At 41.5% G+C, this 119,295-nt stretch overlaps 1 protein-coding gene across 3 annotated transcripts; it reads left to right on the top strand.

The window, feature by feature from the left end:
• Positions 1-8,815: 8,815 nt before the first annotated feature.
• tab2 (TGF-beta activated kinase 1 (MAP3K7) binding protein 2) lies at positions 8,816-109,564 on the top strand. Of its 3 annotated transcripts, none has more exons than XM_061894094.1 (6): positions 8,816-9,160; positions 46,579-46,759; positions 63,360-65,010; positions 89,105-89,265; positions 91,432-91,525; positions 108,646-109,564. In XM_061894094.1, exons 2-6 carry the CDS (start codon positions 46,658-46,660, stop codon positions 108,783-108,785), a joined length of 2,148 nt encoding a protein of 715 aa, XP_061750078.1. In that variant the 5' UTR covers positions 8,816-9,160; positions 46,579-46,657; the 3' UTR covers positions 108,786-109,564. The 3 variants fall into 3 exon arrangements, with proteins under 3 accessions (XP_061750078.1, XP_061750079.1, XP_061750080.1); XM_061894095.1 differs by lacking the exon at positions 8,816-9,160 and adding an exon at positions 15,126-16,576; XM_061894096.1 differs by lacking the exon at positions 8,816-9,160 and having other exon boundaries at positions 46,628-46,763.
• The last annotated feature ends 9,731 nt before the right edge of the window (positions 109,565-119,295 follow it).

Genomic DNA, 119,295 nt, shown 5'->3' with positions numbered 1-119,295 from the left:
CCTGACCGACTGGTTGACGAAGACTTAAGTTTCACTGACTGACTGCTTGACAAAGACTCAAGTTTCACTGACTGACTAGTTGATGAAGACTCAAGTTTCACTGACTGACTGCTTGACAAAGACTCAAGTTTCACTGACTGACTAGTTGATGAAGACTCAAGTTTCACTGACTATTTGGTTGATGAAGACTCAATTTTCACTGACTAACTGAATGATGAAGACTCAAGTTTCACTGACTGACTGGTTGACGAAAACTCAAGTTTCACTGACTAACTGGAAATGTTAGAGAGGGACTCATAAAGTCAGTGAAAGGAATCCAGTTGTCCAACAGTCCCCATGAAGAATTAGAGTTTTGTGGTCATTTCCAGTCCCACAGGATCAGACTTGTGATCATTTCCAGTCCCACAGGATCAGACCTATGCCAGCACTAGAAGAAGTACACAGTGTACTCAGTGAAGTGCACTGATGCAAGTATTCCAATTGTGACCAAGCCTTGATGTGAGTACACTAAGTGACTTGCTGCCACTATGCACTAACTTCTTCTTCTTCTTTTTCTTCTTGTCTACTGAATCCAACACTTGGATCCTAAAGTGTTCTGTTTGCAAAACACCGGACATTTTTCAACTGCACTTTTGAAAGAAATAGGATTTGTAACCAAGCTGCAGACATTGATGCTCTTTTTCTTTATTTGCCTCTGGAGTGTTGAAAGTAGCAGAGTGTGAGAAGCAGCTGCTGGACAAACATCTTCTGTCTGTGTGGACTCTCGTCTCTGCAGCTCCTCCTCGGTCTTTACTGGGACTCGCAGGGGACAGGTGTGCTCTGCTGATGTAATATTATGTCAAGAAATGTAATATTATGTCAAGAAATGTAATATTATGTCAAGAAATGTAATATTATGTCAAGAAATGCACATGTGTGGATCCTATGCAATCATACTTATTGTGTCATCCATCAATCAATAGTAAGCATTTACTTATTGATATTTAGTCAACTTTCCTCTGATGGAGGTTGCCAGATGCTCTCCCTGTTTGAGGTTTCCAGATAGAGCCTGACTGATGTTGCCAGACAATCTCCCTGACTGATGTTGCCAGATTCTCTCCCTGACTGATGTTGCCAGATTCTCTCCCTGACTGAGGTTGCCAGATGCTCTCCCTGATTGAGGTTGCCAGATAGAGCCTGACTGAGGTTGCCAGATACTCTGCCTGACTGAGGTTGCCAGATACTCTGCCTGACTGATGTTGCCAGATACTCTGCCTGACTGATGTTGCCGGATACTCTACCTGACTGAAGTTGCCAGATACTCGCCCTGACCAAGGTTGCCAGATACTGTCCCTGACTGATGTTGCCAGATACTCTACCTGACTGAGGTTGCCAGATAGAGCCTGACTGATGTCGCCAGATCCTCTCCCTGACTGAGGTTGCCAGATACGCTCCGTGACTGAAGTTGCCAGATACTCTACCTGACTGAGGTTGCCAGATACTCTACCTGACTGAGGTTGCCAGATACTCACCCTGATTTAGGTTGCCAGATAGAGCCTGACTGATGTTGCAAGACAATCTCCCTGACTGAGATTGCCAGATACTCTCTCTGGCTGAGGTTGCCAGATACTGTCCCTGACTGATGTTGCAAGATACTCTCTCTGACTGAGGTTGCCAGATACTCTCCCTGACTGAGGTTGCCAGATGCTCTCCCTTGGCTCAGGTTGCCAGATTCACTCCCTGACTGACGTTGCCAGATTCTCTCCCTGACTGACGTTGACAGATTCTCTCCCTGACTGGCATTGCTAGATTCTCTCCCTGACTGAGGTTGCCAGATACTCTCCCTGACTGAGGTTGCCAGATACTCACACTGGTTGAGGTTGCCAGATAGAGCCTGACTGATGTTGCCGGACAATCTCCTTGACCGAGGTTGCCAGATACTCTGCCTGACTGATGTTGCCAGATACTCTCCCTGACTGAGATTGCCAGATACTCTCTCTGGCTGAGGTTGCCAGATACTGTCCCTGACTGATGTTGCAAGATACTCTCTCTGGCTGAGGTTGCCAGATACTGTCCCTGATTGATGTTGCCAGATACTCGCCCTGACTAAGGTTGCCAGATACTCTCTCTGGCTGAGGTTGCCAGATACTGTCCCTGATTGATGTTGCCAGATACTCGCCCTGACTAAGGTTGCCAGATACTCTCTCTGACTGAGGTTGCCAGATACTCGCCCTGACTAAGGTTGCCAGATACTCTCTCTGGTTGAGGTTGCCAGATACTGTCCCTGACTGATGTTGCAAGATACTCTCTCTGGCTGAGGTTGCCAGATACTGTCCCTGACTGATGTTGCCAGATACTCGCCCTGACTGAGGTTGCCAGATACTCTCTCTGACTGAGGTTGCCAGATACTCACCCTGACTAAGGTTGCCAGATACTCTCTCTGACTGAGGTTGCCAGATACTCGCCCTGACTAAGGTTGCCAGATACTCTACCTGACTGAGGTTGCCAGAAACGCTCCGTGACTGAGGTTGCCAGATTTGCTCCCTGACTGATGTTGCCAGATACTCTCCCTGACTCAGTTTGCCAGATACTCTCCCTGACTGAGGTTGCCAGATTTGCTCCGTGACTGACGTTGCCAGATACTCTCCCTGACTGAGTTTGCCAGATACTCTATCTGACTGAGGTTGCCAGATACTCACCCTGGTTGAGGTTGCCAGATACTCTGCCTGACTGATGTTGCCAGATGCTCTCTCTGACTGAGGTTGCCGGACAATTTCCCTGACTGAGGTTGCCAGAAACTCGCCCTGACTAAGGTTGCCAGATACTCTCTCTGACTGAGGTTGCCAGATACTCGCCCTGACTAAGGTTGCCAGATACTCTACCTGACTGATGTTGCCAGATACTCTACCTAACTGAGGTTGCCAGATACTCTCTCTGAGGTTGCCAGAAACTCACCCTGACTAAGGTTGCCAGATGTTCTCTCTGACTGAGGTTGCCAGATACTCGCCCTGACTAAGGTTGCCAGATACTGTCCCTGACTGAGGTTGCCAGATACTCTCCATGACTGACGTTGCCAGATACTCTCCCTGACTGAGGTTGCCAGATACTCTACCTGACGGAGGTTGCCAGATACCCTGACTGAGGTTGCCAGATACTCTCCCTGAATGAGTTTGCCAGAAACGCTCCGTCACTGAAGTTGCCAGATACTCTCCCTGACTGAGGTTGCCAGATACTCTACCTGACTGAGGTTGCCAGATACTCTACCTGACTGAGGTTGCCAGATACTCACCCTGATTGAGGTTGCCAGATACTCGCCCTGACTGAAGTTGCCAGATACTCGCCCTGACTGATGTTGCCAGATACTCTACCTGACTGAGGTTGCCAGATACTCTCTCTGACTGAGGTTGCCAGATACTCGCCCTGACTAATGTTGCCAGATACTCTCTCTGACTGAGGTTGCCAGATACTTGCCCTGACTGATGTTGCCAGATACTCGCCCTGACTAAGGTTGCCAGATACTCTCTCTGACTGAGGTTGCCAGATACTTGCCCTGACTGATGTTGCAAGATACTCTCTCTGACTGAGGTTGCCAGATACTCTGCCTGATTGAGATTGCCAGATAGAGCCTGACTGATGTTGCCAGATACTCTACCTGGTTGAGGTTGCCAGATTCTCTCTCTGACTGAGGTTGCCAGATACTCTCTCTGACTGAGGTTGCCAGATACTCGCCCTGACTAAGGTTGCCAGATACTCTCCCTGACTGAGGTTGCCAGATACGCTCCGTGACTGAGGTTGCCAGATACTCTACCTGATTGAGGTTGCCAGATAGAGCCTGACTGATGTTGCCAGATGCTCTCCTAACTGAGGTTGCCAGATAGAGCCTGAGTGAGGTTGCCAGATACTCTACCTGACAGAGGTTGCCAGATACTCACCCTAACTGAGCTTGCCAGATACGCATCCCAATCCAGCTAGATGGACTGGAATACTCCAAGGAACTTCAAACTTCCACTGCCTCTTACCAGGGGTTGAGGTCTGGGACCATAATAGCTGAAAAGACAACGTCAATAACACATCTCTCAGCAACACATTTGGCAGAGAAATGGGGATATCTCCTGGCAGAAGAAGGCCATGACAATATCACAACAATCGCGTGGTTATCACAGTCACTACTATCGCACAACAAAGACTCAAACCGAGACATTTGGTGAACTTTGTCCTCAAAAATTGAGAGTACGAAAACCGAGGCACCGTTCACCATACCTGTTTCTTTTACCGGCTTCCACATTGGCACACACGCCATTTCTCTGCTGGATTCGCACAGGAGTAGGAATGCATTTAATTCTGAAGTGCTAACTGAAACATAAATGGTGTGTCCAGCAGAGGGTGCTGTCTCACAAGTCAATGCACTCAAAGACTTCATGTTTTGTCGAGTAAGAAGGGGGTTCACACGGCCCCATTACCTGACACGTGAAAGGTGACAAATTCGGTGGGGATGCACTATCCACTTTAGCCGCCAGATGGCAGTAGAGAGTTGAATACCTTAAAGGCCTACTGAAATGAGATCTATTTTCTTATTTAGACGGGGATAGCAGGTCCATTCTATGCAAATTTGCCATATTTTTGCTGAAAGGATTTAGTAGAGAACATCGACGACAAAGTTCACAACTTTTGGTCACTAATAAAAAAGCCTTGCCTGTACCGGAAATAGCAGACGATATGCGCGTGACGTCACGGGTTGTGGAGCTCCTCACATCCTCACATTGTTTACAATCAGGGCCACCAGCAGCGAGAGCGATTCGGACCGACAAAGCGAAAATGAAAGATTTGTGGATGAGGAAAGTTAGAGTGAAGCACAAAAAAAAAAGACATTGCAGTGGGAGCGATTCAGATGTTATTAGACACATTTACTAGCATAATTTTGGAAAATCCCTTATCAGCTTATTGTGTTACTACTGTTTTAGCGAGATTATATAGTCATACCTGAAAGTCAGAGGTGTGCGGTGACCGCCAGTGTCTCTGAGGTAAGCCACGGAGGAGCCAAGAAAGTCGCAGCTGCCTCTTTGATAGCTGCAGGAGGAACGACACAAGCTCTGCTCATGTTTAGGGTAAGAGCCGACTTATTACCACAATTTTTCTCACCGAAACCATGTGGTCGGGAACCATGTTCGCTTGACCGCTCTGTTCCATAGTAAAGCTTCACAATAAACAAACAAAAACCGGCTGTGTTTGTGTTGCTACAGCCGGCTGCAATACACCGCTTCCCACCTACTTCTTTATTCGGGGGCTGCCGGCATGTCCAAAAGCTACCCAGCAGAGGCCCACCAAGAGGGGGAGAGAAATTTAAGGAAAAGTCGGAAAAAGTCCAAAAAAGGTTGAAAGTCCCCAAAACTTCCCAAGAAAAACAGCAGGGGGTCCATCGTCTGGCGGTGGTTTGGCTTCAAGCGGGAAGATGTTGAACAATCATGGGGCAAAAGTGTTGCTACAAATAGTCGCACCACTGAAAAGTCACCCGTTAGAGCAGGGGTCAGCAACCTTTTTGAAAGCAAGAGCTACTTCTTGGGTACTGATTAATGCCAAGGGCTACCAGTTTGATACACACTTAAATACATTGGCAGAAATAGCCAATTTGCTCAATTTACCTTTAATAAATAAATCTATATGGATAAAAAAATGGGTATTTCTGTCTGTCATTCCGTCGTACTTTTTTTGTTCCTTTTACGGGAGTTTTTTTGTAGGGAATAAATGATGAAAAAATGACTTAATTGAACGGTTTAAAAGAGGAGAAAAACACGAAAAAAATGAAAATAACATTTTGAAACATTGTTTATATTCAATTTCGACCCTTTAAAATTCAAAATTCAACCCAAAAATATGAAGAGAAAAAACTAGCTAATTTGAATATTTTTGAAAAAATAAAAAAATTATAATTTATGGAACATCATTGGTAATTTTTCCTGATTAAGATTAATTTTTAGAATTTTGTTGACATGTTTTAAATAGGTTAAAATCCAATCTGCATTTTGTTAGAATATATAACAAATTGGACCAAGTTATATTTCTAACAAAGACAAATCATTATTTCTTCTAGATTTTCCAGAATATTTTTTTTAAAAGAAATTCAAAAGACTTTGAAATAAGATTTCAATTTGATTCTACAGATTTTCTAGATTTGCCAGAATCATTTTTTTGAATTTTAATCATAATAAGTTTGAAGAAATATTTCACAAATATTCTTCATTGAAAAAACAGAAGCTAAAATGAAGAATTAAATTAAAATGTATTTATTATTCTTTACAATAAAAAAAATTGCTTGAACATTGATTTAAATTATCAGGAAAGAAGAGGAAGGAATTTAAAAGGTAAATGTGTTTAAAAATCCTAAAATCATTTTAAGGTGGTATTTTTTCTCTAAAATTGTCTTTCTGAAAGTTATAAGAAGCAAAGTAAAACAAATAAATGAATTTATTTAAACAAGTAAAGACCAAGTCTTTCAAATATTTTCTTGGATTTTCAAATTCTATTTGAGTTTTGTCTCTCTTAGAATTAAAAATGTCGAGCAAAGCCAGACCAGCTTGCTAGTAAATAAATAAACAAAACTCCAATAGAATTTGAAAATCCAATAAAATATTTTAAAGACTTGGTCTTCACTTGTTTAAATAAATGCATTTATTTTTTTACTTTGCTTCTTATAACTTTTAGAAAGACATTTTTAGAGAAAAAATACAAACTTAAAAATGATTTTAGGATTTTTAAACACTTTTTACCTTTTAAATTCCTTCCTCTTCTTTCCTGACAATTTAAATCAATGTTCAGGTAAATTGATTTTTTTATTGTAAAGAATAATAAATACATTTTAATTTAATTTTTCATTTTAGCTTCTGTTTTTTTCGACGAAGAATATTTGTGAAATATTTCTTCAAACTTAATATGATTAAAATTCAATAAAATTATTCTGGCAAATCTAGAAAATCTGTAGAATCCAATTTAAATCTTATTTCAAAGTCTTTTTAATTTCTTTTAAAATTTTTGTCGTGGAAAATGTTGAAGAAATAATGATTTGTCTTTGTTGGAAATATAGCTTGGTCCAATTTGTTATATATTCTAACAAAGTGCAGATTGGATTTTAACCTATTTAAAACATGTCATCAATATTATATACTTATTGTGGGAAATCATTAAGATGATCAGTATTTCCACAAAGATAAATATCATTAATTATTAATAATTATATAGAGTTAAAGATAAATTGAGCAAATTGACTATTTCTGGCAATTTATTTAAGTGTGTATCAAACTGGTAGCCCTTCGCATTAATCAGTACCCAAGAAGTAGCTCTTGGTTTCAAAAAGGTTGGTGACCCCTGCTGCAAGCTAATCGATGCTAACATGCTATCAGTGAATAATCTGGCACTGAACACCACAAAAACCAAGGAACTCATATTTGACTTCAGGAAAAACACTACATCAAGTTCCTCGGCACCCCTCATATCTGCTGACCTGTCCTGGACCCAAAATACAACTGTGGTCATCTAGAAGGCCCAGTGGAGACTCCACTTCCTGAGGGTGCTGAGGAACAACAGACCGGAGAGGCAGCTGATGGTGACCTTCTATCGCTCGGCTGTCGAGAGCCTGCTGATATACTGCATAACAGTGCGGTACGCCAGCTGCACGGAAGCAGACAAACAGGCGATTCGGAGGGTCATAAAGTCTGCACAAAAAATCTTCGGCTGCGCCCTGTCCTCCCTGAAGGATTTACATAACTCCCGTTGCCTTAAGAAACCAAAAACCATCACCAAAGACAGCACACACCATGACTACCACCTTTTCCACCTGCCACTACAGGTGCATCAGAGCCAGAACAAGCAGCTTTTTTTCTAAATGGTAACACCCCAATAAGTTTTTCAACTTCTTTAAGTCGGGGTCCACGTTAATCAATTCTATATTTGAGCTCATTTAGTTTCCTTGAAGTCAGGGGTAGGGAACCTATGGCTCGCGAGCCAGATCTGGCTTTTTTGATGACTCGGATAAATCTGAGCTGACATTGCATGAATAATTCCACCTGTAATCACAGAGTTAAAAATAACGTTCAAAATATAAAATATCCATCCATTCATTTTCTACCGCACCTGTTGAAGAAATTGCATACTGGTAAGAAGTTATTTATTTATTATCGGTTAATGCGGGGCTTGCAATCCTAGGGGATCTCCAGACCACCAAACACCGACATGAGAGCCTGTTTCAGGGTTTAAATATTGTTTTCTTTTTAAATAAGACTCTTTTTCTCTTTCCTTCTCGCTCACGCTCTGGCTCCGGCCCCCAACCCCGTCTCTCTTCCGGGCCGCTGCGTACAACAGAGCGACAGGTGATTAGATAACAAGGCCCAGCTGGGCCATTTACACTGCTGCAGGCCCCGCATGCCACACCCCCTCCACAGTTAGCTTCAGAATAACAATGTTATTACAAAAACTCTACAAATGTTGGTCTTGCTTAAAAATGCACGTGTTTAGTTGTGTTCAGTGTTGAAAAATACATTTAAAAAATATTTGGATTTTTGGCTCTCTCAGCCAAAAAGGTTCCCGACCCCTGCTTTAAGTCGTCATAATTCAATTTATATCACATGACACAATATCTTTATGTAATATAGCTTTTAATTTTTAGCGCCTCCAGATAGATTTTTATTTTTATTTTTGTATTTTTGGTCCAACATTTTGTATTTTTGGTTTCAACATTTTGGGTCGCCGACCCCTGACGGTGCATGGTCTCAGAGTTGAAGCCCCGCCCACCCCGGGCACAACTTCTAGGAAAGTTGAAGTCTCGCGAGAGTAGAGGGCTGGCGCGGCCGCCATATTGTGAGGCAGTATTGTGATTGGTATGTAGTGAAGGCAGCAAAAAGAGAAAAGTGAAGGAGAAGAAGAAGAAGAAGAAGAAAAGAAGAAAAAAGGGAGAAGGGAGCTGTCAAAAAAAGTCTTCCCGAGTCCGTCTAAAAGCGGAGGGCCGGAGCTCGCTATCTCCCCCTCCGAGGACACATTAAGACCCCGGGCCTCGGCGCAAGTTAGCCTGGTCCTCGCTGGAGCCTTCTCGGCGTCTGCTGTGTGCGTCTCCGCGGCCCTGCGGAGCTCCTGCGGCGGTGTGGGCTGCGACGTCTGCCCGGGGAGCGGCAGCACAGGCGGGGGTGGGGGAGAAGTAAGTATGGACTCTCTCCTGGAACTTTGATGACTTGTTGCTGGGCCACACTCAACACTTTCTGAAGCATCTTGCCGCTGACTTTTGCAAGTTTGTGGAAGAAAAGAGAAAGTGAAGTTTAGAATCGTCGGCTAGCTCAGTCAGCTAAGTGGGAGGGAGGCTCTGCTATTGTCAGCCGGGAGAGAAAACTTCCATCAACTTCACTTTCCTCACTTATAGCTTATATATTTCATATATCAATACTATTATACACACCCCGTTTCCATATGAGTTGGGAAATTGTGTTCGATGTAAATATAAACAGAATACAATGATTTGCAAATCCTTTTCAACCCATATTCAGTTGAATATGCTACAAAGACAACATATTTGATGTTCAAACTCATAAACTTTATTTTATTTTTGCAAATGATAATTAACTTAGATTTTCATGGCTGCAACACGTGCCAAAGTAGTTGGGAAAGGGCATGTTCACCACTGTGTTACATCACCTTTTAATTTGAACAATGTAAGCACAATCATGACCATACCCATCCATCCATCCATCCATTTTCTACCGCTTATTCCCTTTCGGGGTCGCAGGGGGCGCTGGCGCCTATCTCAGCTACAATCGGGGGGAAGGTGGGGTACACCCTGGACAAGTCGCCACCTCATCGCAGGGCCAACACAGATAGACAGACAACACTCACACTCACATTCACACACTAGGGCCAATTTAGTGTTGCCAATCAACTTATCCCCAGGTGCATGTCTTTGGAGGTGGGAGGAAGCCGGAGTACCCGGAGGGAACCCACGCATTCACGGGGAGAACATGCAAACTCCACACAGAAAGATCCCGAGCCTGGATTTGAACCCAGGACTGCAGGACCTTCGTATTGTGAGGCAGACGCACTAACCCCTCTGCCACCGTGAAGCCTGTTAGACACATTTAGACACATTTACCAGTATAATTCTGGAAAATCCCTGTGTTACTAGTCTTTTAGTGAGATTATAAAATTCCTGAAATTCGGAGGGGTGTGTTGACCCAGAGTCTCTGAGGGAAGTCACGCAGCTGCAGCAAGACTGAAGCTCCGCTGATGTCTCCGGTAAAAGCTGACTTATTACCACAATTTTCTCACCAAAAAACTGCCGGTTGACATTTGGTCGGGATCCACGTTCGCTTGACCGCTCTGATCCATATTAAAGCTTAATCTTCGGGAATTTTGAACAAGGAAACACCGACTGTGTTTGTTATAAAATAACACAGATAATGTTTTGAATTCCAGAAGGAATTCAAAAATACTTCTCTCTACAGACCGGCAAATACAATCTAAGAGATTAATCTATGTTTATTTTACCAAAAGCAAGACTAGTTGTTAAACGTAGTGTTAATTTGTGGAATTCTGTTGGTAAAGAAATAAAAATGAGTAACTCTGTATTTAATTTCAAAAAGAACATGTCACTCAATCAATCAATCAATGTTTACTTATATAGCCCTAAATCACTAGTGTCTCAAAGGGCTGCACAAACCACCACGACATCCTCGGTAGGCCCACACAATGTATTTTAAAAAGTTATGTGAACTAGAAATGTATGTTTGTTAGGTTAAATGTATTTAGAATAGGGATTCACCGAAATGAACATTTGTGGCCGAAACCGAATAAAATTTAAACGCTTGGCCGAAGGTGATGAATGCAGTTTTTCACAATTTTATAAATATTGCATAAATAGCCTAGAATAAATATTTAGACATGTTTTTCAAATAAAGTAATTTTTTTATTGAATATTGACATTTTTTTTAATAATCCAGTAGCCTTTGCTTTTCAAAAAAAAGCACAAAGTTTTTAATTAATATTAGACCTTCAAACAAACCATGCATTCCAAAAAAAGAATAAAGTGCATTAAAGTGGATAAACCCACAACAAATGAATTATTGTCCTTTTGGCAAAAGTCTGCTTAGCCACAGTAGATATGCTAATAATGTAAACAGAAGGCTCAAGTAAATCTCAATTAAGTGTGTGCTTGTAACCTCATACACTTATACAGGTACACAACATATCCCAACGTCACCGCGTCACTGAATGTTGGTTGATTGCGTCACCGCGTCAAAAAATTGCGTCACACGCCACTATTCGGCCTTGTTTTGAACTCATTCCACCGAAGGCCGAATGTGGCTTTTTTTTTGCCATATTCGGCCGAATATATTCGGTTACCGATTAATCGGTGCATCCCTAATCAAAACTTATGGAATTTCAAGATATTGTTTATTATAAAATAACACAGATAATGTTCAAAGCAAAAATAAATACTCTTCCAGAAGGAATTCCAAAATATTTCTCTCTACAGACCGGCAAATACAATCTAAGAGATGAATCTAAGTTTATTTTACCAAAAGCAAGACTGGTTGTTAAACGTAGATGTTTATCTGTTCTCGGTGTTAATTTGTGGAATTCTGTTGGTAAAGAAACAAAATGGAGTGACTTGGTATTTAATTTCAAAAAGAACATGTCACAATGTATTTTAAAAAGTTATGTGAACTAGAAATGTATGTTTGTTTGGTTAAATGTTGTATTTAGAATAGGGATGCACCGGAATGAAAATTTGTGGCCGAAGCCGAATAAAATTTAAACTCTTGGCCGAATACCGAATAATACATCACCTTTTCTTTTAACAACACTCAATAAACGTTTGGGAAGTGATGAAACTAATTGTTGAAGCTTTGAAAGTGGAATTCTTTCCCATTCTTGTTTTATGTAGAGCTTCAGTCCTTCAACAGTCCGGGGTCTCCGCTGTCGTATTTTACGCTTCATAATGCGCCACACATTTTCCATGGGAGACATGTCTGGACTGCAGGCGGGGCGGGAAAGTACCTGCACTCTTTTACTACGGAGCAACGCTTTTGTAACACGTGGCTTAGCATTGTCTTGCTGAAATAAGCAGGGGCGTCAATGATAAGATTGCTTTGATGACAACATATGTTGCTCCAAAAACTGTATGGACCATTCAGCATTAATGGTGCCTTCACAAATGTGTAAGTTACCCATGCCTTGGGCCCTAATACACCCCCATACCATCACAGATGCTGGCTTTTGAAATTTGCGCCGATAACAATCCGAATGGTTAGTTTTCTCTCTGTTCCGGAGGACACCACGTCCACAGTTTCCAAGTATAATTTGAAATGTGGACTCGTTTGACCACAGAACACCTTTCCACTTTGCATCAGTCCATCTTAGATGAGGTCGGGCCCAGCAAAGCCGGGGGCGTTTCTGGGTGTTGTTGATAAATGGGTTTTGCTTTGCATAGTAGAGTTTTAACGTGCACTTACAGATGTAGCAACTGACAGTGGTTTCATGAAGTGTTCCTGAGCCCATGTGTAAGATTTTTCACACACTGATGTAGGTTTTTGATGCAGTACCACCTGAGGGACCATAAGTCCATAAAATCGCAGCTTATGTGCAGTGATTTCTCCAGATTCTCTGAACCTTTTGATGATTTTACGAACCCTAGATGGTAAAATCCCTAAATTCCTTGCAATAGCTCATTGAGAAATGTTGTTCTAAAACTGTTCAACAATTTGCTTACAAAGTGGTGACCCTCACCCCATCCTTGTTTGTGAATTACTTAGCATTTCATGGAAGCTGCTTTTATACCCAATCATGGCACCCACCTGTTCCCAATTAGCCTGCACACCTGTGGGTTGTTCCATATAAGTGTTTGATGAGCAATCCTCAACTTTATAAGTATTTATTGCCACCTTTCCCAACTCCTTTGTCACGTGTTGCTGGCATCAAATTCTAAAGTTAATGATTATTTGCAAAACTAAAAAATGTTTATCAGTTTGACGTCAAATATGTTGTCTTTGTAGCATATTCAACTGAATATGGGTTGAAAAGGATTTGCAAATCATTGTATTCTGTTTATATTTACATCTAACACAATTTTCCAAGTCATATGGAAACGGGGTTTGTACAATCATTTTAACGATTCAGTTGGGAATTTGTGATTCAAGGACCCTACTATTTTTTCCTGTGGCTTTTGCAATTGTGCTCTAGCTGTAAGTTATTGTGTTGTCTTGTAGTCATTTGCATTTGTTCCTCTATGATGCCACAGGTTTAACATCCTCCTCATTGAAACTACTAATCTTGGTATACTGTAAAGTCTGCTCTTCTTAAATATTTTCCTTTTTCTAGCAGTGATAAAATCGATCAATACCCTTTTTAAAATGATCTCGAATCGATGCCTATCTTCCCAAAGTCAAACCTGACGAGCACAGCTGGATGCAGTTGAATCTAAGGAATACAAATCCATTAACGTTGCACCACTAATGTATATTACAGGTCGTGTGAGGCAGTGTTTTTCAACCAGTGTGCCGCGGCACACTAGTGTGGGAGATTATGTAATTTCACCCAATTGGGTTGCACACCAGTAATTATAATTTTACAATTCATGTGCCGTTGTTGAGTGTCTGTACAGCGCAGGTAGCTAATCGCTTTGTAGATGTCGGGAACAGGTCGTGTGAGACGACGGCGGTTTGTCGTGATAAAAACACGCAGACGACAGCGGAGGCAGGGTGCAGGTAAAAAAGTATCTAATGCTTAAAACAGAAATAAACAAAAGGCGAGTGCCGCTAAGAAAGGGCATTGAAGCCTAGGCATGGCTATGCAGAACAAAATTAAAACTGAACTGGCTACAAAGTAAACAAAAAAACAGAATGCTGGACTCAGCAAGACTTACTGTGTGTGTGGGGCAGCAGACGGCGTCCACAAAGTACATCCGTACATGACATGACAATCAACAATGTCCCCACAAAGACGGATAGATAAAGAAGTGTCCGCACCACTTAGATCAGGGGGTGTCCAAACTTTTTCCACTGAGGGCCGCACACGGAAAAATTAAAGCATGCGGGGGTACATGAAACATATGTTTATTATTGTCATTTAGTCCTTAAATAAAATGTTGAACATACCAGACAACTTGTCTTTTAGTAGTAAGTAAACAAACAAAGACTCCTAATTAGTCTGCAGTAACATATTGTGTCATTTATACACCTATTATTTTGTACTCATTATAAAGGACAAACTGTAAAAATGGATTGTAAGTCCACTTGTTCATTTACTGTTAATATCTGCTTATTTTCTCTTTCAACATGTTCTATCTACACTTCTGTGAAAATGTAGTAACCACTTATTCTATGTAGGTCTCACTTAGACCTAAATTTCATACACTGACATCCTTCAGCAAAAATCAACAGGAAGTTTGCAATTCCCCCTTCAAACCAAAAGTTTTGTAAAAACACTCACCTTTGCCTCTTTGAGCTGTAATGTGACCCGCTTAACATGCGTCAAAACTCACCAAACTTGACACACACAAAAGGACTGGTGAAAATTGCGATCTAATCAATAAATCGAATCCCAAAACTCAAAATTGCGCTCTAGTGCCTCCTAGGAATAAAACACGGACAAAACTGCTCCTCAGAAGAAAACACAGACAAACTTGCCTGTAACTTCCAGTAGGAATGTTGTAGTGACATGAAACAAAAACCTCTATGTAGGTCTCATTTAGACCTACATTTCATTAATTGACAACCCCCAGCAAAAATCAACAGGAAGTTTGCAATTCCCCCTTCAAAACAAAAGTTTTGTAAAAAACGGTCACCTTTTTTCAAACATTATCTCCTCGGAGCGCGTTTGTCGTGTCGGCTTAAAACTACTGTGGTAGTTTTAAACTTTTAAACTTTCATGCAGAGAGGGAAATCACAACTAAGTCAATTGACCAAAACTGTATTTATTAAACAGTTATTAACAGGTGACTTTTAAAATGATGCTACTTATTAGCAGTAATGCTACTTTTGGTAGCAACGCTTTTGCCCAACTCTTGACAAATTAAACTTGTCTTTTCGACATCTTCCTGCTTGAAGCCAAACCACCGCCAGACGACGGACCCCCTGCTGTTTTTGTTGGGAATTAATTTTGTCAAAGTCATGAGTTTTTATTTCATGCTTGAAATAAGAAAGTTTTACTTTAAAGGCCTACTGAAATTAGATTTTCTTATTTAAACAGGGATAGCAGGTCCATTCTATGTGTCATACTTGATCATTTCGCCATATTGCCATATTTTTGCTGAAAGGATTTAGTAGAGAACATCGACGATAAAGTTTGCAACTTTTGGTCGCTAATAAAAAAGCCCTGCCTGTACCGGAAGTAGCAGACGATGTGCGCGTGGCGTCACGGGTTGTAGAGCTCCTCACATTGTTTACAATCATAGCCAGCAGCAGCTAGAGCTATTCGGACCGAGAAAGCGACAATTTTCCCATTAATTTGAGCGAGGATGAAAGATTTATGGATGAGGAAATTTAGAGTGAAGGACTAGAAAAAAAAAAAAAAGGCGATTGCAGTGGGAGCGATTCAGATGTTCCATCCATCCATCCATTTTCTACCGCTTATTCCCTTTTGGGGTGGCGCTGGCGCCTGTGTCAGCTACAATCGGGCGGAAGGCGGGGTACACCCTGGACAAGTCGCCACCTCATCGCAGGGCCAACACAGATAGACAGACATCATTCACACACTAGGGCCAATTTAGTGTTGCCAATCAACCTATCCCCAGGTGCATGTCTTTGGAAGTGGGAGGAAGCCGGAGTACCCGGAGGGAACCCACGCATTCACGGGGAGAACATGCAAACTCCACACAGAAAGATCCTCAGCCTGGAATTGAACCCAGGACTGCAGGATCTTCGTATTGTGAGGCAGACGCACTAACCCCTCTTCCACCGTGAATCAATCAATCAATGTTTATTTATATAGCCCCAAATCACAAATGTCTCAAAGGACTGCACAAATCATTACGACTACAACATCCTCGGAAGAACCCACAAAAGGGCAAGGAAAACTCACACCTAGTGTGCAGGGAGAATTCACATCCAGTGGGACGCCAGTGACAATGCTGACTATGAGAAACCTTGGAGAGGACCTCAGATGTGGGCAACCCCCTCCCCCTCTAGGCCCTCGATTCAGATGTTATTAGACACATTTACTAGGATAATTCTGGAAAATCTCTTATCCGCCTATTGTGTTGCTAGTGTTTTAGCGTGGCGCAGTGGGAGAGTGGCTGTGCGCAACCCGAGGGTCCCTGGTTCAAATCCCACCTAGTACCAACCTCGTCACGTCCGTTGTGTCCTGAGCAAGACACTTCACCCTTGCTCCTGGTTGGCGCCTTGCATGGCAGCTCCCTCCATCAGTGTGTGAATGGGTAAATGTGGAAGTAGTGTCAAAGCGCTTTGCGTACCTTGAAGGTAGAAAAGCGCTATACAAGTACAACCCATTTATTTATTTATATAGTACCGGAAAGTCGGAGGGGTGTGGCCACGGGTGTGTTGACGCCAGAGACTCTGAGGGAAGCCAAGGCGCCTGCAGCAGGACGGACGCTCCGCTGATGTCTCCGGTAAGAGGCGACTTATTACCACAATTTTCTCACCGAAAACTGCCGGTTGACATCTTCATCTTTGCGAATTTTAAACAAGGAAACACTGGCTGTCTTTTTGTGGCTAAAGGCTAAAAGCTTCCCACCTCCATCTTTCTACTTTGACTTCTCCATTATTAATTGAACACAGATGTCCAGAATACTGTGTAATTATGCGATTAAAGCAGACTACTTATAGCTTGGATCGGGCCGGAAAATAATGTCCGCTACGACCCGAGACGTCAAACGCACGCGTCGTCATACACGAGACTTCGCGGGAAATTAAAAATTGTAATTTAGTAAACTAAAAAGGCCGTATCGGCATGTGTTGCGATGTTAATATTTCATCATTGATATATAAACTATCAGACTGCGTGGTCGCTAGTAGTGGCTTTCAGTAGGCCTTTAAAAAAAGTAGTTTTATACTTTGCAACATTTGATATTCTAGTTCCGAGCTTGTTTTACTCAAAATAGCTCATCACACATCAGCAACGAGTTTTAATATCTTACTGACATCATTTAGGAGCAAAACACGTCAAACAAGTAAAAGACTCTAACATCAAATCTGCTTAGGGGCGGCATAGCTCGGCTGGTAGAGCGGCCGTGCTAGCAACTTGAGGGTTGCAGGTTCGATTCCCGCTTCCGCCATCCTAGTCACTGCCGTTGTGTCCTTGGGCAAGACACTTTAGCCACCTGCTCCCAGTGCCACCCACACTGGTTTGAATGTAACTTAGATATTGGGTTTCACTATGTAAAGCGCTTTGAGTCACTAGAGAAAAGCGCTATATAAATATAATTCACTTCACTTCACTTAGTGAGACGAATGATCGTATCAGACAGAAAATAAGCAAATAGCCTTATTTGAGATTTTTATTTTTATTTTAAATCTTTAAATAGACTCCCTTTTTAGACCAGTTGATCTGCCGTTTCTTTTCTTTTTCTTCTATGTCCCACTCTCCCTTGTGGAGGGGGTCCGGTCCGGTCCGATCCGATCCGGTGGCCATGTACTGCTTGCCTGTGTATCGGCTCGGGGACATCTCTGCGCTGCTGATCCGCCTCCGCTTGGGATGGTTTCCCGCTGGCTCCGCTGTGAACGGGACTCTCGCTGCTGTGTTGGATCCGCTTTGGACTGGACTCTCGCGACTGTGTTGGATCCATTATAGATTGAACTTTCACAGTATCATGTTAGACCCGCTCGACATCCATTGCTTTCCTCCTCTCCAAGGTTCTCATAGTCATCATTGTCACCGACGTCCCACTGGGTGTGAGTTTTCCTCGCCCTTATGTGGGCCTACCGAGGATGTCGTAGTGGTTTGTGCAGCCCTTTGAGACACTAGTGGGTTATATAGGGCTATATAAGTAAACATTGATTGATTGATTGATTTAGAATTTACTTTTTGCCGTGTGACCAATCAGCTTCCACGGCCAAGTGTTTATAGGTGCAGTTGGAAGTCGAAACATGCGTGGCCGGAGTTCCACAAGTATGTTTGCCAGCAGGCCTGACCTGCAACAATCGCTCACAGCCTGTTCAATCAGGGCTAAATGGTGTTTTTGTTGAGGATTAAGCAGTTAAAACACACTGCTAATTAGTTTGTTGTTATCAGGCTCTTGCTTATTTAGTATGTGTATCACTTTTTCTGATCGCTCGTATGGGATTGTTGTGTTAGCTCCACTGCAGTCTGTTGCACATCTGTCGAGGCAAACTTTCTCAAAGTACCCATTTTCTCATTCACGGTTGAACAGTTTGTGCAGAGCTTATCACCAGCCAGGCCTCAGGGAGCTTTTGTGCCGCCACACACATTAGTACTGATGACTCGAGGCTTTTAGTTTAGAACATGGGTGTCAAAGGCATTGAAGCTTAGGCATGGTTATGCAGAACAAAATTCAATCAATCAATCCATCAATGTTTATTTATATAGCCCCAAATCACAAATTTCTCAAAGGACTGCACAAATCATTACGACTACAACATCCTCGGAAGAACCCACAAAAGGGCAAGGAAAACTCACACCCAGTGGGCAGAGAGAATTCACATCCAGTGGGACGCCAGTGACAATGCTGACTATGAGAAACCTTGGAGAGGACCTCAGATGTGGGCAACCCCCCCCCCCTCTAGGCCCTCAATTCAGATGTTATTGGACACATTTACTAGGATAATTCTGGAAAATCTCTTATCCGCCTATTGTGTTGCTAGTGTTTTAGCGTGGTCGCGGGGGGCGCTGGCGCCTATCTCAGCTACAATCGGGCGGAAGGCGGTGTACACCCTGGACAAGTCGCCACCTCATCGCAGGGCCAACACAGATAGACAGACATCATTCACACACTAGGGCCAATTTAGTGTTGCCAATCAACTTATCCCCAGGTGCATGTCTTTGGAAGTGGGAGGAAGCCGGAGTACCCGGAGGGAACCCACGCATTCACGGGGAGGACATGCAAACTCCACACAGAAAGATCCTCAGCCTGGAATTGAACCCAGGACTGCAGGACCTTCGTATTGTGAGGCAGACGCACTAACCCCTCTTCCACCGTGAATCAATCAATTAATGTTTATTTATATAGCCCCAAATCACAAATGTCTCAAAGGACTGCACAAATCATTACGACTACAACATCCTCGGAAGAACCCACAAAAGGGCAAGGAAAACTCACACCCAGTGGGCAGGGCGAATTCACATCCAGTGGGACGCCAGTGACAATGCTGACTATGAGAAACCTTGGAGAGGACCTCGGATGTGGGCAACCCCCCCTCTCTAGGGGACCGAAAGCAATGGATGTGGAGCGGGTCTAACATGATACTGTGAAAGTTCAATCCATAGTGGATCCAACACAGCCGCGAGAGTTCAGTTCAAGCGGATCCAAGACAGCAGCGAGAGTCCCGTCCACAGGAAACCATCTCAAGCGGATCAGCAGCGTAGAGACGTCCCCAACCGATACAGGCGAGCGGTCCATCCTGGGTCCCGACGAGCGGTCCATCCTGGGTCTCGACTCTGGACAGCCAGTACTTCATCCATGGTCATCGGACCGGACCCCCTCCACAAGGGAGGGGGGGACATAGGAGAAAGAAAAGAAGCGGCAGATCAACTGGTCTAAAAAGGAGGTCTATTTAAAGGCTAGAGTATACAGATGAGTTTTAAGGTGAGACTTAAATGCTTCTACTGAGGTAGCATCTCGAACTGTTACCGGGAGGGCATTCCAGAGTACTGAATTAAAACTGAATTGGCTACAAAGTAAACAAAAAAAACAGAATGCTGGACTACAGCAAAGACTTACTGTGTGTGTGTGGCAGAACACAGTAAATGTGGCCCGCCGTGTAATTTAATTTGGCCCTTGAGGCAATATCAATTTAGCATTAGAGCTGGCCCGCTAATACTCATACTTGCCAACCCTCCTAATTTTCCCGGTAGACTCCCGAAGTTCAGTGCCCCTCCCGAAAATCTCCATGGGGGCAACCATTCTCCCGAATTTCTACCGATTTCCACCCGGACAACTATGCATTTAAGGCACTGCCTTTAGCGTTCTCTACAACCTGTCGTCACGTCCGCTTTTCCTCCATACTAACAGCGTGTCACATAATATTTGTGGCTTTTACACACACCACAAGTGAATGCAACGCATACTTGGTCAACAGCCCTACAGGTCACACTGAGGGTGGCCGTATAAACAACTTTAGCACTGTTACATATATGCGCCGCACTGTGAACCCACACCAAACAAGAATGACAAACACATTTCGTAACACAATAGAATAAATACCCAGAACCCCTAGCAGCACTAACTCTTCCGGGAAACTTCCAGCAAACTGACCAATAATTAACGTTTTATTCATGCATTTTCTCTCGCCACTTCAAAGCTTGAATGTTTGGTTCATTCATTATTGTTATTTTATTTTCAAATGTATTATTAGCCTGTGGAAAAAAATTGACATTTACCTCAGAAGATTGCAAATAGAAAAAAAAGGCATAACATTTTTATTTAAATTTGATTTGATATGCCATTGATATTTTTTTAATTATTATTATTATTATTTGAAAGTGGATTTTGCATGTCACTAAAGTTATATAAGCCTTGCTTGTTCAATATTTAATGCAAAACTTGTTTGGGTCCTTATTAAAAGGTTAATTTGTTCAACCTTGGCCCACGGCTTTGTTCCGTTTAAAATTTGGCCCACTCTGTATTTGAGTTTGACACCCCTGGATTAGAACGTGTATTTAGGAAATCATCTATAACAGTGGTCCCCAACCACCGGGCCGCGGCGCGGTACGGGGGCCGTGGCTCGATTGGTATTTTTTTATTCATTTAAAAAACAAACAAAAAAAAAATATTTTTTTTTTTATTAAATCAACATAACAAACACAAAATACACTTACAATTAGTGCACCAACCCAAAAAAACTCCCTTTTTCATGACAAAAATAAAATAAAATATATATACATGTATCACATGTTGATGAAAATACATTTACATAATAAAAGTCAACTACAGGCTTCCCAAATGCTGTAATAAATTAAGCATGATGAGTTGACTTGAAACTGTTCAATGTTGCACTTTTTATATGTAGAAGAAAAGTTTTTTCATTATATTTAATCAAAGCAACAAGTTGAGGCAGTTTAATGTGGATTAACGTGGGCAGAATTATTGTAGTGTTCCCAATGTTAAAAGGACAAAACCATTCTTTACAAATTTGGTAAATAAATAACCCAAAAATTAATATTTTGTTGTTTTCTTACTGTACCGAAAATGAACCGAACCGTGACCTCTAAACCAAGGTACGTACCGAACCGAAATTTTTGTGAACCCCTACAATTTTCCCATCCAAAAACATGCTGGTTGACGTAGAGAAACATGTTTGCTTGACCGCTCTGTGTTAAAGCTTCACAACAAACAAAGAAACACCGGCTGTGTTTCGGTGCTAAAGGCAGCTGCAATCCACCGCTTTCCACCAGCAGCATTCTTCTTTGACGTCTCCATTATTAATTGAACAAATTGCCAAAGATTCAGCAAAACAGATGTCCAAATTACTGTGTAATTATGCGATGAAAAGAGACGACTTTTAGCCGTAAGTGGTCCTGAGATAATACGTCCGCTACAACAAGAAACTCCGCGGGAAATTTAAAATTGTAATTTAGTGAACTAAAAAGGCCGTATTGGCATGTGTTGCAATGTTAATATTTCATCATTGATATATAAACTATCAGACTGTGTGGTCGGTAGTAGTGGCTTTCAGTAGGCCTTTAAGTTGTTGTTTTACCTTAGAGGGGCTCTTTGGAACATTTACACTTGAGGGAGACAACTTTCCAATGTATTTTACACATAATGTCATAAGTACGAACATATGTAACACATACATGTTAGCTAATAATAGAAATTTGGATATCTAACGTTAGCAGTCAGTGAATGTATGTTCTATAATAACATGACTGCAAATTGTTCATTGCTTCTTTTGGACTGCTTTTCTACGTGTGCACGCACTCTCTGCGTATATGTGTTGACCAAACTGTAATTGTGAAATATATAGACAATTGTCAAAGAAGTGTGTTATAAACCCTCTAATGGTGGTGTTCCATTTGCTTTGACAAATGTGAGGAAGCTGCAAACTTATTATGATGACTTACATTGATCAAAACAAGACAGGATTGAAAGTTCTACAACTTCCAATTGACATTGTGCTCCTCTTTTTTCCATTACCACATCATGAAAGTGCTTGTTTTTTTTTGCTTCTTATTTGTTCAGATTCCATACTCCTTTTTATACAATTTACAAGACATTCCGTAGTTTGCTAGTTTCCTGAGACCCTCATCTTGGTAGCGCAGGCGGGATGGAGCGGCACTTTTATTGTGAAGACAGGAAGTGTACGGTCGGTCTTTAGACTTTTGACAGCAGGTTTTTGGCGATAGAGATTATTAAATTTAGGGCTGGGTTATATGGACTTTTTTTAAAGGCCTACTGAAATGAGATTTTCTTATTTAAACGGGGATAGCAGGTCCATTCTATGTGTCAAACTTGATCATTTTGCGATATTGCCATATTTTTGCCGAAAGGATTTAGTAGAGAACATCGACGATAAAGTTCGCAACTTTTGGTCGCTAATAAAAAAGCCTTGCCTTTACCGGAAGTAGCAGACGATGTGCGCGTGACGTCACGGGTTGTAGGGCTCCTCACATCCTCACATTGTTTACAATCATAGCCAGCAGCAGCTAGAGCTATTCGGACCGATAAAGCGACAATTTCCCCATGAATTTGTGTGAGGATGAGAGATTTGTGGATGAGGAAATTTAGAGTGAAGGACTAGGGGGAGGGCTTCACGGTGGCAGAGGGGTTAGTGCGTCTGCCTCACAATACGAAGGTCCTGCAGTCCTGGGTTCAAATCCAGGCTCGGGATCTTTCTGTGTGGAGTTTGCATGTTCTCCCCGTGAATGCGTGGGTTCCCTCCGGGTACTCCGGCTTCCTCCCACTTCCAAAGACATGCACCTGGGGATAGGTTGATTGGCAACACTAAATTGGCCCTAGTGTTTGAATGTGAGTGTGAATGTTGTCTGTCTATCTGTGTTGGCCCTGCGATGAGGTGGCGACTTGTCCAGGGTGTACCCAGCCTTCCGCCCGATTGTAGCTGAGATAGGCGCCAGCGCCCCCCCGCGACCCCAAAAAGGGAATAAGCGGTAGAAAATGGATGGATGGATGGACTAGGGGGAAAAAAAAGCGATTGCAATGGGAGCGTTTCCCATGTTTTTAGACACATGTACTAGGATAATTCTGGGAAATACCTTATCTGCCTATTGTGTTGCTAGTGTTATAGTGAGTTAAATAGTACCTGAAAGTCGGAGGGGTGTGGCCACGGGTGTGTTGACGCCAGAGTCTCTGAGGGAAGTCACGAAGCTGCAGCAGGACAGAAGCTCCGCTGATCTCCGGTAAGAGCCGACTTATTACCACAATATTCCCACCGAAAACTGACGGTTGACATGTAGTCGGGATCCATGTTCGTTTGACCGCTCTGATCCATAGTAAAGCTTCAACTCCGGGAATTTTAAACAAGGAAACACCGGCTGTGTTTGTGTGGCTAAAGACTAAAAGCTTCCCACCTCCATCTTTCTTCTTTGACTTCTCCATTATTAATTGAACACATTGCAAAAGCTTCAGCAACACAGATGTCCAGAATACTGTGTAATCATGCGATTAAAGCAGACGACTTATAGCTTGGATCGGTCTGGAAAATAATGTCCTTTAATGTGCCTTATAATCCGGTGCACTTTATATATGAAAGAGATTGAAAATAGAACATTCATCGGCAGTGTGTCTTAACATCCGGTGCGCCCTATAGCCTGGAAAATACGGTACATACTTTTAAAATCAAATTTGTGCTCTAATGAATTGGTATTAACATGTAGTTTTGATATTATATTGTGCAAGTACAGTGGGGATGACTGTAGACTATGGCAGTTTCCAGGATTCTTCCGCAGAACGGGGAAGAGTCGGCAAGTCCAAGCTTGAGTGTTTCCCAGCATGCCTGTTAAAAATGATGACTTGTGACTGTATTGTCATGTCGCTTTGTACACACATGCTTCCTGCGCTGGTGTTTTTACTTCAATTATTGGTCATCCGACACCCTTAGTAAGAAAGGTTAGTGCAATGCCTCCTATTAATAGTACTGTGGCCTGATTGTGATATGTCATGCTGCTGAACTCACGTATGCTTCTTATATGCTGGAATTTCACATGGTGTCCCAATGCACTTTTATTTCACAGTGTGGCCGCGAGTGAAAGTGTCTAATTTGCAAATTGTGTGGACGCAGTAGGTGAGACCAAAAGTGACGTAAACATGAAAAACTAGGGCCGGGCAACGATTAAAATTTTTAATCGAAGTTAATCGCACTATTTCTCAGATTAATGGCGATTAACTGCATTGTATACGCAAAGCCCAATAATGAATTCAAAAGTAGTGTGTCGTGCACCTTTATTGGAATATTCTCCCACATGAACAAAAGCGCCAAAACATTTGTTGTGCAAACACAATTTAAATCAGTCCTTGTTAAACAGTAGCAGTTAAATAGCATATTTGATGAAAATCAACTCAAAAAATGTAAATAAACATTTAAGCTTATTGCCACTGCCCATCCATCCATTCTCTACCGCTTATTCCCTTTTGGGATCGCTGGGGGCGCTGGTGCCTATCTCAGCTACAATCGGGCGGAAGGCGGGGTACACCCTGGACAAGTCGCCACCTCATCACAGGGCCAACACAGATAGACAGACAACATTCACACTCACATTCACACACTAGGGCCAATTTAGTGTTGCCAATCAACCTATCCCCAGGTGCATGTCTTTGGAGGTGGGAGGAAGCCGGAGTACCCGGAGGGAACCCACGCATTCACGGGGAGAACATGCAAACTCCACACAGAAAGATCCCGAACCTGGATTTGAACCCACTGCCAGGGTATTTAATTTATCCTGTTTGTTATGGAAATTAAATATAATCTACATACAAATCTCTGAGCCACAATCATAACATCTGAACAGGCAATTTCTGAGGTAACAGCAGAAACATTTTTTTTTATCAGGGTCTTATGTTTAAAAAACCTATATTATAGGTAGTGGGCTTTTTTAGGGAATTTTTGATCAAATTATCCTTACTAGCAATATTAATAATGTGTTTATTCTGCGTAGTGCACTTAAGATAATTATGACCATATCTAGGAATTGATATGATTGTTTGCTTGGTGCTTTGATAAACTGAAGGCATCATATACATGGTACTATATTGTGATGTTATGAGCCAGTGAAAAGAAGAACTACCCTACCCAGCATGCAACAGGATTGACGATCATGCGCGGTAGCCCGGTATAGGTTGTGTGTCGCCATGACGGCATCTTGTATGTTGTGATATGCACGCTCTGAAAGCAAACGTTAAGAACTCCGCCAACACTCCTGGTCTGCATTATTCATAAATAGACAGACAACACATATACTCCGCTGCTTCACAGGCTGCTGGATGTAGCTGGCAAAGTATTCCCATGCTAGCAAGCACGCCTCATTCAGTCCAAAACGGCCCGATCTATCCACATCCGGAATTGTCTGGCGGTCGTAAGTGATCCCGGAGTGACCACGCTTATGTAAGCCAGCCATGAAATTTGCAGAATTGTCCGGTATTTTTGACCAAATGTTCCATCTTTACCAGGAGCCCCTCGACGCCGGAGCCAATCCGGGCGACGCCACCTTGTTAAGAAAAGGCGTTAACAAAATAAAAGCATGTAAACAACCTACGCAAATGTGCGATAAAATATTTGTCGCCGTTAATAAATTGATGAGTTAACTCGTAATTAACGCATTAATTTGCCCACCCCTATGAAAAACACAACGGGTTGCGAATCTTTGGGTGTCCCACGAATCCGATTCGATTTAGTATCGATTCTTGGGGTCACGATTTGATTCAAAATCAAATTTTTTTTTTTCAATTAACACGATTCTTGATTCAAGAACGATTTTTCCTGATTTTAAAGGATTCTCTATTCATTCAATACATAGGATTTCAGCAGGATCTACCCCAATGTGCTGACATGCAGACAGAACAGCAGATTTTTGTAAAAAGCTTTTATAATTGTTAAGGACAATGTTTTATCAACTGATTTGCAATAATGTAAATTTGTTTTAACTTTTAAACGAACCAAAAATATGACTTATCTTTGTGAAAACATCGGACAGAGTGTGTTGTCCAGCTTATGAGATGCCATGCAAGTGTAAGCCACTGTGACACTATTGTTCTTTTTTATTATTTTTATAAATGTCTAATGATAATGTCAATGAGGGATTTTGAATCACTGCTATCCTGAAATTATAACTAATATTGATACTGTTGTTGATAATATTCATTTTTGCTTCACTACTTTTGGTTTGTTCTGTGTGGTGTTTGTGTCTCCTCTCTATTGCTCTGTTTATTGCTGGGTCAGGATTGGTTTTGGAATTGGATTGCATTGTTATGGTATTGTTGTGTATTGATAAATAAAAAAAAAAAATCTTAAAAAAAAAAAAAAATCGATTTTTTAAAAATGACAATCGATTCTGAATCGCACAGCATGAGAATCGCGATTCAAATTCGAATCTATTTTTGCCCCACACCCCTAGTGTAAAAGTATATCATCTGGCTTATTGTTGACGTTTGGCATGACAAAAAATATTTAAGATGACTTTAGATGGGAGAAGCATACTGCTGCTCAATAAGAGTGATTTATGTCTGCCCCAGTGTCCAATGAGACTAAAAAGTCTCTATATTTGAAAAATATATCTCTAAAAGCGTCTGATTACTTTGAAATTGTCCAAATTAGTCATTAATACTGTGGGTTTAGGGTTGTACTAGGGATGTAACGGTACGTGTATTTGTAGTGAACCGTTTCGGTACGGAGGTTTCGGTTCGGCACGCGGGCGTACCGAACGAGTTTGTAGGCAAAAGTCTTAACAAGCTGCTCTGCTTTCTGCCTCTGTCTCAGCAGCAAGCATTGTACCACCCACACAACCATCTGATTGGTTACATACAAAGCCAATCAGCAGTGCGTATTCAGAGCGCATGTACTCAATGATTCAGCGTCGTGCGGATATTCGTTTAGCAGGGGAGCAGCGGACAGCGTACTCTCCCCAAATGATACAAAACATCCCTCCTAGTCAAAACTATTACAAACATCAATATGAGCCCGTTGACCTTCTAGAAACTTAAACTGCAGCTCAGCTCGCTCGCAGTTCTGGCTTGAGGTGAAGGCTAATTAGCTTTTAGCGTAACGTTAGCTCATTTTGCTGTGTGTGTGTGTTAGGGGCAGCAAAGCCCTGTCTGTCTATTATTTCATTGAACTCCATGGTGTTCAGGGATGAATAGACTCTCCTATTGCTATTGTACTATTTTTTCAGCTATAGTTACATTAATCATTAGTAATGTAGCAGCCTAGTTTTGAATGGCAGGGTCCCTGCTATCACATGTTGATAAAAATATAACATTTACATAATAAAAGTCAACTACAGGCTTCCCAAATGCTGTAATAAATTAAGCATGATGAGTTGACTTGAAACTGTTTAATGTTGCACTTTTTATATGTAAAAGAAAGGTTTTGTCATTTTATTTTATTCAAAGCAACAAGTTGAGGCAGTTTAATGTTGATTAACGTGGGCAGAATTATTATACTGTTCCCAATGTCAAAAGGATAAAGCCTTTATTTACAAATTTGGTAAATAAGTAACCTAAAAATATATTTTGTTGTTTTCTTACTCTACCGAAAATGAATCGAACCGTGACCTCTAAACCCAGGTACGTACCGAACCGAAATTTTTGTGTATCGTTACACTCCTAGGTTGTACGGTATACCATGAATCGATTAACCTGGACCCCGACTTAAACAAGCTGAAAACCTTATTGGGGTGTTACCATTTAGTGGTCAATTGTACAGAATATGTACTGTACTGTGCAATCTACTAATACAAGTTTCAATCAATCAATCAATCAATTTCTGTACATCTATCCATAGTTTTGTTTTTAGTACTTACTAATAATTGTATTTTTCTTAAAGCACAGACCAGGAGTGGCGACCATAAATCATGAATCATTTAATATAATGTAAATAAAGCTTTTTGTTATATTCTAACCTAATAGACTCAGACTTAGACAAACTTTATTGATCCACAAGTAAATTGTTCCTAAATAGGATATATATATATATATATATATATATACACAGTATGTATGTATAAATTACAATTTTCATTTAAAATGTTCCATATTACATATAGTATATATGTATGTATATATATATATGTATATAATATATATATATATATATATATATATGTAAATATATATATATATATATATATATAATATCCTTGATTATGGCAGACTTTGAGTGCAACAAGAAAAGCCCAATGTGTTTAATGCCCTTTCATTTAAGTTTTAACCTTCTATTGTTGTTCTTTGAGTGTAATAGGAAACATATGTTTATTGTATTGTAAGATTTTCTGTTAAAATAAAGCCAATATTGACATTTTTTGTAGTTCCCTTTATGTTGATATACATTTAGGCAGAGGTGGGTAGTAACGCGCTACATTTACTCCGTTACATTTACTTGAGTAACTTATGGGATAAATTGTACTTCTAAGAGTAGTTTTTATGCAACATACTTTTACTTTTACTTGAGTATATTTATAGAGAAGAAACGCTACTTTTACTCCGTTCCATTCATGTACATTCAGCTCGCTACTCGCTACTTTTTTTTATCGATCTATTAATGTTTGTTTTGGTTAATGACAGAGCTTCAAAGTAGAATCTACGCATGTCTGCGTTTAACCAATCAAATGCAGTCACTGGTGACGTTGGACCAATCAAACAGAGCCAGGCGGTCACATGACCCGACTTAAACAAGTTGAAAAACTTATTGGGGTGTTACCATTTAGTGGTCAATTGTATGGAATATGTACTGTACTGTGCAATCTACTAATAAAAATATCAATCAATCAATCAAAAGTGTAAAGGAAAAAAGACACTTTTTATTTCAACCGTACTTCCCGTCAAAAGCCTAAAGACTGATCGCACAGTTCCTGTCTTCACAATAAAAGCGCTGCTCCATCACGCCTGCGCTAACAAAATAAGAGTCTCCGAAAGCCAGCGCAAACAAGCTAGCAGACTAGGGAGTTTGCCGCCAATGTATTTCTTGTAAAGTGTATAAAAACGAATATAGAAGCTGGACAAATAAGATGCCAAAAACCAACGACTTTCAAGTGGTATTAGACAGGAAGGAGGAACTTTTTTTCTCCCCCATTTGAAAACGTGGACGTCTGATTCCAATCAATGCAAGTCATCAGAATCAGGTAATACACCAACTTATATTCTTGTCTTCATGAAAGATAGGAATCTATATGTTAAACATGCATGTATATTCATTAAAACACCTTCAACATGTGAACAAAAACGGCAAAATAAATACATATAAAATATATACTGTATATATAAATGTATGTATGAATATATATATATATACATATAATATGATATGTGTGTGTATAAATATGTGTGTGTATGTATGATATGTGTGTGTATAAATGGTATGTGTGTGTATGTATATATGAGGTAGATCACCTCGATTTGGTCATTTATTAAGTAATTGATAAACGTTGAAAAACTTATTGGGGTTTTACCATTTAGTGGTCAATTGTATGGAATATGTACTGTACTGTGCAATCTACTAATTACAAGTTTCAATCAATCAATCAAATCGATAAATGCTTACTGAGCCTATGGTGCTGTTAAGTTATTATGACTCAATGTGCCATTTATTTATTTTATTTTAATGTACTATTATTTAATATATATTATTGTTTTAGTTGCTTAAGAGATATTCCTGGCTCTGAATTTGCTCATTAATATTTTTATGTTTTTGTGCATTACTAGTTGCCGTAATCAGGTTACTCATCAGTACTTGAGTAGTTTTTTCACAACATACTTTTCACTTTTACTCAAGTAAATATTTGGGTGACTACTCCTTACTTTTACTTGAGTAATACATTTCTAAAGTAACTGTACTCTTACTTGAGTACAATTTCTGGCTACTCTACCCACCTCTGCATTTAGGTACTGGTACCAAATGATTGGTATGGGGACAACCCTAGTATGTATGGAGGGCGGGCATCGTTTATGGATACTGCAGCAAGAGGAGAAAAAACATTGATCGTTTAGTTTTTTAAATCATCTGCAAGAAAAAAGTGGACTATATGGATGGAATGTATATGTGGCCCAGGTTTTATTCTCAGCCGTTGTCATCAAGAGGCAGCTCTGTCCTTCATCATTTCTCCCACAGTCTGCTCATTATCTCTCATCTGCCAGCTTGTTGTGCTGCTAACCCTGGGACTGGGCTTTCATCTAGTCCTCTATCAGTAAGAGTCTAGGCCTCAGGCTCATATTGTCCTGGTCCACCCACCTTGGAAAACCTTCTTTGTTGTGGCTCAGCTTTACCATGGGCGACAACAACCCTGTGTGGATCCCACTTGGGTCTGTTCCACAGCCAGTGGTTTTTGTACAACAAACCTCACTCCTGTCACTATTTCTTTCGACTGCAGATTATGTAAGAGCGTTAATCTTAACAGATGCACTGTGGATAAACCATTTTCCTTGCAAAATCAAGATAGAGGGGCGGCGAGCAGACATGTGCAGCATAGCTCCAGTCATAAAATGTCTGTAATGCGATCGCTTCTCCTCTGCTCTTATATGTGCTAACATAGGCCCTTTTGATAAATAATTCAACACCAACACTGCAAAATAACCCGCAAAAAAATAATTGCACCGTCAAAAATGTAGCTACATAGAGACAAATGGAATGCCGTCAAAATAGGGTATTTATTTTGTTTGTTTGATATAATAATAATGCTTATATTACTTCTCTTACACTCTCGCCTTAAATACAAAAATAATCTTTTTTTGGTACTCGTAAGTCCACCTATTTTCTCTGCTTGGTGTGCTCGTGATATCATCGTGCTCCTTTTTGTGCTAAATAGGGTTGTAATAGTATACAAACCCCGTTTTCATATGAGTTGGGGAATTGCGTTCGATGTAAATATAAACGGAATACAATGCAAATCCTTTTCAACCCATATTTAATTGAATGCACTACAAAGACAACATATTTGATGTTCAAACTCGTAAACTTTATTTTTTTTTTGCAAATAATATTTAACTTAGAATTTCATGGCTGCAACACGTGCCAAAGTAGTTGGGAAAGGGCGTGTTCACCACTGTGTTACATCACCTTTTCTTTTAACAACACTTAATAAACGTTTGGGAATTGAGGAAACTAATTGTTGAAGCTTTGAAAGTGGAATTCTTTCCCATTCTTGTTTTATGTAGAGCTTCAGTCCTTCAACAGTCCGGGGTCGTATTTTACGCTTCATAATGCACCACACATTTTCCATGGGAGACAGGTCTGGACTGCAGGCGGGCCAGGAAAGTACCTGCACGCTTTTACTACGAAGCCACGCTGTTGTAACACGTGGCTTGGCATTGTCTTGCTGAAATAAGCAGGGGCGTCCATGATAACGTTGCTTGGATGACAACATATGTTGCTCCAAAACCTGTATGGACCTTTCAGCATTAATGGTGCCTTCACAGATGTGTAAGTTACCCATGCCTTGGGCACTAATACACCCCCATACCATCACACATGCTGGCTTTTCAACTTTGCGCCTATAACAATCCGAATGGTTGTTTTCCTCTTTGTTCTGGAGGACACCACGTCCTCTCTTTCCAAATATAATTTGAAATGTGGACTCGTCATACCACAGAACACCTTTCCACTTTGCATCAGTCCATCTTAGGGTTTGAGGGTGTTGTTGATAAATGGGTTTGGCTTTGCATAGTAGAGTTTTAACTTGCACTTACAGATGTAGCGACCAACTGTAGTTACTGACAGTGGTTTTATGAGGTGTTCCTGAGCCCATGTGGTGATATCCTTTACACACTGACGTCGGTTTTTGATGCAGTACCACTTGAAGGATCAAAGGTCTGTAAAATCATCGCTTTCGTGCAGTGATTTTTCCAGATTCTCTGAACCTTTTGATGATTTTACGGACCGTAGATGGTAAAATCCCTAAATTCCTTTCAATAGCTCGTTGAGAAATGTTGTTCTAAAACTGTTTGACAATTTGCTTACAAAGTGGTGACCCTCGCCCCGTCCTTGTTTGTGAATGACTTAGCATTTCATGGAAGCTGCTTTTATACCCAATCATGGCACCCACCTGTTCCCAATTAGCCTGCACACTTGTGGAATGTTCCATATAAGTGTTTGATGAGCATTCCTCATCTTCATTAGTATTTATCGCCACCTTTCCCAACTTCTTTGTCCTGTGTTGCTGGCATCAAATTCTAAAGTTAACGATTATTTGCAAAAAAAAAAAAATGTTTATCAGTTTGAACATCAAATATGTTGTTTTTGTAGCATATTCAACTGAATATGGGTTGAAAATAATTTGCAAATCATTCTATTACGTTAATATTTACATCTAACGCAATTTCCCAACTAATATGGAAACGGGGTTTGTAGTATCACGGTACGAATTAATCAAGAACGGTACTATACTCTGTTTGAAAAGTACCTGTTCCCGGGCATGACGTCATGTCGTTTCATTGCTGGTTTTAGGAGCAGAGGAGCATGTTCGGCAGCGCACACACACAAAGTACTTACAAGCAGACACAGTGTGTGGACAGAATAGGGTGTAAAAAGTCCAGATAAAGGTGAAGTTATAATACTGAAACACCCTCAGGAAGAGCTGTTTTAAGACATGCGGCTAACATCCATCATTTTCGCTACTTCTAAATCACTAATTTTGGCCCCATGGCCACAAATAAAGTGAGTTTCTTACAAGTAGCATTATCAATGGAGGACGAGGAATAGCTAAATGTAGGAGGATACATTAGCTCACCACCGTCACAATGTAAACAAATAAAATGGGTGGACCGCTACCTGACATCCACTGTCATGATACCAAGTACAAGAGCGTATCTAGTACTACTATGATTACATCGATATTTTTTATTATCACAAAATCTTTTTTTTTTTTAATAAAAATTCAAATCATGTTTATAAAGTCAGTAAATACGTCCCTGGACACATGAGGACTTCTAATATGACCAATGTATAATCCTGTATTTAGGTATCGGATCCATACCTAAATGTGTGGTATCATCCAAAACTAATATCAAGTATCAAAGAAGAGAAGAATAAGTGATAATTACATTTGAACAGAAGTGTAAATAGAACATGTTGAAAGAGAAAATAAGCAGATATTAACAGTAAATGAACAAGTTAAGTTAAAGTAGGTAGGTAGAGGTAGGTAGATAGGTAGATCTTTATTGTCATTGCAACTAGGGATGTCCCGATACAACTTTTTCACTTCCGATACGATACCGATTTGTAGCCTTGCGTATTTGCCGATACCGATATCAATACGATACGATATAGGCACGAATCATACATATATTTATTCCTTATTTTGTTTTGTAGAATGTTAGAAAAGGCTTGATAAAGTGATGTTACTGTTACTGATGTTGTAGTGTTAAAACAGAAAACAATAGTCAGCAAGAGTAGGTATAGGAAAAACTGACACATTTATTATTAACCAACAGGTTACATAAATTTTAACCTTCAACATAAGAGTATTACCTCAACAAATCCAATAAAAACAAAATGTTATATTTAAAGTGCAAAATAACCACTAATATCAACATAATTATACAATTGAAAAGAATAAATTAAAAATAAATTAGAAGACCCTGAAAAATAACCTAAATAAATCCAATAAAAAAGACAGAAAACGTTTTAAAGTGCAAACAATTCAAGTTCACTTCAGTTATTTTTTTACTGTCAGCATATGTTGGAAACAACTGTGGGCAGGGAAAAAAACCACAAAAACAACACAAATATTGTCCACTGTCCAACTGCTCTAAATTAAGAGTTCACAGCTCCAGTTTCATTGACTGACTATGCCCAAAACAATGTAGTAATTACTCTTAGTCTTCACTGAAGAATAGTGTAAACACAATAAACATATCACTCTAATAACAAGAGCATAAAACAAATAATAATCAGTCAGTGCTGACTACCCTTACTACTCCTCCTCCTCCTTCTCCACTTTCTGCAGTCCGAGCATAATGTGGAGATTTTTTTTTTAAGAAGATAAGCATTTCGGCATGCTGTGAGTTAAAATACTTCCACACAGCCGACATCAGTACACTTTGCTGAGCACACGCGTTGTCGTTGTTGCGATCACGTGGGCTGTGCATGCTGGATCAGAGACGCTCTTCTTCCGCGGCCGCCACCAACGTTAATTAAGGGGCATTGCCGCCACCTACTGTGTTGGAGTGTGATCAAACCAGTCACCTATTATAGAAGTGCTGCAGCGGCAAATGGACAGCTTATATCGGAGCGTTTATATCGGTGTTTTTAGATTCAGTCCGATAAAATCCGATATTCACTTTTTGGCTAATATCGGACCGATTTCCGATATCAATATCGGCTCGGGACATCCCTAATTGCAACAGGTACAACGAAACTTTGTTTTCAGCACAAACCTGTTCAAGATTAGACAAACAGTGTACAGGGTTACAGAACAAGAACGCTGATGGGTCGCCATAAGGCGCCCCGTAAAAGATGGGAAAAAGGTAAACGCTGGGGAAGGATGAGTAAAAAAAATACAATCCAGACTGGGCTCCTAAGGGGGCCCAGTTCGAAGTGAGAAAAAAACCTCCATAGCAAAGCACATATACATATTACAACATACATCTCAATATATCTAGCAACAGAGGGAAGGTAGTTCAAGGTCATGGTGGTAGGCCGCAGCTCTCAGGCGCTGACCATCCATTCATCACCCCTACAGGATTAGCGTCAAGGGCGTCGGAGTGGGGGACAGGAGGGTGTATGTGTGGCGTATATTTTTTTGTGGATGTCTGTGTGTGTGTTTATAAGCCCATAGTGTGTCTCTGTTCCGCGGCCTTGATGTATTTGTCGTCGCTAGTCCAAAGTCCACAACAACAGGTGTGTGTCCATGAGAGACAAGAAAGGAGTTTGTTGTGTCTTCCTGCAGTGTTCTTCGGGAGAATCTCGAAGCCAGGGGGAAAAAAATCCAAGTTAAAATGATTTGTACTCGAGTGAAAATAAAATCTGCTTTTCACTCTAAATTGTCTATGACTGGTCCTCAAAAACTGCGGGGTATATAGTCCGATGTAATCCACAGTTCTTCCTGCATCCTCCAATTACCCTCAAGTTGCTGGCACGGCTGCTCTACCAACCGAGCTAAACCGCCCGTACTAGGATAATTCTGGGAAATCCCTTATCTTTCTATTGTGTTGCTAGTGTTTTAGTGAGATTAAATAGTACCTGATAGTCGGAGGGGTGTGTCCACGGGTGTCTTGAGGCCAGTCACGGCAGATACAAGGACGGCGCAAACTCCGCAGATCTCCGGTGAGAGGCGACTTTTTAACACAATTTTCTCACCAAAACCTGCCGGTTGACAAGTGGTCGGGAACCATGTTCGCTTGACCGCTCCGATCCATAGTAAAGCTTCACCTCCGGGGATTTTAAACAAGGAATCACTGTGTGTTTGTGTGGCTAAAGACTAAAAGGTTCCCACTTCCATCTTTCTACTTTGACTTCTCCATTATTAATTGAACAAATTGCAAAAGATTCAGCAACACAGATGTCCAGAATACTGTGTAATTGCGCGATAAAAAAAGACGAGTTTTAGCCGCAAATAGTGCTGCGCTAATATTTCCTGACAGTCCGCGACGTTTTCAACAAGAAACTCCGCGGGAAATTTAAAATTGCAATTTAGTAAACTAAACCGACCGTATTGGCATGTGTTGCAATGTTATTATTTCATCATTGATATATAAACTATCAGACTGCGTGGTCGCTAGTCGTGACTTTCAGTAGGCCAGGGGTCCATCCATCCATCCATCATCTTCCGCTTATCCGAGGTCGGGTCGCGGGGGCAGCAGCCTAAGCAGGGAAGGCCAGACTTCCCTCTCTCCAGCCACTTCGTCTAGCTCTTCCCGGGGGATCCCGAGGCGTTCCCAGGCCAGCCGGGAGACATAGTCTTCCCAACGTGTCCTGGGTCTTCCCAACGTGTCCTGGGTCTTCCCCGTGGCCTCCTACCAGCTGGACATGCCCTAAACACCTCCCTAGGGAGGTGTTCGGGTGGCATCCTGACCAGATGCCCGAACCACCTCATCTGGCTCCTCTCGATGTCAGGGGTGTCAGGATGTAGGCCAGGGGTGTCAAACTCAAATACAGAATGGGCCAAAATGTAAAACTGAACAAAGCCGCGGGCCGAGGTTGAACAAATGAACCCTTTATTAAGGACCCAAACAAGTTTTGCATTGAATATTGACCAAGCAAGGCTTACATAACTTTATAATGACATGCAAAATCCAGTTTCAAATAATAATTAAAAAATATCAATGGCATGTCAAATAAAATAAAAACACAAATTTAATGCCTTTTTTCGGCGGCGGGTTTAAGTTGGGGCGGGGCTTGGTGGTATATTGTAGCGTCCCGTGATGCAAGGGGTTCTGGGTATTTGTCCGGTTGTGTTTATGTTGTGTTACGGTGCGGATGTTCTCCCAAAATGTGTTTGTCATTCTTGTTTGCGGTGGGTTGACGGTGTGGCGCATATTTGTAACAGTGTTAACCTTGTTTATACGGCCACCCTCAGTGTGACCTGTATGGCTGTTGACCAAGTATGCCTGGCATACACTTGTGTGTGTGTGTGTGTGTGTGTATGAGCCGCATATGTTATGTGAGTGGGCCGGCACGCTGTTTTTATGGAAGAAAATTGGACGTGGCGACATGTAGAGAACGCCAAAAGCAGTGCTTTTACAGCCCGCCCCCAATATTATTGTCCAGGTGGAAATTCGGGAGGGGCACTGAACTTCGGGAGTCTCCCGGGAAAATTAGGAGGGTTGACGAGTTTGAGTATTAGTGGTGAATGTGGTGTGATGGTATGGGGGTGTATTAGTGCCCAAGGCGTGGGTAACTTACACATCTGTGAAGGCACCATTAATGCTGAAAGGTACATACAGCTTTTGGAACAACATATGATATCAACTAAGCGCCGTCTTTTTCATGGACGCCCCTGCTTATTTCAGCAGGACAACGCCAAGCCACATTCAGCATGTGTTACAACAGCGTGGCTTTGTAAAAAAAGAGTGCGGGTACTTTCCTGGCCCGCCTGCAGTCCAGACCTGTCTCACATTGAAAATGTGTGGCGCATTATGAAGCGTAAAATACGACAGCGGACTGTTGAAGGACTGAAGCTCTACATAAAACAAGAATGGGAAAGAATTCCACTTTCAAGGCTTCAACAATTTGTTTCCTCAGTTCCCAAACGTTTATTGAATGTTGTTAAAAGAAAAGGTGATGTAACACAGTGGTGAACATGCCCTTTCCCAACTACTTTGGCACGTGTTGCAGCCATGAAATTCTAAGTTAATTATTATTTGCAATAAAAAATAAAGTTTATGAGTTTGAACATCAAATATGTTGTAGCATATTCAACTGAATATGGGTTGAAAAGGATTTGCAAATCATTGTATTCCGTTTATATTTACATCAAACACAATTTCCCAACTCATATTTGTACTACAAAAATATGCTTTTTTGAGGTTTGCAAACACCTTGGTGTCCTCGTGTTTGGTTTTTGCTTTCAGTCAAGAAGTCTCATTTTGGTTCATCTCTTCAGGGGTGGGGGGTGATCTTTTGACCTGGGGGAACATGCTAATTTTGCAGACGTATGTAGCGCTTGGCTTCACTGGAACCACACTGTGTTGTTTTCTTCAACGTTAATAAGCTTATATTTATAACTATTTTATAGACAATTCATGCAATATTGATAGTCACAGTGCAAAATGTTTTCTTCTTCCTATGGGGGGCTGCAACAGAACGTAATTGAGAAGCATTACAATACAGCAATGATTCTTAACCATAGGGCCGGAGCTCATTGTTGGTCCGTGAGCGCCCCCTATAGACCCACTTAAAATGTGTTTCAAATATATCAAATCAGGTGCCAATATATAAGAAAAATCCCATTTAAAACAGAACAGAGAGACAAATTGTGGCCTGGATCGGCTTGTCCTTAGCTCAAACCGGCCAGCAGACGTGAGGTGGACCAACCTTGCCTGCTTCCCATCCACCAGCAGCTGCAGGCTGCGGTTCTGAAGAATGTTTGATTTCCTGCATGCTCACACACACACACACACACACACACACTGTATACACATGTGCATTGTAACAGGCAGATCAAAGCTGGCTTCATGTGTGTATCAAGGAGGTGACTTTGGGTTCTGCACATATGTGCTGTGTGTCTGTTTTGCTCTGAAGCGTATTGTGGCCAAACAGCTCCGTTTTTGTTTCATCTGACCACAGAACTTTTTCTTCCAGAATGTCTTATCTTTGCCCATGTGATGTCAGATAAAACAAAAATGTAGCTGTTTGGCCACAATACCCAGCAATATGTTTGGAGGAGAAAACCAGGAACACCATGCTTACCGTCAAGAATGGTGGTGGTAGTATTATGCTCTGGGCCTGTTTTGCTGCCAATGGAACTGCTGCTTTAAATGAGACAATGAAAAAAGGAGGATTAGCTCCAAATTCTTCAGGACAAGCTAAAATCTTCAGCCCAGGAGGTTGGGTCTTGTTCCAACAGGACAATGACCCCAAACACACCTCAAAAGTGGTAAAGGAATGGCTAAATCAGGCTAGAATGAAGGTTTTAGAATAGGGATGCACCGAAATGAAAATTTGTGGCCGAAGCCGAAGCCGAATGAAATTTAAACGCTTGGCCGAAGGCCGAATACCGAATAATGAATGCAGTTTTTCACAATTTTTTTTATATTGCATAAATAGCCTAGAATAAATATTTAGACATGTTTTTCAAATAAAGTATTTTTTTTATTGAATATTGACATTTATTTTAATAATCCAGTAGCTTTTGCTTTTCAAAAAAAGCACAAAGTTTTTCATTTATATTAGGCCTTCAAACAAAACATGCATTCCAAAAAAAAATAAAGTGCATTAAAGTGGATAAACCCACAACAAATGAATTATTGTCCTTTTGGCAAAAGTCTGCTTAGCCACAGTAGATATGCTAATAATGTAAACAGAAGGCTCAAGTAAATCAATCAATCAATAAATCAATGTTTATTTATATAGCCCCAAATCACAAATGTCTCAAAGGACTGCACAAATCATTACGACTACAACATCCTCGGAAGAACCCACAAAAGGGCAAGGAAAACTCACACCCAGTGGGCAGAGAGAATTCACATCCAGTGGGACGCCAGTGACAATGCTGACTATGAGAAACCTTGGAGAGGACCTCAGATGTGGACAAGCCCCCCTCTCTAGGGGACCGAAAGCAATGGATGTCGAGCGGGTCTAACATGATACTGTGAAAGTTCAATCCATAGTGGCTCCGACACAGCCGCGAGAGTTCAGTTCAAGCGGATCCAAGACAGCAGCGAGAGTCCCGTCCACAGGAAACCATCTCAAGCGGATCAGCAGCGTAGAGACGTCTCCAACCGATACAGGCGAGCGGTCCATCCTGGGTCCCGACGAGCGGTCCATCCTGGGTCTCGACTCTGGACAGCCAGTACTTCATCCATGGTCATCGGACCGGACCCCCTCCACAAGGGAGGGGGGGATATAGGAGAAAGAAAAGAAGCGGCAGATCAACTGGTCTAAAAAGGAGGTCTATTTAAAGGCTAGAGTATAAATCTCAATAAGTGTGTGCTTGTAACCTCATACACTTATACAGGTACACAACATATCCCAACGTCACCGCGTCACTGCACGTTGGTTGATTGCGTCACCGCGTCAAAAAATTGCGTCACACGCCACTATTCGGCCTTTTTTTTAACTCATTCCACCGAAGGCCGAATGTGGCTTTTTTTTGCCATATTCGGCCGAATATATTCGGTTACCGATTAATCGGTGCATCCCTATTTTAGAATGGCCTTCCCAAAGTCCTGACTTAAAGGTGTGGACCATGCTGAAGAAACAAGTCCATGTCAGAAGAGCAAGAAATTTAGCTGAACTGCAGCAGTTTTGTGGTGAAAAATGTAAGCAGAAGCTTGTGGATGGCTACCAAAAGCGCCTTATTGCAGGTAAACTTGCCAAATGACATGTAAGCAAATATTAACATTGCTGTACGTATACTTTTGATTGCTCACATTTTCATTTAGTAAATTCATAAAAGAAGCAAACTTCATGAAGGTTTTTTTTTTTGTGAGCAACAAGTATGTGCTCCAATCACTACATCACCAAAAAATAAGAAATGATTGGAAAGTCAAGACAGCTATGACATCATCTTCTTTACAGGTGTACGTACACTTTTGACCAGGACTGTACACTATCATCTTTCCATTGTTATCGTGCATTTAAAATACAATTTTGTTTAAAAAGCACAGCTGTTTCAGGTTTGTTTTTGAATATATAGCTCGGTTGGTAGAGCGGCCGAGCCAGCAACTTGAGGGTTGCTGGTTCGATCCCCGCTTCCGCCATCCTAGTCACTGCCGTTGTGTCCTTGGGCAAGACACTTTACCCACCTGCTCCCAGTGCCACCCACACTGGTTTAAATTTAACTTAGATATTGGGTTTCACTATGTAAAGCGCTTTTGAGTCACTAGAGAAAAAGCGCTATATAAATATACTTCACTTCACTTCACTTCACATGTGTCTTACTTAAGCTTAAAGGCCTACTGAAATGAGATTATCTTATTTAAACGGGGATAGCAGGTCCATTCTATGCGTCATACTTGATCATTTCGCCATATTGCCATATTTTTGCTGAAAGGATTTAGTAGAGAACATCGACGATAAAGTTCGCAACTTTTGGTGGCTAATAAAAAAAGCCTTGCCTGTACCGGAAATAGCAGACGATGTGTGCGTGATGTCACGGGTTGTGGAGCTCCTCACATCCTCACATTGTTTACAATCATGGCCACCAGCAGAGAGAGCGATTCGGACCGAGAAAGCGACAATTTCCCCATTAAAGGGGAACATTATCACAATTTCAAAAGGGTTAAAAACAATAAAAATCAGTTCCCAGTGGCTTGATTTATTTTTCGACGTTTTTTTCAAAATTTTACACCTCTTGGAATAGCCCTAAAACAAAGCTTTAAAGTTCTTGATTTTCGCTATCTTCGAAACCACTATCCATTTCCCTGTGACGTCATACGGTGCTGCCAATACAAAAAACATGGCGGTTACCACAGCAAGATATAGCGACATTAGCTCGGATTCAGACTCTGATTTCAGCGGCTTAAGCGATTCAACAGATTACGTGTGTATTGAAACAGATGGTCGGAGTATGGAGGCGGATAGCGAAAACGAAATTGAAGAAGAAACTGAAGCTATTGGGCTTCACGGTGGCAGAGGGGTTAGTGCGTCTGCCTCACAATACGAAGGTCCTGCAGTCCTGGGTTCAAATCCAGGCTCGGGATCTTTCTGTGTGGAGTTTGCATGTTCTCCCCGTGAATGCGTGGGTTCCCTCCGGGTACTCCGGCTTCCTCCCACTTCCAAAGACATGCACCTGGGGATAGGTTGATTGGCAACACTAAATTGGCCCTAGTGTGTGAATGTTGTCCGTCTATCTGTGTTGGCCCTGCGATGAGGTGGCGACTTGTCCAGGGTGTACCCCGCCTTCCGCCCGATTGTAGCTGAGATAGGCGCCAGCGCCCCCCGCGACCCCTGAAAGGGAATAAGCGGTAGAAAATGGATGGATGGACTGAAGCTATTAAGCGAATAGCTATTGACGCTATTCGGCCATAGCATGGGTGTACCTAATGAAGTGGCCCATAGCATGGCTGCCTTATTAGCATCGTCGGTAAAATGTGCGGACCGAAATATCGGGACTTTCGCATCTTGTGACACTGGAGCAACTTAAATCCGTCGATTGGTAAGTGTTTGTTTCGCATTAAATGTGGGTATCTAGTTTCAAATGTACATACAGCTAGCGTAAATAGCATGTTAGCATCGATTAGCGTAGCATGTTAGCATCGATTAGCTGGCAGCCATGCCGCGACCAAATATGTCTGATTAGCACATAAGTCAACAACATCAACAAAACTCACCTTTGTGATTTCGTTGACTTTATTGTTGCAAATGCATCTGCAGGTTATCCATACATCTCTGTGCCATGTCTGTCTTAGCATCGCCGGTCAAATGTGAAGACACTCTGGTACATTCAATGGGGGTCTGGCGGAAGATTTCCTGCCAGTGGTGCAACTTGAATCCCTCCCTGTTAGTGTTGTTACACCCTCCGACAACACACCGACGAGGCATGATGTCTCCAAGGTTCCAAAAAGTAGTCGAAAAAACGGAAAATAACAGAGCTGAGACCCGGTGTTTGTAATGAAAAAATGAAAATGGCGGGTGTGTTACCTCGGTGACGTCATCGCTACAAGACCGATAAACAGAAAGGCGTTTAATTCGCCAAAATTCACCCATTTAGAGTTCGGAAATCGGTTAAAAAAATACATGGTCTTTTTTCTGCACCATCAAGGTATATATTGACGCTTACATAGGTTTGGTGATAATGTTCCCCTTTAAGATAAGTTGACATGTTGTTATGTCTTTAGCACTACCAATTACTACAACGGTCCATGTTAGTTTTCGTCCTGTTTGTGGTCATAGGTTGCGGGTTTTTTTTGGATCCTTACTCCAGCCATAGAAAATAGTTAATTACCCATCAACATGTTTCTTTAATTACTGTATCGACGTTGGAGGAATGCTAGTTCTTATTCTGTACGACACAAAGAGGTGTGCATTTTGTGGCGAACTATCTAGCCACAGCCTCGACTTGTAAAGTGGGTCAGCCACCAAGTCAATGTTATTTCCTTCAACAGTCGATTCCTGGAAGATAAATGCAAACCTTTTTTTGACTTGTCTCGAGCTCCAAAAGTGGTCTGCAAAAGGAGACGGAAAATGTTTCTTTGGAGGCAGTGAAGTAAAAATATGTTGTCTGAGATATGGAAAGTTGCATTCATGCTGTTTTCTCAATATTGTTTGGCTGCATAAAACTTCCACTTTTGTGTTTTTTGGGTATCTTAATCATTGTATGTTGATGTAAATATGTACTGTACATCGGTGCTGTCATCCTGAGACCTTGTACGGTTTTACTTTAGACTTAGACAGATATTACTGAGCCACAAGGGAAATTGTTCCACACAGTAGCTCACTTACAGACTTTGCAGATAATAAAACACTAGCATTAAAGTACCAGTAGAACGGGGGAAAACAAGTTGCCACTATATCATGTATATACCTGATTTATAACATTTAGGGACTTATAAAGTTTGTAAGTAAATAGATATGTCGTTGAGAGACAACAACAATTACTTTAGGAACAATTATAATTCAGAACCTTATATTTTTGAGCCTGAACCTGAGGATGATGAGCAATACCTTTTAAAATCTGTGTGATAAACTGATCCAGCTTTAGCAAAACAACAAGAAATGATACATTCTACAGACATAATGAAGCTACCACTTTCTGTTCAATGTCTGCTCTCACTAAGATGCGAACTGGTAGAATGTTCTTATTTCCTGTTTAGATGAAGAATTAATCATAATCCACATGACGAGTTTAAACGTCAAGTTGCTGTAGGGTGATGTCATGTCTTTCTCTACATCCCCCCGGATATAAATTGAATGTCACAGATGAACAACTTCTGGATTAATGAATAAATTGTTCCACACAGTAGCTCACTTACAGACTTTGCAGGTAATAAAACACTAGCATTAAAGTACCAGTAGAACGGGGGGAAAACAAGTTGCCATTATATCATGTATATATCTGATTTATAACATTTAGAGACTTATAAAGTTTGTAAGTAAATAGATATGTCGTTGAGACAACAACAATTACTTTAGGAACAATTATGATTCAGAATCTTGTATTTTTGAGCCTGAACCTAAGGAGGATGAGCAATAGCTTTTAAAATCTGCGTGATAAACTTATCCAGCTTTAGCAAAACAACAAGAAATGATACATTCTACAGACATAATGAAGCAAACACTTTCTGTTCAATGTCTGCTCTCACTAAGATGCGAACTGGTAGAATGTTCTTATTTCCTGTTTAGATGAAGAATTAATCATAATCCACATGACGAGTTTAAACGTCAAGTTGCTGTAGGGTGATGTCATGTCTTTCTCTACATCCCCCGGATATAAATTGAATGTCACAGATGAACAACTTCTGGATTTATGAATAAATTATCCTGATGGGAGTTATGATTCATAATCTAGAACAGGGGTCACCAACGCGGTGCCCGCGGGCACCAGGTGGCCCGTAAGGACCAGATGAGTCGCCCGCTGGCCTGTTCTAAAAATAGCTCAAATAGCAGCACTTACCAGTGAGCTGCCTCTAATTTTTACATTTTATTTATTTACTAGTAAAATGGTATCGCTTTGCTCGACATTTTCAATTCTAAGAGGGACAAAACTCAAATAGAATTTGAAAATCCAAGAAAATATTTTAAAGACTTGGTCTTCACTTGTTTAAATAAATTCTTTTTTTTTTTACTTTGCTTCTTATAACTTTCAGAAAGACAATTTTAGAGAAAAAATACAACCTTAAAAATGATTCTAGGATTTTTAAACACATTTTTACATTTTAATTTCCTTCCTCTTCTTTCCTGACAATTTTTTTTTTTTATTATTGTAAAGAATAATAAATACATTTTAATTTAATTCTTCATTTTAGCTTCTGTTTTTTCGACGAATAAAATTTGTGAAATATTTCTTCAAACTTATTATAATTAAAATTCAAAAAAAGTATTCTGGCAAATCTAGAAAATCTGTAGAATCAAATTTAAATCTTATTTCAAAGTCTTTTGAATTTCTTTTGTTTTTGTTCTGGAAAATCTAGAAGAAATAATGATTTGTCTTTGTTAGAAATATAGCGTGGTCCAATTTGTTATAAATTCTAACAAAGTGCAGATTTGATTTCAACCTATTTAAAACATGTCATCAAAATTCTAAAATTAATCTTAATCAGGAAAAATTACTAATGATGTTCCATAAATTATTTTTTTAATTTTTTCAAAAAGATTCGAATTAGCTAGTCTTTCTCTTCATTTTTTCTGTTGAATTTTGAATTTTAAAGAGTCGAAATTTAAGATAAACTGTTTCAAAATTTAATTTTCATTTTTTTCGTGTTTTCTCCTCTTTTAAACTGTTTTTTTTCATCATTTATTCTCTACAAAAAACCTTCCCTAAAGGAAAAAAATGTACGACGGAATGACAGACCGAAATACCCATTTTTTATATCTACATAGATTTATTTATTAAAGGTAAATTCAGCAAATTGGCTATTTCTGGCAATTTATTTAAGTGTGTATCAAACTGGTAGCCCTTTTGCATTAATCAGTACCCAAGAAGTAGCTCTTAGTTTCAAAAAGTTTGGTGACCCCTGGTCTAGAATAACACTGACTAGCCGAGATGCTGGCTCAATATAGGCAACATCAGCTAGATAGTACCTTCTGGTACCAGCTCATGTGTATTTGGGATCTGCATAAGTCCTGAAAATGTGTAAACGTCCGCCTCTGTAGTCCATGCCGATCCGTAGTAGATAAGCTTCTTTATCTGTATCTTCTTGTTATGTGACTTTCATCCTCCACTGTTGCCATTTCTATAATACAGTAGTGTTAAGTTCTTACTTATATCTGTCAGTAAACTTACCATGAAAGCACTAAAACATACCGGTATGGTGAGTTGACGTTATTCACCCAAGGAACTATAGTTATTAGAGAGTTCCGGTCACGGGACACATTTCGGGTGTTGTTGTTGCACTAGTGAGCAACGGATGAGGAGATGCTGCTCCGTTATTGATTGAAGTAAAGTGCGAATGTCATTAAAACAGTTAGCGCCATCTTTTGACACTTCTTCCACTCTCGTCCTTGCACGCTACACCGCTACAACAAAGATGGGGAGAAGACGCTGTCCAAGTGGAGGCACGTAAATAAGACTTGAAGATGTTGTGTAAAACATCATCCATGCATCATTTTGAGCAAAGAAGCACCATTACATGTTATGTAGACCACAAGGAAGTCTTTTACATTTAGAAAATAATCATAATAATATGACTCCTTTAATGCCAACCTTTAATACATCCGATTATTCCAAGGTTCTCATAGTCATCATTGCCACCGACGTCCGACTGGGTGTGAATTTTCCTTACCCTTATGTGGGCCTACCGAGGATGTCGTAGTGGTTTATGTTGTGGTTTGTGCAGCCCTTTGAGACACTAGTGATTTAGGGCTGTATAAGTAAACATTGATTGATTGATTGATGATCGACTGTACATTGGACTGACTTTTCCCTGACCACGTACCGTAGTACAGTACAGTTGCTCCTACAGTGTACACGTCTAATACCCCTTCCCTTTTTTTGTGTGTGTGTGCCCTCCTGAAGATGCTGAAGATGAAGGCGGTCTGCTGCCACCAGTAAAGCTGCAGTGTAGAACCAACAGTCCTGACCTGGCAACATACGAATGGCCCAGGGAAGCCACAAGATTGACATTCAGGTTTTGCATCACCTGCGCCAGAAGTTCCCTGAAGTCCCAGAGGGTGTTGTGTCCCAATGTGTTCTGCAGGTAGGTAGGTTTAAGACCTGTCCCACGAGTATTTTTTTCGTAACATTGGATCACACTGCAAAAACTGAAATCTAAGTAAGATGAAATATCTCAAATAAGGGTGATATTTGCTTATTTTCTGTCTGGTAAGATAGTTCTTCTCACTAAGCAGATTTTATGTTAGAGTCTTTTACTTGTTTTAAGGGTTTTGCTCCTAAATGATCTCAGTAAGATACTACTGCTTGTTTCCGACATTTTATGACCTATTTTGAGTAAAATAGGCTTGAAACTATTTTTGTCCAAGTGTCCAAAACACACCCAGCAATGGTGCACAGAAAAGAGGGGGAAAAGGCGGCCAAAATGTTCAAAAGTCCCAATTGTGTCCAAAATACCTCCCCGGGGTTCCAGTCCCACGAGTCCCACACAAATCCCGGGATACAAAAAATGTCCAAAACGCACCCAGCAAAGTCCCAAGGGAAGTAGGGGGGAAAAATGAGAAAAATCGGCAAAAGTCCCCCAAAATTTTCAAAATACCTACCCAGGTTCGAGTCCCAACCGGGTTCGAGTTTGAGTTTGAGTGCACACTCGGACCCGGGTGGGACTTTTGAACATTTCCCCGACTTTTCCCCCCACCTTCCTGTGGGACTTTGCAGGGCGCGTTTTGGACATTCTGGGCATCCCGGCCGGCGACGGAACTTGTGGGACTCGAACCTGTGTAGGTATTTTGAACATTTTTGGGACTTTTGCTGACTTTTCCAACTTTCATCCCCCCCCGCCCCATGGGACTCGGCTGGGTGTGTTATGGACATTTTGGGCATCCCGGGACTTGCGCGGCCATACATAAGATTTTATGTTAGGGTCTTTTACTTGTTTTAAGGGTTTTGCTCCTAAATGATCTCAGTAAGATATTACTGCTTGTTTCCGACATTTTATGACCTATTTTGAGTAAAATATGCTTGAAACTATTTTTGTCCAAGTGTCCAAAACACACCCAGCAATGGTGCACAGAAAAGAGGGGAAAAAGAGGGGGAAAAGGCGGCCAAAATGTTCAAAAGTCCCAATTGTGTCCAAAATACCTCCCCGGGGTTCCAGTCCCACGAGTCCCACACAAATCCTGGGATACAAAAAATGTCCAAAACACACCCAGCAAAGTCCCACGGGAAGTAGGGGGGAAAAATGAGAAAAATCGGCAAAAGTCCCCCAAAATTTTCAAAATACCTTCCCAGGTTCGAGTCCCAACCGGGTTCGAGTTTGAGTTTGAGTGCACACTCGGACCCGGGTGGGACTTTTGAACATTTCCCCGACTTTTCCCCCCACCTTCCCGTGGGACTCTGCAGGGCGCGTTTTGGACATTCTGGGCATCCCGGCCGGCGGCGGAACTTGTGGGACTCGAACCTGTGTAGGTATTTTGAACATTTTTGGGACTTTTGCTGACTTTTCCAACTTTCATCCCCCCCGCCCCATGGGACTCGGCTGGGTGTGTTATGGACATTTTGGGCATCCCGGGACTTGCGCGGCCATACATAAGATTTTATGTTAGAGTCTTTTACTTGTTTTAAGAGTTTTGCTCCTAAATGATCTCAGTAAGATACTACAGCTTGTTTCCGACATTTTATGACCTATTTTGAGTAAAATATGCCTGAAACAATTTTTGTCCAAGTGTCCAAAACACACCCAGCAATGGTGCACAGAAAAGCGGGGAAAAGAGGGGGAAAAGGCGGCCAAAATGTTCAAAAGTCCCAATTGTGTCTAAAATACCTCCCCGGGGTTCCAGTCCCACGAGTCCCACACAAATCCTGGGATACAAAAAATGTCCAAAACACACCCAGCAAAGTCCCACGGGAAGTAGGGCGGAAAAATGAGAAAAATCGGCAAAAGTCCCCCAAAATTTTCAAAATACCTACCCAGGTTCGAGTCCCAACCGGGTTCGAGTTTGAGTTTGAGTGCACACTCGGACCCGGGTGGGACTTTTGAAGATTTCCCCGACTTTTCTCCCCACCTTCCCGTGGGACTTTGCAGGGCGCGTTTTAGACATTCTGGGCATCCCGGCCGGCGGCGGAACTTGTGGGACTCGAACCTGTGTAGGTATTTTGAACATTTTTGGGACTTTTGCTGACTTTTCCAACTTTCATCCCCCCAGCCCCATGGGACTCGGCTGGGTGTGTTATGGACATTTTGGGCATCCCGGGACTTGCGCGGCCATACATAAGATTTTATGTTAGAGTCTTTTACTTGTTTTAAGGGTTTTGCTCCTAAATGATCTCAGTAAGATATTACTGCTTGTTTCCGACATTTTATGACCTATTTTGAGTAAAATAGGCTTGAAACTATTTTTGTCCAAGTGTCCAAAACACACCCAGCAATGGTGCACAGAAAAGAGGGGGAAAAGAGGGGGAAAAGGCGGCCAAAATGTTCAAAAGTCCCAATTGTGTCCAAAATACCTCCCCGGGGTTCCAGTCCCACGAGTCCCACACAAATAAAAATGTCCAAAACGCACCCAGCAAAGTCCCACGGGAAGTAGGGGGGAAAAATGAGAAAAATCGGCAAAAGTCCCCCAAAATTTTCAAAATACCTACCCAGGTTCGAGTCCCAACCGGGTTCGAGTTTGAGTTTGAGTGCACACTCGGACCCGGGTGGGACTTTTGAACATTTCCCCGACTTTTCCCCCCACCTTCCCGTGGGACTTTGCAGGGCGCGTTTTGGACATTCTGGGCATCCCGGCCGGCGGCGGAACTTGTGGGACTCGAACCTGTGTAGGTATTTTGAACATTTTTGGGACTTTTGCTGACTTCTCCAACTTTCATCCCCCCCCGCCCCATGGGACTCGGCTGGGTGTGTTATGGACATTTTGGGCATCCCGGGACTTGCGCGGCCATACATAAGATTTTATGTTAGAGTCTTTTACTTGTTTTAAGAGTTTTGCTCCTAAATGATCTCAGTAAGATACTACTGCTTGTTTCCGACATTTTATGACCTATTTTGAGTAAAATAGGCTTGAAACTATTTTTGTCCAAGTGTCCAAAACACACCCAGCAATGGTGCACAGAAAAGAGGGGGAAAAGAGGGGGAAAAGGCGGCCAAAATGTTCAAAAGTCCCAATTGTGTCCAAAATACCTCCCCGGGGTTCCAGTCCCACGAGTCCCACACAAATCCTGGGATACAAAAAATGTCCAAAACACACCCAGCAAAGTCCCACGGGAAGTAGGGGGGAAAAAATTAGAAAAGTCGGCAAAAGTCCCCCAAAATTTTCAAAATACCTACCCAGGTTCGAGTCCCAACCGGGTTCGAGTTTGAGTTTGGGTGCACACTCGGACCCGGATGGGACTTTTGAACATTTCCCCGACTTTTCTCCACACCTTCCCGTGGGACTTTGCAGGGCGCGTTTTGGACATATTGAGCATCCCGGCCGGCGACGGAACTTGTGGGACTCGAACCTGTGTAGGTATTTTGAAAATTTTTGGGACTTTTGCTGACTCCCCCCCCCCTCCCCATGGGACTCGGCTGGGTGTGTTATGGACATTTTGGGCATCCCGGGACTTGCGCGGCCATACATAAGATTTTATGTTAGAGTCTTTTACTTGTTTTAAGGGTTTTGCTCCTAAATGATCTCAGTAAGATACTACTGCTTGTTTCCGACATTTTATGACCTATTTTGAGTAAAATATGCTTGAAACTGTTTTTGTCCAAGTGTCCAAAACACACCCAGCAATGGTGCACAGAAAAGCGGGGAAAAAAAGGGGGAAAAGGCAGTCAAAATGTTCAAAAGTCCCAATTGTGTCCAAAATACCTCCCCGGGGTTCCAGTCCCACGAGTCCCACACAAATCCCGGGATACAAAAAATGTCCAAAGCGCACCCAGCAAAGTCCCACGGGAAGTAGGGCGGAAAAATAAGAAAAATCGGCAAAAGTCCCCCAAAATTTTCAAAATACCTACCCAGGTTCGAGTCCCAACCGGGTTCGAGTCCGAGTTTGAGTGCACACTCGGACCCGGGTGGGACTTTTGAACATTTCCCCGACTTTTCCCCCCACCTTCCCGTGGGACTTTGCAGGGCGCGTTTTGGACATTCTGGGCATCCCGGCCGGCGGCGGAACTTGTGGGACTCGAACCTGTGTAGGTATTTTGAACATTTTTGGGACTTTTGCTGACTTTTCCAACTTTCATCCCCCCCGCCCCATGGGACTCGGCTGGGTGTGTTATGGACATTTTGGGCATCCCGGGACTTGCGCGGCCATACATAAGATTTTATGTTAGAGTCTTTTACTTGTTTTAAGGGTTTTGCTCCTAAATGATCTCAGTAAGATATTACTGCTTGTTTCCGACATTTTATGACCTATTTTGAGTAAAATATGCTTGAAAACATTTTTGTCCAAGTGTCCAAAACACACCCAGCAATGGTGCACAGAAAAGCGGGGAAAAAGAGGGGGAAAAGGCGGCCAAAATGTTCAAAAGTCCCAATTGTGTCCAAAATACCTCCCCGGGGTTCCAGTCCCACGAGTCCCACACAAATCCCGGGATACAAAAAATGTCCAAAACGCACCCAGCAAAGTCCCACGGGAAGTAGGGGGGAAAAATGAGAAAAATTGGCTAAAGTCCCCCGAAATTTTCAAAATACCTACCCAGGTTCGAGTCCCAACCAGGTTCGAGTTTGAGTTTGAGTGCACACTCGGACCCGGGTGGGACTTTTGAAGAAATCCCCGACTTTTCTCCCCACCTTCCCGTGGGACTTTGCAGGGCGCGTTTTGGACATTCCGGGCATCCCGGCCGGCGGCGGAACTTGTGGGACTCGAACCTGTGTAGGTATTTTGAACATTTTTGGGACTTTTGCTGACTTTTCCAACTTTCATCCCCCCCGCCCCATGGGACTCGGCTGGGTGTGTTATGGACATTTTGGGCATCCCGGGACTTGCGCGGCCATACATAAGATTTTATGTTAGAGTCTTTTACTTGTTTTAAGGGTTTTGCTCCTAAATGATCTCAGTAAGATATTACTGCTTGTTTCCGACATTTTATGACCTATTTTGAGTAAAATATGCTTGAAAAAATTTTTGTCCAAGTGTCCAAAACACACCCAGCAATGGTTCACAGAAAAGCGGGGAAAAAGAGGGGGAAAAGGCGGCCAAAATGTTCAAAAGTCCCAATTGTGTCCAAAATACCTCCCCGGGGTTCCAGTCCCACGAGTCCCACACAAATCCCGGGATACAAAAAATGTCCAAAACGCACCCAGCAAAGTCCCACGGGAAGTAGGGGGGAAAAATGAGAAAAATCGGCAAAAGTCCCCCAAAATTTTCTAAATACCTACCCAGGTTCGAGTCCCAACCGGGTTCGAGTTTGAGTTTGAGTGCACACTCGGACCCGGGTGGGACTTTTGAACATTTCCCCGACTTTTCCCCCCACCTTCCCGTGGGACTTTGCAGGGCGCGTTTTGGACATTCTGGGCATCCCGGCCGGCGGCGGAACTTGTGGGACTCGAACCTGTGTAGGTATTTTGAACATTTTTGGGACTTTTGCTGACTTTTCCAACTTTCATCCCCTCCCCGCCCCATGGGACTCGGCTGGGTGTGTTATGGACATTTTGGGCATCCCGGGACTTGCGCGGCCATACATAAGATTTTATGTTGGAGTCTTTTACTTGTTTTAAGGGTTTTGCTCCTAAATGATCTCAGTAAGATACTACTGCTTGTTTCCGACATTTTATGACCTATTTTGAGTAAAATATGCTTGAAACTATTTTTGTCCAAGTGTCCAAAACACACCCAGCAATGGTGCGCAGAAAAGAGGGGGAAAAGAGGGGGAAAAAAACGGCCAAAATGTTCAAAAGTCCCAATTGTGTCCAAAATACCTCCCCGGGGTTCCAGTCCCACGAGTCCCACACAAATCCCGGGATACAAAAAATGTCCAAAACGCACCCAGCAAAGTCCCACGGGAAGTAGGGGGGAAAAATGAGAAAAATCGGCAAAAGTCCCCCAAAATTTTCAAAATACCTACCCAGGTTCGAGTCCCAACCGGGTTCGAGTTTGAGTTTGAGTGCACACTCGGACCCGGGTGGGACTTTTGAATATTTCCCCGACTCTTCTCCCAACCTTCCCGTGGGACTTTGCAGGGCGCGTTTTGGACATTCTGGGCATCCCGGCTGGCGGCGGGACTTGTGGGACTCGAACCTGTGTAGGTATTTTGAACATTTTTGGGACTTTTGCTGACTTTTCCAACTTTCATCCCCCCCGCCCCATGGGACTCAGCTGGGTGTGTTATGGACATTTTGGGCATCCCGGGACTTGCGCGGCCATACATAAGATTTTATGTTAGAGTGTTTTTACTTGTTTTAAGGGTTTTGCTCCTAAATGATCTCAGTAAGATACTACTGCTTGTTTCCGACATTTTATGACCTATTTTGAGTAAAATATGCTTGAAACTATTTTTGTCCAAGTGTCCAAAACACACCCAGCAATGGTGCACAGAAAAGCGGGGAAAAAGAGGGGGAAAAGGTGGCCAAAATGTTCAAAAGTCCCAATTGTGTCCAAAATACCTCCCCGGGGTTCCAGTCCCACGAGTCCCACACAAATCCCGGGATACAAAAAATGTCCAAAACGCACCCAGCAAAGTCCCACGGGAAGTAGGGGGGAAAAATGAGAAAAGTCCCCCAAAATTTTCAAAATACCTACCCAGGTTCGAGTCCCAACCGGGTTCGAGTTTGAGTTTGAGTGCACACTCGAACCCGGGTGGGACTTTTGAACATTTCCCCGACTTTTCCCCCCACCTTCCCGTGGGACTCTGCAGGGCGCGTTTTGGACATTCTGGGCATCCCGGCCGGCGGCGGAACTTGTGGGACTCGAACCTGTGTAGGTATTTTGAACATTTTTGGGACTTTTGCTGACTTTTCCAACTTTCATCCCCCCCGCCCCATGGGACTCGGCTGGGTGTGTTATGGACATTTTGGGCATCCCGGGACTTGCGCGGCCATACATAAGATTTTATGTTAGAGTCTTTTACTTGTTTTAAGGGTTTTGCTCCTAAATGATCTCAGCAAGATACTACTGCTTGTTTCCGACATTTTATGACCTATTTTGAGTAAAATATGCTTGAAACTATTTTTGTCCAAGTGTCCAAAACACACCCAGCAATGGTGCACAGAAAAGAGGGGGAAAAGGCGGCCAAAATGTTCAAAAGTCCCAATTGTGTCCAAAACACCTCCCCGGGGTTCCAGTCCCACGAGTCCCACACAAATCCCGGGATACAAAAAATGTCCAAAACGCACCCAGCAAAGTCCCACGGGAAGTAGGGGGGAAAAATGAGAAAAATCGGCAAAAGTCCCCCAAAATTTTCAAAATACCTACCCAGGTTCGAGTCCCAACCGGGTTCGAGTTTGAGTTTGAGTGCACACTCGGACCCGGGTGGGACTTTTGAACATTTCCCCGACTTTTCCCCCCACCTTCCCGTGGGACTTTGCAGGGCGCGTTTTGGACATTCTGGGCATCCCGGCCGGCGGCGGAACTTGTAGGACTCGAACCTGTGTAGGTATTTTGAACATTTTTGGGACTTTTGCTGACTTTTCCAACTTTCATCCCCCTCGCCCCATGGGACTTGGCTGGGTGTGTTATGGACATTTTGGGCATCCCGGGACTTGCGCGGCCATACATAAGATTTTATGTTAGAGTTTTTTACTTGTTTTAAGGGTTTTGCTCCTAAATGATCTCAGCAAGATACTACTGCTTGTTTCCGACATTTTATGACCTATTTTGAGTAAAATATGCTTGAAACTATTTTTGTCCAAGTGTCCAAAACACACCCAGCAATGGTGCACAGAAAAGAGGGGGAAAAGGCGGCCAAAATGTTCAAAAGTCCCAATTGTGTCCAAAATACCTCCCCGGGGTTCCAGTCCCACGAGTCCCACACAAATCCCGGGATACAAAAAATGTCCAAAACGCACCCAGCAAAGTCCCACGGGAAGTAGGGGGGAAAAATGAGAAAAATCGGCTAAAGTCCCCCGAAATTTTCAAAATACCTACCCAGGTTCGAGTCCCAACCAGGTTCGAGTTTGAGTTTGAGTGCACACTCGGACCCGGGTGGGACTTTTGAAGAAATCCCCGACTTTTCTCCCCACCTTCCCGTGGGACTTTGCAGGGCGCGTTTTGGACATTCCGGGCATCCCGGCCGGCGGCGGAACTTGTGGGACTCGAACCTGTGTAGGTATTTTGAACATTTTTGGGACTTTTGCTGACTTTTCCAACTTTCATCCCCCCCGCCCCATGGGACTCGGCTGGGTGTGTTATGGACATTTTGGGCATCCCGGGACTTGCGCGGCCATACATAAGATTTTATGTTAGAGTCTTTTACTTGTTTTAAGGGTTTTGCTCCTAAATGATCTCAGTAAGATATTACTGCTTGTTTCCGACATTTTATGACCTATTTTGAGTAAAATATGCTTGAAAAAATTTTTGTCCAAGTGTCCAAAACACACCCAGCAATGGTTCACAGAAAAGCGGGGAAAAAGAGGGGGAAAAGGCGGCCAAAATGTTCAAAAGTCCCAATTGTGTCCAAAATACCTCCCCGGGGTTCCAGTCCCACGAGTCCCACACAAATCCCGGGATACAAAAAATGTCCAAAACGCACCCAGCAAAGTCCCACGGGAAGTAGGGGGGAAAAATGAGAAAAATCGGCAAAAGTCCCCCAAAATTTTCTAAATACCTACCCAGGTTCGAGTCCCAACCGGGTTCGAGTTTGAGTTTGAGTGCACACTCGGACCCGGGTGGGACTTTTGAACATTTCCCCGACTTTTCCCCCCACCTTCCCGTGGGACTTTGCAGGGCGCGTTTTGGACATTCTGGGCATCCCGGCCGGCGGCGGAACTTGTGGGACTCGAACCTGTGTAGGTATTTTGAACATTTTTGGGACTTTTGCTGACTTTTCCAACTTTCATCCCCTCCCCGCCCCATGGGACTCGGCTGGGTGTGTTATGGACATTTTGGGCATCCCGGGACTTGCGCGGCCATACATAAGATTTTATGTTGGAGTCTTTTACTTGTTTTAAGGGTTTTGCTCCTAAATGATCTCAGTAAGATACTACTGCTTGTTTCCGACATTTTATGACCTATTTTGAGTAAAATATGCTTGAAACTATTTTTGTCCAAGTGTCCAAAACACACCCAGCAATGGTGCGCAGAAAAGAGGGGGAAAAGAGGGGGAAAAGGCGGCCAAAATGTTCAAAAGTCCCAATTGTGTCCAAAATACCTCCCCGGGGTTCCAGTCCCACGAGTCCCACACAAATCCCGGGATACAAAAAATGTCCAAAACGCACCCAGCAAAGTCCCACGGGAAGTAGGGGGGAAAAATGAGAAAAGTCCCCCAAAATTTTCAAAATACCTACCCAGGTTCGAGTCCCAACCGGGTTCGAGTTTGAGTTTGAGTGCACACTCGAACCCGGGTGGGACTTTTGAACATTTCCCCGACTTTTCCCCCCACCTTCCCGTGGGACTCTGCAGGGCGCGTTTTGGACATTCTGGGCATCCCGGCCGGCGGCGGAACTTGTGGGACTCGAACCTGTGTAGGTATTTTGAACATTTTTGGGACTTTTGCTGACTTTTCCAACTTTCATCCCCCCCGCCCCATGGGACTCGGCTGGGTGTGTTATGGACATTTTGGGCATCCCGGGACTTGCGCGGCCATACATAAGATTTTATGTTAGAGTCTTTTACTTGTTTTAAGGGTTTTGCTCCTAAATGATCTCAGCAAGATACTACTGCTTGTTTCCGACATTTTATGACCTATTTTGAGTAAAATATGCTTGAAACTATTTTTGTCCAAGTGTCCAAAACACACCCAGCAATGGTGCACAGAAAAGAGGGGGAAAAGGCGGCCAAAATGTTCAAAAGTCCCAATTGTGTCCAAAACACCTCCCCGGGGTTCCAGTCCCACGAGTCCCACACAAATCCCGGGATACAAAAAATGTCCAAAACGCACCCAGCAAAGTCCCACGGGAAGTAGGGGGGAAAAATGAGAAAAATCGGCAAAAGTCCCCCAAAATTTTCAAAATACCTACCCAGGTTCGAGTCCCAACCGGGTTCGAGTTTGAGTTTGAGTGCACACTCGGACCCGGGTGGGACTTTTGAACATTTCCCCGACTTTTCCCCCCACCTTCCCGTGGGACTTTGCAGGGCGCGTTTTGGACATTCCGGGCATCCCGGCCGGCGGCGGAACTTGTAGGACTCGAACCTGTGTAGGTATTTTGAACATTTTTGGGACTTTTGCTGACTTTTCCAACTTTCATCCCCCTCGCCCCATGGGACTTGGCTGGGTGTGTTATGGACATTTTGGGCATCCCGGGACTTGCGCGGCCATACATAAGATTTTATGTTAGAGTTTTTTACTTGTTTTAAGGGTTTTGCTCCTAAATGATCTCAGCAAGATACTACTGCTTGTTTCCGACATTTTATGACCTATTTTGAGTAAAATATGCTTGAAACTATTTTTGTCCAAGTGTCCAAAACACACCCAGCAATGGTGCACAGAAAAGAGGGGGAAAAGGCGGCCAAAATGTTCAAAAGTCCCAATTGTGTCCAAAATACCTCCCCGGGGTTCCAGTCCCACGAGTCCCACACAAATCCCGGGATACAAAAAATGTCCAAAACGCACCCAGCAAAGTCCCACGGGAAGTAGGGGGGAAAAATGAGAAAAATCGGCAAAAGTCCCCCAAAATTTTCAAAATACCTACCCAGGTTCGAGTCCCAACCGGGTTCGAGTTTGAGTTTGAGTGCACACTCGGACCCGGGTGGGACTTTTGAACATTTCCCCGACTTTTCCCCCCACCTTCCCGTGGGACTCTGCAGGGCGCGTTTTGGACATTCTGGGCATCCCGGCCGGCGGCGGAACTTGTGGGACTCGAACCTGTGCAGGTATTTTGAACATTTTTGGGACTTTTGCTGACTTCTCCAACTTTCATCCCCCCCCGCCCCATGGGACTCGGCTGGGTGTGTTATGGACATTTTGGGCATCCCGGGACTTGCGCGGCCATACATAAGATTTTATGTTAGAGTCTTTTACTTGTTTTAAGGGTTTTGCTCCTAAATGATCTCAGTAAGATACTACTGCTTGTTTCCGACATTTTATGACCTATTTTGAGTAAAATATGCTTGAAACTGTTTTTGTCCAAGTGTCCAAAACACACCCAGCAATGGTGCACAGAAAAGCGGGGAAAAAGAGGGGGAAAAGGTGGCCAAAATGTTCAAAAGTCCCAATTGTGTCCAAAATACCTCCCCGGGGTTCCAGTCCCACGAGTCCCACACAAATCCCGGGATACAAAAAATGTCCAAAACGCACCCAGCAAAGTCCCACGGGAAGTAGGGGGGAAAAATGAGAAAAATCGGCAAAAGTCCCCCAAAATTTTCAAAATACCTACCCAGGTTCGAGTCCCAACCGGGTTCGAGTTTGAGTTTGAGTGCACACTCGGACCCGGGTGAGACTTTTGAACATTTCCCCGACTCTTCTCCCAACCTTCCCGTGGGACTTTGCAGGGCGCGTTTTGGACATCCTGGGCATCCCGGCCGGCGGCGGGACTTGTGGGACTCGAACCTGTGTAGGTATTTTGAACATTTTTGGGACTTTTGCTGACTTTTCCAACTTTCATCCCCCCCCGCCCCATGGGACTCGGCTGGGTGTGTTATGGACATTTTGGGCATCCTGGGACTTGCGCGGCCATACATAAGATTTTATGTTAGAGTGTTTTACTTGTTTTAAGTGTTTCGGTCCTAAATGATCTCAGTAAGATATTACAGCTTGTAGCTGAGATTTGATGACCTATATTGAGTAAAACATGCTTGAAACTAGACTATCAAGTGTTGCAAAGCTGTGTCATCAACACTCACAAGTATAAAACTACTTTTTAAAGTAAGACTTTCTTATTTCAAGAATGTAAAACAAAATCGTGACTTTGACACAATTGTTTCTCATATTAAAACAGATGACAGCCAAATAGACTTTGTCGTTTTATTTTCAATGAAACAATAGAAAATACGTACTCGTATAGTAGTACTTGTTATTAGTGAGAATATACTTATTTTAAGGTATTTTTGGGTTCATTGAAGTTAGCCAATTTTACTTGTTTTGGAAAGTCTTGACAAGCCAAATTTTCTTGTTCTATTGGCAGATAATTTTGCTTAGTTCAAGTAAAATACCCCTCATTTTTGTATTTTTCTTTTCTTGTTTTTGAACACTGACTTTTTGCAGTGCAGGACACAACAAATGAGATCAGTGTGGCTCATTTATTGGCTTTGGTTAGAATGTCCAGTTAAAGCTGGTTACTGCCATCTTTTTTGAAGATAGGCCACCACGTTCTCAGCTTTAGTTTTAGTTTTTAGTTTCACCGTGAATTGATTAACGTGGACCCCGACTTAAACAAGTGGAAAAACTTATGGGGGATTACACAGTACGGGGTGTCACCGTACTGTGTAATCTACTAATAAAAGTCTCAATCAATCAATCAAAAAAGCTTTGGTGGCTGGAAAGCTGGCCCCATTTTTCATTCAATCAATCAATCAACGTTTACTTATACAGCCCTAAATCACTAGTGTCTCAAAGGGCTGCACAAACCACTACCACATCCTCGGTAGGCCCACATAAGGGCAAGGAAAACTCACACCCAGTGGGACGTCGGTGACAATGAAGACTATGAGAACCTTGGAGAGGACGAAAGCAATGGATGTCGAGCGGGTCTAACATGATACTGTGAAAGTTCAATCCATAATGGATCCAACACAGTCGCGAGAGTCCAGTCCAAAGCGGATCCAACACAGCAGCGAGATTCCCGTTCACAGCGGAGCCAGCAGGAAACCATCCCAAGCGGAGGCGGATCAGCAGCGCAGAGATGTCCCCAGCCGATACACGGGCGAGCAGTACATGGCCACCGGATCCACAAGGGAGAGTGGGACATAGGAGAAAAAGAAAAGAAACGGCAGATCAACTGGTCTAAAAAGGGAGTCTATTTAAAGGCTAGAGTATACAAATGAGTTTTAAGGTGAGACTTAAATGCTTCTACTGAGGTGGCATCTCGAACTGTTACCGGGAGGGCATTCCAGAGTACTGGAGCCCGAAATGAAAACGCTCTATAGCCCGCAGACTTTTTTTGGGCTTTGGGAATCACTAATAAGCCGGAGTCCTTTGAACGCAGATTTCTTGCCGGGACATATGGTACAATACAATCGGCAAGATAGGATGGAGCTAGACCGTGTAGTATTTTATACGTACGTAGTAAAACCTTAAAGTCACATCTTAAGTGCACAGGAAGCCAGTGCAGGTGAGCCAGTACAGGTATATATGTATGTATATATGTATATAAAGGTGTATACAGTATAGGTATATATGTATGTATATATGTATATAAAGGTATATACAGTACAGGCGTAATGTGATCAAACTTTCTTGTTCATGTCAAAAGTCTAGCAGCCGCATTTTGTACCAACTGTAATCTTTTAATGCTAGATATGGGGAGAAAATAATACGTTACAGTAGTCGAGGCGAGACGTAACAAACGCATGGATAATGATCTCGGTGTCTTTAGTGGACAGAATGGAGCGAATTTTTGCGATATTACGGAGATGAAAGAAGGCCGTTTTAGTAACGCTTTTAATGTGTGACTCAAAGGAGAGAGTTGGGTCGAAGATAATACCCAGATTCTTTACCGTGTCGCCTTGTTTAATTGTTTGGTTGTCAAATGTTAGAGTTGTATTATTAAATAAAGGTCGGTGTCTAGCAGGACCGATAATCAGCATTTCCGTTTTTTTGGCGTTGAGTTGCAAAAAAGTTAGCGGACATCCATTGTTTAATTTCATTAAGACACGCCTCCAGCTGACTACAGTCCGGCATGTTGGTCAGCTTTAGGGGCATGTAGAGTTGGGTGTCATCAGCATAGCAGTGAAAGCTAACACCGTATTTGCGTATGATGTCACCTAGCGGCAGCATGTAGATGCTGAAGAGTGCAGGGCCAAGGACCGAACCCTGGGGAACTCCACACGTTACCTTAACGTAGTCCAAGGTCACTTTGTTTCAAAAATACATTTTCTGACCAGTGGCCTTAGGCAGACCCACTAGTCCGTGGATAAATAGATTCGGACGGGTGGCGGTTGAACCAATTCGGAAATATATCTTGTAATAATCCCAGGAATGTAGGCTCATCAATCAATCAATCAATCAATGTTTATTTATATAGCCCCAAATCACAAATGTCTCAAAGGACTGCACAAATCATTACGACTACAACATCCTCGGAAGAACCCACAAAAGGGCAAGGAAAACTCACACCCAGTGGGCAGGGAGAATTCACATTCAGTGGGACGCCAGCGACAATGCTGACTATGAGAAACCTTGGAGAGGACCTCAGATGTGGGCAACCCCCCCCCTCTAGGGGACCGAAAGCAATGGATGTCGAGCGGGTCTAACATGATACTGTGAAAGTTCAATCCATAGTGGCTCCAAGACAGCAGTGAGAGTCCCGTCCACAGGAAACCATCTCAAGCGGATCAGCAGCGTAGAGATGTCCCCAACCGATACAGGCGAGCGGTCCATCCTGGGTCCCGACGAGCGGTCCATCCTGGGTCTCGACTCTGGACAGCCAGTACTTCATCCATGGTCATCGGACCGGACCCCCTCCACAAGGGAGGGGGGGACATAGGAGAAAGAAAAGAAGCGGCAGATCAACTGGTCTAAAAAGGAGGTCTATTTAAAGGCTAGAGTATACAGATGAGTTTTAAGATGAGACTTAAATGCTCATAAAACTTCTTCGTTTGTCTTGTCTTTATTGCACAACAGCTCCCATGTCTCTAACGCTTTTCCCGGAACAACTCGAACTCTCACTTCCTGTAGTCGACGTCACTTCCCTATCCCTCCCGGAAGTCCCGCCAACCAAGACAAGAGATCACATTAGTTTGTACTTTTGTGGTTGCTATGCCTAAATACAACTAGAAGAGCTGCTCGCGCAAATACAATTCTTGGTAATAAATATTGTGAGTGTTGGTCCGTTTTCATAGCAGAAACTAGACGTTTAGTTGTTGAGCAGGAAAGCCAAGTGGAGCTCGAGAGGTGCTGCAAAGAGGAGTGGTTGAAAGTGAGCGAAGACAGGTGTGCCAAGTTTGTGGCATCCTATTCGAAAAGACTTGAGGCTGGAATTTCTAAGTATTCAGCAAAGACTGTGAATAATTATGACATTTTGCATTCTGGTTGGAGCTGGATTTTGTCTCTTCTCAACATTTTTTGTCTTGTTTTTGTCGATGAGAAGTCTCAAATTGCTCATTGTTTTCATCAAAGTGCATTTGTTGTGAATTGATCAACGTGGACCCCGACTTAAAGAAGTTGAAAAACTTATTGGGGTGTTACCATTTAGTGGTCAATTGTACGGAATATGTACTGAACTGTGCAATCTACTAATAAAAGTATCAATCAATCAATCATTCAATCGTTCAGTCACGGAAAATAAGGTCCCTGACGATAACTAAGACGAACATTCGGAGTCCACAAGTTGCCCAGAAGGGTTTTGAGGGGAAACGTGAATGTATTCCATTTTGGAATGTGTAAAAAGTTTTACATCCATGTCTCATTAGGTGTGTTATTTACCTTTTTTCATTATCCATGCGTTTGTTACGTCTCGCCTCGACTACTGTAACGTATTATTTTCGGGTCTCCCCATGTCTAGCATTAAAAGATTACAGTTGGTACAAAATGCGGCTGCTAGACTTTTGACAAGAACAAGAAAGTTTGATCACATTACACCTGTACTGGCTTCCTGTGCACTTAAGATGTGACTTTAAGGTTTTACTACTTACGTATAAAATACTACACGGTCTAGCTCCATCTTATCTTGCCGATTGTATTGTACCATATGTCCCGGCAAGAAATCTGCGTTCAAAGGACTCCGGCTTATAAGTGATTCCCAAAGCCCAAAAAAAGTCTGCGGGCTATAGAGCATTTTCCGTTCGGGCTCCGGTACTCTGGAATGCCCTCCCGGTAACAGTTCGCGATGCCACCTCAGTAGAAGCATTTAAGTCTCACCTTAAAACTCATTTGTATACTCTAGCCTTTAAATAGACTCCCTTTTTAGACCAGTTGATCTGCCGTTTCTTTTCTTTTTCTTCTATGTCCCACTCTCCCGTGTGGAGGGGGTCCGGTCCGATCCGGTGGCCATGTACTGCTCGCCTGTGTATCGGCTGGGGACATCTCTGCGCTGCTGGTCCGCCTCCGCTTGGGATGGTTTCCTGCTGGCTCCGCTGTGAACGGGACTCTCGCTGCTGTGTCTTGGATCCTCTTTGGACTGGACTCTCGCGACTGTGTTGTATCCATTGTGGATTGAACTTTCACAGTATCATGTTAGACCCGCTCGACATCCATTGCTTTCCTCCTCTCTAAGGTTCTCATAGTCATCATTGTCACCGACGTCCCACTGGGTCATTATTGTCACCAATGTCCCACTGGGTGTGAGTTTTCCTTGCCCTTATGTGGGCCTACCGAGGATGTCGTGGTGGTCTGTGCAGCCCTTTGAGACACTAGTGATTTAGGGCTATATAAGTAAACATTGATTGATTGATTGATTTTAATCATAACCAAATGACCAACTCAAAGGTATTGTTTTCTGCCCCTCTCTTAGAATAACAACAACTTAGACGCCTGCTGTGAATACTTGTCCCAGGTCAGTCCGGGCTACCTGTACAGTGAAGAAGCAAACCTCAGTTTTTCTGAAGACCCCAGCTTGACCAGGCTTGGCAATCACATGACCCAGCTGAACCTGGGCCTGCAGTCTCACAATGTGCATGTGGCCCCGCTGCGGGACGGCCTGAGAATGAACGGCGGCCGGACTCTGGCCCACAGCCTGAGCGACGGGCCTCTGCAGACCGGCCAGGCCCCCAACACTGACTATTTTCAGCAGGAGCCCCAGTCTGCTCCGGCGGAAGGGCCCAACAGTCTCAATGTTTTTACCGCAATGGAGCCCTCGCGCAAACCCAAGCCCCCGCAGCACCTGGGACTCTACCCTCTGGGGGTCAAAGGAATGAGTGTGGGTCCCCAACAGACCGCGGGCTTCAACCCCATCACAGTGACACTAGCGGCGCACGTTCAGACAGGCCGCAACACTCCTACTTCCCTACACATACACGGCGGGCCACAGTCGGGTCTGAGCAGTCCACAGGGTAACTCCATCTACATCCGGCCCTATGTGAGCCAGTGTGGTACGATACGACAGCAGCAGGGGAACCGGGCCCAGTACAGTCCTACTTCTCAGCCTCAACAGCAGATCTATCAGATCTCGCATCCCTCGTCGTTGTCCGGCTCATGGTCCGGCCCTCAGCAGGCCTCGCATACCTCACAGCACCACACCCAGGGCCACCAGACCTCTCACGTCTACATGCCCATCAGCTCTCCCACTAACTCCCAGGCGCCCTCCGTCTTTCCTTCCGGCGTCTCCTCCTCATGTGCGTCTTCTTCCTCGTCCTCCGTCATGCCCACTTCGCTCTCGGCCGTCAGCCAGTACAACATCCAAAACATCTCCACCGGCCCGCGGAAAAACCAGATCGAGATCAAACTCGAATCTCCTCAAAGGAGCAACTCCAACACGACCACCGCCGTGCTGCGAACCGGCGGCGGCTCGCGCTCCTCCTCCACCTCGTCCTCCTGTCCTTCCTCCTCGTCCACGACCGGAGTGTCCACGGCCCCCAGCACTCCGCTCTCCATCGGAGGCTCGGGTCTGAGCCGTAGCCAACCCACTGTTTACATTTCTGCCAGCCCGCCTGCTGCCGCCACCGCGCCTTCCGAGGAGGCCTCAGCCGGAGCCCGCTCGCAACCCAAGTTTTACATTTCCGCCAATCCCTCTGGTGACGACAGTGGGGGGAGGAACCCTCCTACCGTCTACATCTCAGCTAACCCTCCATTGCAGGGGGGGCCAGGCGCCAGGAACATTGGGGGCCAGGTGAGCATGGGGCCCGCCTACATCCACCACCATCCACCCAAGTCCCGGGCCTCCGTAGTAGGGGGGGGCACGGCTTGTTCCCCACGCGTGGTGGTGACTCAACCCAACACCAAATACACTTTCAAAATCACTGTGTCCCCCAACAAACCCCCGGCAGTGTCCCCTGGGGTGGTCTCGCCTACGTTCGAGCCCAACAACCTGCTCAGCTTACCCTCAGACCATCACTTTGCTGAGCCAGACCCCCTCCATCTCTCAGACCCACTGTTGCCACACAAGGAGAGACCGAGTGAGCCTCGAAGACTCAGCATGGGCTCGGATGACGCGGCATACACACAAGGTAAGTCCACTCACACACACACACACAATAATAACCATAACGCATGTGTGTGTGTGTGTGTGTATCGTCCATATGAGGAGGTGTGACCAAGTTAAGACCGAAATCACGGTCCCGATAACATTGCATCTAATTGGCAATGTCTCATGTCAAAATGAGGGTGGTCCCAAAAAGCAGGGATTTGTCAAATTGACTGTGTCGCTTTTAAAAGTGGGCCCTGCGATCAGGTGGCGACTTGTCCAGGGTATACCCCGCCTTCCGCCCGACTGTAGCTGAGATAGGCGCCAGCGACCCCAAAAGGGAATAAGCAGTAGTAAATGGATGGATGGATGGGCTTTTAAAAGTGCTCCCCCTCTCGCCAACATATGAAATAACAAGTGTGTGTAAGAAATTGAAATGCGCCCCCTTTTGGCCAAAATTAATCAAAATAAATATTTATGTATATAGAGACATACTGTAATAACTTGAAGTACATAATGAAGATTAAAAACCAATTAGAAACAAAAAATCAACTAAAAGCAGTCTTTTTCTCACAATGTGCAATTTTTTTTTTATGAAATTGGGAAAAATTTCTCATTTTCTTTCTGTTTCTGTATTATTGAGTAAAATTTACTTTTTTTTTTACCAAGTAAAAATTCCGATTATTATAATGCCAAAATTTTAAAGTTTTCTTATAAAATTGTGACTTTTGTCAATCAAAATTTTGACTATTTTCATAAAATTGCCAACATTTTAAGCTTTTCTTGTACAATTACGACTGTTTTTAAGTAAAATTCCAACTTTTATCATAATATTGCACAAGTGTTCCGTTTTTCTTGTAACAGTTTGTCTTGCGTTTAGTAAAATGACAACTTTTATTATAACACTGCCCACATTCTAAGTTTTTCTTGTGAAATTGTGACCTTTTTCTTGTGAAATTCCAACTCATTTTTCACAACAAGCTTGTTTGTATTTGCATAGTTTGTATATATTATTAAGAGGCATTATTTGGAGGTCTCAAAAAGGTAAGAAATACATGTGTGTGTTGTATTTTTAGCCTTCTTGAGACAACAAGGAAAAGTATCTTCCATATGAGGAGGTGTGAACAAGTTAGGACCAAAATTCATGGTTTGCATCTAATATAGAATGTCTCATTTGCACCCCTGCTGGTCAAAATGAGGGTGGTCCCAAAAAGCAGGGATTTGTCAAATTGACTGTGTGTCGCTTTTAAAAGTGCTCCCCCCTCTGGCCAACATATGAAATAACAAGTGTGTGTAAGAAATTGAAATGCGCCCCCTTTGGCCAAAATTAATACAAATAAATATTTATGTATATAGAGACATATTGTAATAACTTGAAGTACATAATGAAGATTAAAAACGAATTACGAATAAAAAATCAACTAAAAGCAGTCTTTTTCTCACAATGAGCCATTTTTTTTCTTATGAAATTGGGAAAAAATTTTCATTTTCTTTCTGTTTCTGTAATATTGAGTAAAATTGATTTTTTTTTCCCAAGTAAAAATTCTGATTATTATTATAATTCCGCCAAAATTTTAAAGTTTTCTTATAAAATTGTGACTTTTGTCAAGTAAAATTTTGACCCTTTTCATAAAATTGCCAACATTTTAAGCTTTTCTTGTACAATTACGACTGTTTTTAAGTAAAATTCCAACTTTTATCATAATATTGCACAAGTGTTCAGTTTTTCTTGTAACATTTTGACTTGCGTTTAGTAAAATGACAACTTTTATTATAACACTGCCAACATTCCAAGTTTTTCTTGTGAAATTGTGACCTTTTTCTTGTGAAATTCCAACTCATTTTTCACAAGAAGCTTGTTTGTATTTGCATAGTTTGTATATATTATTAAGAGGCATTATTTGGAGGTCTCAAGAAGGTAAGAAATACGAGTGTGTGTGTGTGTGTGTGTGTGTGTGTGTGTGTGTGTGTGTGTGTGTGTGTGTGTGTGTGTGTGTGTGTGTGTGTGTGTGTGTGTGTGTGTGTGCGTGTGTTCTTGTATTTCTAGCCTTTTTGAGACAACAAGGAAAAGTATCTTCCATATGAGGAGGTGTGAACAAGTTAGGACCAAAATTCATGGTTTGCATCTAATATAGAATGTCTCATTTGCACCCCTGCTGGTCAAAATGAGGGTGGTCCCAAAAAGCAGGGAATTGTCAAATTGACTGTGTGTCGCTTTTAAAAGTCCCTCTGGCCAACATATGAAATAACAAGTGTGTGTAAGAAATTGAAATGCGCCCCCTTTGGCCAACATTAATCAAAATAAATATTTATGTATATAGAGACATACTGTAATAACTTGAAGTACGTAATGAAGATTAAAAACCAATTACAAACAAAAAATCAACTAAAAGCAGTCTTTTTCTCACAATGTGCCAATTTTTTTCTTATGAAATTGGGAAAAGATTCTCATTTTCTTTCTGTTTCTGTAATATTGAATAAAATTTACTTTTTTTTTACCAAATAAAAATTCCGATTATTATAATGCCAAAATGTTAAAGTTTTCTTATAAAATTGTGACTTTTGTCAAGTAAAATTTTGACTCTTTTCATAAAATTGCCAACATTTTAAGCTTTTCTTGTACAATTGCGACTGTTTTTAAGTAAAATTCCAACTTTTATCATAATATTGCACAAGTGTTCCGTTTTTCTTGTAATATTTTGACTTGCGTTTAGTAAAATGACAACTTTTATTATAACACTGCCCACATTCCAAGTTTTTCTTGTGAAATTGTGACCTTTTTCTTGTGAAATTCCAACTCATTTTTCACAACAAGCTTGTTTGTATTTGCATAGTTTGTATATATTATTAAGAGGCATTATTTGGAGGTCTCAAGAAGGTAAGAAATACACGAGAGTGTGTTTGTGTGTGTGTGTTGTAATTCTAGCCTTCTTGAGACAACAAGGAAAAGTATCTTCCATATGAGGAGGTGTGAACAAGTTAGGACCAAAATTCATGGTTTGCATCTAATATAGAATGTCTCATTTGCACCCCTGCTGGTCAAAATGAGGGTGGTCCCAAAAAGCAGGGATTTGTCAAATTGACTGTGTCGCTTTTAAAAGTGCTCCCCCTCTCGCCAACATATGAAATAACAAGTGTGTGTAAGAAATTGAAATGCGCCCCCTTTGGCCAAAATTAATCAAAATAAATATTTATGTATATAGAGACATACTGTAATAACTTGAAGTACGTAATGACGATAAAAAAACAATTACAAACAAAAAATCAACTAAAAGCAGTCTTTTTCTCACAATGTGCCAATTTTTTTCTTATGAAATTGGGAAAAGATTCTCATTTTCTTTCTGTTTCTGTAATATTGAGTAAAATTTACTTTTTTTTTTACCAAATAAAAATTCCGATTATTATAATGCCAAAATGTTAAAGTTTTCTTATAAAATTGTGACTTTTGTCAAGTAAAATTTTGACTCTTTTCATAAAATTGACAACATTTTAAGCTTTTCTTGTACAATTACGACTGTTTTTAAGTAAAATTCCAACTTTTATCATAATATTGCACAAGTGTTCCGTTTTTCTTGTAACAGTTTGACTTGCGTTTAGTAAAATGACAACTTTTATTATAACACTGCCAACATTCTAAGTTTTTCTTGTGAAATTGTGACCTTTTTCTTGTGAAATTCCAACTCATTTTTCACAACAAGCTTGTTTGTATTTGCATAGTTTGTATATATTATCAAGAGGCATTATTTGGAGGTCTCAAAAAGGTAAGAAATACAAGTGTGTGTGTGTGTTCTTGTATTTTTAGCCTTCTTGAGACAACAAGGAAAAGTATCTTCCATATGAGGAGGTGTGAACAAGTTAGGACCAAAATTCATGGTTTGCATCTAATATAGAATGTCTCATTTGCACCCCTGCTGGTCAAAATGAGGGTGGTCCCAAAAAGCAGGGATTTGTCAAATTGACTGTGTGTCGCTTTTAAAAGTGCTCCCCCCTCTCGCCAACATATGAAATAACAAGTGTGTGTAAGAAATTGAAATGCGCCCCCTTTGGCCAAAATTAATCAAAATAAATATTTATGTATATAGAGACATGCTGTAATAACTTGAAGTACGTAATGACGATAAAAAAACAATTACAAACAAAAAATCAACTAAAAGCAGTCTTTTTCTCACAATGTGCCAATTTTTTTCTTATGAAATTGGGAAAAGATTCTCATTTTCTTTCTGTTTCTGTAATATTGAGTAAAATTTACTTTTTTTTTTACCAAATAAAAATTCCGATTATTATAATGCCAAAATGTTAAAGTTTTCTTATAAAATTGTGACTTTTGTCAAGTAAAATTTTGACTCTTTTCATAAAATTGACAACATTTTAAGCTTTTCTTGTACAATTACGACTGTTTTTAAGTAAAATTCCAACTTTTATCATAATATTGCACAAGTGTTCCGTTTTTCTTGTAACAGTTTGACTTGCGTTTAGTAAAATGACAACTTTTATTATAACACTGCCAACATTCTAAGTTTTTCTTGTGAAATTGTGACCTTTTTCTTGTGAAATTCCAACTCATTTTTCACAACAAGCTTGTTTGTATTTGCATAGTTTGTATATATTATCAAGAGGCATTATTTGGAGGTCTCAAAAAGGTAAGAAATACAAGTGTGTGTGTGTGTTCTTGTATTTTTAGCCTTCTTGAGACAACAAGGAAAAGTATCTTCCATATGAGGAGGTGTGAACAAGTTAGGACCAAAATTCATGGTTTGCATCTAATATAGAATGTCTCATTTGCACCCCTGCTGGTCAAAATGAGGGTGGTCCCAAAAAGCAGGGATTTGTCAAATTGACTGTGTGTCGCTTTTAAAAGTGCTCCCCCCTCTCGCCAACATATGAAATAACAAGTGTGTGTAAGAAATTGAAATGCGCCCCCTTTGGCCAAAATTAATCAAAATAAATATTTATGTATATAGAGACATGCTGTAATAACTTGAAGTACGTAATGACGATAAAAAAACAATTACAAACAAAAAATCAACTAAAAGCAGTCTTTTTCTCACAATGTGCCAATTTTTTTCTTATGAAATTGGGAAAAATTTCTCATTTTCTTTCTGTTTCTGTAATATTGAGTAAAATTTTTTTTTTTTAACCAAGTAAAAATTCCGATTATTATAATGCCAAAATGTTTAAGTTTTCTTATAAAATTGTGACTTGTGTCAAGTAAAATTTTGACTCTTCATAAAATTGCCAACATTTTAAGCTTTTCTTGTACAATTGCGACTGTTTTTAAGTAAAATTCCAACTTTTATCATAATATTGCACAAGTGTTCAGTTTTTCTTGTAACATTTTGACTTGCGTTTAGTAAAATGACAACTTTTATTATAACACTGCCAACATTTTAAGTTTTCTTTGTGAAATTGTGACCTTTTTCTTGTGAAATTCCAACTCATTTTTCACAACAAGCTTGTTTGTATTTGCATAGTTTGTATATATTATTAAGAGGCATTATTTGGAGGTCTCAAAAAGGTAAGAAATACAAGTGTGTGCGTGTGTTCTTGTATTTCTAGCCTTTTTGGGACAACAAGGAAAAGTATCTTCCATATGAGGAGGTGTGAACAAGTTAGGACCAAAATTCATGGTTTGCATCTAATATAGAATGTCTCATTTGCACCCCTGCTGGTCAAAATGAGGGTGGTCCCAAAAAGCAGGGATTTGTCAAATTGACTGTGTGTCGCTTTTAAAAGTGCTCCCCCCTCTCGCCAACATATGAAATAACAAGTGTGTGTAAGAAATTGAAATGCGCCCCCTTTGGCCAACATTAATCAAAATAAATATTTATGTATATAGAGACATACTGTAATAACTTGTGGTACGTAATGAAGATTAAAAACCAATTACAAACAAAAAATCAACTAAAAGCAGTCTTTTTCTCACAATGTGCCAATTTTTTTCTTATGAAATTGGGGAAAATTTCTCATTTTCTTTCTGTTTCTGTAATATTGAGTAAAATTGATTTTTTTTTAACCAAGTAAAAATTTCGATTATTATAATGCCAAAATTTTAAAGTTTTCTTATAAAATTGTGACTTTTGTCAAGTAAAATTTTGACCCTTTTCATAAAATTGCCAACATTTTAAGCTTTTCTTGTACAATTGCGACTGTTTTTAAGTAAAATTCCAACTTTTATCATAATATTGCACAAGTGTTCAGTTTTTCTTGTAACATTTTGACTTGCGTTTAGTAAAATGACAACTTTTATTATAACACTGCCAACATTCTAAGTTTTTCTTGTGAAATTGTGACCTTTTTCTTGTGAAATTCCAACTCATTTTTCACAACAAGCTTGTTTGTATTTGCATAGTTTGTATATATTATTAAGAGGCATTATTTGGAGGTCTCAAGAAGGTAAGAAATACGAGTGTGTGTGTGTGTTCTTGTATTTCTAGCCTTTTTGAGACAACAAGGAAAAGTATCTTCCATATGAGGAGGTGTGAACAAGTTAGGACCAAAATTCATGGTTTGCATCTAATATAGAATGTCTCATTTGCACCCCTGCTGGTCAAAATGAGGGTGGTCCCAAAAAGCAGGGATTTGTCAAATTGACTGTGTGTCGCTTTTAAAAGTGCTCCCCCTCTCGCCAACATATGAAATAACAAGTGTGTGTAAGAAATTGAAATGCGCCCCCTTTGGCCAAAATTAATCAAAATAAATATTTATGTATATAGAGACATACTGTAATAACTTGAAGTACATAATGAAGATTAAAAACCAATTAGAAACAAAAAATCAACTAAAAGCAGTCTTTTTCTCACAATGTGCCAATTTTTTTCTTATGAAATTGGGAAAAGATTCTCATTTTCTTTCTGTTTCTGTAATATTGAGTAAAATTTACTTTTTTTTTTACCAAATAAAAATTCCGATTATTATAATGCCAAAATGTTAAAGTTTTCTTATAAAATTGTGACTTTTGTCAAGTAAAATTTTGACTCTTTTCATAAAATTGCCAACATTTTAAGCTTTTCTTGTACAATTACGACTGTTTTTAAGTAAAATTCCAACTTTTATCATAATATTGCACAAGTGTTCAGTTTTTCTTGTAACATTTTGACTTGCGTTTAGTAAAATGACAACTTTTATTATAACACTGCCAACATTCTAAGTTTTTCTTGTGAAATTGTGACCCTTTTATTGTGAAATTCCAACTCATTTTTCACAACAAGCTTGTTTGTATTTGCATAGTTTGTATATATTATTAAGAGGCATTATTTGGAGGTCTCAAGAAGGTAAGAAATACAAGTGTGTGTGTGTGTGTGTGTGTGTGTGTGTGTGTGTGTGTCTGTGTGTGTGTTGTATTTGTAGCCTTTTTGAGACAACAAGGAAAAGTATCTTCCATATGAGGAGGTGTGAACAAGTTAGGACCAAAATTCATGGTTTGCATCTAATATAGAATGTCTCATTTGCACCCCTGCTGGTCAAAATGAGGGTGGTCCCAAAAAGCAGGGATTTGTCAAATTGACTGTGTGTCGCTTTTAAAAGTCCCTCTGGCCAACATATGAAATAACAAGTGTGTGTAAGAAATTGAAATGCGCCCCCTTTGGCCAAAATTAATCAAAATAAATATTTATGTATATGGAGACATACTGTAATAACTTGAAGTACATAATGAAGATTAAAAAACAATTAGAAACAAAAAATCAACTAAAAGCAGTCTTTTTCTCACAATGTGGAAATTTTTTTTTATGAAATTGGGAAAAATTTCTCATTTTCTTTCTGTTTCTGTAATATTGAGTAAAATTTACTTTTTTTTTTACCAAGTAAAAATTCCGATTATTATAATGCCAAAATTTTAAAGTTTTCTTATAAAATTGTGACTTTTGTCAATCAAAATTTTGACTATTTTCATAAAATTGCCAACATTTTAAGCTTTTCTTGTACAATTACGACTGTTTTTAAGTACAATTCCAACTTTTATCATAATATTGCACAAGTGTTCCGTTTTTCTTGTAACAGTTTGTCTTGCGTTTAGTAAAATGACAACTTTTATTATAACACTGCCAACATTTTAAGTTTTCTTTGTGAAATTGTGACCTTTTTCTTGTGAAATTCCAACTCATTTTTCACAAGAAGCTTGTTTGTATTTGCATAGTTTGTATATATTATTAAGAGGCATTATTTGGAGGTCTCAAGAAGGTAAGAAATACACGAGAGTGTGTTTGTGTGTGTGTGTTCTTGTATTTCTAGCCTTCTTGAGACAACAGGGAAAAGTATCTTCCATATGAGGAGGTGTGAACAAGTTAGGACCAAAATTCATGGTTTGCATCTAATATAGAATGTCTCATTTGCACCCCTGCTGGTCAAAATGAGGGTGGTCCCAAAAAGCAGGGATTTGTCAAATTGACTGTGTGTCGCTTTTAAAAGTGCTCCCCCCTCTCGCCAACATATGAAATAACAAGTGTGTGTAAGAAATTGAAATGCGCCCCCTTTTGGCCAAAATTAATCAAAATAAATATTTATGTATATAGAGACATACTGTAATAACTTGTGATACATAATGAAGATTAAAAACCAATTAGAAACAAAAAAATCAACTAAAAGCAGTCTTTTTCTCACAATGTGCAAATTTTTTTTTATGAAATTGGGAAAAATTTCTCATTTTCTTTCTGTTTCTGTAATATTGAGTAAAATTGATTTTTTTTTAACCAAGTAAAAATTCCGATTATTATAATGCCAAAATTTTAAAGTTTTCTTATAAAATTGTGACTTTTGTCAAGTAAAATTTTGACTCTTTTCATAAAATTGCCAACATTTTAAGCTTTTCTTGTACAATTGCGACTGTTTTTAAGTAAAATTCCAACTTTTATCATAATATTGCACAAGTGTTCCGTTTTTCTTGCAACAGTTTGACTTGCGTTTAGTAAAATGACAACTTTTATTATAACACTGCCCACATTCTAAGTTTTTCTTGTGAAATTGTGACCTTTTTCTTGTGAAATTCCAACTCATTTTTCACAACAAGCTTGTTTGTATTTGCATAGTTTGTATATATTATTAAGAGGCATTATTTGGAGGTCTCAAAAAGGTAAGAAATACAAGTGTGTGTGTGTGTGTGTGTGTGTGTGTGTGTTTGTGTGTGTGCGCGTGTGTTCTTGTATTTCTAGCCTTTTTGAGACAACAAGGAAAAGTATCTTCCATATGAGGAGGTGTGAACAAGTTAGGACCAAAATTCATGGTTTGCATCTAATATAGAATGTCTCACTTGCACCCCTGCTGGTCAAAATGAGGGTGTTCCCAAAAAGGAGGGATTTTTCACATTGACCGTGTGTCGCTTTTAAAAGTGCTCCCCCTCTGGTCAACAGATGAAATAACAAGTGTGTGTAAGAAATTGAAATGCACCCCCTTTGTAATGTCCAGAGACATGGAAAGTGATACATTTCATTAGTTCACTATCTTCTTCTTCTTCTGTTGTGTTCCCGGTCACTCCCAGACGAGGATACGGTAAGGAGACAGAGTGTGTGTACTTTCCGTTCATTCTATTTCCAATTCTGAAAACGCGAATCAAAAAACAAAGTTAGGGCCGTTTTTTTCAATTTTGTTTAGAAAACAAACAAAAAAGGTTCGATTTTAATTGAAATATTGCCATAGGTTTAGATTTTGTGCTGATGACATTTATTAAACAGACAAGAAGCAAGGAATCATGCAGAGACAGGGTTAAATTTTGCTTAATGAGGAGAGACATTTTGGGCTGTACTCTTAGTTACAGTTCCAACCTACGCTCTAAAGTCCAGCCCACATGCTCCTCTATTTATTTGGGAGGTCCCTGGTTACATCACTGAGGCTGCTTCTGAAGGAAAGGGGATAGCTTCAGCAGTCCCAGTTCGACACGGTATATGATTATTCAGAAATGGAAATGTGCTGACACTCGTGATATCCCCCTGTCTCTGCTTTGTCTGCGTCACGGTACTCCTTGTTCTGGACACAAACACTGATACAATACAACACGCAATCCAAGATCGCAAGTTGTCCCTTTGCACAGATAGAAAAGTACAACTTCAGCACAATTGATAATAACTATAGCAACAACCTTTAAGCATAAGAGTTGTGTGATAACTTGCACATCATTATTCCAACACACAGACAGACAACCCTCACACTCACATTCCAAATAAAACATCCATTTCCCACCGCTTGCACCTTTCAGGGTAGCGGGGGGTTCCTGGAGGCTATCTCAGCTGCATTCAGGGTGTACCCCGCAAAATAAAACATGTCATTTGCAATTGATGATATCTTACAATGTCATGAAAATAGCAAGAAAGCTTTGGTCAATTGTGTATATACAACACCCAGGTCAATTTGAGGTACTGTAAAATAATGTGTAACCAACACATAAAACAGGATAAATGATTACTTCAGGAACATGTTTTTTATCTGCTAACTCAAAAATGATGTGAACCCAAAGTGTCCGTCTGCAGAGTTTCCACTACATGTTATATCAGACAAACAAAAATGTCAAAAAAGCTTTTTTTTCCCTGATGAAACCAGCGGGTGTGTTTCTTCTCCCAGTCAGGACAAATGGACTAATTCAGTCAGCAAAACATTCTGTGCCTGACCGCCTGCGAGTCCGCATTCAGGGCAGGATTTACGGCGAGCTGCAGTAAAACTAAAGTGTGTCACTAAAGCCCTTCTCAATGTTGGTCAACTTTGATGTTAGTTCTATTTATTGATGTATTTCAGCTGTGTCAGGGGCATCTACTTGAGTAACTTTTGGGATAAATTGTACTTCTAAGAGTAGTTTTTATGCAACGTACTTTTACTTTTACTTGAGTATATTTATAAAGAAGAAACGCTACTTTTACTCCGCTCCATTTATCTACGATCAGCTCGCTACTCGCTACTTTTTTTTAATCGATCTGTTAATGCACGCTTTGTTTTGATTTTGTCAGACACGCATTCAAAGTAGGAAGTACGCATGCCTGCGTTTAACCAATCAAATGCAGTCACTGGTGACGTTGGACCAATCAAACAAAACCAGGCGGTCACGTGACCGTCACACGTCGAATCCGACCAAGTTGAAAAACTTATTGGGGTGTTACCATTTAGTGGTCAATTGTGCAGAATATGTACTGTACTGTGCAATCTACTAATAAAAGTTTCAATCAATCAATCAAAAGTGTAAAGGAAAAAAGACACTTTTTATCTCAACCGTACTTCCCGTCAAAAGCCTAAAGACTGATCGCACAGTTCCTGTCTTCACAATAAAAGCGCCGCTCCATCGGGCCTTCGTTAACAAAATAAGAGTCTTCGAAAGCCAGCACAAACAAGCTAGCAAGCTACGGAGTTTGCCGCCAATGTATTTCTTGTAAAGTGTATAAAAACGAATATGGAAGCTGGACAAATAAGATGCCAAAAACCAACGACTTTCATGTGGTATTAGACAGGAAGGAGGAACTTTTTTTCTCCTCCATTTGAAAACGTGGACGTTATCAGCACTATACTGTCTGATTCCAATCAATGCAAGTCATCAGAATCAGGTAATACACCAACTTATATTCTTGTCTTCATGAAAGATAGGAATCTATATGTTAAACATGCATGTATATTCATTAAAACACCTTTAACGTTTCAACAAAAAACTATAAATTATATACTGTGTATATATATATATATATATATATATATACAGTATATAATTTATAGTTTTTTATTTTTCTGTTTTTGTTGAAATGTTAAAGGTGTTTTAATGAATGAATATATATATATATATATATATATATATATATACAGTATATAATTTATAGTTTTTTATTTTTCTGTTTTTGTTGAAATGTTAAAGGTGTTTTAATGAATGAATATATATATATATATATATATATATATATATATATATATATATATATGATACGTGTGTGTGTGTGTGTATGTATATATGAGGTAGATCACCTCGACTTGGTCATTTATTAAGTAATTGATTAACGTTGAAAAACTTATTGGGGTGTTACCATTTAGTGGTCAATTGTAGGGAATATTTACTGTACTGTGCAATCTACTAATACAAGTTTCAATCAATCAATCAATAAATGCCTACTGAGCCTATGGTGCTGTTAAGTTATTGTGGCTCAATTTTCCTTAATTTTTTTATTTTAATGTATTATTATTTAATATATATTATTGTTTTAGTTGCTTCAGAGATATTCCTGGCTATGAATTGGCTCATTGCTATTTTTATGTTTTTGTGCATTACTAGTTGCCGTAATCATTAAACAAACAGGTTACTCATCAGTTACTCAGTACTTGAGTAGTTTTTTTCACAACATACTTTTTACTTTTACTCAAGTAAATATTTGGGTGACTACTCCTTACTTTTACTTGAGTAATACATCTCTAAAGTAACAGTACTCTTACTTGAGTACAATTTCTGGCTACTCTACCCACCTCTGGTCAGGGGAGAGGCACAACACTAAATAAACATTCGTTTTGTCGTGACTTTCACAATGGTGGAACGGGATGGTCGCGCACACACACACACACACACACACACACACACACACACACACACACACACACACACACACACACACACACACACACACACACACGCACACACAGACAGAATCATGGTCATTACAGGCAGATTATAGCAAGCATCGTTGCTTCCCTACACATACATTTCCGCCATGTTTGAGGCTAACAGCTGATCACCATGCTCCAGTTTAAACTAATCATGATCACGATCATATAATTGCTCAGCGCCCGTTTCTTAGATCTGAGGCCTCATGTGTTAGCAATTCAAGGATTTCCTGCGAGAAATAGACTCCAGGAAAGCATGTATGCAAGTAAAAATTCAGATGTATTAAAGTGTGCGTGCACACATATCCTTGTTACTTTGCAATCGATGTGGACTTGAGCTCAGGAATTGGTTTGACAGCTTACACCCCTTTTAAATCATATCGAAAGTAGCCATGTGCCTAAAGGGAACTGCACTTGTTTTGCAGTTTTGCTTATTAAAAAATGCTTGCAAGATGCAGTTAATGGGAGTCACTGTTGTAGCCTTCAAAACCTCTAAAACAGGGGCGTCGAACTCAAATACAGATTGGGCCAAAATTTAAAACCGAACAAAGCCGCGGGCCGAGGTTGAACAAATTAACCTTTTAGTAGGCACCCAAACAAGTTTTGCATTGAATATTGAACAAGCAAGGCTTATATAACTTTATAGTAACATGCACAATCGAGTTTCGAATAATAATAATAATCAAAAAATATCAATGGCGTATCAAAATTTAAATAAAAATTTAATGCCTCTTTTCGGCGGCGGGGTTGAGGTGGACGGGGTTTGGTGATAGCGGGGGTTGTATATTGTTGTGTCCCAAAACAGTTAGTGCTGCGAGGGATTCTGTTGTGATTCTGTTATGTTGTGTTACGGTGCGGATGTTCTCCCGAAATGTGTTTGTCATTCTTGTTTGGTGTGGGTTCACAGTGTGGCGCATATTTGTAACAGTGTTAAAGTTGTTTATACGGCCACCCTCAGTGTGACCTGTATGGCTGTTGACCAAGTATGCCTTGCATTCACTTGAGTGAGTGTATAGGCCGCATATATTATGTGACAGGGACGGCACGCTGTTTGTATGGAGGAAAAGTGGACTTGGCGACAGGTTGTAGAGAACGCCAAAGGCAATGCTTTTAAGGCCCACCCCCAATTTTGTTGTCCAGGATGAAATTTGGGAGGAGCACTGTACTTTGGGAGTCTTCCGGGAAAATCGGGAGGGTTGGCAAGTATGAGTGTTAGCGGTGAATGCGGTGTTACAGCGGCGGGCCAGCCCTATTGTTAATTTGATACTGCCTCAAGGGCCAGAGTTTGACACCCATGCTCTAAAACAAATTTGCAAGCAGACACTTTCATAACAATATGTAATATGTACAATATACACATTGTAAGTGTATATATATAATGTAGTAACGGACACCTTCATAACAATATGTAATATGTACAATATACACACTGCAAGTATATATATATAATGTAGTAACAGACACCTTCATAATAATATGTAATATGCACAATATACACACTGCAAGTATATATATATAATGTAGTAACAGACACCTTCATAACAACATGTAATATGTACAATATACACACTGCAAGTATATATATAATGTAGTAACAGACACCTTCATAACAATATGTAATATGTACAATATACACACTACAAGTATATATATAATGTAGTAACAGACACCTTCATAACAATATGTAATATGTACAATATACACACTGCAAGTATATATATAATGTAGTAACAGACACCTTCATAACAATATGTAATATGTACAATATACACACTGCAAGTAAATATATATAATGTAGTGGCAGACACCTTCATAACAATATGTAATATGTACAATATAAACACTACAAGTATATATTTATATATATATTTAATGTAGCAACAGACACCTTCATAACAATATGTAATATGTACAATATAAACATTGCAAGTATATATATATAATGTAGTAACAGACACCTTCAAAATAATATGTAATATGTACATTATACACACTGCAAGTATATATATATATATATATACAATGTAGTAACAGACACCTTCATAACAATATGTATTATGTACAATATACACATTGCAAGTATATATATAATGTAGTAACAGACACCTTCATAACAATATGTAATATGTACAATATACACACTGCAAGTAAATATATATAATGTAGTGGCAGACACTTTCATAACAATATCTAATATGTACAATATACACACTGCAAGTATATATATAATGTAGTAACAGACACCTTCATAACAATATGTAATATGTACAATATACACACTGCAAGTATATATATAATGTAGTAACAGACACCTTCATAACAATATGTAATATGTACAATATACACACTGCAAGTATATATATATATAATGTAACAGACACCTTCATAACAATATGTAATATGTACAATATACACACTGCAAGTATATACATAATGTAGTAATAGACACCTTCATAACAATATGTAATATGTCCAATATACACACTGCAAGAATATATATATAATGTAGTAACAGACACCTTCATAACAATATGTAATATGTACAATATACACACCAAGTATATATATATATATAATGTAACATACACATTTATAATACGTTCAATATTTATCGTATTTTGGTAATTTTACGCACTAATACTTTGCCGCATTTATTTTCGTTTCCGTAGCAGCACGCTTCCGACTTCCTGCAACAAACGCGAGTGTGTTTTCTAATCATGGAGACTTAATAACAGACATCAAAGACAACTATTTTAGGACAAATGAGCATTCACAACCTCATCTTAATATACGGAGGATGAACTGCTGCTTATAGAAGTACGAGAAGAAGAGGCTGAACCGTTGGAGCAGATGAAAGCATGAGAGTGTGGTTTGGTCACACTGCATATATCGAACTTTTGACCCAAACTTTGCCTAATTTTTGGAGTGCTTACCCAAATCAACTGGAAAGATCTGGACCAAACACACAACTGTCCATTGAGTGAGTCACTAGACTATTATTCATAATACATGCAGCACATCACACTGTATACTACACTACATACACTGTCTGGCTAGCTGTGTACAAACAAAACATGAAATAATACTTTACACTAACTGTAATATGATTGTTCATGTTTTCCACTCAGTTTAGTGTTTTATTACAGTGTTGTGTGTTACAAACTCAAACTGATGTGGAAGCTAGCTTATCTCTTGCCGTAGCTGGGTTTTACATTTAAGTGTTAGTACGCTAGAAAAATAGTTCCTCAGTATTCCCTCTTACAATAACAATGTAGCTACAGTTTGTTATTATACAGGTTACACAACATAAATGAAGTGTTGTTGAGGCTTTTTTGAATGCATTTCTAAAATTATTTAGAGATAGGATTGATTTATCCCATTAGCTGCATTGCTAGCCACCAAGAACGAGCAGTTTTTCATGTAAAAAATGGGGAAAAAAACAACTTTTGTCTTCTTATAATGATTGTGAACGACAGGCAACATTTTTTAAAAAGTGCAGTTCCCCTTCAAACCCAGAAGGTTGTGGCCATTAACAAGTCAGTAGGAGGTGTTTCTTTCTGCCAACAACATCGGGTTGAAGTTGCTGTGGTCTAGGAACTACAGTCTGAAATTAAAGCTGCAAGCAGCGTTGGTCGGGTCGGCCTTTGGCTGCTGCCCCCGAGACCCACGGCCGGATAAGCGTTAGAAGACGCCTTGGAGCCACTATTTTGAGAATATAATGCATTGTGAAAGTAATGCAGTTGTTGTATTGAAGTGAAAATATCAAACTTCCTGTTGATTTTTGCTAAAGTATGTTAATGATTAAAATGTAGGTCTAAGTGAGACCTACATAGTGTTTTTTGTTTCATGTCTCTCTGACATTCCTACCGGAAGTTACAAGCAGTTTTGTCTGTGTTTTCTTCCTAGGAGCAGTTTGTCCGTGTTGTATTCCTAGGGGGGCGGTAGAGCGCAGTTTTGAGTTTTGAGGTTAGGTTTTTTTCATCAGATCGCAATTTTTGCCAAACCTGATGTGTGTGTCAAGTTTGGTGAGTTCAGAAGCATTTTAAGGGGGTCAAATAACAGCTCAAAGAGGCAAAAATGACATTTTTTTAGGAGACTTTGCACAGGGGTTCTTTGAAGCCGCGTAAAATCAAAACCTGAGAACTTATCAAAACTCTGTTCTATACTTTTAATCAGAAGGGTTCAATCTCTCTCCTGTGCGAGTTTGAAGCCAAAACAACAAACGCACTCAGAGGAGATAATGTTTGAAGAAAGGTGGCCGGTTTTTACAAAACTTTTGTTTTGAAGGGGGATTGCAAACTTCCTGTTGATTTTTGTTGGGGGTTGTCTATCTATGAAATGTAGGTCTAAGCGAGACCTACATAGAGGTTTTTGTTTCATGTCTCTCCGACATTCTTACCGGAAGTTACAAGCAATTTTGTCTGTTTTTTCTTCCTTGGAACAGTTTTTTCAGTGTTTTATTCAAAAACAGCGCTAGAGCGCAATTTTGAGTTTTGGGGTTTGTTTTTTTTTCATTAGATCGCAATATTCGCCAGTCCTTATGTGTGCGCCAAGTTTGGTGACTTTTGAAGCATTTTAAAGGGGTCAAATTACAGCGCAGAGAGGCAAAAATTGCATTTTTTTTCGAAAATGTTATTTTGAAGGGGTTTTTGCCAACTTCCTGTAGATTTTTGCTGAAAGAAGTGAGTGTATGAAAATTGGGTCTAAGTCAGACCTACATAAGAGTTTTTGTTTCATGTCGCTATGACATTCCTAACAGAAGTTACATGCAGTTTTGTCTGTAATTTTTTTTCCTAGGGGGCGCTAGAGCGCAATTTTCATTTTGGGGGATTGGTTGCTTAATATGTTGGGAAGGTTTGCTATACCGACGTGTGTGTCAAATTTGGTGAGTTTTGAAGCATGTTGAGGGGGTCAAATTACAGCGCGTAGGTGCGGCATAATAATAAAACACAGCCGTTTCAATAGGGCCTGCGGACCCTAATAAACAAGAAAAGGTGGGACATGAGGTAAAAGGTGAGGTGGAAGTGTTATGTGCAAGGCCAAAACACACCACAGATGACAATGATATAGTCTCTTCAAGTGAGTCATCCCTTTTTCCTCACCGCTTCATTCAGCTTCATTTGTAGTTAGTTATGCTTTTTTGCCCACCACAAGTAGATTGTTACAGGTCTGTGTGACCCCATTGTTGTCGGCGCACAGCCAAGTCCGGTCTTTGCCAGCTCCTTTCCAGTGTAAAAGGCTGATTGTAGAGCTCTAATAGTCAGGTGTTTTATGCCTCTGTCAGGTCTGAATTCTTTTTCCACTGCTTCTTGCCAAGGAGATTATTTGACATGGTGGGCTCTTTGGCTGGCTTCAATGTCAGTTGCAGTCTGATAAAAGCCCGCAAACTCACGTTGCAAGAGACAATATTGTGAGTCTTTGCCCTCTACTTCCACAGACCACTGGATCCTATCCAGAGTGTCCTTTTTCAGCCTTTCCACTAAATGACTTGTGGATTTTACCCTCCAGGGGGGAGGGTGGTCACAACTAGGGATGTCCCGATCCAGGTTTTTGCACTTCCGATCCGATACTGGCCGATACTGGCCTGTATTAAAGGGGAACATTATCAGCAGACCTATGTAAGCGTCAATATATACCTTGATGGTGCAGAAAAAAAGACCATATATTTTTTTAACCGATTTCCGAACTCTAAACGGGTGAATTTTGGCGAATTAAACGCCTTTCTGTTTATCGCTCTGGAGGGGGTGTGGCATCGCCGAGGTAACACAGCCGCCATTTTCATTTTCAACCCATTGTAAACATTGGGTCTCAGCTCTGTTTTTTCCGTTGTTTCGACTATTTTTTGGAACCTTGGAGACATCATGCCTCGTCGGTGTGTTGTCGGAGGTTGTAACAACACTAACAGGGAGGGATTCAAGTTGCACCACTGGCCCGAAGATGCGAAAGTGTCCTCCGCCAGACCCCCATTGAATGTACCAAAATGTCTCCGCATTTGACCGGCGATGCTAAGACAGACATGGCACAGAGATGTATGGATAACCTGCAGATGCATTTGCAACGATAAAGTCAACGAAATCACAAAGATGAGTTTTGTTGATGTTGACTTATGTGCTAATCAGACATATTTGGTCGCGGCGTGACTGCCAGCTAATCGATGCTAACATGCTACGCGAATCGACGCTAACATGCTGTCTACCGGCGGTGCTAAAGCAGACATGGCACAGAGATGTATGGATAACCTGCAGATGCATTTGCAACTATATTACGTTTCCTTCCACCCACATTTAATGCGAAACAAACACTTACCAATCGACGGATTTAAGTCGCTCCAGTGTCACAAGATGCGAAAGTCCCGATCGTTTGGTCCGCACATTTTACCGGCGATGCTAAGACAGACATGGCACAGAGATGTATGGATAACCTGCAGATGCATTTGCAACTATATTACGTTTCCTTCCACCCACATTTAATGCGAAACAAACACTTACCAATCGACGGATTTAAGTTGCTCCAGTGTCACAAGATGCGAAAGTCCTGATCGTTTGGTCCGCACATTTTACCGGCGATGCTAACGCAGCTATTCGGCCATGCTATGGCTATGAATAGCGTCAATAGCTATTCGCTCAATAGCTTCAGTTTCTTCTTCAATACTTTCATCCGTTTCAATACATGCGTAATCTGTTGAATCGCTTAAGCCGCTGAAATCCGAGTCTGAATCCGAGCTAATGTCGCTATATCTTGCTGTGCTATTCGCCGTTGTTTGTTTACATTGGCAGCACTGTATGACGTCACAGGGAAATGGATAGTGCCGTCACAAATAGCGAAAATCAAGCACTTTAAAGCTTTTTTTAGGGATATTCGGAGACCGGTAAAATTTTGAAAAAAAATACAACATACCACTGGGAACTGATTTTTATTGTTTTCAACCCTTTTGAAATTGTGATAATGTTCCCCTTTAAAGCAGCAGTTCCATTGGCGGCAAAACAGGCCCATAGCATAATACTACCACCACCATGCGTGACGGTAGGTGTGGTGTTCCTGGGAATAATAATGTTCCCCTTTAAAGTTTATAGTTATTTAGCCTACTTAGTTGTCAGATTCATGTCGAAAATCATTTTAGTACTCTTGATAACAACTAGCCAGCTGAATGAGGTGAGTTTGAATGATACACAATGGTTGGTAACAAGAAACTGACCTGTTTATTCAAGGACAAACACAAAATAGACAAAAATATACACGACAAACAGAAATGGCATCATTGAACAGTATAAAGTGCAATTAAAGCTGTAAACATTAAATAAAGCAACACACAAACAACCTGAGTGGGATAAAATGTCTATAACTCAGCATCAATACTTGCTCTTGAACAAGTGTAAACTTAAAAAAAAAAAAAAAGGATTATTATCTACACCATAGGTGTCAAACTCTGGCCCGCGGGCCAAATTTGCGATTTCATTTGGCCCTTGAGGCAATATCAAATTAACATTAGAGCTGGCCCGCCGGTATTATAACACCGCATTCGCCGCTAATATTCGTTCTTGCTAACCCTCCCGATTTTCCAACCATTCTCCTGAATTTCTCCTGATTTCCACCCGGACAACAATATTGGGGGCGTGTCTTAAAGTCACTGCCTTTAGCGTTGTCTACAATATGTCGTCACGTCCGCTTTTCCTCCATGCGAACAGCGTGCCGGCCAAATCACATAATACACGCGGCTTTTACACACGTAAGTGAATGCAAGGCATACTTGGTCAACAACCATACAGGTCACACTGAGGGTGGCCGTATAAACAACTTTAACACTGTTAAAAATGTGCACCACACTGTGAAGCCACACCAAACAAGAATGACGAACACATTTCGGGAGAACATCCGCACCATAACACAACACAAACACAACAGAACAAATACCTAGAACCCCTTGCAGCACTAACTCATCAAGGTATATATTGACGCTTGCATAGGTTTGGTGATAATGTTCCCCTTTAAATTGAGCGAGGATGAAAGAATTTTGGATGAGGAAAGTTAGAGTGAAGCACAAAAAAAAAGAAAAGAAAAGGCGATGGCATTGGGAGAGTTTCAGATCTTATTAGACACATTTACTAGGATAATTCTGGAAAATCCCTTATCTGCTTATTGTGTTAATAGTATTTTAGTGCTATTATAAAGGCTGCGGTGAACGCCAGTGTCTCTGAGAGATTCTGAAGAGCTAAGATCACAGCTACCTCGGTGACGTCACGTTCTGACGTCATCGCTAAAAGACCCATAAACAGAAAGGCGTTTAATTTGCCAAAATTCACCCATTTAGAGTTCGGAAATCGGTTAAAAAAATACATGGTCTTTTTTTTTGCAACATCAAGGTATATATTGACGCTTGCATAGGTTTGGTGATAATGTTCCCCTTTAAATTGAGCGAGGATGAAAGATTTTTGGATGAGGAAAGTTAGAGTGAAGCACAAAAAAAAAAGAAAAGAAAAGGCGACGGCTCCAGGCGACGGCATTGGGAGAGTTTCAGATGTTATTAAACACATTTACTAGGATAATTCTGGAAAATCCCTTATCTGCTTATTGTGTTAATAGTATTTCAGTGATATTATAAAGTCATACCTGAAAGTCAGATGGCTGCGGTGAACGCCAGTGTCTCTGAGAGATCACAGCTACCTCGGTGACGTCATCGCTAAAAGACCGATAAACAAAAAGGCGTTTAATTTGCCAAAATTCACCCGTTTAGAGTTCGGAAATCGGTTAAAAAAATACATGGTCTTTTTTCTGCAACATCAAGGTATATATTGACGCTTGCATAGGTTTGGTGATAATGTTCCCCTTTAAATTGAGCGAGGATGAAAGATTTTTGGATGAGGAAAGTTAGAGTGAAGCACAAAAAAAAAAAGAAAAGAAAAGGCGACGGCTCCAGGCGACGGCATTGGGAGAGTTTCAGATGTTATGAGACACATTTACTAGGATCATTCTGGGAAATCCCTTATCTGCTTATTGTGTTAATAGTATTTTAGTGATATTATAAAGTCATACCTGAAAGTCAGATGGCTGCGGTGAACGCCAGTGTCTCTGAGAGATCACAGCTACCTCGGTGACGTCACGTTCTGACGTCATCGCTAAAAGACCGATAAACAGAAAGGCGTTAAATTTGCCAAAATTCACCCATTTAGAGTTCGGAAATCGGTTAAAAAAAATACATGGTCTTTTTTCTGCAACATCAAGGTATATATTGACGCTTGCATAGGTTTGGTGATAATGTTCCCCTTTAAATTGAGCGAGGATGAAAGATTTTTGGATGAGGAAAGTTAGAGTGAAGCACAAAAAAAAAGAAAAGAAAAGGCGACGGCTCCAGGCGACGGCATTGGGAGAGTTTCAGATGTTATTAAACACATTTACTAGGATAATTCTGGGAAATCCCTTATCTACTTATTGTGTTAATAGTATTTTAGTGATATTATAAAGGCTGCGGTGAACGCCAGTGTCTCTGAGAGATTCCGAGGAGCTAAGATCACAGCTACCTCGGTGACGTCACGTTCTGACGTCATCGCTAAAAGACAGATAAACAGAAAGGCGTTTAATTCGGCAAAATTCACCCATTTAGAGTTCGGAAATCGGTTAAAAAAATACATGGTCTTTTTTCTGCAACATCAAGGTATATATTGACGCTTACATAGGTCTGCTGATAATGTTCCCCTTTAAATTGAGCGAGGATGAAAGATTTTTGGATGAGGAAAGTTAGAGTGAAGCACAAAAAAAAAGAAAAGAAAAGGCGACGGCATTGGGAGAGTTTCAGATGTTATTAGACACATTTACTAGGATAATTCTGGAAAATCCCTTATTTGCTTATTGTGTTAATAGTATTTTAGTGATATTATGAAGTCATACCTGAAAGTCAGATGGCTGCGGTGAACGCCAGTGTCTCTGAGAGATCACAGCTACCTCGGTGACGTCACGTTCTGACGTCATCGCTAAAAGACCCATAAACAAAAAGGCGTTTAATTTGCCAAAATTCACCCATTTAGAGTTCGGAAATCGGTTAAAAAAATACATGGTCTTTTTTCTGCAACATCAAGGTATATATTGACGCTTGCATAGGTTTGGTGATAATGTTCCCCTTTAAATTGAGCGAGGATGAAAGATTTTTGGATGAGGAAAGTTAGAGTGAAGTACAAAAGAAAAGAAAAGGCGACGGCTCCAGGCGACGGCATTGGGAGAGTTTCAGATGTTATTAGACACATTTACTAGGATAATTCTGGGAAATCCCTTATCTGCTTATTGTGTTAATAGTATTTTAGTTATATTATAAAGCCATACCTGAAAGTCAGATGGCTGCGGTGAACGCCAGTGTCTCTGAGAGATCACAGCTACCTTGGTGACGTCACGTTCTGACGTCATCGCTAAAAGACCGATAAACAGAAAGGCGTTTAATTTGCCAAAATTCACCCATTTAGAGTTCGAAAATCGGTTAAAAAAATACATGGTCTTTTTTCTGCAACATCAAGGTATATATTGACTCTTGCATAGGTTTTGTGATAATGTTCCCCTTTAAATTGAGCGAGGATGAAAGATTTTTGGATGAGGAAAGTTAGAGTGAAGCACAAAAAAAAGAAAAGAAAAGGCGACGGCATTGGGAGGGTTTCAGATGTTATTAGACACATTTACTAGGATAATTCTGGAAAATCCCTTATCTGCTTATTGTGTTAATAGTATTTTAGTGATATTATAAAGGCTGCGGTGAACGCCAGTGTCTCTGAGAGATTCCGAGGAGCTAAGATCACAGCTACCTCGGTGACGTCACGTTCTGACGTCATTGCTAAAAGACCGATAAACAGAAAGGCGTTTAATTCGGCAAAATTCACCCATTTAGAGTTCGGAAATCGGTTAAAAAAAATACATGGTCTTTTTTCTGCAACATCAAGGTATATATTGACGCTTGCATAGGTTTGGTGATAATGTTCCCCTTTAAATTGAGCGAGGATGAAAGATTTGTGGATGAGGAAAGTTAGAGTGAAGCACAAAAAAAAAGAAAAAAAAAAGGCGACGGCTCCAGGCGACGGCATTGGGAGAGTTTCAGATGTTATTAGACACATTTACTAGGATAATTCTGGGAAATCCCTTATCTGCTTATTGTGTTAATAGTATTTTAGTGATATTATAAAGCCATACCTGAAAGTCAGATGGCTGCGGTGAACGCCAGTCTCTGAGAGATCACAGCTACCTCGGTGACGTCATCGCTAAAAGACCGATAAACAGAAAGGCGTTTAATTTGCCAAAATTCACCCATTTAGAGTTCGGAAATCGGTTAAAAAAATACATGGTCTTCTTTCTGCAACATCAAGGTATATATTGACTCTTGCATAGGTTTGGTGATAATGTTCCCCTTTAAGGACTATAATAAACAAATATTTCATGGACACCAAGAGTTTTGGTTCAAATAAAGACAATAATGACATTTTTGTGGTCCCCCAGTAAAGGTTAAACAAAACAAAACCAAACCCAGAAGAACATTGAGACTCTGCTTTTTCACTTGAGTTTTTTTCTCCTGCAAATTTGATCGTTTGGAAACCACCTGTGTTTATGGTTTTCAGCATTGTTGGGCCACCAGAAGGCCCGCATGGAGAGGCTTTGGCATGAGCTGGAGCTGAAGAAGAAGAAGCTGGAGAAGCTAAAAGAAGAGGTCAGTGAGCTGGAGAATGACCTGACCAGGAGACGGCTGGAGAGATCCAATTCTGCCTCCCAAATCCCTTCGGTAAGCTTCTTTGAGACTTTGCCATCACCACCCCTTGACTGTTTCTAGGTAGAAAACAAATGTTTGCAAGCTTGAATGTTGAGTCCCTGGGAGGTCATGAGACTGGAGGATGTGAGGCTTGACTTAAAAAGCTGACTAAGCAGTAGTTGAATACTTCTAAACCACGTGGTAATGGACAGATGGGGCAACATAGTGATTATTAAACCATTTCCTTCACTGAAAGATATACCGGACAAACTAAATCCGAGTCCCATCACCAAGCTCTTTTAGATTTAGCTGACAAAGTTGTTTCATTGATAAATAAATAAATAAGTGGGTTGTACTAGTATAGCTCTTTTCTACCTTCTAGGTACTCAAAGCGCTTTGACACTACTTCCACATTTACCCATTCACACACACATTCACACACTGATGGAGGGAGCTGCCATGCAAGGCGCCAACCAGGTTGGTACTAGGTGGGATTTGAACCAGGGACCCTCGGGTTGCGCACGGCCACTCTCCCACTGCGCCACGCCGTCATTGATCAGCCTTTTCTAGAACAAACCCACAAGGAAGAACTCCATTCAATCAGTGTGTTTTTCAACCTTTTTTGAGGCACCAAGGCACATCCATCCATCATCTTCCGCTTATCCGAGGTCGGGTCACGGGGGCAGCAGCCTAAGCAGGGAAGCCCAGACTTCCCTCTCTCCAGCCACTTCGTCTAGCTCTTCCCGGGAGATCCCGAGGCGTTCCCAGGCCAGCCGGCAGACATCAATCAATCAATCAATCAATGTTTACTTATATAGCCCTGAATCACTAGTGTCTCAAAGGGCTGCACAAACCACTACGACATCCTCGGTAGGCCCACATAAGGGCAAGGGAAACTCACACCCAGTGGGACGTCGGTGACAATGATGACTATGAGAACCTTGGAGAGGAGGAAAGCAATGGATGTCGAGCGGGTCTAACATGATTCTGTGAAAGTTCAATGCATAACGGATCCAACACGGTCGCGAGAGTCCAGTCCAAAGCGGATCCAACACAGCAGCGAGAGTCCCGTTCACAGCGGAGCCAGCAGGAAACCATCTTCTGCAGCCGAGTAGTCGCAAGAAGGATCACTAGCGCCCTCTACCGCCAGGAGGCGGGAGTCATTTAATGACTCAAATTTGACACACGCAGCTACGGTATATTAATAAAACATAGCTGCTTACTTGTTGCGATCTGCTGCTCAGATCTTCACGTTTTTGTTTTTTTTCCATCTTTGTTTCATTCTCAGTCTGACCCGTTTACTTCCTGTTTTTGTCCATCACTATGGTTACGCATCAGTCCACCTGCTACTAAATTTCACCCTCCTATTTAAGCTCACCTTTTCTGTTTACTCATTCTCGGATCCTAATTTGACCCACGCGCAACAGTGACGACTCTCATCATTCCATGTATGTATTTTCTCGCAAGCTCTCACGCTAAGCCACTTTATTTTCCAGCTTCCGTGCTGAATGTTTTTGTTTACTCTTTTGTGTCCTCGTACCAAGTTTTAGTTTCCCCTGTGTTTTATCCTAGCTTTCACGCTAGCGTCTTTTGTTTACCTTTTCTGTTTACACCAGTGTTTTTGTTCATAGCCTTGTATTATTAAATAAATACCCTTTAACTTACCTTGTTGTGTTCATCGCTTCGACGCATCCTTGGGAAAACAACCATGCCGAAGAAAAGTCCTCACATTACTGTTCTTTTTAGCATATTCAATAGCTTGGAGCTTGAATCCTACTGAATAGCTCTTAATCGTCTTCCCTTTACGCGATTTCAAATGATTGAAATCAGCCTCCTCCATTTTGAAAATGATGACAGGTGAAGTGTCACTCGTGACGTGACGAGTTTGACCCTGTGGAAATTCTAGACATGCGCTAATAAAAATAATGTTTGACCCGGCAGGCGCATACAATTCAAAGAAATACGGTACTTAATCTCCCACGGCACACCGGACTCTATCTCACATAGTGGTTTAAAAAACACTGTTCTAGGGCCTAAAACCAATCGGAGTAGTGTCTAGTCAGCCGTGCTGGCGTCTCCCACTGAGTGAACACAGCAGAGATAAGTAGGCAGGTGTTAAGATTTGAGTCTCCCAGACCAAGAGCCTCTCGACTATTGCATCATGGCTAACCAACACACTTCCTGTCTCCTGTCTGGCAGATTGAAGAGATGAAGCAGTTGCGATGCAAAAACCGATTGCTACAGATCGACATCGACTGCCTCACCAAAGAGATTGATCTCTTTCAAAAAAGAGGTATGAGTCTTCCTTACGTCCGCCGATGTCACCGTTGTAATGTGGGCGGGCGTGTTTGGAAATGGGTTGTCTAAGGCAGGGGTGTCCAAACTTTTTCCACTGAGGGCCGCACACTGAATAATCAAAGCAAGCGGGGGCCATTTATTTTAAAAACCAATACAATATATGTATGAAAAATATACATTTAGGCCTCCACTCAGGCTTGATCCCGCGGACCCCATTGGTAAAAATAAAATGTTAAAAATGTGTCATTATTCAGTATTATTATTTTTTATTATTATTCAAGTTTTAAATCTCTAGATCAAAATAATGTTCAAAATGCATTTTTAATCCATCCATCCGTTTCCTACCGCACCTGTTCAAGAAGTTGCGTTAATGGTAAGAAGTTATTTATTTATTATTGGTCAGTGTGGGGCTTGCCCTCCTGGGGGTTCTTCAGACCCCCGAGCACCGACATGAGAGCCTGTTTCAGGGTTATATTATTGTTTTATTTTTCATTACGTCTCTGTTGCTTTCCAGCAATTGTATTTCCAGTCTCTCCTCCTGGCTGCTGCTTATAACGGGGCCGTCTACGCACCTGTCGCTGCAGGCCCGCAGGCCACGCCCCCTCCACAGTTAGCTTCAGAATAACAAAGTTATTACAAAGAATGAGAGACCTATTATACTCTAGAAATGTTGGTCTTACTTAAAAATGCACGTGTTTAGTTGTGTTCAGTGTTAAAAAAAAAAATATTATATGGCTCTTATGTAAATATATTTTAAAATATTTGGCTTTTTGGCGCTCTCAGCCAAAAAGGTTCCCGACCCCTGCTGTAGATCAACAGGTCTATCTGTCAATATGACGTTTTTAAAGATTCAGTCTGATAGTTTATATATCAATGATGAAATATTAACATTGCAACACATGCCAATACGGCCTTTTTAGTTTACTAAATTGCAATTTTAAATTTCCTGCAGAGTTTCTTGTTGAAAAGGTCCCGAAATGATGTGTGTTTGTGACATTATTGGTTTGAGGGGACATATTAGCCCAGCACCACTAACGGCTAAAAGTTGTCTCTTTTCAAATTGCAATTACACAGTATTTTGGACATCTGTGTTGCTGAATGTTTTGCAATTTGTTCAATTAATAATAGAGACGTCAAAGAAGAAAGATGTAAGTGGAAAGCGGTGGATTGCAGCTGCCTTTAACACCGAAACACAGCCGGTGTTTCTTTGTTTGTTGTGAAGCTTTAACACAGAACGGTCAAGCGAACATGTTTCTGTACGTCAACCAGCAAGTTTTTGGATGGGGAAATTGTGATATCAAGTCGACTTGAGTGGATTACGCAACTTCATCCTGCAGCTCAAAAAGGCAGCCGTGATCTTGGCTGTTTGGTTTCTCTCAGAGACACTGGCGTTCACCACAGCCATCCGACTTTCAGGTATGATTATAATCTTACTAAAATACTATTAACACAATAAGCAGATAAGGGATTTTCCAGAATTATCCCAGTAAATGTGTCTAATTACATCTGAAACTCTCCCACTGCCACCACCTGGAGCCGTCGCCTTTTCTTTTTTTCTTTTTTATTAGTGCTTCACTCTAACTTTCCTCATCCACGACTCTTTCATCCTCACTCAAATTAATGGGGAAATTGTCGCTTTCTCGGTCCGAATTGCTCTTACTGCTGGAGGCTATGATTATAAAGAATGTTCAGATGTGAGGAGCCCTACAACCCGTGACATCACGCGCACATCGTCTGCTACTTCCGGTACAGGCAAGGCTTTTACATAATGTTCTCTACTAAATCCTTTCAGCTAAAATATGGCAAAATGATCAAGTATGACACATAGAATGGACCTGCTATCCCCGTTTAAATAAGACAATCTTATTTCAGTAGGCCTTTAAGTTGTATGCTCTTTTTGTCAAAGAAAACCATATTTCTTTATGGGGAAAAAAAACTAAATATGCAATATTTTCACCCAATAAAATTTCTAAGTAGAATGTTTGAGATTATTCGGGGCGGTACAACTCGGTTGGTAGAGCGGCCGTGCCATCAACTTGAGGGTTGCAGGTTCGATTCCCGCTTCCGCCATCCTAGTCACTGCCGTTGTGTCCTTGGGCAAGACACTTTACCCACCTGCTCCCAGTGCCACCCACACTGGTTTAAATGTAACTTAGATATCGGGTTTCACTATGTAAAGCGCTTTGAGTCACTAGAGAAAAGCGCTATATAAATATAATTCACTTCACATTATATAATTTGAGCCGGAAAAAGGTCAACAACTCATAACACCATTGATTTTAATTCATTATTATTTTTTGTGCAATGACACTCAAAAACAAAACATCCATCCATCCATTTTCTACCGCTTGTTCCCTTTTAGGGTCGCGGGGGGCGCTGGCGCCTATCTCAGCTACAATCGGGCGGAAGGCGGGGTACACCCTGGACAAGTCGCCACCTCATCGCAGGGCCAACACAGATAGACAGACAACATTCACACACTAGGGCCAATTTAGTGTTGCCAATCAACTTATCCCCAGGTGCACGTCTTTTGGAAGTGGGAGGGGCCTATCCCCAGGTGCATGTCTTTGGAAGTGGGAGGGGCCTATCCCCAGGTGCATGTCTTTGGAAGTGGGAGGGGCCTATCCCCAGGTGCATGTCTTTGGAAGTGGGAGGAAGCCGGAGTACCCGGAGGGAACCCACGCATTCACGGGGAGAACATGCAAACTCCACACAGAAAGATCCCGAGCCTGGATTTGAACCCAGGACTGCAGGACCTTCGTATTGTGAGGCAGGCGCACTAACCCCTCTGCCACCGTGAAGCCCAAAAAAAAAAAAACACACTCATCCAAAAGGGTCCTACTCGTAAGTGTTAAAAAATATATTATAATTTTTTTTTTTTTTACTGTTTTAACACAATGTTCTCGAGATCAACTTCAGATCTATCCGTCAATTATAATTTTTTTGTGTTGTTTATGTTTTTTGTTTGTTAGTTTTAGGCCATTCTTTAAAAAAAAAAAAAAAAACAGCTGCGTTTTTTCATATAGCAAACACAAAATATCCAACATTTGCCCCCAAAAATATCTCCATCCATCCATCCATTTCTACCGCTTATTCCCTTTTGAGGTCGCGGGGGGCGCTGGCGCCTATCTCAGCTACAATCGGGCGGAAGGCGGGGTACACCCTGGACAAGTCGCTACCTTATCGCAGGGCCCCAAAAAATATCTCAAAGTGGAATATTTAATGTGACGTAATTGGAGCCTTGAATTGGCCAATAATTCATAATTGATTTTGATTCACAATTTTTTTTTTTTTAAAGAAAGAAACAGCCAGCATGGCAGCTTTGTGTTATTATAGTAAACATTGCAACATGCTCTTGTTACATTTCACCTGTTTGCTCTTTTATACCACTTTTTGTGTTTTAATTTTTTTCCCATAGTATTTTTAAAATGTGCCATAGGGCCGTTAAAAAAATGACCTGCACTTTGGACACCCCTGGTCTAAGGTCAGTGGTCACATCCTGGCTGCACATGTCGACAAGGTGCCGCCGTTGTAGTGTTCACTCCCGCTTCTTCCTGAATTGCATCCTGTAGTTGCTTGGTAACAAAGGCTTTATTGGCCCCTTGGCACCTGCCCACGGTTCCAAGCAATAAAACCAGCTGGTGGAGACGTTCCCTTGTAGGAAGAGCAGTAAAAAACCGGATGCGCGCAATGAATGTTATCAGTAATCATGCCACTCCCCTGTCCCTGAGGACCACTTTCCAAGGAAAGTAGTGACAAGGCAGAGCAATTTATCACAAAATAACATTTCCGGCAAGTAATTGTTTTGTAAATAATTAATCAATTCTCTTTTAGATGTTTGAGAGGAGTCCTTTAAAGGCCTACTGAAATGAGATGTTCTTATTTAAACGGGGATAGCAGGTCCATTCTATGTCATACTTCATCATTTCGCCATATTGCCATATTTTTGCTGAAAGGATTTAGTAGAGAACATCGACGATAAAGGTCGCAACTTTTGGTCGCTAATAAATAAACCTTACCTGTACCGGAAGTAGCAGACGATGTGCGCGTGACGTCACGGGTTGTGGAGCTCCTCACATCTGAACATTGTTTACAATCATGGCCACCAGCAGCGAGAGCGATTCGGACCGAGAAAGCGACGATTTCCCCATTAATTTGAGCGAGGATGAAAGATTAGTGGATGAGGATAGTGAGAGTGAAGGACTAGAAAAAAAAAAAAGGCGAGGGCAGTGAGAGCGATTCAGATGTTATTAGACACATTTACTAGGAGAATTCTGGAAAGTCCCTTATCTGCTTATTGTGTTACTAGTGTTTTAGTGACATTATATGGTATCTGAAAGTCGGAGGGGTGTGGTGACCGCCAGTGTCTCCGGTGGGAGGAGGTAAGAGAGTCCGCAGCTGCAGGAGGACGCAAGCTCCGCTCATGTCTGCGGTAAGAGCTGACTTATTACCACAATTTTCTCACCGAAACCGGCCGGTTGACATGTGGTCGGGAACCATGTTCGCTTGACCGCTCTGTTCGCCTTCGGGAATGTAAACAAGGAAACACCGGTTTGTGTTGCTAAAGGCAGCCGCAATACACCGCTTCCCACCTACATCTTTCTTCTTAGACGTCTCCGTTATTAATTGAACAAATTGCAAAAGATTCAGCAACACAGATGTCCAGATTACTGTGTAATTATGCGATTAAAGCAGACTACTTAAAGATAGCGGGTCCATTCTATGTCATACTTGATCATTTCGCGATATTGCCATATTTTTGCTGAAAGGATTTAGTAGAGAACATCCACGATAAAGTTTGCAACTTTTGGTCGCTAATAAATAAACCTTGCCTGTACCGGAAGTAGCAGACGATGTGCGCGTGACGTCACGGGTTGTGGAGCTCCTCACATCTGAACATTTTTTACAATCATGGCCACCAGCAGCGAGAGCGATTCGGACCGAGAAAGCGACGATTTCCCCATTAATTTGAGCGAGGATGAAAGATTAGTGGATGAGGATAGTGAGAGTGAAGGATTAGGAAGAAAGAAAAAAAAAAGGTGAGGGCAGTGAGAGCGATTCAGATGTTATTAGACACATTTACTAGGATAATTCTGGAAAATCCCTAATCTGTTTATTGTGTTACTAGTGTTTTAGTGAGATTATATGGTACCTGAAAGTCGGAGGGGTGTGGTGACCGCCTGTGTCTCCGGTGGGAGGAGGTAAGAGAGTTCACAGCTGCAGGAGGACGCAAGCTCCGCTCATGTCTGCGGTAAGAGCCGACTTATTACCACAATTTTCTCACCGAAACCTGCCGGTTGTTATGTGGTCGGGAATCATGTTCGCTTGACCGCTCTGTTCACCTTCGGGAATGTAAACAAGGAAACACCGGTTTGTGTTGCTAAAGGCAGCCGCAATACACCGCTTCCCACCTACATCTTTCTTCTTTGACGTCTCCGTTATTAATTGAACAAATTGCAAAAGATTCAGCAACACAGATGTCCAGATTACTGTGTAATTATGCGATTAAAGCAGACTACTTAAAGATAGCGGGTCCATTCTATGTGTCATACTTCATCATTTCGCGATATTGCCATATTTTTGCTGAAAGGATTTAGTAGAGAACATCCACGATAAAGTTTGCAACTTTTGGTCGCTAATAAATAAACCTTGCCTGTACCGGAAGTAGCAGACGATGTGCGCGTGACGTCACGGGTTGTGGAGCTCCTCACATCTGAACATTTTTTACAATCATGGCCACCAGCAGCGAGAGCGATTCGGACCGAGAAAGCGACGATTTCCCCATTAATTTGAGCGAGGATGAAAGATTAGTGGATGAGGATAGTGAGAGTGAAGGATTAGGAAGAAAGAAAAAAAAAAGGTGAGGGCAGTGAGAGCGATTCAGATGTTATTAGACACATTTACTAGGATAATTCTGGAAAATCCCTAATCTGTTTATTGTGTTACTAGTGTTTTAGTGAGATTATATGGTACCTGAAAGTCGGAGGGGTGTGGTGACCGCCTGTGTCTCCGGTGGGAGGAGGTAAGAGAGTTCACAGCTGCAGGAGGACGCGAGCTCCGCTCATGTCTGCGGTAAGAGCCGACTTATTACCACAATTTTCTCACCGAAACCTGCCGGTTGACATGTGGTCGGGAACCATGTTCGCCTGTTCCATAGTAAAGCTTCTCCTTTCGGGAATGTAAACAAGGAAACACCGGTTTGTGTTGCTAAAGGCAGCCGCAATACACCGCTTCCCACCTACATCTTTCTTCTTTGACGTCTCTATTGTTAATTAAACAAATTGCAAAAGATTCAGCAACACAGATGTCCAGAATACTGTGGAATTATGTGATTAAAGCAGACTACTTAAAGATAGCAGGTCCATTCTATGTCATACTTGATCATTTCGCGATATTGCCATATTTTTGCTGAAAGGATTTAGTAGAGAACATCGAGGATAAAGGTCGCAACTTTTGGTCGCTAATAAAAAAGCCTTGCCTGTACCGGAAGTAGCAGACGATGTGCGCGTGACGTCACGGGTTGTGGAGCTCCTCACATCTGAGAATTTTTTACAATCATGGCCACCAGCAGCGAGAGCGATTCGGACCGAGAAAGCGACGATTTCCCCATTAATTTGAGCGAGGATGAAAGATTAGTGGATGAGGATAGTGAGAGTGAAGGACTAGAAAAAAAAAAAAGGCGAGGGCAGTGAGAGCGATTCAGATGTTATTAGACACATTTACTAGGAGAATTCTGGAAAATCCCTTATCTGCTTATTGTGTTACTAGTGTTTTAGTGAGATTATATGGTACCTGAAAGTCGGAGGGGTGTGGTGACCGCCAGTGTCTCCGGTGGGAGGAGTTAAGAGAGTCCGCAGCTACAGGAGGACGCAAGCTCCGCTCATGTCTGCGGTAAGAGCCGACTTATTACCACCATTTTCTCACCGAAACCTGCCGGTTGACATGTGGTCGGGAACCATGTTCGCTTGACCGCTCTGTTCACCTTCGGGAATGTAAACAAGGAAACACCGGTTTGTGTTGCTAAAGGCAGCCGCAATACACCGCTTCCCACCTACATCTTTCTTCTTTGACGTCTCCATTATTAATTGAACAAATTGCAAAAGATTCAGCAACACAGATGTCCAGAATACCGTGTAATTATGCGATTAAAGCAGACTACTTAAAGATAGCGGGTCCATTCTATGTCATACTTGATCATTTCGCGATATTGCCATATTTTTGCTGAAAGGATTTAGTAAAGAACATCGAGGATAAAGGTCGCAACTTTTGGTCGCTAATAAAAAAGCCTTGCCTGTACCGGAAGTAGCAGACGATGTGCGCGTGACGTCACGGGTTGTGGAGCTCCTCACATCTGAACATTGTTTACAATCATGGCCACCAGCAGCGAGAGAGATTCGGACCGAGAAAGCGACGATTTCCCCATTAATTTGAGCGAGGATGAAAGATTAGTGGATGAAGATAGTGAGAGTGAAGGACTAGGCAAAAAATAAAAAATAAAAATGCGAGGGCAGTGACAGCGATTCAGATGTTATTAGACACATTTACTAGGATAATTCTGGAAAATCCCTTATCTGCTTATTGTGTTACTAGTGTTTTAGTGAGATTATATGGTACCTGAAGTCGGAGGGGTGTGGTGAACGCCAGTGTCTCCGGTGGGAAGAGGTAAGAGAGCCTGCAGCTGTAGGAGGACGCAAGCTCCGCTCATGTCTGCGGTAAGAGCCAACTTATTACCACAATTTCCCCCTTTAAACCTGCCGGTTTACATGTGGTCGGGAACCATGTTCGCTTGACCGCTCTGTTCACCTTCGGGAATGTAAACAAGGAAACACCAGCTGTGTTTGTGTTGCTAAAGGCAGCCGCAATACACCGCTTCCCACCTACATCTTTCTTCTTTGACGTCTCCATTATTAACTGAACAAATTGCAAAAGATTCAGCAACACAGACGTCCAGAATACTGTGTAATTATGCAATTAAAGCAGACTACTTAAAGATAGCGGGTCCATTCTATGTCATACTTGATCATTTCGCGATATTGCCATATTTTTGCTGAAAGGATTTAGTAGAGAACATCGACGATAAAGGTTGCAAATTTTGGTCGCTAATAAATAAACCTTGCCTGTACCGGAAGTAGCAGACGATGTGCGCGTGACGTCACGGGTTGTGGAGCTCCTCACATCTGAACATTGTTTACAATCATGGCCACCAGCAGCGAGAGCGATTCGGACCGAGAAAGCGACGATTTCCCCCATTAATTTGAGCGAGTGTGAAAGATTAGTGGATGAGTATAGTGAGAGTGAAGGACTAGGGGGGGGGAAAAAATGGTGGGAGCGATTCAGATGTTATTAGACACATTTACTAGGATAATTGTGGAAAATCCCTAATCTGCTTATTGTGTTACTAGTGTTTTAGTGAGATTATATGGTACCTGAAAGTCGGAGGGGTGTGGTGACCGCCAGTGTCTCCGGTGGGAGGAGGTAAGAGAGTTCGTAGCTGCAGGAGGACGCGAGCTCCGCTCATGTCTGCGATAAGAGCCGACTTATTACCACAATTTTCTCACCGAAACCTGCCGGTTGACATGTGGTCGGGAACCATGTTCGCCTGTTCCATAGTAAAGCTTCTCCTTTCGGGAATGTAAACAAGGAAACACCGGTTTGTGTTGCTAAAGGCAGCCGCAATACACCGCTTCCCACCTACATCTTTCTTCTTTGACGTCTCCATTATTAATTGAACAAATTGCAAAAGATTCAGCAACACAGATGTCCAGAATACTGTGTAATTATGCGATTAAAGCAGACTACTTAAAGATAGCGGGTCCATTCTATGTCATACTTGATCATTTCGCAATATTGCCATATTTTTGCTGAAAGGATTTAGTAGAGAACATCGACGATAAAGGTCGCAACTTTTGGTCGCTAATAAAAAAGCCTTGCCTGTACCGGAAGTAGCAGACGATGTGCGCGTGACGTCACGGGTTGTGGAGCTCCTCACATCTGAACATTGTTTACAATCATGGCCACCAGCAGCGAGAGCGATTCGGACCGAGAAAGCGACGATTTCCCCATTAATTTGAGCGAGGATGAAAGATTAGTGGATGAGGATAGTGAGAGTGAAGGATTAGGAAAAAACAAAAAAAGGCGAGGGCAGTGAGAGCGATTCAGATGTTATTAGACACATTTACTAGGATAATTGTGGAAAATCCCTAATCTGCTTATTGTGTTACTAGTCTTTTAGTGAGATTATATGGTACCTGAAAGTCGGAGGGATGTGGTGACCGCCAGTGTCTCCGGTGGGAGGAGGTAAGAGAGTTCGCAGCTGCAGGAGGACGCGAGCTCCGCTCATGTCTGCGGTAAGAGCTGACTCATAACCACAATTTTCTCAGCGAAACCTGCCAGTTGACATGTGGTCAGGAACCATGTTCGCTTGACCGCTCCATTCACCTTCAGGAATGTAAACAAGGAAACACCGGTTTGTGTTGCTAAAGGCAGCCGCAATACACCGCTTCCCACCTACATCTTTCTTCTTTGACGTCTCCATTATTAACTGAACAAATTGCAAAAGATTCAGCAACACAGATGTCCAGAATACTGTGTAATTATGCGATTAAAGCAGAATACTTAAAGATAGCGGGTCCATTCTATGTCATACTTGAGGATTTCGCCATATTGCCATATTTTTGCTGAAAGGATTTAGTAGAGAACATCGACGATAAAGTTTGCAACTTTTGGTCGCTAATAAAAAAGCCTTGCCTGTACCGGAAGTAGCAGACGATGTGCAAGTGACGTCACGGGTTGTGGAGCTCCTCACATCTGAACATTGTTTACAATCATGGCCACCAGCAGCGAGAGCGATTCGGACTGAGGAAGCGCCGATTTCCCCATTAATTTGAGCGAGGATGAAAGATTAGTGGATGAGGATAGTGAGAGTGAAGGACTAGGAGGGGAAAAAAAAAAGAAAAGGTGAGAGCGTTTCAGATGTTATTAGACACATTTAGTAGGATAATTCTGGAAAATCCCTTATCTGCTTATTGTGTTACTAGTGTTTTAGTGAGATTATATGGTACCTGAAAGTCGGAGGGGTGTGGTGACCGCCTGTGTCTCCGGTGGGAGGAGGTAAGAGAGTTTGTAGGTGCAGGAGGACGCCAGCTCTGCTCATGTCTGCGGTAAGAGCTGACTCATAACCACAATTTTCTCAGCGAAACCTGCCGGTTGACATGAGGTCGTGAACCATGTTCGCTTGACCGCTCTGTTCACCTTCGGGAATGTAAACAAGGAAACACCGGTTTGTGTTGCTAAAGGCAGCCGCAATACACCGCTTCCCACCTACATCTTTCTTCTTTGACGTCTCCATTATTAATTGAAAAAATTGCAAAAGATTCAGCAACACAGATATCCAGATTACTGTGTAATTATGCGATTAAAGCAGACTACTTAAAGCTTGGATCGGGCTGGAAAAAAATGTCCGCCACAATCCGAGACGTCATCATCATACCGACTTTTTCAACAGGATACTTTGCGCGAAATTTGAAATTGCAATTTAGTAAACTAAAAAGGCCTTATTGGCATGTGTTGCATTGTTAATATTTCATCATTGATATATAAACTATCAGACTGCGTGGTCGCTAGTATTTTCAGTAGGCTTTTAATTGTACAACTGCTGCTTCCTGCTGGGTTGACAGTTTTATTGTGAGTTGATGGTAGTAATTAATTCTTGGCTACATGACACACCTCGGCCAGGAAATAGCTGACACGACCGTTTTACCGGACTGTGAAGAAGTGGCGGTGACTGCAGGCACGTGGACGTCAGAGATGTTGACTTTCTTGCCGCGCGGTCATAGTGACATCGATCCCTCCCACTGCACAGTCTGCAAACACCACACCCGAACCACTTCATGGCGTCTCTACCCCCACCGAGCTCTGCAACCTGCCACACCAGCGATAAGACATCAGACTTACTGTATGCTAACACTGCCGACAAGTACAGATCCCCTTCACCAGACCTGGGGCCGTTACGCTTTTCGATCTGGCCCACCGAATATTCCTGAATCATTTTTTTGGGGAGATATTTAAGATGTAAAGTGTAGCTGCCATTAAGATGTGCGCCCGTCTTTCCTGATGAATCTAAATTTTCAACTATACTAAGTCTTTACATGCTTGGAATCTGCATTAGGGATGCACCGATTAATCGGTAACCGAATATGGCAAAAAAAGCCACATTCGGCCTACGGTTGAATGAGTTAAAAACCAGGCCGAATAGTGGCGTGTGACGCAATTTTTTGACGCGGTGACGCAATCAACCAACGTGCAGTGTTAAATTTAAATTGTTTTGTACATAGTTAGTTTCCTTCTTTTTATTCTGAAGCTGAAGTACTGTTATTGTCAAATCTGTTCTGGCCTGGGATATGTTGTGTACCTGTATAAGTGTATGAGGTTACAAGCACACACTTAATTGAGATTTAGTGGGGCCTCTGTTTACATTATTAGCCTGTTGTGTAGGCTACCTGTATAAGTGTATGAGGTTACAAGCACACACTTAATTGAGATTTACTTGAGCCTTCTGTATACATTATTAGCATATCTACTGTGGCTAAGGAGACTTTTGCCAAAGGGACAATAATTCATTTGTTGTGGGTTTATCCACTTTAATGCACTTTATTTTTTTTGGAATGCGTGTTTTGTTTGAAAAACTGTGATTTTTTTGAAAAGCAAAGGCTACTGGAATATAAAAAAATGTCAATATTCAATAAAAAATTTCTTTATTTGAAAAACATGTTTAAAAATGTATTCTAGGCTATTTATGCAATATAAAAAAGTTGTGAAAAACTGCATTTATTATTCGGTATTTGGTATCCGGCCTTCGGCCAAGCGCTCAAATTTTATTCGGTTTCGGCTTCGGCCACAAATTTTCATTTCGGTGCATCCCTAATCTGCATCATATACTAGTTACTATGCTCATCTAATTACTGACGATGCTCATCTACGTCACAGCAGTTGAAGTAGGTGGTCAGCAGGATTGTTGATACATAGTAGGGCTGGGCGATATATCGATATAAACGATATATCGCAGGTTTGTCTCTGTGCCATATAGAAAATTAGTATATCGTAATATTCGATTATATGTTCTCACACAGTTGCTTTTAGCTGCGGGCATTACATTACTGGGGTTTCTTACCCCTTAAATAATGTTTTTAACAGGAATGTTAATATATAGCAGAAAAACTGCCCCAAAGCATGATGTTTCCACCCCCATGCTTCACAGTAGGTATGGTGTTCTTGGGATGCAACTCAGTATTCTTCTTCCTCCAAACACCACAAGTTGAGTTTATACCAAAAAGTTCTATTTTGCTTTCATCTGACCACATGACATTCTCCCAATCCTCTGCTGTATCATCCATGTATCCATTTTGGTATAAACTCAACTCGCCGGGTTTGGAGGAAGAAGAATACTCAGTTGCATCCCCAGAACCAGACGGGAGGACCTGGTGAATGACCTGCAGAGAGCTGGGACCAAAGTAACAAAGGTTACCATCAGTAACACACTACGCCGACAGGGAATAAAATCCTGCAGTGCCAGACGTGTCCCCCTGCTTATGCCAGCGCATGTCCAGGCTCGTCTGAAGTTTGCCAGATAGCACATGGATGATACAGCAGAGGATTGGGAGGATGTCATGTGGTTAGATGAAACCAAAATAGAACTTTTTGGTATAAACTTAACTCGTCGTGTTTGGAGGAAGAAGAATACTGAGTTGCATCCCAAGAACACCATACCTACTGTGAACTATAGTGGTGGAAACATCATGCTTTGGGGCTGTTTTTCTGCTGTTTGTCTGGCTGGCATCCAAATACTTAAAGGCCTACTGGAATGAGATTTTCTTATTTAAACGGGGATAGCAGGTCCATTCTATGTGTCATACTTCATCATTACGCGATATTGCCATATTTTTGCTGAAAGGATTTAGTAGAGAACATCCACGATAAAGTTTGCAACTTTTGGTCGCTAATAAATAAACTTTGCCTGTACCGGAAGTAGCAGACGATGTGCGCGTGACGTCACGGGTTGTGGAGCTCCTCACATCTGAACATTGTTTACAATCATAGCCTCCAGCAGCTAGAGCTATTCGGACCAAGAAAGCGACAATTTCCCCATTAATTTGAGCGAGGATGAAAGACTTCTGGATGAGGAAATTTAGAGTGAAGGACTAGAGAAAAAAAAGCCGATTGCAGTGGGAAGATTCAGATGTTATTAGACACATTTACTAGGGATAATTCTGGAAAATCCATTATCTTTCTATTGTTTTGCTAGTGTTTTAGTGAAATTAAATAGTACCTGAAAGTCGGAGGGGTGTGGCCACGGGTGTGTTGATGCTAGAGACTCTGAGGGAAGTCAAGCAGCTGCAGGAGGACGCTGCCGTTGTGTCCTTGGGCAAGACACTTTACCCACTTGCCCACTAAATACAGAGTCTCGGAAAACTGGCGTGCACAAGCGATCCCTCAGAAAGCTGGCGTGCACGTCACTTGTGCACGCCAGCTTTCCGGGACTCTTATTTTGTTAGCGCAGGCAGCATGAAGCAGGGCTTTTATTGTGAAGATAGGAAATGTGCAGTCGGCCTTTAGAGTTTTGACGGAAGGTACGGCGCGAGAGTCTGTTGAAATAAAAAGTGTTTCTCGCCTTCCTCTCTGTCATTTTTTCATAATAATGAACTGGCAGCAGACCCTCGGGTGCCGTGAATGTCAATCAAGCAAGCTACGGAATTTGCCGCCAATGTTTTTCTTGTAAAGTGTATGGAAGCTGGATGAATTAGATGCCAAAAACCAACCACTTTCATGTGGTATTGTACAGAAAGGACAACTTTTTTTCTCCTCCATTTGAAAATGTGGGCGTTATCATCATTACTGTCTGATTCCAATCAATGCAAGTCATCAGAATCAGGTAATACACCAACTTATATTCTTGTCTTCGTGAAAGAAAGACATCTATATGTGTTACACATGCTTGTATTATCATTAAACACATTTAACTTGTTTACAAAAATGTCTCTTTCATAAATAAATAAATATAAATGATATATATAAATGAGGTAGATCCCCTCGAGTTGGTCAATTGAAAAGTAGCTCGCCTGCGGAAAAAGTGTGGGCACTAGTGTCTCAAAGGGCTGCACAAACCACTATGCCATCCTCGGTAGACCCACATAAGGGCAAGGAAAACTCACACCCAGTGGGACATCGGTGACAACGAGAACCTTGGAGAGGACCACATATGTGGGCAACTCCCCCCCAGGGGACCGAAAGCAATGGATGTCGAGCGTGTCCAACATGATACTGTGAAAAGTATCCAAAGGTCCAAAAGGGTCCTACTCATTAAAGTGTTGAAAAAAAATATATATATATATTTTTTTACCGTTCACTTTTAACACAATGGTCTCGAGATCAACTTCAGATTTATTATAGCTCGGTTGGTAGAGTGGCCGTGCCAGCAACTTGAGGGTTGCAGGTTCGATTCCCGCTTCCGCCATCCTAGTCACTGCCGTTGTGTCCTTGGGCAAGACACTTTACCCACCTGCTCCCAGTGCCACCCACACTGGTTTAAATGTAACTTAGATATTGGGTTTCACCATGTAAAGCGCTTTGAGTCACTAGAGAAAAAGCGCTATATAAATATAATTCACAATTCACTTCACTTGCCTGTACCGGAAGTAGCAGACGATGTGCGCGTGACGTCACGGGTTGTGGGGCCCCTCACATCTGAACATTGTTTACAATTATAGCTTCCAGCAGCTAGAGCTAATCGGACCAAGAAAGCGACAATTTCCCCATTAGTTTGAGCGAGGATGAAAGATTCGTGGATGAGGAAATTTAGAGTGAAGGACTAGGGGAAAAAAAGGCGATTGCATTCACTAGAGAAAAGCGCTATATAAATATAATTCACTTCACTTCACTATTCGTCAATTATAAGTTTTTTTTGTAGTATATGTTTTTTGTTTGTTTGTTTTAGGCTCTTTTTTTGAAGAAAAAAAAAATACAGCTCAGTTTTTTATATGGAATACACAAAATATGCAACATTGCCCTCCAAAAAATATCTCCAAGTGGAATATTTAATGTGACGTAATTGGAGCCTTGAATTGGTCAATAATTCCTAATTGATGTTGATTGACTATTTTCTTTTTTTAAAGAAAGAAACAGCCTGCATGGCAGCTTTGTGTTATTAGAGTAAACATTGCAACGTTTTCTTGTTACATTCCACCTGTTTGCTCTTTTATATCACTTTTTATGTTTTTTATTTTTTTTCCATAGTAATTTTTAAATGTGCCATGGGGCCGTTAAAACTTTGGACACCCCTGCTCTAAGCAATGACAATACTTTATTGTACTGGAATAAACAACAGTACACATAATAAGCAACATAAAGGTGTTTCTTTTTTAAATGTTGCATACTGCAGTTATCAGTCAAACTCTTGTCACAATTAATGCAGAAAATGACGGAGAGGAAGGCGAGAAACACTTTTTATTTCAACAGACTTTCGCGCCGTCCCTTCCGTCAAAACTCTAAAGGCCGACTGCACATTTCCTATCTTCACAATAAAAGCCCCGCTTCATGCTTCCTGCGTTAACAAAATAAGAGCCTCGGAAAGCTGGCGTGCACAAGTGATGTGCACGCCAGCTTTCTGAGGGATCGCTTGTGCACGCCAGTTTTCCGAGACTCTGTATTTAGTTAGCGCAGGCAGCATGAAGCAGGGCTTTTATTGTGAAGATAGGAAATGTGCAGTCGGCCTTTAGAGGTTTGACGGAAGGAGAGTCTGTTGAAATAAAAAGTGTTTCTCGCCTTCCTCTCGGTCATTTTTTCATAATAATGATCTTGCAGCAGCCAGCGTCATCTCACAAGACCCTCCGGTACCGTGAATGTCATTTAAGTGACGTCTTGGTGAAGATTGATGATCACTCATTTTTAGGTCTATTTTTTTTTTTTTAAAGTCTGGCTGGGTATCTAAACCTATCTTCATCTGACCGGGATCTTCAGCTCTCACTGGATCGGTTCGCAGCCGAGTGTGAAGCGACCGGAATGAGAATCAGCACCTCCAAGTCCGAGTCCATGGTTCTCGCCCGGAAAAGGGTGGAGTGCCATCTCCGGGTTGGGGAGGAGACCCTGCCCCAAGTGGAGGAGTTCAAGTACCTAGGAGTCTTGTTCACGAGTGAGGGAAGAGTGGATCGTGAGATCGACAGGCGGATCGGTGCGGCGTCTTCAGTAATGCGGACGTTGTACCGATCCGTTGTGGTGAAGAAGGAGCTGAGCCGGAAGGCAAAGCTCTCAATTTACCGGTCGATCTACGTTCCCATCCTCACCTATGGTCATGAGCTTTGGGTCATGACCGAAAGGATAAGATCACGGGTACAAGCGGCCCAAATGAGTTTCCAGGTCTCTCCCTTAGAGATAGGGTGAGAAGCTCTGCCATCCGGGAGGAACTCAAAGTAAAGCCGCTGCTCCTCCACATGGAGAGGAGCCAGATGAGGTGGTTCGGGCATCTGGTCAGGATGCCACCCGAACGCCTCCCTAGGGAGGTGTTTAGGGCACGTCCAGCTGGTAGGAGGCCACGGGGAAGACCCAGGACACGTTGGGAAGACTATGTCTCCCGGCTGGCCTGGGAACGCCTCGGGATCCCCCGGGAAGAGCTAGACGAAGTGGCTGGAGATAGGGAAGTCTGGGCTTCCCTGCTTAGGCTGCTGTCCCCGCGACCCGACCTCGGATAAGCGGAAGACGATGGATGGATGGATGGGCTGGGTATCGACTGACACACCCCCCGCGGTCGACTGGTAGCTCGCCATCGACGTAATGGGCACCCCTGCTCCAGAAGGTCTTATCTTTGTCCACGTGATGTCAGATGAAGCAAAAATGGATGTGTTTGGAGGAGACGTGCTCGCATTTTCAGTAAATTGATCAAAGCAGCAAACTTCGTGAATGTTTTTTTGTGAGCAATTATGCGCTCCGATTAGAAAAAAAAAGGAAGAGTCGTAGAAATGATTGCAAAGCGGAGACAGCCGATGTCGTTGACAAGTGTACGCAGACTTTTGAGCAGGACTGTTTAGCTTGACCTTGTGACCTTGTGACCTTGTGACCTTGTGACAGAGCCGGACAGCGTGAGCGTGAAAGCCATGGCGGACCAGGAGGAAGACGAGGGCACGCAGTGGAGCTGCACCGCCTGCACCTTCCTCAACCACCCGGCCCTCAACCGCTGTGAACAGTGCGAGTTCCCACGCAACTTCTGAGCCAGAGAGGCCACGCCCCCCCCCCCCCCCACAACGCGCTCTTCGGCCCGCAGCGTGGGGAAGCAAAGTGCCTCTTCCTGACGAGCTGTCATCATCTTTCCTCCCTCAATGCTGCCCTCCCGAAGGTTTGACTGGATCCTGTTTACAGCCTCTTTCTCCCTCACAGTCCAACCATACCTCGCCTTGGAGACTCCCCCCCGCTCCCCTTCCCCCCCTCCCTGGATACCTCGCTGCTCTCCTACAGTATTATCACTCTAAGCCTTTTTTTGCTCCATTTCTGCCGTGTCTCAAAAGGAACACTTGTGGCCGTCCCCTCGCTGAGTGTTGACAGAGTCACAGTATGTTTACCCTCCAACTTAGTGATGGGTCAGTGAGCGTGTGCCACACTCACTTGCTGTATTGACGCTGCACTGATGCTGTGTAGGCGTTTCAGGATGCTGCCATTATTTACAGAACACACCATTTCCTTTCAATAGTCATTGAAAGGAGACACCTTCTCCTTTCAATGACTATTTACAAACCCCGTTTCCATATGAGTTGGGAAATTGTGTTAGATGTAAATATAAACGGAATACAATGATTTGCAAATCCTTTTCAACCCATATTCAGTTGAATGCACTACAAAGACAAGATATTTGATGTTCAAACTCAAATATTTTTTTTTTTTGCAAATAGAATTTCTTGGCCAAAGTAGTTGGGAAAGGGCATGTTCACCACTGTGTTACATCACCTTTTCTTTTAACAACACTCAATAAACGTTTGGAAACTGAGGAAACTAATTGAAAGTGGAATTATTTCCCATTCTTGTTTTATGTAGAACTTCAGTCCGGGGTCTCCGTTGTCGTATTTTCCGCTTCATAATGCGCCACACATTTTTGATGGGAGACAGGTCTGGACTGCAGGCGGGCCAGGAAAGTACCCGCACTATTTTACTTCGAAGCAACGCTGTTGTAACACTTGTCCTGCTGAAATAAGCAGGGGCGTCCATGATAACGTTGCTTGGATGACAACATATGTTGCTCCAAAACCTGTATGGACCTTTCAGCATTAATGGTGCCTTCACAGATGTGTAAGTTACCCATGCCTTGGGCACTAATACACCCCCATACCATCACACATGCTGGCTTTTCAACTTTGCGCCTATAACAATCCGGATGGTTATTTTCCTCCTTGTTCCGGAGGACACCACGTCCACAGTTTCCAACTAAAATTTGAAATGTGGACTCGTCAGACCACAGAACCCTTTTTCACTTTGCATCAGTCCATCTTAGATGAGCTCGGGCCCACTGAAGCCGGCGGCGTTTCTGGGTGTTGTTGATAAATGGGTTTGGCTTTGCATAGCAGAGTTTTAACTTGCACTTACAGATGTAGCGACCAACTGTAGTTACTGACAGTGGTTTTATGAAGTCTTCCTGAGCCCATGTGATGATATCCTTTACACACTGATGTCGGTTTTTGATGCAGTACCGCCTGAGGGATCAAAGGTCCGTAATATCATCGCTTACGTGCAGTGATTTCTCCAGATTCTCTGAACCTTTTGATGATTTTACGGACCGTAGATGGTAAAATCCCCAAATTCCTTGCAATAGCTCGTTGAGAAATGTTGTTCTAAAACTGTTCGACAATTTGCTTACAAAGTGGTGACCCTCACCCCATCCTTGTTTGGGAATTATTTAGCATTTCATGCAAGCTGCTTTTATACCCAATCATGGCACACACCTGTTCCCAATTAGCCTGCACACCTGTGGGATGTTCCAAATAAGTGTTTGATGAGCATTCCTTAACTTTATCAGTATTTTTTGCCACCTTTCCCAACTTCTTTGTCACGTGTTGCTGGCATCAAATTCTAAAGTTAATAATTATTTGCAAAAAAAAAATGTTTATCAGTTTGAACATCAAATATGTTGTCTTTGTAACATATTCAACTGAATATGGGTTGAAAAGGATTTGCAAATCATTGTATTCTGTTTATATTTACATCTAACACTATTTCACAACTCATATGGAAACAGGGTTTGTATATATACCTTTATTTCCAGGCTATAAAGTGCACCAATATTTAGAATAAATTTATATTCTTACAGATACCTTCCTATATTTACCGATACTAAAGATTTCCTGAACGTTAATTTACGTACGTTAATTGTTTCCAAGCAGCGGACCGAACAAAACCGAAGTCTTGGTCATTAGCTACAGAAGCTAGCTCTCCAATCAGCTAAACAGACTAAATAGCTCGTCAGGTGACGCTTTGGTCAATTTACGATACTGAAACAATACAAAAGAAATGTGATTGTCAGATAATAAACAAGACACTTGTCAACATTCGCTAACGACGCTAGCTTGATGACATTACCCCTACGGACTACTATCTGTCACACATGGGAGGGTTTAGTACGTATGAATTGTCACATTGTAAAAAATATTGTTAGGACTAATGAACGGAGAATCCTTTCTAGCAGAAATACAATAGACGAAATTGGATATACTTCCGGTTCAAGGCACAAATCAGGAAGTATGTTTTCAACCTGCGGCGAGTGAAAATTTGGGTTTTATATCAGAGTTGCGTGGTAAACAATATAATTGATGGGAATTTGGCTGAAAAAAGAGCTTTTAGTATTAATTATCAACACATTGTAGCTAGGTACGGCTAGCGAGAAGCTAACGTCCCCTTGTCACAGTGCCGAGCACTTGTAAAGAAGTCTTTCTTGCAAGTCCCAGGACCAGCTAACATGCTACACTACTCACCAAACATAAGCTAACGGCTAACCACAATGCCAGAGCTCTTGCATGTAAGTAGACGTGGGCCGATCCATACAAATTTGGACGCTAACGATACCAAGTATAACATCGGTATATGCTCGATACCGCTGTGGTTTTATCCATATTTCTCATCACTAAATCCTGTTTTTCATCGTTTACAAACTCAGGAAATAAGTCCCTAGAATTGATACCAGAAGTCTTTACAGGCAAAAAAGCAAATGATTCAACTGAGAGGAAATAATTAACTCCAGGTGTTCCCTTTGAGACACGGCCTGTCCAGCTGTTTTGGGAACTGAAGGGAAACTACTGGAGGATGTTGGAAGGGAACTTTCTTTTTTTCCTCACCTTTCCAGCCGGACATGACAACACACCTGTACACTCCTTTCAACTTCTCCCTGTAAATACTCACTCTTATCTTACTGCGGTATAGTCTTCACTTCCTGTTTACGTCTCCTCTCAGCTGCCACCCTCATCACCACCAGGAAGTAGTCTTTACTTCCTGTTAACGTCTCCTCCAAGCTGCCACGTCAACATCACACAGGAAGTATAGTCTCTACTTCCTGTTTACGTCTCCTCTCAGCTGCCACGTCAACACCAGGAAGTAGTCTTTACTTCCTGTTAACGTCTCCCCCCAAGCTGCAACAGTCAACATCACACAGGAAGTATAGTCTCTACTTCCTGTTTACGTCTCCTCTCAGCTGCCACGTCAACATCACACAGGAAGTATAGCCTCTACTTCCTGTTTGTCTCTTCTCAGCTGCCACCCTCAACTCCACCAGGAAGTACAGTCTCTACTTCCTGTTTACATCTCAGTTGCCACCGTCAACATCACCAGGAAGTATAGTCTCCACTTCCTGTTTACGTCTCCTCTCAGTTGCCACCCTCCACATCACCAGGAAGTATAGTCTCCACTTCCTGTTTACATCTCCTCACATCTGCTTTGTCAACATCACACAGGAAGTAGAGTCTTTACTTCCTGTTTACGTCTCCTCTCACCTGCCACAGTCAACATGTCCAGTGATAGTCACACAGGAAGTAGAGTCTTTACTTCCTGTTTACGTCTCCTCTCACCTGCCACAGTCAACATGTCCAGTGATAGTCACACATGAACTATAGTATTTACTTCCTGTTTACGTCTCCTCTCACCTGCCACACCCAACATGTCCAGTGATAGTCACACAGGAAGTATAGTCTTTACTTCCTGTTTACATCTGTCAGCTGCCACTGTCAACATCGCCAGGAAGTACAGTCTTTACTTCCTGATTACGTCTCCTCTCACCTGCCATAGTCAACATGTCCAGTAATACTCACACGGGAAGTAGAGTCTTTACTTCCTGTTTACGTCTCCTCCAAGCTGCCATCGTCAACATCACCAGGAAGTATAGTCTTTACTTCCTGTTTACGTCTCCCCTCACCTGCCACAGTCAACATGTCCAGTGATAGTCACACGGGAAGTAGAGTCTTTACTTCCTGTTTACGTCTCCTCTCACCTGCCACAGTCAACATGTCCAGTGATAGTCACACGGGAAGTAGAGTCTTTACTTCCTGTTTACGTCTCCTCCAAGCTGCAACCGTCAACATCACCGGGAAGTATAGTCTTTTCTTCCTTTTTACGTCTCCCCTCAGCTGCCATCGTCAACATCACCAGGAAGTACAGTCTTTACTTCCTGTTTACGTCTCCTCTCACCTGCCACAGTCAACATGTCCAGTTATACTCACACGGGAAGTAGAGTCTTTACTTCCTGTTTACGTCTCCTCTCAACTGCCACAGTCAACATGTCCAGTGATAGTCACACAGGAAGTATAGTCTTTACTTCCTGTTTACGTCTCCTCTGAGCTGCAACAGTCAACATCACCAGGAAGTATAGTCTCTACTTCCTGTTTACGTCTCCTCTCAGCTGCCACGTCAACATCACACAGGAAGTATAGTCACTACTTCCTGTTTACGTCTCCTCTCAGCTGCCACGTCAACATCACACAGGAAGTATAGTCTCTACTTCCTGTTTACGTCTCCTCCAAGCTGCAACCGTCAACATCACCAGGAAGTAGTCACTACTTCCTGTTTAGGTCTCCTCTCACCTGCCATAGTCAACATGTCTGATGATAGTCACACGGGAAGTAGAGTCTTTACTTCCTGTTTACATCTCCTCCAAGCTGCAACCGTCAACATCACCAGGAAGTAGTCACTACTTCCTGTTTAGGTCTCCTCTCACCTGCCATAGTCAACATGTCTGATGATAGTCACACGGGAAGTATAGTCTTTACTTCCTGTTTACATCTCCTCCAAGCTGCAACCGTCAACATCACCAGGAATTAGTCACTACTTCCTGTTTAGGTCTCCTCTCACCTGCCGTAGTCAACATGTCTAATGATAGTCACACGGGAAGTATAGTCTTTACTTCCTGTTTACATCTCCTCCAAGCTGCAACCGTCAACATCACCAGGAAGTAGTCACGACTTCCTGTTTAGGTCTCCTCTCACCTGCCATAGTCAACATGTCTAATGATAGTCACACGGGAAGTATAGTCTTTACTTCCTGTTTACATCTCCTCCAAGCTGCAACCGTCAACATCACCAGGAAGTAGTCACTACTTCCTGTTTAGGTCTCCTCTCAGCTGCCATCGTCAACAATAACAGGAAGTATAGTCTTTACTTCCTGTTTACATCTCCAAGCTGCAACCGTCAACATCACCAGGAAGTAGTCACTACTTCCTGTTTACGTCTCCTCTCACCTGCCACAGTCAACATGTCCAGTGATATTCACACAGGAAGTATAGCCTTTACTTCCTGTTTACATCTCCTCTCACCTGCCTTGTGAACATCACCAGGAAGTAGCCTTTACTTCCTGTTTACGTCTCCTCTCAGCTGCCACTGTCAACTGTACTTCCTGTCCGCAGGAAGCTGCTGTGTGGACCACCTGCACAGGCAGCAAAACCTTGTTCCTTAGACCTAAAGTGCCTTTTTTTTGTTGTTTTGGAAAAGAAAACCAGCAGGAAAAAAATGATAATCATTGCCTTGTTTCCCTTCAACGAGTGTTAGTATCTCCTGACTGGAGGGAGGGCGTCTCACGTGGAATACTTTCGTCACGACACTTCATCAAGTGCGCCGATATTGTCTGTATCGTCACCTTTTTTTTTTTTCCATCCTCATTCTACAAAATTGATGTCAACATACAGTGGGGCAAAAAAGTATTTAGTCAGCCAGCGATTGTGCAAGTTCTCCCACTTCAAAGGATGACAGAGGTCTGTAATTTTCATCATAGGTACACTTCAACTGTGAGAGACAGAATGTGAAGAAAAAATCCAGGAATTCACATTGTAGGAATTTTAAAGAATTTATTTGTGGAAAATAAGTATTTGGTCACTTCAAACAAGGAAGATCTCTGGCTCTCACAGACCTGTAACTTCTTCTTTAAGAAGCTCTTCTGTCCTCCACTCGTTACCTGTATTAATGGCACCTGTTTGAACTCGTTATCAGTATAAAAGACACCTGTCCACAGCCTCAAACAGTCAGACTCCAAACTCCACTATGGCCAAGACCAAAGAGCTGTCGAAGGACACCAGGAAAATAATTGTAGACCTGCACCAGACTGGGAAGAGTGAATCTACAATAGGCAAGCAGCTTGGTGTGAAAAAAATCAACTGTGGGAGCAATTATCAGAAAACGGAAGACATACAAGACCACTGATAATCTCCCTCGATCTGGGGCTCCACGCCAGATCTCATCCTGTGGGGTCAAAACGATCATGAGAATGGTGAGCAAAAATCCCAGAACCACACGGGGGGACCTGGTGAAGGACCTGCAGAGAGCTGGGACCAAAGTAACAAAGGTTACCATCAGTAACACACTACGCCGACAGGGAATCGAATCCTGCAGTGCCAGACGGGTCCCCCTGCTTAAGCCAGTGCATGTCCAGGCCCGTCTGAAGTTTGCCAGAGAGCACATGGATGATACAGCAGAGGATTGGGAGAACTTTTTGGTATGAATTCAACTCGTGGTGTTTGGAGGAAGAAGAATACTGAGTTGCATCCCAAGAACACCACACCTACTGTGAAGCAAGGGGGTGGAAACATCATGCTTTGGGGCTGTTTTTCTGCTAAGGGGACAGGACGATTGATCCGTGTTAAGGAAGGAATGAATGGGGCCATGTATCGTGAGATTTTGAGCCAAAACCTTTGATACATATTTTCCACAAATTAATTCTTTAAAATTCCTAGAATGTGAATTCCTGGATTTTTTTTCCACATTCTGTCTCTCACAGTTGAAGTGTACCTATGATGAAAATTACAGACCTCTGTCATCATTTTAAGTGGGAGAACTTGCACAATCTCTGGCTGACTAAATACTTGTTTTTTGCCCCACTGTATATACTTTTTCTTTAAATATGTTTTAGGCCAATTTCCCTGCAAATTTTAAGGTTTTCCGACCTGTTTTGAAAAAGCCCCGTCATAATTATTGTAGCAAATATTGCAAGAATCCATTCTTACTGGCCAAGATGGCCAATGTTTAGGCCGCACTCAGCATTTTATTATTATTATGATACTGCAAATGTTGTTATCCTACATCATCAAAATAGTATAAATGATTACTTTAGACCAGGGGTCTCAAACTCAATTTACCTGGGGGCCACTGGATGCAGAAACTGGTTAGCAAGAAAAGATTTCTTAAAAAATCTAACATGCACTTTTTAATGAATTCACCTTCTTGGAATGGCTTTCCCGCCCTAGCAACATACTTGCCAACCCTCACCATTTTTCCGGGAGACTCCTGAATTTCACTGCACCTCCCGACAATCTAGCGGTGCAACCATTCTCCCCAATTTGTCCCAATTTCCACCTGGCCGACATTATTAAGGGCTGCCTTTAACGTCCTCTACAACAAATATGCGCCACACTGTGAACCCACACCAAACAAGAATGACAAACACATTTCGGCAGAACATCCGCACCCTAACACAACTTAAACACAACGGAACAAATACCCAGAACACCTTGCAGCCATAACTCTCCCGGGCTCCAATATATAATACACCACCTCAATTGAAATTCAGGGGTCTCCCATTTTTATAGTCTTTGGTACGATTTGAACTCACAACCTACCGATCTCAGGGTGGACACTCTTAACACCTAGGCCACGCTACCAGTAACATGTTGTATGAGGCTTATGCAGATTCACGTAAGCGACTGCAAGACATATTTGGTCAACAGCCATACAGGTCACACTGAGGGTGGCCGTATAAACAACTTTATCACTGTTACAAATATGCGCCACACTGTGAACCCACACCAAACAAGAAAGACAAACACATTTCGGGAGAATATCCGCAACCTAACACAACAGAACAAATACCCAGAACACTTTGCAGCCCTGACTCTCCCGGGCTCCAATATATAATACACCACCTCCATTGAAATTCAGGGGTCTCCCATTTTTATAGTCTTTGGTACTACTTAGCCGGGATTTGAACACACAACCTACCGATTTCAGGGTGGACACTCTTAACACCTAGGCCACGCTACCAGTAACATGTTTAATGAGGCTTATGCAGATTCACGTAAGTGACAGCAAGACATATTTGGTCAACAGCCATACAGGTCACACTGAGGGTGGCCGTATAAACAACTTTAACACTGTTGCAAATATGCGCCACACTGTGAACCCACACCAAACAAGAAAGACAAACACATTTCGGGAGAATATCCGCAACCTAACACAACAGAATAAATACCCAGAACACCTTGCAGCCCTAACTCTCCTGGGCACCAATATATAATACACCACCTCAATTGAAAATCAGAGGTCTCCAATTTTTATAGTCTTTGGTATGACTCGGCCAGGATTTGAACTCACAACCTACCGATCTCAGGGTGGACACTCTTAACACCTAGGCCACGCTACCAGTAACATGTTTTATGAGGCTTATGCAGATTCACGTAAGCGACTGCAAGACATATTTGGTCAACAGCCATACAGGTCACACTGAGGGTGGCCGTATAAACAACTTTAACACTGTTACAAATATGCGCCACACTGTGAACCCACACCAAACAAGAATGACAAACATATTTCGGGAGAATATCCGCAACCTAACACAACAGAATAAATACCCAGAACACCTTGCAGCCCTAACTCTCCTGGGCACCAATATATAATACACCGCCTCAATTGAAAATCAGAGGTCTCCCATTTTTATAGTCTTTGGTATGACTCGGCCGGGATTTGAACTCACAACCTACCAATCTCAGGGTGGACACTCTTAACACCTAGGCCACGCTACCAGTAACATGTTTTATGAGGCTTATGCAGATTCACGTAAGCGACTGCAGGACATATTTGGTCAACAGCCATACAGGTCACACTGAGGGTGGCCGTATAAACAACTTTAACACTGTTGCAAATATGCGCCACACTGTGAACCCACACCAAACAAGAAAGACAAACACATTTCGGGAGAATATCCGCAACCTAACACAACAGAATAAATACCCAGAACACCTTGCAGCCCTAACTCTCCTGGGCACCAATATATAATACACCACCTCAATTGAAAATCAGAGGTCTCCCATTTTTATAGTCTTTGGTATGACTCGGCCGGGATTTGAACTCACAACCTACCGATCTCAGGGTGGACACTCTTAACACCTAGGCCACGCTACCAGTAACATGTTTTATGAGGCTTATGCAGATTCACGTAAGCGACTGCAGGACATATTTGGTCAACAGCCATACAGGTCACACTGAGGGTGGCCGTATAAACAACTTTAACACTGTTGCAAATATGCGCCACACTGTGAACCCACACCAAACAAAAATGACAAACACATTTGAGACCCCTGCTTTAGACCTTTAGTGCAAAAGAAGTAAACATAACTACTGTTGGCTCTCATCGTTTCTAATAAGTTTGTTACTCCAGGAATAGATTTAGCCCTCGCTTTTTAACACTTGATAATGGGACTGTCTGTTCATGCAAAATGACAGGGCAACATGTTCTGGTCCACTTTTATTACGATTTGAACGCACGTCCCGCTTCTAACTAGCACAAGTCTTGCTGTTAGTGACGCTCCGAAAACCCCGAAAGGGGAAAGTTTGTAATTTTTTTAAACATATTTCTTTGCCTTTCATGTCTTTTTTGCTGACATTGCCAATGAGATTCTGGCAAGTCAGCACTCAGACAGTCTTGTGGGGGAATTGACTCTTAAAATATGACTACAAAATTATGAAATCCCAGTTTAATTCAATAAAGTATTACATTTATTCATCGACAAATTAAGATTGAATTGAATTTGGTTTAAAATATTTTAATAATTTGTAATTGTTCGCATGAACGTTAGATGTGTAATTTAATAATGTTTTACAATTGTCTTGAATAAGTTATCAAATTCAAATTAAAAAGGGTTTTAAACCTTCAACTTGGATAATGACATCATCTTCCCTCCTCAGTACTAATTTAATTAAGTAAAATATTTTTAATCATTTATAAATTTAATTGTAATTTTTCTCAAAAATAACGTAGGGATTAAATTTAATACACTATTGACTTCAAGCGTGGTTTAATTATTTTATTTTATACAATTACAATTGTTTTTAATAAATAATTTCAATTAAAAATGTAAATTAAAGTCCCATGGGAAACATTGCCTCTAAAAATATGATTTTAAATGTTTTTAATTCCGTTTTTTTCATTCAAAGTATTACATTCAATCATTTTTTAAATTAAAATGTAATAGTTTAAAAATTGTATAATTAATAA

Source organism: Nerophis ophidion, linkage group LG03 (assembly GCF_033978795.1).
Source record: "Nerophis ophidion isolate RoL-2023_Sa linkage group LG03, RoL_Noph_v1.0, whole genome shotgun sequence".
NCBI lineage: Eukaryota > Metazoa > Chordata > Actinopteri > Syngnathiformes > Syngnathidae > Nerophis > Nerophis ophidion.
This window is presented reverse-complemented; position numbering and strand designations above follow the sequence as displayed.

Excerpts from the sequence above, each read along its gene's own strand:
- tab2 (XM_061894094.1), top strand. The coding sequence starts at position 46,658 with ATGGCCCAGGGAAGCCACAAGATTGACATTCAGGTTTTGCATCACCTG. Across the intron at positions 65,011-89,104 it reads TGACGCGGCATACACACAAG|CATTGTTGGGCCACCAGAAG; the intron begins GTAAGTCCACTC and ends TATGGTTTTCAG. Across the intron at positions 89,266-91,431 it reads CTGCCTCCCAAATCCCTTCG|ATTGAAGAGATGAAGCAGTT; the intron begins GTAAGCTTCTTT and ends CCTGTCTGGCAG.